At 41.2% G+C, this 105,148-nt stretch overlaps 2 protein-coding genes across 2 annotated transcripts; one reads left to right on the top strand and one right to left on the bottom strand.

Moving 5' to 3' along the window:
* The first annotated feature begins 28,387 nt into the window (after nt 1-28,387).
* LOC135188096 (delphilin-like) lies at nt 28,388-103,340 on the top strand. The gene is made up of 19 exons (XM_064167321.1): nt 28,388-28,551; nt 50,590-50,737; nt 51,912-52,129; nt 64,479-64,583; nt 66,485-66,571; nt 69,279-69,452; nt 71,055-71,203; nt 81,693-81,869; nt 82,460-82,889; nt 83,249-83,411; nt 85,392-85,503; nt 87,522-87,612; nt 88,283-88,369; nt 90,085-90,237; nt 92,111-92,240; nt 92,368-92,400; nt 94,670-94,773; nt 98,997-99,080; nt 102,463-103,340. The coding sequence occupies exons 3-19, from the start codon at nt 52,094-52,096 to the stop codon at nt 102,565-102,567; spliced, it is 2,220 nt and encodes a 739-aa protein (XP_064023391.1). The 5' UTR covers nt 28,388-28,551; nt 50,590-50,737; nt 51,912-52,093; the 3' UTR covers nt 102,568-103,340.
* On the bottom strand, nt 34,112-35,269 carry MC3R (melanocortin 3 receptor). Its single transcript, XM_064167435.1, has one exon. The coding sequence runs from the start codon at nt 35,267-35,269 to the stop codon at nt 34,292-34,294; it is 978 nt and encodes a 325-aa protein (XP_064023505.1). The 3' UTR covers nt 34,112-34,291.
* Nucleotides 103,341-105,148: the final 1,808 nt, after the last annotated feature.

Below are 105,148 nucleotides of genomic sequence, written 5' to 3'. Positions count from 1 at the left end.
CATGGCAATTCTTTAATAGCAGTACACTGCATTTTAATCAACTTTTAAATTAATTGTAAAAAAAATCAAAGGAGACAGTTCTGGTCTCAGTGAAGGAGATGAAGAGACCTCCAACCTGGTTGATTCTATGATTCCATGATTCTATGTCAGTCAAGTTCGCTGGCATAGATCACAATTGGCCTCTGCACATACACACTGGATGCTTCTCTGTATTTGTCTGGCAGACCCATTAGAGCCATTGCATGGTCGAGAACACAGAGCTGCTCTCCTGTGGCATACCTGTTATATGTCTGCTGGACATGTAGAAACTGTAGGCAAGTGATGAAAAGCTTCAGTTAGTGAGGTATAAAAACATCAGGGTTGTCAGGGTTATGTGTACAGTCTGGCTGTCTGCTGTCTCCAAAACCTCAGTGGGAGATGTTGCTTAGAAGCAAGAAAGAACAACATGAAAATATCAAATGCTATATGCTCCTTGAAAAAACAAACAAACATGTGGGCTTAAGATACCTTAATGTGAAGATAGTTTACAAGTGCAGGGAAGAAGGCATGAGCTCCGTCCTGTCACTGTAGCTAAGACAAAGGGGAGAAGATAGAAATTCCAAAGGCAGCTCAAGAAAATGCTTCTGCATAGACATGTTTATGTTGTTCCAGATGTGCAGGCTCTTGTGTAACATGGAAACAGAGATGACTGGTATTGTTAGTAAGCAGGACTAGTAATTTTCCTTTTTCTAAAATTAACTCAAATTGTCCTATTGCTCCTTGGTAATTTGAATACCAGTCTTTATAATAGGTCAATTTTCCAAGCAATACTTTAGTAATTCATATTCTGTAAATGTACTTCTGTCTCTGCCATTTTCTCTCAAACACTCATGTATCAAAGTATTTTGGTATCTACACTACAAAGTGCTAGAAGATTTACAGATCTTCAAAGTATGTTCAGCAGCCCTGAAACAAGAGTGTGATGTGTCAAGACATGGATCCTAAATCAAGGTGGCTTAGGAATCTATTATTTAAGAACAGACTTAGATTGCTGATGAACTTGATCTGCTGCATTTCTGTCCTGTCTGAATCACTGCTTCATCTCTCAGCCTAATGCTATGTAGATTTACTATTACTTTAGTTTTTTGTAATTTTGCTGCTTGGTTTTGTGTTATTATTGCATAATTATTGTTTAGCATCCTTAAGACTAAAGCTGGGAATTAAGATCAGAGCTTGGCAAAGAGGTAATAAGTAAAATATCACCAGAAGATGCATTTGTGTTCTTGTGAAGAAGGGGCATTTGCAAAAAATGTTTGTCATACTTTTATCAGCACATTTATAATGATGTAGCATAGGGGATACCCTTTATCAAGGTATCTATTATAAACCCCTTACATGACACTTTCCCTTCCTTACTTTGAATATTTCAAGTAAGAACATGTCTCTTGGTTTTACAGCACTGTAGGAACAGTGACAGAACTGAAGTAAGCTATAATGTGCATCTTCTGTAACTAGAAATCTGTGTTGCAGAATGGTTGAGTCTGTGGTTTGCCAAGAGTCCTGCCATTGATGCTCGTGGGACCCTGCAATTAGTTGGTTCATTTATAATACTGATAGTTAATTTTTAAAGAGAAATGAGATGAGTAATTCAGTATCAGTTTACTTTCGACCATGTCTTAGTCAAACTAAAGTGAGAGTTTGGTAAAGAAGAAATCTTGGAAGTCTAAATTTTATAAATTCCAGCAGCCATTTATAAATGGCAGCAAATTCATGACCTTTTTTCAAGTAACTTTATGTATAACTTAGGGATCATGAGTATGATACTTCCAGAATGTCACATCTTCTAATGGACAAGTAGAAAGTGGTTCCTGTATGAGAATGGGAGGCAATTGCTTATACATGATGGAGGCTGTAACATTTAGTATTATTACAAATGTAGTAATGCCATTTAGTTAAACATAATGAGAGAAATTGGGAACTGATCATGAACCTCATTCAGAAAAGGAGCTAGGGTATTTTTTTTTGTATCAGAGTTAATTAAGGGCATGGCATATAGACTAGTTTTAAGTGGCTTAGTTCTTTAGCACATTGGCTTTTCACATCTTGTTCCAAGGATGCTTAAATTATGAAGCTGAGATAATGTGGGGAGTTGATAAGATGAACATGAATTAAAATATCAGAAAAAAATATTTCCTTGAAATGAAAATTTGTATCTGTGCAAAGTATAAGACAATGCCTGTTTATTATTTGAAGAATCCATGTGAAGTTTATAATCGCACTAAGGAGGAAATTTTTCTGTCATACATACTTGAGCAAGTACAGTTACCTTTTAGGGACATCTTCCTTCTCAAGTAAAACCAGTGAAAAAACAGTAAAACTTGATATGTTCTGTTCAAATGGGAGAAGACTGCACTGCTAGGATAGCTGAATCCAAAGGAAACTGGCCCAGATATTTCAGTCTGTGAGAAGAACTTAGGTTGAGAAAAATCTCTGAACAGAGCAGCAAAGAAGGAATGACTTTTTTAATGTACCTGCAAATCTTTGAAGAATGAGGATGTGTGGCCTTGTTTCCCCCAAGTGGATGGGGCCAATCTCTTTTCAGTGGTTGGCAGCAATAAGACAAGGAGCAATGGCTACAAATTGGAACATAGAAGGTTTCACCTCAACATGAGGAGAAACTTCTTTGTAGTGATGGTGACGAACACTGAAACAGGCTGCTGAGAGAGGTTGTGGTGTCTCTTCTCTGGAGAATTTCAAAACCTGCCTGGATATGTTCCTGTGCAAAGTAGCCTAGGTGACCCTGCCTTGGCAGGGAGATTGGACTCAATGATCTTTGGAGGTCCCTTCCAACCTCTAAAGTTCTGTGATTCTGTGATTTCAGTACCCTGGAGATGTGTGGGAACTTCTTGCAGAGCTCAGCAAGGGGAGCTACAGCTTCAACCCAAATCCTTCTCAAAGCTTATCTGACAGTTTATGTTATCATGGAATCATAGAATGGTCCGGGCTGCAAGACACCTCCAAAGGTCATCTAGTCCAGCCACCCCTGCAGTCAGCAGGGACATCCTCAACTAGACCAGGTTGCCCAGAGCCCTGTCAAGTCTCATCTTGAATATCTCCAGGGATGGGGTCTCAACTACCTCTCTGGAAAACCTGTTCCAGTGTTCCACTGCCTTCATATGGTTATGACTTGTCGGAGGTGCTCTGAATAGAGACAAATTTCACTTACTATGTAGATCTTGCTCTTTGACCCACTAATCTTGAGCAAAAATGGGAAACATCTGTGTTGCTTGAAAATATATAGATATGTGAGGTGCTGCTCATGCACCCATCAATGTCACGTATGTGATCGAGAGCTGTCACTGTTGAGTAGTGAAGGACCCTCACTTTCTCATGGAGAAAGTTCAGCATTTTGTGCCTCAGACAATATAAGAAATCAGCAGCATTGATTCTACTCTCCACAAGAGTCCTCCCCAGTAAGCTTCTGGTGAGATGTTTTTTCATTTGGATGGTGTGATGTCTAGCCTTTTGGGTGTGTGAATGAAAATCATATTTGATGCCTCTTGCTAGGCATGGTGTTGATAGCCCCAGTGAAGCTAAGACTTTATTTTTTCACAAGACAGATAAACCACAGGGAGTGGAAGCAGAAGCAGCCTTGTTGGCACCCACAAATGTTTTTCACCTTATGATGGAGGGTAACTGAGTCTCCATGTCTAAGGAGCTCTTGGCCTTTCTTGCCCTATCTGTGCATAACACTGCTGCACTGAGGATGCACACAACTTGTTCTGTAGAAGTCACTGACTCTTCTCACCTTTCACTATGAGCATGGATTACATTTGAAGCAGCAGCAATTGCTGTACCCACTGCTAGTTCCCTGATACCTGTTATTTTGTACCCAGTCACAGTTTGGAAGACAGGCTTTAGCGTTTAACTCAGGTCACCTGTTTTGGTGTCCATTAAAGTTTCCATTCCTCATATCTGTGAGAAGTTACCATCTTCCACTCTTAGACTGATATTTATTTTGCAGTGAAGTGCAAACAATTCATTCAGGTACCTGAGGTTTGGCATTTGGAAAAGATTTCAGATGGCTATTTAATTTGTCATTCAGGACAGCCCACCCTGAGAAGAGGTGTCTGCTTTAGACCTGCACTCCTGGAAAAGAGCTATCAAACTGAAAACAAATCAAGTCAGCTAGCAGAGCAGGTGTGTGGTGTCTCGTGCTGATGAATGTAACACAGAGAGACGGAAATGATACTGCTTAATGAACTGTTTTTAAAGATTGCTACTATGAAGATGGCTAAAGTGGCATTTTACAAGGTCAGAAATTATGGGGTCAAATTCAGAAGCTGAATTTTTAAAGTGCTTTGCCTTCTCGAGTTTGCACCTCTCTGATTCCCAGGGACTTTTACATCTGCACAGGTTTTACATTTACTTTTCCATTTGTCTCACTACCATACTGATCATAATTTAGCTTCATGAGAACTTAAGAAAAAACAGGCAAGAGATGTGTTTTGTGTTTGTTTTTATAGATGTTCAGCAATTTCAAATTGTTTTCACAAATAAAAAAGCCAGTTGTCCTCTTCCCCTTCAGACTTGAAAGCCATGTAAAGAGTTGATAACATTCTGTTATAGCAGCCCATGACTCAGATTCTCAAGTGCAAATTTCCCTGCCCTTTCCTCCTTACCAATATTGCCATAAAGCAAATTGTCAGCCTGTTTAGACCAAACAAGTAACATTCAAGGCCAGATTCCCTCTTTTCTACCTCTCAGTACATAATGTCATAATGAGATTCTGGCCAAACAACTCAGGGCAATGCAATATTCAATCTGCAGTGTACTCAGAAAAGGCTGATGTGAATTGCTAAACATAGTCATTAGCCCCTATTTGTATGAGATTACTGGAAATTGTTCCCACATCTCTCAGCTGGTTATGCTGCTGCACTGGGACACATCCTTTCAGTGAGTGGCGCACCTGGTCTGTACTCTGACGCATGCAGCTTTTGACTATACACCTTTGGCTTGCTGAAGAGGCTCTGATGTGCCTGGCCATAAGGAAAAAAAGCCTCCTATGACCTTACTTAAAGCATAGGTAGAGGGGCCAAGGTGAGCCTCAACTCCTGCCTGCTCCACAGAGCCGCCACACAGGAGCAGTGAAACAAGACAGCTTTTTGTAGAAGGGTAGGTCTCTGTGCTTGTATGTAACAGGAATATTCTTTAAAAGCAATATTCTTATAAAGCACCTAACATGTTTATGTTGTATTTTCAAATGCCATTTGGTAGAGTAATGTTATAGAGAGTTGTCAGCTTTGAGATCTTACAAAATAAGGAACTTTTTCTTGGGTTCTGGGCATATGATCACCCCACTATGAGCTGTATTACTAGTGTTGTGTTACTGTACCTGGTCCTGATCTTGCACTATCATGGTGCTTATTATATGATCTCAGTAGGAGTAAAGAAAAGCCAATTCTTTGACACTGAGCATGTGATCACCCTGTGACTCGTAATTTCCTTCTTGTGACACTAGTTAGCTGGCACAAGCACCCCTCCATCACGAGTCAACAAAGTATGAACACAAATATTCTATCTGTATGAGTAAACTCTTTTAATGTGTCTGGCAGCTGCTGCTTGAGAGCAGGCATTGTAAGAACTCGCTTGGGACCAGAGGCCAACGTGTAAAGACTTTCTTTGGCATGTTATCTGCCATAGCAGGAGGGCATAATGGAGGGATGGTGTTTGTTCACTGGTAGGCATTTCTCCTCTGCCGAGCACATGCCTTACAAAGTTTAGTCAATGGATGGCACTGCTGACTTTTCACAGCTGGGCTGGTTTGTGGAGTTGGCTTGTGCAATGCATTTATGACTCATTGTGCAGTTTAAACCACGTCTGGAAACTTGCTATTGCAAAGCGGTTTTGTCAATAGTAGTCATGCAGCCAGCTTGCCTGGAATAAAGAGAGTAGATGTTGTGGGCCATTGAGGGGCTCTATTAGGAAAACAACGGTCCCCAGCCAGCCCTCATTCTTCAGTCCCTGTTTTTCATTAGGAGAAAGACTTGCTGTGCCTCACCCTGTGTGGGTGCAGAAAACAGAGTGGGTTTGGTTTTTCTTTCTTTTTAATTTTATTGAGAAGGCCTACAACACACTTTACTGATAGAAGCTCAACTTGCTTGGGCTCTGAGATAAACAGAAGTCATGTAACTGTTCAGAGTTGTACTGGGCTAATGAGCTCTGCTGAGAAAAAAAGCTGGATTATTTCAGATCTGATGCCTTGTTAATGTGGTTGCCTACAGCCTAATAAAACTTGGAGTCGCTGCCAAGTATGACATATCAGCTGGGAATAAGGACAGATATTGACTAAATTGCTGAATGTTTTTTTACTGTTGCAGAAGATTCTTTAGTTAAGCATCTAATTGCTATAATATTCTTTCAAGAACTGTTCTATCAAATCTGCTGTAGTAGCAGGCCTGGAGGAAGGAGGGCTTGGAAGGTATCCTCAGCACCAGGGAAAGAGGGAGGGAAAGCATTCCACTGTATTACTTCCCATTTTTTAATTATTTCTTATGAATAAGACATTTTTCATTATTTTTTTATCCTGTGGGATAGCACATGAGAATTCACTTCTTATCCATAGATTGAGCAAGTCTATCTGTTATTACAGGTGACTTGTCACTTGAGCTTACTGAGGCAACTTCTTAATTACACCAATATAAACCCAGAGTTTGTGAAATGAGAGAAGAACAAGAAGATAGAGCAATATAAATTTAAACAGGCAACAGAAAGGAGAGCTGAAAATTTGAAGAGAGTAAGGATCTTGGATGTTGTACAAAACTTAGCAAGCACTAAGAGACAAGAGAAAACAGAAAAAAAAAATCCAAAAGGGAAAGGTTAGAAATAAACAGTCTGTGAGCAGATTCTCTTATTCCAGAACCCTGGATGAATTAAAAAAGCCCCAATATATCCCAAAAGCTCCTAAAGAAACTCCATCTGATAACTAACACTCTTTGTTTAGCTGGATGCAGTTAAGTGAAGTAAATAGTATTGCAAGTGTATAAAAGTGATATAAATCAAAGAGTGAGCTGTGCCTTAATTACTAGTCTGCCATAATGGCAGACTCACTCCTGTGGAAACCCCAAGTGGTTTTCATGGCACATCATCTCCCATGTACTAATAGGTCACTTGCCTTCTGGAAAGTAGTTTCAAGATAATTAAGAAAAAACAATAAATTGATAGACCATTTTGCTTCTAATTGGGGATAAAATGTATTGAACCCTTGAAAATCTGAAGATTTTGCTAATAAACCATTCTGTGATGCTCCCTGCTTTGTTCTTAGCTCTTTGTGAAGTGTCATTTTTTAATGGATGCCACTTCCATCACAGATAACCAAGGAACTGATTTTGGGGGAGCTGCTCTGCTGCCAAAGTGAATCTGGATTTTACTAGTTTGAAAATAAGTAATTTCTCATTTTGGGAGTAACAAACCTAATTTTGGCTATTATTAGAAAAGCCTTCAGCTGCTTCAAACAGGACTGTAGGCAAAGTAGTTGTACTGGAGAAAAAGATCTAACAACATACATTGCTAAAGGCTTCACTAGGTTAAGCAGTTCTGTTTTGTACTGACGAAGTAAATAAGCATCAATGTTTGTCAATTGCTGGTAATGGTGCATCTAAATTCTGCTTTTTGATTTGGAGTTGTTCTTGGATGATGTTTGCACCCACAAACATTAGGCATATGTTTCCATGGGAATAGCATGAAAAGCTATTCAAGGAACAAAAGCAAAATGAACATTTTTTGTAGATTTTTGTGCCAAAATGATTGCTCCTAAAAGCTAGTGTGTGAGGCAGTTCACATGCTGACACAGTGGTGCAGAGTTGTTTAATTCTGCTGTTCTTAGGGGAGAAGTATTTATGAGTATTTGTGACAGACAAAATCGATTCAGACAGATATTACATGAACATTTATAATTCTACCCTTTCCTTCGCTTTATGTGAAGAGGCTGCATTGATGAACACTGTGGTCTTTCCTAAGCAAGTATTTAATATGAACATGGAATTCTCAGTGCACAGAAAGTTTGGCCTTAGTTTAGTTTGTTCCTCTCCTCTCCTCTCCTCTCCTCTCCTCTCCTCTCCTCTCCTCTCCTCTCCTCTCCTCTCCTCTCCTCTCCTCTCCTCTCCTCTCCTCTCCTCTCCTCTCCTCTCCTCTCCTCTCCTCTCCTCTCCTCTCCTCTCCTCTCCTCTCCTCTCCTCTCCTCTCCTCTCCTCTCCTCTCCTCTCCTCTCCTCTCCTCTCCTCTCCTCTCCTCTCCTCTCCTCTCCTCTCCTCTCCTCTCCTCTCCTCTCCTTTCGTTAGAGTGAAGTCAGGGAATTGGGAGGAAAAGAAAGAATAAACTCTTTGGACTTTTTTGAAGTTGAGCAGATGGCACTGGCATAGCAAACCAGGTTTTTCAGCACTCACAGATACCCTAGAATAATAAGCCAGCATGTAAAACAACAGTGAACAACAAGGCAGAAAAGCAGCCTGAGCAGCCCTGAGTAACTCTGCTTTTACAGTGGGTAACAGCAGGGTGCAAAGAAAGGAAAGAAGGTGGAAGCAGAGGGCATCATTGATTCAAGAAGCAGAATCTCATTACAGGCTGCCAAGGAACAGTGGCTAGCAGAAAACAGAAGTGATTAATTCAGCAAGATCTGAGCAATGTCTTGTCAGTGCCATTTTCAGCTGGATCTCTACTGCTCCAGTGCAATATCATCATCAGAGCTGGATATGGTGACACTAATAGAAATGAGGAATGTTAATTACGAGCCATGTCAGCTATCTTGTGCTATTAGTGACAGCGTCATCTGTCTGTGATACCTGAATAGACTTTCTCATATGCCATTGGCAGACACTAATTTTTAGGAGCTGTTAGACCCTGGGCCAATAACTTACCTAATACATTTTCTGAATCACCTACAAGCAGCTTTACACATGTTAGGTTGGAAAGAAACTATCTTGATTTTATGATACCCCATTCCCTTACAGGTGTGTGCCTTGGAGTATGGTGTTCTCCTCAGGCATCAGAGAGTGCAGGTCCAGGACTGTCTCTGCTGAGCTGCAGCTTCAGCTATGCCCAGCTTCCACATGTCCAGCCACACAGGCATCATTCCCTGCTTGCTCCTTTGAGCTGTTCTGAATTGAGCACCAGAATCAGGCTGGAACTGGATGAGGGAAAATTCAGTTATTTCAGAAATTTTCCTTTTTACAAGATAAAAATGTGACCTTTGAAGCACTTGCCAACATTTGTCTGGGTATGAATTGCCAAACAGGGCAATCAGGGCCTGACCTTGTGGCAAATTCCATATGTCCTGCAAGAGATGCTTAAAAACCTTGGGATTTTTGAGATCTTTATTTAGAAGAACAAGGAGATAATGAGTTCACAGACATACTTCAGTGGACAGTACCAATCAAATTGAATTTCTAAGCTGTATATTCATGCTTGGCAATAGATTTTTTTTTTAATGATGTAAAATGCTAGCTAGAAAAATGGTTTCTATCTAGGTTAACAATAGGAAGTCTTGCATAAGCCACTGAAACTTAAAAAATACACTCAAAAGTAATTTCCTGAAATGTTCTAAATGCAACTGACTGAAGATAAATTTTGGAATAATTTCCTTTGAAATTTACATTATGTTTAACTCATTAACCACTGAACTGCATTTTAAAGCATCAATCATATGTGCTCATAAACTAGGACTTGCATTGCATGCTTCTATTTCTGCAGTTAGAAATGCTCCAAATGAAGGAAGAACCTTTGTTATTAGGAAAAACATTTAATCATAATTAACCACCCCAACAATGTCCAGCTGGTTGTTTTCTGCTCTAGACTAGCAGGAACATTATATTTTCCTTCTGCAGTTGGAGCATTTGTATATTAGAAGGACACATCAAGGAAGATATTTGACTTTTTGGGATTTTGTTGCAACACTACCGAATATTTTTCTCTCCTAAACATATAGTTGTACATTGTGCTAGTTTGAAGCTAGCCAGAATCTTTTGGTGAGAAGAATTAGATCACAGGCTGTAAAAGGAAAACAATGGTAATATCTACTTCCCTCATAGGCCTGCTGAGATGTATAAGAACAAGAAATAAAAACATAGATAACCACACTCACTTGGGCTGCTGGCTGAGCTGCATCTTACTCTCTAACCTCACCCTCCATTTTGGACTAATCCAGTTTGCTTCCTAACCCCCTGGCCGAATCTCTACCCTTCCTTGGGACTGGGGTAAGGTTGAGAGGGGTGGGGGGAAGGTGAAGGGGAGGTTGAGAGCCCCTCCTGGGGACTCAGGTTTCTGGGAGGGGAGTTGTGTTTCTGTATTACCTTTTATCTTGTATATTTCTGCATATAACTGTATATACTGTAAACATCTGCTTGTATATTGTGCTAGCTGTAAATAATAAGCTTCATTCATATTTCCAGAGCTGGCTGAGTCTAGTCTGGGTGATTTCTAAAGTGGGGGGGGGCAGGGAACACCCAAACCATCACATACATTTAATAAGTGCTGCAGAATTTGTCACAGTGCCATTCCATATCTGCCTTGATACGAAGTGACAACTAGAAAACAAAACTGCATGAATAGTTTGTAATAAAAAAATGTTATTTCCTCTTGACTATTGGAGGAAGTCTGAGTAACAGGTTTGTCTTCATCTGGTTTCAGTAGGATGCAGGATTCTTTAATTTCTTTCTTAAACCATAAGAAGACTTTGTGCTGTCAGGCAGATGTCTCATTGTTACCCCAGAAGAATTTGTCCATTTCCTGAATCATATAATATAGAAAGAATTGCCTTGGTGAGCGAGCACTTTAAAGCAGTATTTAGGCTTCTGTGAAAAAAAGAAATAATACTTGTCCACTGTTGTGAAATATCTTGGTTACTTGATTGCTCCTGCATATGAAATTTTATTCTTATTTAAAAAACAAATGTGCTTTATAAAGTGCAGTCTGGGCTCCTTGTAGTGTTGAGTTTCTTTAAACCTGCTGCTTTAACATCTAGGTGAAGTTAAATATTACCAATTAATTCTCCCTTGTATCACCTGCAGGTAATTTGTTTGATTTTTATCTTGCATTGATGAAAACATGCAATATCTCTCCAAGGGTGGCTATCCCAGTATCAAGTTAACACAGGGAATTCTTTTCACTTCTCATATCTGCCACTTTTTAATTTAAGCAGCTGCAAGAGAATACAAAAGTGGAATATAACTGCTGAGTGATAACTCTGCCTCCTCCTCCGCCATTTCTCATACCCATCTTTCATTTCCGTACCGCCTGTACTTTTGTACTCAATGATGACAAAACTGACCTCAGCAGGTTGTCAGTTCTGGAAAAGTGTTTGAAAATCACTTGCATGACTAACTAGAGAGAAATTTATGCCAGTGAGTCTCTGATTACCAGCCTGTCTGCACAGAACAATAGCCTCTCCGTGGCCAGGCACAGTGAGATTTGGCACCTTGGATGTGGCAGGGAAGAATCAGAAGAGGTTTTGAAGAGAGATCCTTCCTATGAAGAGGGGCCAGTTTATATCCACAGAGAGAGAAGGCATGGAGGAATTTCACTGAACTGGAATAGATGAGCATTCTTGGAATCAGTAGATGAAGTTACCATAAGAGATGAGGAGAAAAGAAGAAATAAATAATTTCTGGATTTCTTTCACCCATCCTGACCCTACCAACAAGGACTTTTTTTGTTTGTACTTCCCTTTTCAGAAAGTATGATTTAGCAAAACTCCCACAACCTACAGCAAAAGAATCCACACAACTTCTTAACTAAACCCTCTACCAACACATCAACTTTCTTGCTGTTATGCCTTTCTAGGAAGTAAACTGCAGCTGAAAACTTGGGGGAGATTTGTGTGGGTTTGGGAATCTGGAGGGCTGTACTGCAGAAGCGTTCAGTTTGGAACTTGCACAGGACAGAGGTCTCAAGGGACCAGAACCCACATCTTGGCCCTGCCCAGGCTAGATAACCCTGCTACAGCAGGCTTGCTTACAACAGCCCCAGGCTACCTAGAGAGGACTGAGTCAAGTGATGGCAGGAGTGGCTGAAGAAGATGAAAATGTAGCTGCTAAATGATTCAGTGCTGGAGTCAGTACACACATAGAGCATCAGGCATCTTTTCAGTCATACAAATAACTCAGCAGTCCACTAATGATATGGTATATTACCATATAATTGCATAGATAATTTGGCAGCAATACTAAATTAATTCCTTAATGTAGAGGTCTGCAAGATGCACTAGTCTTTTATGTTGCATTTCTCTCAATTAACCTGGAAGGTAACCAGATAAACAACTTGTGCTAATGATGGTGTAATTGTTCTCTGCCAAGTCTTGGCAGTTAGAAAGAATAAAGCTCATCCTTCCTGTGCTGCACCCAGCCACAGTTGTTGCTCTCTTCTGCTCCACCAGGTGGGGAAGCTCGCCAGTGCTACTGAGAGGCAAGGGAGACAGATGCCAAGCATCTGCCAAACAAGAATGTTCCTGATCACCAAACCTTTTATTTTGAGCCCAAGCCTTAAAAAACAACAACCAACCAACCAACCATCAACAATAACAACAACAACAACAACAACAACAAAAGGTGATGAATAAAAGTTTCAAACAATATTATTTTCTAAGGGAGGAAGATGACTTTCACATCCAAAACATCACTATTTTACAGCCTTTCTCCAGAATAACATTGTTTATTACCAACACCTAATAGCCTTTCCCACCTATGATTCTGAAAGCATATTTCAAAGATGGGTAAAATCTTTAACCTATTTTTATAGGTGGAGAAGCAAGTAAAGGCTAAGCAGCTTCCTTAAGATACACCTACAGAGGCACAGGAAAGACACTGTATCACCCAATTTTGAGTTACAGCTAATGAGAGAAGAAGCATCAGCACAGGAAACCTGACAAAATAAATCGTTGTCTTGTATGGATGTATAGTCAGTGAAAAAGCATATAACATGAGCACTTCTCAAGGTGAGATGTCTTATTTCATCCCCAATTAGGTAACAGTACACTATCAGCTTTTACCTCTTGAATTGTGGGCAGAGATTGTACCTGCTGACAGAATTTCCTTTCAAAACATTGCCATGTTGCCTGACAAACCAGATGGGGGCTGGAGGCTTCCCAAAATCATGTTATTACAATTGAGTGCAGAGCAGTGCAGCCCCACAGAAGATCCAAAGGTATTCTGCATGTGTAAGTGTGGAATTCTGAATGCTGGGCTGAAGACACACCGACAGGGGCAGGAGGCAGACAGATGCGTGGTATCTCTGGTGAAGACTCCAACTGCAAGTGCAGGATCATTTGCACCACGCTTTTCTGAGCTGACAGGCCATGAAGCTGCCTGAATGTCAGGTGCTCCAGCTATTCTAGCCTAGGATCAGGGCTTGGAAGAAAAAACCCAGCATGAAGCTAATGAGAGTACAGTGCCAGTTAGATACAGAGAACATTTCTGTCAACTATCTACTTGTAGTACAGCAGGGCCTCAGGACAGTGCTTTCCACGGGGATCTTACAAGTTTATGAATCAAAGTCCTCTTCTAGATTTTACTGTCTTGGGAGAAATGCTTGACTTGGGTTATATCAGTTTACTTAGCTGTAGGATATATTTTACTATAGCCACTTAGTCCTGCTTAGTTCAGCTGCATAGTTTAAAGATTAAGTGGTACATGAAGCAACAGATGAGCTGTAAGAATTCCTTCATTTGAAGTATAATCCTGTCTTTGGATTTAGGCTGTCTTCAGCTTCAAAAGTGTGGCTCTGGAAAACTGGACCTTAACCCTGCTCCTGGACTTGCTGAATATGTTCTGTTTACTGGAGGTCTGAATCCCTTTAGCATCTCTCAGCATTATTCTTGTCTGGAACTTGCCTTCTGTGCAAATCTCAAGAACATGATAGTTTTGGGTAATATCAAGATAATATTGGGGGTTGGACTCGATGATCTCCTTGGGTCCCTTCCAACCCCTAATATCCTGTAATATCCTGTGAATCCTGTACTTCATTATAATGTTAGATCTTTCTGACCCTAAGTCAAAGCTATTTCCAGAAACATTTCCATGGTGATGCACAAAACAGCATATTGTTGTTGCTAGTGCTTTTAGAGCTTTATTGAAATGCTTTTGAGCCAAAGAAAGAGATGTATAAGAAATAATAGTACATTATGTTGGAGATTGAATTACAATGGGTTGCTATACAAAATATCTAATAGAGTCTCAAAAATGATATCAAGACAAGTTACCAGAAAATTAAAAATACCTAAGTGTATAGAGCTGCAGACATAGATATTAGTGTGTGAGTACAACTAAGACTCTCCTTCCAAAGCACTGGAGGAAGAAATATTTGCTAGCAAAATTGATTAATTGTGTCTGAAAATAGGCAGCTGTCTAGTTTCTGAGTAAGCCTTCAGTATTGCCTGTTCCTAAGAAACTTCTTTGAATTCACGGAGTGCTTACCATTTTGAAGCTAATAGATATGTTTTTGATGAATACATATTTCCATTTGAATTGTGAGAGCAGTAACCTTTAGTCATACACAGATAAGATCATTTCAATTCCAGGCTTAGTCCAGCCAAATTGGTTGATTCAGAATCTGCCATGCACAGTGAGTTAATTATTTTTTTTTAAACATTGTGCCATTGTGGTGAATCTTATCTGATGACCTGATTGTGAAATGCATTTTACATGTATAGATAGTTCATCTTGGGTCTGATGAATTTATTTCTTCTCTGCTCTCTCCTGCTTTTTAAAAATATGCAGGATTTCTGTTACTGTTTTTTTGAATGCTTGTTGTAAACGTTGTATTCTGCAGATCTAATTCCATCTTCCCTAAAAATGAGCAATGGGTGTTTGATATGCAATCCTGACCCTTTTCAGAATTCAGCAGGAATCATAAACCATTAACAGGTGATTCAGACTCCACTCAGTGCAAATGAGGGCATTTTCCTAGGTTAGGCAGAAGCCCTAAAGCCTCTGTTGCTGAGATTTGTAGGAATTGACTGATCTCACTTGAATCTGTGTGTCTGCTCTGATTTAGGCTGGAGAAGAGGGACCTGGGGCTTTTTCAGTCTGGAGAAGAAAAGACTGAGAGGAGATTTAATAAATGTTTATAAATATCTGAGGGCTAAGGGTCAGGTGTGAGAAGGGGACAGGCTCTTCTTACTTGCTCCCTGGGATAGGACAAGGAGCAATGGATGTAAGCTGCAGCACAGGAAGTTCCACCTCAATACAAAGGGGAACTTCTTTACTGAAAGGGTCACAGAGCACTGGAACAGGCTCCCCAGAGAGGTTGTGGAGTCTGCTTCTCTGTCGAGACATTCCTCTGTGATCTGAGCTAGATTACGGTCCTTCTGTGGCAGGGGGGTTGGTCTTGAAGATCTCTTTGGGTCCCTTCCAACCCCTGCCATCCTATGATCCTGGCACAACGCAACCAATACTATATATTTTACTTTGTGTATCACTGATTTTAAAATATCTTGTCATTTCATCTCAAAATTAATGAACAGGAATAGAACAATTATTCACATACATCAATGACTAAGAAGTTATTTAACTGGATTGTTAGAAACGTTGATAGCAATTGAAAGTGAGTCTAATTATGTACTGCTTCACATACTGGGTGTTATTTCTATCTTGATTGTAACATGGCTAAATCATTATTTTGATTAAACTGATGAGCTTATTCTCATTTATCTCCTTCATTCTGATTTCTTTCATTCAGAAGCCTTTTAAATCTACATAGCTCTCCCACTCTGAGCAGCCTCGTGCTGAAGTTCAAACAAAAACGTACTACTCTTCACAAGGGCAGAGTTATTGGGAACTGGGATGAGGAGGAGAATGGGACAGAATATTTTCACTAATAGGATTGAACTTCCTAAGTGAACTTGTGCATTAGTCAAGAAGTTTAAATTCATGCAAATCAGTTCATTTAGCATCCAGAAGCCAAAGTGGGTTGAACCAGCACACTCAAACTTCCTTTATGCTAACAGTCACCCTGATTAACTGCCTGTTTTTCAGCAGGTCCTTGCTAAGTATGGGAAGAAATAATTTCCATTAAAAAAAAAAAATCCATTATTTGTGTCATTTCCTGAGGCTGATGTTTTGCTGGTTGGTAACTGCTGTCTCTCTAGAAGGAGGCACCTGACATATTTGGGGGCCATTTCCTAAATAATAGGAAAGATTGTACAAGATCTTTCAGAATTAACTACAGCTTTCAGTGGTGGGCTCTTGCCACAGAAGCAGTGAGGCTGATGAGGTGCTGCTCCTAGTCCTGAGCCTCTCCTTGTTGCATGAATAAGGGCTGCACATGGTTAGGAGGGAGTGAAAATGAAAGAGTGCCAGAAGACTCCCCAGTTTGACACATAATGTGTTTGTCTTACCTAAAGAGGTGACTCAATATTTCATTTCCATTTCCATATGATTAACATTTTGCTTTGTGACAGTTTGGGTGTTACCCACCCCCCTACTCTTATGAAATCACCCAGACTAGAGTCAACCGACTGGAAATTAAGGAATGAAGCTTTATCTTTACAGCTTAGCACAATATACAAGCAGGTATTTACAACACCTATAGCTATATACAGAAATATACAAGTTAAAAGTGATACTGAAACACAATGCCCCTCCCAGAAACCAGAGTCCCTAGGAAGGGCTCCCAACCAACCTTCCACTTTCTTTCCACCCCTCTAGCTTATCCTAGACTTTGCCGTACATGCAAGGTGAGTTTGGAGGATTGGCCAGGGGCGTTAGAAAGCAGAAGGATTAGTTACACCGAAAACAGGCCAGGGAGAAAAGTACAGGCACCCAGAGACCCACACCAATGACTGTTTATGTTCTTGTTTTTATACATCTCAGCAAACCTATGAGTGAAGTAGACATCACCATTGTTACCTCTTCACAGCCTATAATCCAATTCTCACCAAAATACTCCAGCTAGCCTCAAACTACCACATGCTTATTAAATAATAATTAAAAAATGAAAGTAAAGCAATCAAAAGAACATACTAGCAATTATGGGAATTGTGGCAGAGCACAGCACCAGAACTCACTTGGTCACTTGCTTGAACTGTGCCAAATCACCTCCCTGTGTTATACAACTTCTAGTCAGACTGTAAGCTCTAATTGTCCTGGTAAAGGCACAGCTTTGCAGGCACGGTTCTAGGTAAAGGACAGCTCTTGTACATGACTGCCTTTTGGGCCATATAGGTTAACTTGTACTGGGTTGGTGCAACCTTGTTTTGTAACACCAACAAAGTACATCAAACATTGCTGATTGCTTCTGAGCTTTGCCAGAGATCTCTTCTTTCTGACTGTGATGCCTAGAACACCCACAAGCAACATACTACAGAAAGTGGCACAGCTACACTGACTTTCCCTCCTAAACTCCATGTCAAGCCTTTGCACATGCAGTAGCAAACCACAAGTTTAAGGGCTAAATACTGTCAACAGTAACATGTGAAACAAACAAACAAACAAACAAGAAGATTAAAATGCTTCAAATATGCAAAGAGTTTCCGTGGGTTTTGCTGGATATGCTCAGCCTAGTTCTTCTCCCAGGTTAGTTATAGCCAAGTTTGTAAGATGCCTTCTCCTCCTGGAAGACCTCTGCCTACTGTGTGATTCTCCAGACAAGCCAGTTTCTGTTTGTGACTTCCTCCTTGCTCAAATGCAAGCTGTGCAGTAGTTCTAGCTCCCCATCTCTTTGCAGTGTGGATACAGTGGAGAGTAATTTAATTGAGGATTCTGTGCAGGGAAAAGACGAGGCTGTGGCAGCCAGGGGACAGCATGTTAAAGTAGAGCATCATCTGCAGCTAAATGATCAAATGTATTGCAAATAGAATAAAGGATACCGTGTCAGGTGGGAAAAAAAGTTTGTGCAAGCTTAGGTAGATCTCCTGTTACATTCAGAATCAGGACATGGCACATTTGTTTATGAGTTATTGCTGCAGATACTATGAGTGTTGTATCTTTGCATATTGCTTCATTTGCCTAACTGGGTCCTGACATTTAAAGACAGTGTGATTTATGTTTTTCTTCACTAATAATGACAAATACTTAAACAGTATCTGGCACTGCTTTTAGAGGCTTTGGTGGTAACATTTTATTGCTTTTAGTGTGACTGGTTAGCCTCAGTAAGAGAAAAAGGAGTGGTCTGATCATTTCTACATGAGTTTAGAAACTGTATGGCTCTTGTGGGAGAATCTTCAGTCCTGTTTAGGGACTTAATTTTCCCACAGATTTCATAAGGAGCTTTGCTATCTTGCCAGCAGCAGCCAGAGCCATCTTGAACTAAACCTCAGGCAGGAGTATCCAGAAGATGTGTACTTATGTTCCACCCTGGAATGCATTAATGCTTTTTCTTCTTAAGGCTTTTATCTCTGTGTGTAGTACAAAGTAGTGGGTCAGAGAGTTAACAAGTCTCCATTTTATTACTTCACTTCTGTCATAAAACATCTTAATTCTCCGAGGCTTTCAGAAGGTGAAAGGGCCTCATAACTTGACCTTGGTTTCAAATAGATAGAAAATCAAAGGTCCACATTCCTTTCCCTACACTTCCTGTGGCAGTATCAGGGCAACTATGATTGCACTGATAGTGGAAAGAAACCTATTTCAGAGTTTCCCCATTGCAATGGGAATGTTGAGACTGTTGTAGTGCTTAAATAATTTTAAAAATGTAGTACTGCATGCTGTTTCAGCAGCTGTTTTAAAATGTCTGAATCCAAACTCATTCTCATGTTAATTGCACTGAACTACATATTGAGCTAATTGCAAAGCTTTTAACTATATTGACTGTCCATGCCTCCCCACCTCGCTGCTCAGGAGTCCCAAATTACATATAATGGAAAAAAATCAAAGCATTAAATGGTTACTGGAAGTGGCTTAGGTTGCAGCCATAATATCTACATTGCCTGCTCAGGAAACTAAAAGCATCATTATCTGGAACGTTTCCACTCATCTAGAAAACATTAGGAAGGTCTAGCACTTGACTTTTACATGAAAAGTTCCTTACCTCTAGATGCTACAAAATAAAAAGAGGATTTTCTTTCTGTTATTCTGAAAGGTCTCAGAAAGCTGTACTTCGGGGTTGTAGATGGGATAGCAAAAAGCCTGAGCAAAACATCAGAAATTCCTCAGTTTTGGAGGCTAACATTTTAAATACTGTGCCTTGATATAGTAAAACCACGCATTCACTTTACGGTGAGGAGATGCACCACTGAAAGAGAACAAGGACAGCAATCCCTCTTATAGTCTTTAAAGGAGGGGACTCACATAAATAACAAGGCCACAAAGCTGTTGTTTTTTGTTGGTTGAGGCCTCTGGTGATGCAAAAGAAGCTGGAAGGTTTTCAGGTCAATATGAAACACATAACCACCTCTCTTTTACTATGGTAAAGAATGACGCACATGCTGCCTAGATGCAGTCTGCGAAATAGGTCCCAACACATTCCAAAGGTCCACCAAAACTGAAATCTTGCACAGTATGAATCAGAATGGATCAGGCTGGAATATATTCAAGATACTTGACATGCACCTGGCACTGTAACTACTCACCTGATTCACTTGTTGTGGATGTCACTTACTTGTGCTGTGCAACAGAACTAAATGGCAGCAGATATTTATCCCTGTTTGTTTTTCCATTGCTGTTGAAGTAGTGCTTGACTTGAAGCTGCCATGAAGAATCATGTTTTCACTGTAATGAAAAACAATCTACACAAATCAGTTTTCTTTGCTTGTTTCTATTTCCTGCATACTGCTAATGATCTGTGTAATCTGGCATCAGGTGGACACTCCAAACCAAGTTGTTCTGGCACTGCAGTAAACTGGAATCGTTCCCTAGTGAGTTATAGTCAAAGATAATAAAAGCATCCTCAGCACCTGTCAGTGAGCAAAACACTCTCTGTTGGAGATATGTGCTTGACTGACTGTGTAGCATAACCAGAATGAATGTATTTATGGTGCTCAGCAGGTATCTGAAAACAAATTTGCTTTGAAAGCCCTTTGCTGTATTGTGTCCTTCAGTTACCTCCTACTGCTGAAACTACTGGGAGAAACTGCTGCCACTGATAGTAGAGGTGTTAAACACCCCAGTATTTTGCTTCAGTAGGTCTTAGAATGGAAGGGAACCAAGTCTTTGTGGTTCTTTGAAATTTTGGCCACTCCTTACTATACTGCTCTGTAGTTATATCCTTACTTCTGTAGTATAGAAATGTCTTCATAAAACATTCATCTCCTCAGTGAGAGGAAACTAAGTGAGAAGGGAAGCATTGAGCAGTCTACTACAAGAGAGCATATGTGCTTTCCACACTCACTTGTGATCAGCTGGGCTGATCTTTAACTGGGCAGCCTAACAAGTAATGAGTGCTAGCCAGTCAACCAATCAACCAAGATCACAAAACCCGAGAAACCTCATCTCGCTCGGTACTGTGAAGGTCTTGTGGCTCTTGCCTTTGTTCTGTAGTGGCAATTAGAAGAAGATACTGTGGAAAAGAAGTCTCTTAGAATAAATGCAGCAGAAAACACTCACCTTTTCTGTCACAACCCCTCCTCTTAAATTACCAGTGTCCTGAAAGTCAGATCTTGCATGTCCACTTGACAGGTCTGCTGGTCTCCCCATTTTACAGTTCTCAGACATTACCGGTTGGCAGCAGTAATCACAAAGTCCTTCTGCACTCTTTATTTTAAACAGTGTTCTGTGATTTGGGGAGCATCATACAAAGTCTGCTTTTGTCTACAGAAACAGCAGCATCTTCCCAATCTTTCTTCCTCTAATTATCTGGGAAAGAAAATCTCTTTCAAGTGTGTTATGGCAAACCTGTAACAGCATCTCCGAGATGAGTGTGTTACCAGGTTGGTGCAGTCTGAGGAACTGGAGCGAGCTTGGATGGCCTTGCCCTGTTGTGCAGAAACAACACCGTGAGCCTCACAGCTTCTGTTTCTTCGCTTTGCAAGAGCACCCCAGTGAGGTGTTCATCTCTTGTCAAAAAGTAACACCTTTCCTAACAAGAACAGTAGAATTAGAAGCACGTATCTAGAATTATGACAGCATGTTATAAATGAGAGCAGCCAGGAGACAATCAATGAACAAATCTTTGCTTCCTGAAGAAAGTACAGCAAAGGTACAACTGGTATCAAGCAACAGAGTAAAAGCTGCATGAAAGAAATTACTGGTGAGTGTAAGACATGCTGATGCATTGAAAATGTCTTTGCTTTCATTCTTTGCATTCGTGAACATTTCCTTCAATGTATTTGACAATCAGCTGCAAGCAGTTTAATTTATCCTGAGAATACAGTGGTAGATACCTGCATTTTATCACCCAGATTTCAAATAGTCTATGGGGAAAAGGGCCACTTGTACTTCTGTTCTGTCTTCTAGCTGGTCCCATTCCTATGGCTCAGTGTTTCTGGAAGGGTTTTCTCCCAGCATGGCTTCCAGAAGCAATCAGCAGGCTGAGCCCTCTGGAAAGCATATAGACAGGTTTTGGGAGCAGTCATATTTTCAGAAGAGAGCTTCCTGTTTAAATGCTTAGATGGGAGCTAATCTTTGAAAAATCTGTCTTAGCAAGGTCCAAAATGGCAAGAACCTTGATGCTGAAGTGCCAGCAGGTTTGAATCACAGTGTTTTAGTCTTTCACTCTCTAGAAGTTCGACAGTCTCAAGTGATTGAATGATGTGAGTCCATGTTGCCCAATTTGCCTAACTTGGAGCCTAACTTTCTTGCAGATAGCTTTCTTTTCTTTATGGAACTTGCTGTGCTGCTCCTTGCAGGCAGAAGAAGAAGGCAGGCAGCCAACAGCATCCCTCCGTAAGAGTGCAGGTTGATCCCAAACTCAGGCAAAGGAGCAGCCATGGGTAGAGAATTCAGAAATACCTGGTTGAACAAGGTTCTCTGGCAATGGAATAGAGAGGCCCCTAGCAGAGAGGTACAAGATCACTAATCACAATAATTTTTTCCAGAGAGGATTTTTGATTGTTAAGAATTTCCTCTTGATTAATAATCCACCTTATTTGGACTAGGTGACACTCAGGCATTTTTATTACTGTTGTGTGGGTTATTTGGAGGACTGAAGCTGGCTGTTGTAATGAGTCAGGGCTTGAAGCATTTGCTTACACAGAATAGAAAAAATACCCTGCCAGTATCTCACAGAGTGTTGCCAAGAAGGCTTTAACTTTCATATATTTGAGAGTGAGGTGCAATTGATTGTGATTTTTGTAAAAAATAAACTCCTCCAATTGTCATTTAATGTACATTGTTACATCCCATGATTATTTTCTTCCACTTCAGTGATTCTTCCTGTACCAGTGTCTAACTTTATTTAAGACTGAGATTTTTTTTGTCAAAGCTGGATTTATGATGGCTGCATAATTTTTCTCCCTTGAAATAAAGTAATTATTCAACTAAAATATATACACTTTGGTTATTAAGCCAGCATGCCCACTTCTGCTGGGTGTTAGGCTTTATTATTCCTGGAATTTGGACTGGGAATATGGCTAATAACAGGTTCTGATATGGAAGATAGCAAATGAAAGCAGAAAGGCAGAGTAATAGTAATTTTTCATTTGAATCATGGACAAATTGGTTGTTTTGCAGTACTTGTCTATGGCAATTATATGTTGTTTTGCTCCCTAATGCTCATTTCCTTCCACAGTTTATTAGCATAAATATCATGGAAACACTAGCATATTGTTTTTGTTCTGTAAACACTTCTGGCCAGGTGGAGAAGGCAGCTCTATCTGATCTGCTGATTAGATCTGTTCAACTTCAGGCACTCCTGCAAGATTTCTTTTGCTGAGTGCCTCTAATTCTGCCTGTGGTGTGGCACAGCAAGCTGCTGCAGCATCAACCTGCTTGTGGTGCCCATCTGTGAATGGCCTGATTTGTGACAATATGGGGAAAAGATGGGCAAACCTTCTGCAGATGTGGTGTGTACCGAAAACCATCTCATCCTTCTCTGTCTTACACAGGTCACCCTGCTGAGCTTAAACTGCAGGTTTGTGCTCTGCCATGGAGTGGTGCCAAACTGCTCAAAAGGCTTGCCACTTTTTTTGTTATTCCAAAGTAGGATGTTGTGCTCTTCAGAAATGCTGACCTGCTGAGTTAGATTAGCAATCAAACTTTGACTTGGTTTGCAGAGGGGATACTCAGCGGTTCACATTTTGCAGAGCTGATGGTCAAACCCCTGTGCTCTTCCAGAACTTGATGTTCCCAGTTCTCTGAAGAAATTTAGCCCCAGCATGCCTTTAAATACACAAGAGAACTAAAAGGAAGAAAACAAAAAGCCTAGAGAATTGCTTTTATTTTCTAAATTCTCTACTAGAACAGATGTATTTTGTAGTTCCATAAAATAAGATGATAAACATTGAAACAGCAGTTGGATTAACTTGACAGAGGGTCTAGAATGGAGCTGTTGAGAAATTCTTCCCATAAGAAGTAGACAGTGTGTTAATTTTCCTAAGTAAATTGTAGATTGCTTTGTGCTGGTTTGTCTTTAAATGATTGTTGCAAATCTGTAGACATCATTTGTTTTTCAGATTTTAATTCAGAGTACCTTCAGGTGAGACAGGCAGTAGAAGAGAGGATGCTGATATTCTTACTACAAGAACACAGACAACACTATCGTAGGTGCAAAGGACAAACACGACTGCAAACTCCAGTTAATTCTATGAATTGTCATCAACTGATTCCAAGTGTGCCTTCATATGGAAAATTACTGTAAGGCTTGTATAGCCACACAGTATATACATACCTATACATGTATAAATGCAGAGATGTATGTGTAAATACACACATATAAATTGCAATGACAGGAAAGTTCTTAACAGACTATTTAAGTGTCAGATGCTAATTATAAGATGCGAAAGTACACATTTTGGCTACTTAGACACCATGAATGCCCAGCCAGTGTGGGCTTCATTGCAGAGGTGGTGATGCAGTGGGCAAGGTGGTGGTGGATTCACAATGTAAACACTTTATTTTTTTTTTGAAATGGATTTATTACAGCATTAACATGATCATGCAAAGGAGTATTTCTCAAACAAATACATGTTTTGTAATGACAAGTTCTCATTAAGGTATGGCTTGCTTCTAGACTTGCCCTCCCCTACAGAAATTACTTTTTGCTTTTAACACATGCTCACTCATTATGCAGATGGCTTAATGATCTTGTAGTCATTGCTGTATCAATGTGGGAAGTGTATTTGTAGTTAATTCCATCTTTTCCTTTATTCAGAAAATCTGCTGAAAGTTCTTTGATGTGGTGGTTTTGATCACTGAGAGCTTTCACTCACCATTTACAGCACTGTCTTAATGCACCTAGCTCTTCAGTAAAAGTCACATTAAAACCTTGTGTTACATATTCTGCCCTTATCAGCTTCCAATAAAACAAGAAAGCTGGTAGTATAGTATATCAGTGAACTAACTTCCTAAATATTTGTCTATATGCTTGTGAAGCTCTTTGCCTTTTCTTATCAGTATTTAAAGAACAAATTGGGAGTAACATTCACCTTCGAAGTACTACAGTATATCAGAATAATTTGTAATTAAGGAGAACTACCAAAGGCACAACACTTAAGAAAACAAAATAAAAAACTCTGTCACATAGTTCCAGCTATCCCAGAAAATTCTGTTCCCTGAACTGTCTCTTGGCTGTTACAATCTGGAAAGTACTTTCCCCCTGAGCTAAATATGCTCCCCACCAACATTGTGAGGTTCAGTATTTAACATTAGTTAAGAAGTGATCGCCGACACTTTCTGATCTCATCCCTCAGCTTTACAGAACTTTCACAGATGAAAAGCAGCGAGTTTTGGTGCCTAAATAAGAAATCTTGTTCATTCAGGAAGGGGCAAGAGCAGCGAAGTACACAAAAGTTGCTTCTGCCCATGGTGCCAATTAAATAGTATTCTGGTCTTTAAGACAGCAACAAAGGGGGGAAAAAAACGTTGTGCTCCAGTTTTCCTCAAGCAAAGCAAAATAGCAGTGTCCAGGACAACATTTAATCTCTCTCCACGTATTGTTTTTTAGAGGATAATTGAGCTGGTTTTAAATGTTTCTCGTGCATATGGACTGTCAATAATTTCACTATGCTTAGATTCTGGTACGGAGCTACACACAGGTCAAACCACGATATTTACAATCCAGTGAGTCTGAGAAATAATTAGTTCCATTTTGATTCACCTGTCTCACTAGCAGGTAGAGCATTCTTTTTCACTGTGCTTGTGTTTTCATGCAGACTTTAGGTTGTGGATATTCCACTCTGAAGGACATTGTTATTTAGGTTTTTGTATGTAAATGAAAACAAAACTATCCACTACCACCACCAAACTCTCCTCACAGGAAAAAACACAACCTTTATTAACCAACCTCATTAGACATTCACAAGCTTCTGCCAGGAGTACCCAAATTTTTCTTAGCTCCCTCCAACTTTAGGTGATTCACATGACTCATCACTCTAAATTAAATCATATGTTGATTTACTTTCCTCACGATCTCATACTAAAACTGGATAATTAATACCCTTTAAAGCTTCTTTAAGCCTAAGACTTTCATAACTCTATGTGACTGTTTTTCATTGCTGAAATTGTACTGGAGATGTGAGAACTGGTGAGTAGTCAGTGGTGCCTGTGATAGCTTCTGTGGAATACATGACCACAGCTACTGATGACACATTCTCGACTCAGAAGGAAATGAAAAGCAATTCAATCACAAAGGCAAGAACTAAGCCCCCTCCCACCCCATACCTAATCACAAATCTGGAAGCCTCATGACGTTCAACAAGACCAAGTGCAGGGTTCTGCACCCACATTGGAACAATCCTCATTATTGTTACAGGCTGAGGGTTGAGGTGACAGAAAGCAGCCTTGCTTTAAAACATTTGAGAGTTGTGGTGAATGAGAAGTTGGACAGGAGCCAACAGTGTGGACTTGCAGCCAATGGCATCCTGGGCTGCATCAAAAGAAGTGTGGCCAGCAGATGGAGAGGCAATTCTGCCACTTTAGTCTGCTCTGGTAAGACCTCACCTGGAGTACTGCAGTACTCCAGCTCTGGAGTCCTTAAAAAAAAGACACTGACCAGATGGAATGGGTCCAGAGGAAGGCCATGAAGGTGATCAGGGAGCTGGAGCACCTCTCCTACAATACAGGCTGAGGGAGGTGGGGTTGTTCAGCCTGGAGAAGAGAAGGCTTTGGGGAGACTCAGTAGCAGACTTCCACTACCTGACAGGGATTTATGAGAAGGCTGCAGAGGGACTGTTTACAAAACCCTGCAGTGATAGGACAAGGGCCAATGGGTTGAAATTGGAGAAGAGCAGATTTAGATTGGATGTTAGGAAGAAGTTCTTTACCATGAGGGTAGTGGAATCCTGGAACAGGTTGCCCAGGGAGGTTGCCCCATCCTTGGAGATATTCAAGGCTTTGAGCAACCTGACCTAGTGCAGGATGTTCCTGCTTACTGCAGGGCATTGGAATAGATGACCTTTGGAGATCTCTTGTAACCCAAACTACTCTATGGTTCTATGATAAGTGTAGTACAGAGTCTACACAACAGTGCTATGTTTCAGAGTATCTTTACGTGTTAAAGAGTAACTTTTGTGTTATATCATGTGCCTTTCTGATTAAACAGATGATCTGTTGCATAGACATAGAAATATAATGCAGTACACTTTATTTTGACAGTAGTACACTGGTTTCATTTTTAGACTTGAAGTTGTATACACGAATCCATCAGCTGCTTTCTTATGCACGAAGATAAGTTAACTGCATACCTCATGTTTGGCCTTGCCTCCTGAATTGTTTTATCAGAAGTTTTGAATTTCCAAGTCTACCTAAATTGCTTTAATGGAGAGAAACTTGAAAGCAAAAGATGATCTTTATGTTCTGTCCACATACCACTTAAGAACTTGAAATTACAAGTCCTTGGTTTTGAGTGCAGTTCCTAGTACAGGCTGTACAATTTTAAGATTATTAAAGGCAAATCTTTTCATAAGTATCAGGTAATTGACTGCAATGAAGAAGCAGGGAATAAAAGTCTGCAAGGCTTGGGGGCTTGTGTTTAGTCAAAATGAAGAATGTGTTCAGTTTCATTTTGTGACAAGTATTTTGTGAAGTCTTGCTTTGTTCTTAAAGGCTGGAGCAGCATGTAAGACAGTAAGCAGTGATACAGATTAAATCTGTATTAATTAGCTGCAGACTCTTGATTTCACAGTTAAGGGTTTCTAATTGCTGATAGATATCAAAGATATCCATCTTCAGATCTCATCCTTTCCCATGTCTTGAACATCACTACGTGCCTCCAGTAGCTGTTTTGCACAGCTGCACAGACTTTAATTTCTCATCCAGCTTTCTCTTGCCTCTTGCTTTTGCCTAATATTTTCCTAGAGCTTGGTATTTTTCTTACAAGTTGGTGGTGATGAAAATCTGAACTCATGGAATCAGCTCATTGCATGCTGGAATTCCTGTCTGCTGGCAGTACTGTAGCTCTGCATTTCCCATTATTTTGGCAATCTTAGAATCACATTTTCTGCATGATCTCAGGTATTATGGCATCACTGGATGGGACAGAGATGCCTCTGTCTCACCCTTTCCATTATGTATACATGTCATTAAAATGGTAACATTTTCACTACTTCATTAAATCCAAGATCCACAAGGCTGGACAGAAATTCACTGTCTTCTGCTGAGATGGAGATAAAATGATTCTTTAGTTCACTGAGCAAGATATTTCCAAAAGCTATACTCCTCTGAATATATTTTTCCTGAATTTAGAATTTTGTGTGACCTCTTACCCTGACAAAACCAGTAATTAGGTGAAAACATTCAGCATGCTAAGTTTTAGCAATCCTCGTCAGCTCCCTCTATAGCTGAAGAAAGTTATTCCTGACACAGATGGTGAAGCAGTGGCCTGATTCAGTTTTTCCAGACAATGATAGGTTGCGTGCTAGGTTGGGCTGGATGATCTTGGAGGTCTCTTCCAACCTGGTTGATTCTATGACTGCTGAAGATGAACTTCCTAACCTGCAACATTAGCCTTGGAGTACTCCCCACTATAGAAAGAGAACAAGGACTAAATACACTTAGTGTTGGAGAAGTCTTGAGATGACCTTCACAGATGTATGCTGATGGCACAGAGCACTTGGTTTTTAATGCACTTGTTTTGAATCACACTGGAATGTTTTCCTCAGTGTCCACTCAAGCAGCTTTAAGTCATACAGGCCAACTCTCATGCAAAATTCTGTTAAGGTGGAATACAAATACCTAACGAAATGAATGCTAATAGGCCCTCAATGCTTTCTTTCATGGCAGGAAAGAATTGCTTAGGCTGATTGTTGCAGCTGCACCTTTTCACTGCTTTGATTATCAGCTCACGAATATAACAGCCCCTTTAGGACAGGCTGCTTCAGTGGTGCAGCTTTTGAAGGAGGAGAGGCACTGCAATTGCTACCCAAATGCTTGCACAAAGTGGGGTTGTGTTGAGTGAGCAAGCTTGAAGTGGACCATGTGTGATAGCAGGTGCACATAAGCAGGAAGGCTGCAGTTTTTCTACCTCACCTACACTTTCTTTTTTCTCTGCAAATATGTAAGTCTAAAGAAATGATCACTCTCAGTATGTCTGTAGATTTACCTTTGCTTGAATGTGCTTAAATGTTAATTTTGGTTAAAAATTATTACATGCCAATATAGAGTAGTCTCAGGTCCATCATGTTCAGTCTCTGGCTTTGTGGTTCACTTGCAGCTTATTCCCAGTATGCATCCTTAGATTGCAGTGATTATATCAGCGATGTGTTCAAAATGTTGTGCTGCTTATTAGACCCGTTAGAGTTAACAAGGACTGCTCAATATGTATTTTTCCTTCTGGAATATTAATTTGTGACTTTGATTCAGTAGTATATGACACCAACCAAAACTGCATCAGTTAGGCTCCAAGATGAATATTGACTGTGCTTATTACTAGAGGAGACAGTCTGAGCAGTGAAATCACAGCTGTAGAGATTTTCTAAGTCAGTATCTTTGTAATCACAAAAGAGGAATAGTCACAAATAAAAAGTGTGTGGTTTTTCCTAAACAAAGACATGAAAAGTGTAAAATAGGACAAAAAAAATCTTTGGAAAGTCATAAGTGCTTTGGGCAGATACTTTGGTGTGGCACTATAAACATTCATGCCATCAAAATAGCAGGTAATAAATAGTTTTCTATTGCTGTCTCAGAGAGAGGGCATTTGCCCTCTTCTTGTGCACAGCCATTTAAATGGGTAAGACTGGCAAATAGATCTACTTTTGTCATCAGTGTTTTCAGAATGATGTGTGCTATAAATTTATCTTAACTCCTATGAGTCTTGGTTAAACTCTTCTTGATAAAGTACACAATTCTGGACTTTTGCTTCACTGACCAGTACAACACTGGCCAAACACCGTATTTTCTGCATTCCAGGTTTTATGGTTTCTGGTTTAGAGGCATTTCTAACTCACTTATTTTGTACAAGCCTCCCCACATCAAGCAGATTTAGGGCTACTCTGCATAGCCCTGAATCAGTGAGTGTGGTGGAAATAATTCATCTTGCACAAATTGGAACTGGTGCCAGCAGCAAGGTCCTGTGTTGATACCTTGCCTGGTGATTTTAGGCTGACTCTAGCAAGTGTATATTATGGGACTGATGAATGAGCATAGTTTTGTGCTACAACTTAAATAGCTTATGATATACATAATGACTGTGATGGTGATAAAGTGATGGATGGCTGTGAAAAGTGGATTTGAAGCAACCTTCCTTAAGCATTTATTTATGAAAAAAAAATTAACATACATTTTGTATTCCTCTTGTTTTTCCAAGCAGATTTAAAGTGTAAAAAGCTATGTTTTTCTCTTTGGTGTGAATTTGACAAAGCTTAACTCACCAGAGTAAACTCTGACTTGAGCTGTGACCCCATTACATGGCAGCCTAGGAAAGAACATGATGAAATGTGCAGTTATGATGCTGTGCTGCTCCCAGATTTGTGAGCTTCCCCGGTGCAAATAGGCTTCACCCCTAGCTCTGGCCTTAAAAATCTCCTTTATCTTTCTCCTTCTCTCCATGCCTCTGTCTACTTAATGTGCATTAGTAACTAACTGCTTAAAAACAAGGCTGTATTTTAACCTTTTAACCTTCAAAACCAAGCAGAACAGCACCATCTGAATGTTCCTCACAGAGATATACGGACAGGATTTTTTGTGTAGTCTTTGTACTGTCCTTTAAATCTTTTTCTTTCCTCTGCCTTCCACTTGAAAGGCTATTGAACACAGGCATTGTGTTATAGCTCTGATAAAGTGTTAGATCCGTGGCTGTACCCAGCGCTCTTCTGAAGAGGGAACACAGAAAGCTCTGTTGTAATTTCACAGTAACATTTACAGTGATATCTAGAGCTGACCTTCAGAGAGATAGCATAAGCTATGTGAGCCCTCCTGCCCCTGCCCTGCACCTTGAAGGCCACTGAATGCTATCCACATTTATATGCTTCATTCAGAAGGGATCATCTTTATCGGTTTGAGTACCGCTTGTCTCTACTCTCAGACAATGAACAAGCATTTTGGAGCTGCTGTGTCTGCTGTACCTATGGTAGAGGTCTCAGTGCATAGGTTAACTGGTGTCTCTCACGAGTGTGGGACTGAGATTGGGATGGGTTGCCCAGTAAAGAAGTTTTCAGGTATGTTGTGACCCAATATTACTTTGTGGGTGAGCTTTAAAATCCATGATATAGCTATAGCTACCAAACTGAATAGTTAACCCTGGTTCCAAACTAGGTTTCAACAAATAGAAGCATCTTATTTTAGTGAAGAGGAAATGAAAGTATTTGAACTAATGGCCCTACTGATTTCTTATGACTGTGGAATTTTGTGCCTGGAGTTTGTTATTCATCCATTAGGACAAATGCTTTCAATTATAAAATATTTTAGACAATTATTCATGGGAAAACGGCAAGTATAGTGCTAAATTACATATGAAAGAACCAGATCTGGCTGTAAATGGTGGAATAAGCTGTGCTGAATTGGCTTAGGAGGATAAATCAGGCTCTTGTAAATTCAAATATTTGCTTGAATATATGAGCATTTCCTAACAAGTCTTTGAGCAAATGGTAATCCCACAGCGCTTGTGAACTGCCTGATTTTCTTGCAGAAAAACTGAATCAATAAATCCATATAAATGGCACCTTTAGATGAAAAGGATATTATTTCAGTCTGTCATTTCTCAATACTATCTAGGGGAAAATTGCATATATCTTGTTCAGCCCAGATCTCTTACTGGGGGAAAAAACATTTCTTATAAACAAATAATGCATTAGATTAATAGTAACAGCTCTGAAAGTGTTCACATTTCACTGCAGTTAGAAAGAGGGGCAGCTTCTCAGCAGATGGACTGCTATTCTGGTTACCAGCATGTACAGCTGCCCTGTACTAGCATGTGTTGCTGTGATGTCTTTGTTCTGCTGTATGTACACATCTTTGGGGTTCACTGCTGGGAAATGGAACTGCTGATCTTCCAATCCGTGTGTGTCTCTTAAGCTGATTTGGTGCTCAGGTCTGTCCCTGAGGACCGAAGATAGCTGAACTTTCAGAACTCCCTTCTAAGTGAAGTGTTAAGATCTGCCCCACAGCAATTAATTGCAGTGATTTTTCCTTAGAGTGCAGTCCTATTCTTCCCTTCCGTTTCACACCTGGAGCTGTAACTATGAATTTTCATTCACTGTCTCCTATTGTGGGGTTTGGTCCTATGTAGAATGTTTCTTTCCCTTCCTATCATGGACAGGTTGGTGATGGCTGCCATCCTGGCTCCATGAAGAAGACTGTGCTGTGGACTTTCAACCTAGGAGTTACTGTCTGGAAATCTGGAACTAGGGCTGGACAAACTCAGCACCCATCTCAATGGATATTCTGTGAGGAGGACTTGCATCTTCACTGGCTTGTGTCAGATCTTTATAGAATTCTTTCCATCATGCTCCTATATGGGATGAAGAGGTCTGTCTTTGTTCATTTTTATGTAGCTTTGTGGGTAGCATGTAGAATTAGACTTTTGCCCACCACTAGACTCTATTTGTTGTTTTGTCAATTAGATCACTGGGATGGTGATTTGAGATGACCTGATGCTCTGATGGAAGCAAACACAATTCTAAGTAGTGTCTCCAGATTGTTTTATTCATCAGATGTATGTTTTGTTTAAAAAGCAAAGCACAGCATTAATCAGTCTCCTCTAAAGTCACTTTGAAAGAAGGGAACAAGTAGGACATCAGGTGCAACAAAAGCTAAACATACAGTAACCTGAGGCAGAATGTCATTGCAAACCACGCTGCAGAGCATAAAGGTACATGACACTGACAACAGGTAGAGTGTTTACAAGTAGGCACAGTCTTTCCACACCACAAAAGCCAAGTTGTGTGGTTTCTTTTGCATCTCAGACAGGCTGAGCTAACAGGTCTTACTACTGCTGAACTGTAATTTATGAGATATAGGTAAGGCTGAAAGCATTCAGGTTTAGTTTACTTGCCAGTTGTTGGGATTTTATCTGGTCTATACCTGAAATATGAGAGAATTTTCATCTGTGCCTGTGGCATCGTGTGCTCCACACTGACATTTTTCAGATAAGTATTGTTTTAAATTGTAAGATTAGGAAAGAGTTTGAACAGTCAAAGTGTTGGGAATATGGAAGTCTGGAGGATGGATTATAGGAGGCAATGAGAACTTGATGGAGGCTGTGATCTGAGGGTGAGGGCAGTAGGGAGTGTGAGGCTGGTTTGGGCTGATGGACAGTGTGTGGATAGAGCACAGGGAGAAAATGGAGCCCCAATCCATAGGATTGGGAAACCTAAATTATTCCCTCCATAGCTTGTAAAATGTTGAGAATAAATCACAGTCACATGATAGCCAACATTTTTAAACTGGGGGACATGTCTTCTCCATGAACAGTCAGAGTCGGATTCTGGAGCCAGCAGTAGTGAAATAGCATCAATTTGAGTTGTTCCAGGGCTACTGGAGGCAGAGCAGATTGGGAAGCTCTGATCTGGATAACTGCTCCTGCAGTGACAAAGGGGAGCTTGCAGAAATAACAACCTATCAACTCACCCAATTGAGGAGGTGAAGAAAAAAAGATCAGATGTTTGAAAGCAACAGATGAGCCTGAGGGTTTCAGATTTCTGATCTCCTACAAGTGAGATACCAGGAAGGTGTTAAAGAGGCTTAAAAATGGCTTAGAGTTTTTAATAGCCTTATGGTGTCCCTGACCCTGCCTGGATGGTGTTATATACAAGTTGTGCCAGCCTTTCTCGGTTAGGATATGCTGTTTGAAGGCCACTTACATGGTTTATTTCTATAAAAAGCAGAGGCAAAGACTAGATTATTGTAGCTGAAGCTTCATGCTTTATACACCACCAACTTGCACACAGAGTTTGAAAATGACTGCAAACAGAATGTTACTTGCTTGTTTGCAGTGCAGGAGTGTCCATCCACTGAACTCAGTGTAAAGGTCTTTTTAAGGAAAAAGAGACTGACCCATGACATACATTTCTTGGTGAACAGAAGTTGTCTGCCACACATCTTCTTTCTTCCAGGTACCTAACTTAATTGTCTAGGGATGGGTCTCACTGGTGACAACAAACGCTACATTAATCAGTGCATTCTAGTAAATGCCTTCTTCATATGAGTCACTTCTGTCTGACAACTATTTAAGTCACTCTGTCACAGATACAGCAGCTGTTCCTTTTCACTTATCTGATGTCTACTGAAAGATTATTTCACTGCAAGAGGCATTTTTACTCTCACCCTTCAAAATTTTTCCTCAGGTTGTTGTATAGAAAACAGCATAAATGTCAAACTATTCTTTTAATAAGAGGTGGAGGCATGGGACTAAGTGTAGAACAGTGCTGTTGCCCGCTGATGTTTTCATTTGTGTTGCAAGTGGATTGCTTTCAGTAGAGGTTACTAATGGAATCTTTTAGAAACACTTCTTGATAGTATCACAGAGATAAAGCAACAGGTACAAATGAGTGCTAGAGAGAATATCACTTCGGTCTCTGTAAGGTAATGTTCCCTTTCAGGATTAATTTTCTCATTAAAGTTCTTAAGCTATTTTGTAAACCACTCTGGATTTCTTTCTGTTTTAACCATTTAATCTCAAAAAATGTAGGTCAATTTGGTTTTAATTAAAAAGAAATAAAAATGAAGGCATAGAATAGTGGGGTTTTTTTATGCCTCTTCTTCAAGCATTGCTTTTAAAGTGGAGATGCTATGTATCTATGTACATATATATATTCATACAGCTACTGTCCTCTCTCTGTTCCCACCACAAAGCCCAATGCTTACAGCATGCACTGTCCCACATTCAAGCTGTAACAGCAGCACATGATTTCTTTGAAAGTCTTTCTCATCTCCAGACTCCGGAAAGCATAAATGAGTGGATCAATTACTGAGTTGCACATTATCAAGACCAGATAGGTATTGAAGTGTGAAGTGTAGCAGACACAATATGGATTCATTGGGCAAGAAATGATGAGAATGAGGTGAAGGAAGAAAGGTGCCCAGCAAACAATGAAGACACCGAGCAATATAGTGATGGTGACAGCCCCCTTCATGCAGGTACGCTGGTAGGGCACCCCGTCCACGGGCAGGGCTGCAATCCGCTTAACGTGCAGGCGTGCAAACAAGAACATGTGAACATAAAGGGAGGCCATGAGAAAGAGCATGGTAAAGAACATGGTGATGAGACAGACAATGACAGTTTTGCTTTCTGAGTAGGCAATGAATATGATGCCACAGATGATACAAGCAATCCAAATCAGCACAATCAGCACTAAAGCTTTCTTCACAGTCATGATGCTGTGGTAACGGAGAGCATAGAAAATAGTTATGTACCTGTCAATGGCTATAACCAAGAGGTTGCAAATTGAGGCTACCAAAGAAATACAAATCATTGAGTCAAAAACATTGTCCATATGCTGAATAAAGTGGTCATCAATGATCAAATAGCCGTTGCTCAGGATTGCGATCATGATAGTCTCCAAGGCATTTGACATGCTCACTAACATATCTGCCACTGCCAAGCTACAAAGAAAGAAATACATGGGAGAATGTAGGTTTCCATTCTTCAGCACTGCAAGAATGACAAGGATGTTTTCCAGGAGGCTGATGATCCCTAAAGTCAAGAAGACCTCAGCTTTTATGAAGACCTGCTCACAAAATCCACTGCCACTTCTGGTGTTCAGAACTGAGTTATTGAAGTCTTCTGTGACATTAAACAACACAGGTTGAAATGAAAATGCAGAGTGTGTGGTGTTCATTGTCAGAAGAGGAGTTCAATTCACAAGTGGTTAAGGACCTGATGGAGCACAGGTTACAAAACCCAACAAAGACGGGCAGAAAAAAAGGAAAAGAAAGAAGTCTTTCCAGATTGCTGCTGTGCACGTGAGGTGGAATCAAGCAGGACTTTTCTTTAGTCACTTTTAGAAGTAGAAACAAAATCTGCATTTACAGTGAATTGTGTGTCAGTCTCAGGCTGCTCTTCTCTTTCATAAGAAAGTCAGCTTCAGATCTTGCAGGTATCCAACAATTTTCTCTGAAGAGGAAGCTCAGCAGCAGCACATTGCTGGCTCTAGCTCTCCTGATGGTTAAAAGCAGGGAGTTTTTTCAGCTGCTATTGTCTGCTGAGGCCAGCACATGTTTGTTGTCAGCATGTTGCAGCTCAGCGAAGTATCTCTTGCTATTTCAGTGGCAAGGAAGGAAAAGAGAACTAAAGGATTTATACACACAAGAAAGGAAAAAACAACTCCTACTTAATCCTCCGCGCAGAGCATTGGCCATTAGAGAGCAAGCACCTTTCTGACTGACAGCTGCAAGCACCAGGTACAGCATCCCCACCGCTGGTTCCTCCAGCAGATCTGAAACTGTCTGGCGCCCTCTGCAGATAGCGAACAGGATGGATTCGCCTTAACACTCGTCTGAAAAAGGAATTTTCATCCAGCAAAACTTTGTGCCTGTTCTCAGCAGCCAAGCGTTGCCCGCATGAGTAAGCAGAGGCAGGCAGCTGAGAGTGGCAGGTGTTCAGGGGCATACACTGTCCTGGGCTCTACTCCTGCAGGGAGCCAGAGCTCCTCTTGCCTGGTTTAAGTGAGCTAGTTGAACTCTGAGTTGAGTCCAGGCAATACCTCCCTTGAAGATGCTCTGGCTCACTTGGGTTTTGGTCTTTGTAGTTAAAGAAAGGAACCTGCGGATGAGCTGTGGCACAGATGTGTTGTTGGTGCAGATAATACACCCTGATACAGTTGCTGAGGTGCTATGAAGGCCGTCATTAGCTAGATAATGTTGGTTTCATTAGAGGCAAGCTGCCAGTGCCCATTCCTAGGCACCAAGCATCTTGAATTTTGTTTATTTTGATTTATAAACTCATTGATTATAGTTGAAGCAAAGTGCAGGCATGAGTTTCCATACCGTGCTCTCTGTGTCATGACTCTTAAATTCCCCTTCATGTTCTCAGTCACCTAAATGCATGACCAACTCTTGCAATTTGATCCTCCTCCCCCCCTTTTCTCTTCTCTGTGTCTGCAGAAAGTGTCCTATATTGTACTACCAGGGAAAGTCCATCCCAGGAGGACCAAAGCCTCAGCTGGTCATTAAATTGGTTACATGGAAGATAATTTGTAGATGAATTAAACTTTCAAACCATCTCTGGCAGCACTGCTCTCAACAACAGAATTCTTCAAGTTCAGTTGCCTCAGATAAACCTTTTTAAAAAACAAACAAAAATAACCCAAACCCCACTCCTCCTCCCCCCCCCCCCCCCCCCCCCCCCAAAAAAAAAAAAAAGAAGAAACAAACCCCTGGGTTTTAGTTATTTATTTATATATTTAGAATTTGTCTGCATTTAAAGAAGATCAGTTCAAATAACAATTTGTCCCATGCCTCTAATCTCATCCAGGGAAAAATGATTCCCTTCATTCAAGTGTAACATTTGGATTCAAGCCTAGGACAGTTATCTTTATTTTGTGCAGTGAGCCTCAGTTGCTTCTTGCCAACTTTCTTGAGCTGCTGCAGTGCACTCCAGACAGTGATTTCAAGATATAATGACTATCACTAGCCTTGTAAATGTTGTCTGTCTTTCCAACTGAGGAGGAAGCCAGCTTTGCAAAGCTGGCTGGATGTCTTTCCCTGACAGCTCTGTCCTTGGGTACTGTCTTGTGATGTGGCAGGGGGAGGTTGTACCCTCCAAAGGTGAGGACAGGATCAAAGGCAGATCTCCAATTCATGAAGAAGAGCTCACTCTGGAAGAATAGCATGCTTCTGGGCTTGGTTCCAGGTTATCTGCTGATAGAGGGGCACTTGTGTTTTAGGCATCCACACGTAAACAAATTCACGAGTGCTTTGGCATTTACATTCCAGTCTCATCTTCCCTATCTGGTTGGTCTCAGCGATATACTGCATTAGCTCTGTATAGATCAACTCCAGAATGCTCCATCTCTTGCTGCCAGACTGTTTTCAAAAGACTTCTACAGATTTCCCTGCCTTTCAGCTGAATCTGACAATAAGAAATCACTAAATATGTTGCATTGTGAGGTTCTGAATGTATTTGACAGCAGGAATCAAGCTACCATTAGCACTGAGATGCCATCTGAAGTGGGAATTGAATGTTATATACCAAAGTGGATTAATGGCACTATTAGCTTTACCATTAAGGGCTAAAAATAGTGGGCTAGAGCCTCATGTGTCTGACTCCCAGCTCAAGCTGACTCTAAGGTCTTTGAAAAAATGGGAAAAAGCTGTATTTGCACAAAAGACATCAACTTGTTAGATCTTACATTCAAAGGTGTAAAGGGATTTGTCTGCTCATCACTGGAAAGCCTACATGATCTGAAGTGTTGCAATAACAATGAGCCACAGCCCCTCAGCTGTCAGTTCCTGCTTTGTTTGCAGAGATACACGTTGTGATCCTGTCCATTGCAGTGCAGAGCAAACAGGTTGCTCTAACATCCACTGCAGCATTGCAGTGAATTTTTGTCTGAGGAGTGGCAAGTTGTAAAAATGTGCTAAAGTGATGGAAGAAAGTCATGTCCTCAGCCTCATAGACAGTGAAGTCCACTTGCCTTGGGTAGAGAGGAAGAGTCATGGCAATTGTTGCAACCCAGGGCATATGAACTGAAATAATATTGGGTTAGGTTCTCCCTTCACCAAAACCTGATGAAGAGAAGCCTGGAAAGGTATCTATGTATACTCCCCTTACTTTGCCTTGTGTGTAGCTGTTTCCACATCTTGTACCCAAAGCCTCAAGGGAAAACTTTAAACTGCTGCCTGGGATGTGCTCAGGACTGCTCTTCAGAGAAGATCAATGATGGAAATCATGCAGGTTAAGTTGGACCAGTCAAGGTTTTGTGTCTTTGGGCTTTGCTTAGTCATGATGAGAGAGTAAGCTCATGGCACATCTGAATGTATCGTTGCAGCTCTGTTAATGTACAGAAAGTGTCATGATTCAGTTTAAATCAGTGAGTACAATACTCTTTTCACCACTTGTCCTGTTCTCTGCAGTCCATGATTAATGTTACATTTTTTAACCTTCTCTCCAAGCTGTGCGAATACATTTATCTGACACCCAGGGAGCAGTGTCATCCTTCTGCTGAGTTCTTGTTTACTTCCTGGACCCAAAAAGCAAACTCAATGTTGAAATGATCGACACTTTTTTAATCTTGTGCTGTGCTGAACGAGAGAAGTCCTTGGTTTCTGTCCTTGTAGTTGCTATGCAACTGACACCTACTCATTGCTGCTCCTTATGTCACCTTTAAGTCAGACAACTGGCTGGGGCCATGGGTCAGAGGAGAGTAGGTGCATAGGTAAAGAAAACATCTGTTATGTCATTAAGTTTGGTCCCTTCTTGTATCAGCAATCATAATTACATCACCACCTTCTCTTATTTTGTTCTTCCAGCCCCAAGTCCCTGAACTGTGTTGTTCCTTATAGATTGAGAGGAATCTCTGTGTTTCACCAATTTGACAAGACTTCAGTTCAGTCAGGTTATCATACTTGTAATGATCAACTAAGTGGTAAGAAATCTTTGTGGTTTTGGCCTTCAGACTTGCCCTTCTCTTTCTCTGAGTTTTGTTAATATGTTTCTTGTGATGAGTCTTCATCCTTCCAAAATTTTGCAGAGGCAAGGGATGATTGCTGTGCTTGCTTTGTGATTTACCTATACTCTGATTCTGAATACGGCAGTGCTCTTCAACCTCCAGAGTGATTTACTGGAGGTGGGTTATGGAGGTGATTTTCAAGGTCCTTGCTTAGCTGAGTAATAGAAATCTTTTGAAATGCACCTGGAGTTCAAATCTTGTATTGTTTCTGTGTACAAATACTAGAACTTGGGTAGACTGCTACAGTTAAAACCAGTTCTTTAAACAAATGGGACCTAAGCCAGGTTTTACTGAGGGGAAGACTCTTGTGTACTTCTATAAACAACTGAAAACCTCATAAAAATGAAAGGTTTTAGCAGCTTGAAGATGAGATTGCATAAATGAACAGTGAATTTAGTTCTGAAAATCTCTCCCTAACCACGGAGGCATTGGAACTTGATCAGCACCAATATTTTGACCCTGAAGATATCTAGATACTAAAGATTTCTGCATCTCATCTTTGTGCCCAAGCCTGAACCAGACCTGGAATCCACCTGGACAAACACCTCCAGGTACTCTGTCCTCATTACAATACTTAGCAGTGGCTTTCCCTTTTAGAATGGATTGAGAGGAAAATGCATCTCTGCTGTTTTATGTTCTAGGCTACTGATTAGAGCTCTTGTGAAGAGTATGCAAGACCTAATTTTCACTCCTTTCTTTGCCATCAAAAATGAGTTTTCACATCAGCAGCATAAGCCTTCATTTGTCAGGGCAGCATAGAGCTCTGTGAGCTAGCAGACCATTTCTCTAACGGTATCCTCTAATACAGGCTTATCATCATCTTTGCTTATCTGTGAATGCCAGGGCTGTCTTTCACTGTCTGGGGCTTCCAAACTTCAAATTATTATCTAGTCCATGAATCTGTAATATTGGTAATGAATATTATGTATGTTTCATTTCAAGCAGATGGAGCCATAGAAGAATCATCAGTAACCTCTCTAAAAAATGTCAGAGCAACCCAACCCAAGCCCATAAAGACGAAATGGGTAAAATGTGGAAATTAGATCTATCAGGCTGTCTCTTATTGAGGAGGCTTTCATTCATGCTCTTTAACTCACCCTTTCACCCCAAGTAACTCCCTTTTCTTAGAAAAAAACTCCTGTCAATGAGATGGCAGCACAACTAATGAAGTGATGAAGTTGAAGGAAAAAATGTAGCTGTTTTAATGACCAGCAGAAAGAAACCATTTTCTTTAGCAAATATCTGAGTCACGTATTACAAACAGTCAATACTGTAAGGCTTCTTTTTTTCCTTCCTTTTTTTTTTTTTAACTGTTATTATTACTTAGTTGTTTCTTCACTAGTTAAGCTAATCCTCAGGGAAAGGTGAAAAGAAAGTAACATCAACTGCTAAGTGTGAATAATGGAGTTTTCTTGAGAGAATTCTCCTGTGAGGGTATTGAATGGAGAAAAATGTTCAACACTTACCATGAGAGCTGAGGTGATAAATGCATATAATTGTGGTTTATTTTCACTCTTTTTCAGCAATAGTTTGTACTAGACCACACTGGAAATCTTAAAAGGAATTAGAGGATATTAAACAGATGGTTATTCCCATGTAGAAGGTGGTTCTCTTGTGGTTCCTAATAGTCAAACTAGGAAGAGAAAAACTCTCTCCTCAGATTTATCCTTTATAGGAAAGAACTTCACAAAGAAATTATTCAATCTCAACAAAGCTAAATGTGCTGTTTTCCAACTCTGTGCATGCCTCTGGAGTGCCCCTTACCTTACAGGCTTTGATCCCTTACCTTACAGGCTTTGATCTGGAAATATCTGTAAACACATGCTTGAATTCATTATCTGGACACTTTGTGATGGTTACAGAGCTCTCCAGTGACATTCAGAGTTATTCTGTGCTGAAGAGCTGCCTTAGCAGAGTTGTAGTTTGTGATAACAACATGTGACAAATGCAATAAATCGAACGCCAGCTCTTACTCACCAAGTTACTTGTAGACCATGAACCTCTTGAGTATTGACTTAGTTCAAGGAAAAACACATTTTTCACTGAAATCATTAAGATATCTATTCTATCTCTAATTATAATAAATAGTGAAAATGTGTTTTGGGCTGGGTTTGTTTGCTTGGAGATTATCAAACTCCAACAAAACTGGAAGTAGGAGCCTCACAATAATCTGGCATAGGTGACATGAAATGATCCCACTTAACACTCAGATGATTAAGCACTGTCAACTAAAACGATACATTCTCTTGAATATCCTAGGTTAGCATCTTCCTAAGAGCATTTTTATACTGTTAGATTGACAAATTAGAGAATATTAGATACTGGAAATTGTAGTTCATCCATTTCACAGTCATATTCATAGCTAATAATATTATTTGGTAGTCTGAGGCTCATCGTGATCTGAGGCAAGAATGAATCTGGTATCAGATGAGCTCAGCTGAAGATGCATATGTTTGCACCAGATTACTGGAAGTGATTTTCAGCTTGGAAGAGTAGATCCTGCCCTGATACAACAAGCTGAATCCCTGTTGAAGCAGCACTCTAGCAGTTTGCACCATTTAGGACCTGTCCCACTGAAATCTTTCAACCTTGGCTGAGCAAAAAGCACCAGTACTGCAAAACAAAAGGCAGCCTGATGGCCTTTATGATAAGTGAGAAAAAGGAACATGTAGTAGTGATTGCAATGAGGTAGCTTTCATATGACTGTTTCTGTAATTCCAGGTTAAGTTGAATATACTCAACTTTAGGACATCAAATACAGTTTCCCTTCTCACCCAGGGGTAGAAGCAGACAAAGCAGACTTGATTGCCAAACACTTGCTAGCACCTGGGGCTGCTTTGTCATATTCAAGGGATTTTAAGTGCTTCAGAATGATAATAATAATAATAATAATAATCAGTATCAGTTTTGTCCTCTCATTTACAGAGAGAAAGACAAACAGACATGATCGAGCCAGCTGCATTCTGCCATTCAGCTTCAGTGCCAAGAATCCCTGAATATCTTCCTCCTTTCCCTAGAAGCTCTTGTCTTCATAAATCTCATTGCCCTGAGGTTCTGGAGGTGAGCAGTAGGTGCATTTGGCCTTTTAAAGCCTAATAACCTAATGCTGCTAACTGACCTCATTCCTGACACTGTAGATAACAATAAGACTTTGGAGACTAGCAAGCGTTAAAGATGATTTCCCTGAGCTGTCAGATGCTGTGGATAGGTGGATATTGGGAGAGATTTTCCTGCTGATATTGAAAGCACCTCAATTTGTTGTTCCACTTGGAGTCTAGTTTTGCTTCCTTGCAGACAAAGTACTCGGGCAGGAAAAAATCCCCACAGCTAGAGAATGGAAGCATTTCTTTTCCTGATGCTGCCACTTCTTACATGCTAGAGGTGAACTGGATGCTGGGCCAGTCACCTGCCACTCCTAGACATGCAGAAGTACCAGTTTCAGGCTGTTTAAAATGAGATCTGTTTGCACGTTTGCCTAGAATCATAGAATCAACCAAGGTTGGAAGAAACCTCCAAGATCATCTAGTTCAACCTAGCACCCAGCCCCAGCCAATCAACTAGACCATGGCACTAAGTGCCAAGCTTTTCTTCAGCACCTCCAGTGATGGTGTCTCCCTGGGCAGCCTATTCCAATGGCAATCACTCTTGCTGTGAAGAACTTCTTCTAACATCCAGCCTGAACCTGCCCTGGCACAACTTGAGACTGTGTCCCCTTGTTCTGTTTCTGGTTGCCTGGAAGAAGAGACCAACTCCTAGATGGCTACAGCCTCCCTTCAGGTAGTTGTAGACAGCAATGAGGCCACCCCTGAGCCTCCTCTTCTCCAGGCTAAACAACCTTGTTCAAGGCAAGGTTGGATGTGGCACTTGGTGCCATGGTCTAGCCTTGAGCTCTGTGGTAAAGGGTTGGACTTGATGATCTGTGAGGTCTCTTCCAACCCTGATGATACTGTGATACTGATACTGTGAACCCCAGCTCCCTCAGCCTCTCCTACTGTGTGTGGCCCCATGTGAAGACTGTAAAAGAGAAACATTCCTGGATAAGTCATTTTGCAAAAGAAGCTAGAGAAAAAAGCCCCAGAAGTGTTTGCTTGTTGTCGGTTCACGTTTCAGTGCATGGGATTATAATGAAATCAGTGGGAAAACCATGGAGTGGGTGGCTTCCTCTTTCTAGTTGCAGAATAGCACTCCCATAAGAGTGCTTCTTTCTCAAAGACAGTGATAAGTGCTATCAGAACCTAGCCTTGCATTTCAATTACCAGGTAGGTCTAACTTTTGCCTTGTTAATTTGACCTAAGGATTTCCTGTTCTGCTCTTGTGCTTGGAAGAGAGTGCTCTATGGGTGGGGGGAAACAAAAACCAAAGAAAAAAAGAAAGGAGGTTTGGTGCCTGCCTTTGTGTTCCTTTTTTGCAAATAACTTTTAGAACAGTCAGACAATCTTTCATCTCTTCTTATAGTCTAAGTGCAAGCAACAGCAAAGACCTGCATCTGTCTATTAAACTGACTGCACACGCACAGTCGTACTGCTGCCCTTGGAGATGTTGCCCTTGGGCAGTAAAATGAGACCTAAACACTTATCAGGCTTAGAGAGAGATTCCTTCTCTAGATTCTGCAACTTACAACAGAAATGAGCCCTTTATTTACTTATTTAGGTAATGTCAAACATTACAGAATCATAGAATGGTTTAGGTTGGAAGGGACCTCAGAGATGATCCAGTTCCAACCCCTCGCCATAGGCATAGTATGAATGTAGAATATTTTTCTGTTAGAATTTCTTGATTTGGAAAGCAAACAGAGTTTAGGAAAGCTTGTATGCATTTATTATGGCAACAGAAGCGACAACTACTTAGCCTCATACCATTTCTTGTTCCTTTTTATTCAGTTCAGGTACACAAGATTATTTGCACGTCCCTCTTTGCATTTATTAATACCATACAGTGAGATGTCTCTGAACAGTATATTTTCCCATTTAACACAAGAAAACAAATGTGTTCAAGTTTCTTTTGTGCCAAATGTTATCTTGACAAGAAAAGGTGTTGTCATGGAAAGGTTACTTCTATCACTCATCTTGCAAAACCAATGGCAGAAGTAGTTACATTTCAGCTGAATTCACCAAGGACACTTTTATTGACTGCTTAGAAAGTTTTCTAACCTTGTCCTTCTGGGACAGTGCCTTGGAGGACACAGCTGGCAGAATCCTAAACCAATGGAGCCTGACCTGAGGAGCTTCCTTATTCACAGTTGTCTGAAGGACAGGGTGTCTCCACTCAAACTTTTGCAGAGGGGCAGAATGAAACTTGTAACACCTCCTGCTCCAGTCACTTCAAATCTCTGCTCTGTCATTCTCTCTGTTATTCTAGACTGGTTGTTATGATTTTTTAATACATATTTAGGCATATTTATTATATGTATCTGTACAATAGGTTAACAACATATAGGCATAATATTAGTAAGGATTTTCTTTATGTGAGCCAGTGCTGCCTTTCCACTTCCAAGCAATGCTTAGCATGAAAGGCTTGTGTGGACTGTCTGGAGAGACTATGTGCTATCAGGGTGTCCAGAGACCTGCCACTGCTATAAATATACAGCCCTGCCTGGTGGTTATTATTCCTTCACCAGCTAATTAAATGTCAGAGCAGGAAGGGGAATAAAATACTGCTTTTACCATTTTGTAGTGGAGGTATGAGATTCAATGTCAGAGTCCCTCACTCCTGTATCTTCACCACAAGACACTTTTCCTCTCCAAATATAGTCCTCCTTTCCCTCACACTCCATGACAAGCAGAGAAGGAAGCCCATTCAGTCTGAGTTTGAGCTTCAAGTTTTCTCATCTCTAGCTGGACAGCTATTTTTCTTGAAATCTCTTCTTCATTTTCCATATTAAGTGGCCAAGCTCTGAGATCTTCACTTGCTCTTCCCACTGCCCAGCAAATAGCCTGATGATTAATAACACAGTGACAACGAGGTCGGAATTTCTAAAAGCTCTTACTAAACCCCTGCCACTGGCAAACATCAGTGGCTAAGGTTTCTGAATAACAGCTATGGCTAAAAATATGGAAAAGAGTGCAGCTGAGTGCTCCTTATGTGGTAAAATAGAGGATAATGATCCCTTCTTGTAGGGAACATTGGCAGGTCAGGGTCTTGATTTAACCCATTCCAGTTTTCTGTTGATGCTACTGTCCAGGGCCTGTTTTCATGGGGTTGCTCTTTTAGAGACCATGCCACAGAGCCTGTCCAAAAGCAAGTTTTAATTCAGTGAAATTCCTTATCTGAACAGCAAATTTGCCAGTCAGTTTTTAAACTTAGGAATCTGGCTTGTGTTTGCTGAGTTTAGTAACATGTAATAGCCACTTCTTCAGAAAACCTGTGTGTGCTGGTTTGAGGCTAACCAGAGAATTTTAATGGGAAATTAGATTATTGGCTAGGAAAGGAAAACAATGGTGATGTCTATGTTACCCATTCGTTCTGCTGGGGCACATGAAAACAAGGACACAAACAAAGATGAGTCAGTCTCTGCCTGGCTGTCACTGTATTAACTCTTCTGTCCAAACCTGCATATTCTCAACTATTCATTCTGCTTCTAACTGCTTTTGCTGACCTTTTCCAGCCAACCTGCACATAAGGCAGAACCTGAGTTAAGGGAGAGATTGGAAAGGATGGAAGGAAGGAGGGGGTGTGGTTGGTAGCCCCTCCTGTCGTCTTTTTTTAGTATTTGCTTTTGTAAGAGAACAAAGTATTTGTTTTGGTGAAAAGGATGAAGTTTCAAAAGGAGGTTGCAGGAGAAGGACGAATAATTATCCTTTTGTTATAGAACTCTTTCCATGACGAAAAGGACCCTGACTCCCCTAGTGACTCTGTGGCTGTGTTTCACAGCTTCCGTAAGAGTGACCCAACCATAGCACTCAGAGGCTGCTGCCCAGGGAGGTGGTGAAGTCACCATCCCTGAAGGTGTTTAAGAGGAGGCTGGATTAGGCACTTAGTGCCATGATTTAGTTAATGAGATGGGTTAGGTAATAGCTTGGACTCGATGATCTCAGAGGTCTTTTCCAACCTGGTCAATTCTGTGATTCTGTGACTGTTTTAGCACTCTCTTTGATTCCACAAACAACCAATTTCTTGTTATTTCAAACCCTTCATCATTTACTGCTTGCCCTTGCTGTTCCCTAGTCATTCCCAGGAGCTGGCTGACACCCTGGACACAATCACTGGAGAGTGCATCGTATTCGGACTCATCTCATTTAAACCCACCTCTATGGCTCTTCAAGTTTAAATTGCTTTGACGACCCACGTGTTTTACAGCCCGAAATTAAGGTAGTGTCTGCTGCCACCTTGTGGCACAGATGAGTAAATATACAGAGCTCTCCTTTTTTAACTTGGAATGATGTGGGGGGTTTTGACTGGCTTGGCTTTAGGGTGTGTCACTGGGTGCAGCATCACTAGTAACAAGGTGAGATCACCAGTGACATTCAGAGGCCTAGAATTTTACATAAAATGTGTTGTAAGTAGTTGAAAAATATCTTAAAATATGAAGCAGTGTAGCATCACCACCTTCTGCAGAGCTTTCTTGATTTCAGTGTGCAGGCTATGAGCCTGGCGTGAGCAGTAATGGCTAAAGGCTATGATCTTTCATGGCAAGCACTGCTTGGTTTGTTGTTGCCTCATCATGGTTTTACAAAGTTGTCCCTGTTGGGGTTAACACAACTTTCAGACAAGTGATTCTGCCTCTGTCCCCCCATGGCTCCTTTGGTCTGTGGTAAGCAAGAGGGGACAGCAGATGTGGTAGCTGCTGTTGGGACGGGGGTCAGCTGTGGCTCTGTCCTCCCCAGGTGTGTCCTCACCAGCTGAACAGTCAGCTAGGATGGCACAGGGCCCCTCTTCCCCTCCAGAAGCACCAGAGCACCGCAGGGATGCAGCAGTAGCACTCTTCTGACATTTCCTTTATTAATGTTTGTTGCACACAGTGGGAAGCTCAAAGGAAATTGCTCAAGTAGATGAAAAAAAAAACATTATTTTTAGAATCCTGTGGTTTGTTTCTTTTCTCTTCTTGACATTGACAATGAAACACTTTCCAAAGCAGAAGACTGATGGAAACACGTTGTTGTTGTTCAAAACTTAGCAACTCAGCAGTGTTTGCATTATCAATTCACAAAGGAACAACTAATAGCTCATTGCTAATTACTGACTTGCTTTATTTATGTATTAATCTGCCACCACACTTTGCAGACTATATTGTTTAGAAAAAGTGAATAATGAGAAATGACTATTTGCTTTTACAAAAGAAGGCAAAATCCGACACCTTCTCCATCAGTTAGGAACCAAACACCTACTTCATTTTAATGACTAGAATTAACATCATCGCCATCTTCTAGTTCCTGGCTCTTTCTCTCGTTTTGTTGTTGTCTGTATTCTCTCACAACTTCAGTGGTCCCTGGGCATCTAAATGTCCTGCTGGGTTGGACATGCTGCTGGATGAAGTGCTACCCAAAGCACTTCATCCCAACCATGTGTCTACTCTCTCCCTTTTGCTTTCATTCAAAATCACAGCTATAAACTAATTGGAAAAACAAGATGGAATTGACACACTCTAACCTTCTTAGATATGGAGTGTGCTCTCTTTTGACCCTGACAGAAAAGGCCAGACTGGGTTTTGGATGTGAATCTGATTTCAGTGAGACTAGTCAAACACAAACTATTCGGGTTTTATATTGAAACATATTATTCCTGCTTACAGTTTAAGAATTTTCGAGAGACATAAAAGAAGCTAAGATGTATGAAGCTGTGTGCCTTGGGAAGTATTTACGGGTGAGAGTACTGCAAAAACTGGCGGAATTTGTTTGAGGCTCCTGTGCTGAGCATCACTAGATGTCACTCTCCACCTGAATTTACTTCCACAGACTCGTCAGAAGTTTTTATTTCAAGTTACCCATCGTCTGTTCACCTGCTCTGCTCCTTCCTCCCCGCCTTGTATTTCATTCACGGGGGATCTTTCAGTTCAGTGTAGCACAATCTGTTGTAACAGACTACATGTTAGTGTCTTTCTGCTGGCCTCCCCTGCACCTTAATAGTATCTCTCAACCTGTCTCTTCTCCCTGTGCAGATCCAGGCTCTGCTGAAGGTGCTGTTTTTCTCTTTGCTTTTGCAGTACAAGGCACAGCCTCCAATTTGGCCACTGAGCAGTACATGTAAACCCTTTATGGCACTAACCCTTAATGTCAGGGTGTTTTTTATCTTGTATCTCTGTTAGTTCCTTGATGTACTCATTAACCTAGTCTAAGAAATGGCACTTAACAATTGCAATGTACTTGCTTTGGGGTAGGTGCTCTGCTCCTTCTAGTCCTCTCAGCCTTTTCTTCCTGTTTCCATTAAAAAAAGGAACTTCACTTTCACTTATTCATCTTTTCTCCCTCCAATACTTTCTTCTTACTTTACCTCCTGTTTGTCTCAGCCATCATTTTTCCTGCTGATTAGCAGCTTTTGAATGCTTGCCATCATACTAGGTCAACCCCCCACATTTCATGATATATTCATTAGGAACTTGAACATCCTCTTTTTTTTCACCACCATTTCACAGGAAGCAAAAAAACCAAACAAACAAAAAAAGGAGAGCTTATTTATAAAGCACATCTAAACAATAATTTTGAGGTGAAAGCAGTTTCCAGTGAAAGGCTTTTTGTTTCCATTAGAAAAAACTCTGAACTATTTCATGAGAGCATTCCAGCTCTACTGAAACATTCATGCTTGAGTGAGAGGCAAAAATGTTTCTATGAAATTGATGTTGCCTTTTTTCTTAAAAAAAAAAAAAGACTCATTTAATGAAAACTCTCATTTTTTAACCTGAAATGACTTATTTCACTAGGTTCTCGAGTATGAAAATACTTAACAGAATTCTTTGCTGAAATGAAAAAGACATGCACAAAAATGGGTTTGTTCATTTATCTATTAAAGATTTTGGGTTTGTTGAAAATGTACTGGTCACAGGAGTTCAGGGTTTTTCAACTTCCATGGACAGAACAAAACATAAGTTCACATAAGGTTACCTACAATATGTTATTGGAAAACTGCTGAGGATTTAAGCTTAAAAAGCTTCGGTTTTGCTTCAGTTTCTGGCAGACACAGACAATTCCAGGTCTTCTGAGGACTGTGATGAACAATGGAAGGGAGGCTGACAGGGGGTTCACAACTTGTGTTGGAACATAAAGTGGAGGAAGTTTGGAAGAAAGTGTTCAGTATTTCTGTTAGTAAATCTGAGACACAAGAATTGTCTTTTGATCCCCAAAGCATCAGGAAATCACGGCAGATGCTGATGGGACAGGGAGCAGCCTCAGGGATTGTGGCTGGTGAGTGAGATAGGCAGCGGTGCTTTTGCAGAGGTCATGGCAAGATAGGGCATGGTACTTCCCCATGCAAAAGACATCCTTGTTTGGCAGCACACACTGCTACTGCAGGCCCCAAAAAAGAGAGAAAAGTGATTGCAAAGTCTTCTTTGACATCAGCTCATTTTCCTGTTGTCAGAGTTGTTTGTGTCATTCTCACATAAGATGCACTTTGCTGGTACAACACCTTCTCCCTGTGCATCAGTCAGACAGTGAACAAAGTGTTCTTGTTCTTCCACAGTGATTCAGAACCCTTCCCCCCACTCTTTTTGTCTTCACTGGAGAGCAGTTAAGTACCAAAATTTTCAAATGTGTTTGCTGCAGCACATGATCCTGGCATGTGTTTGAATCGAATCACTGAGATGAAGAACAGAAAATTACAGAAGCAGAGCCTTTATTAAAGGAGGCTGTAATTAATGACTTCAGATTAATTGAAAATGTTTGCTCTAGAAGCAGCAATTGAACTCCCTTCTGATTAACTGCTTTCTCTCAGACTTTGTAGCCTTGCAGGACGTGCAGTTCAGCAGGCAGCAGAGGGGAAAAGACCATATGATATCTCTTCAGAACCTTTATAAAAGGAACCTCTCACTTTCCCACTCTAAAATGTTCTGTGGTGCTAGAGTTGTGTTATAAAGAGAAGTTCCTTGAGGCTTTTTTTTGTTTAATGTAAAAAGAAAATCATAGTTCCTGAAGGGCTGAGGGCTCTGAGAGGGAGTACACCAATACTAGAAATTTGATTCTGATTGAATTAGTTGTTATTTTATTTTAACCAAATGCCTTAAGATATTTGTCAAAGAAATGTTCATCCTGTGATTTGTTTTTCCAGTTTAGTGACAAAAATTCATTTCTACCATGCTGGTCCTAGAAGAGTCAGAACTGAGAGCATGGGGAAAAGGACAATCCATTATTAAACAGTTCAGAAGATCTGGACTTAGCCCCCCTTACATTATTTGCCTTTGTTACACTAACATTCTTTCAAAGAACAGGACTTTTAATCAATTCAAATGATTAAAACCTGTTTATATTAGCATATATTGACCTTCCTTTTCATTTGTATTTCCTTAGGTAAAGGGAGAATTAATTCCTAATCCTTTCCCTCCCACACATTTGCTATTACAGTTCCTCTTGGGTCTGTCTACAGTGTTTAACAAGTGTGAGCTTAAAAACTCCTGACTGTGAAGCTGGTGAGTCCTGTGTGGCTGTCAAAGCCTGCCCTTAGGAACAAGCTTCAGATCTGTTTTTGGAATGTTGAAGACCTGCATACAAGGTGAGTGGGTTGGGCAACTCTGCACCATGTTACTCTTCATACATTATGGTCTAGTTGATTGGATAGGGCAGGGTGATAGGTTGGACTGGATGATCTTGGAGGTCTCTTCCAACCTAGTTGATTCTATGATTCGTTGATTCTATGATTCTATGATTTGCTTCTTAGCTTGGTAGTGTTGTCTTTTGGCTGAGCTCTGGCAGGTAAATCAGATGAACTTCCCAGCAAAGGCTCCACGACTGTGTCAGCTGAAGGAACAGGTGGGACTTATCTGTGTGGGGCATGGCCAGGGAGCCCTGTCCTTGCACCCAGGGTCATCCATTGACACCTCTTCTGCATTGAACTTCTGAGCTTCCTCTCCTTGTGTTACTTCTATTTAAAAATGGTTTCTAAGGTAGTAGAGGAAAGAAATCTGTTGTCAAAACAAAACATTTCAAACTCCTGCCACTTCTTGAAATAATTTTTTAAGGAAAAAAATTATGCTGCAGGGGTTACTTAATGGCTTTTGAATTTTCCTTTTGCCTCTGCTCCAAAACATGAAGAGTGAACCTTCCAGCCATGCCCATGCAGAACTTTAAATATCTGAATTAATTTCAGTATGTTTTGGTACCATAATAGAAGTCACCACATAGAGGTGGGAAAACTAAGCTATATTTTCTCTGCAGCTGGTGACCAATTTTTGTCAGAGCCAGGGTTAGACTTCAGGAATACCTTATGTTAATTATGTTTTCTAATCACTAGGCTCTCCTCTGATACAGGCAGCAAAGACAGAGTTTAAAATCCTGTTTTACTTCACAGGAATCTTGTTCATTAACCTGTAGAAGCCTTTGTGCTTTCATCCAATATGCACATATTCATGCTGAAGTTGGAAGACATATGTTAGATTGCTGCTGTGCATAAAAATATTGCTGTGAAAATTGATCATTGTATTTCTATTTCCTCAGGCACCTTTGTTACATTTAGTATGAAATTTGTTTTGGTACCTAATGTGTTGGGGGCTTGGATAGGTCCAATGGATGGTAATAAATCATCATTTCAGCATTCACGGCTTGGTGATTTCAGGAAGTCACTAGCACATAAATATCAGTTCAGAAAAAGCAAACAAACAACTTCTACATTTTCATCTTTTTCTCAGAGCTGCCATAAGGAAGCAAAGCACCATTATTGTTTCTTTCAGTTCTCAGCATAAAAGGAAGTAACACTTAATAAAAGCCATTGGCTGCAAGATTTCATGAGAGAGAGAGAGAAGCAGAGAGAAAGCACGAGAACCGTGCTCTGGAAACGCAGGTGTGATTTATTCATAACTTCTAGTTTGCAGCCTCATGGGATACTGATGAAGCAAATAGAATTTTCCCTGACATGGACAATACAGGAACACAAGAGACTTTTTCACAGGTAAAGGCAGAAACTGTTATGGCTTGTTTGAAAGTGCTGTTTGTAGCGCATAACTGAAGAGATGACATCAGAAACTGAAACGGACTTTGTGTTTTATTGGCAAGGAATTTGCAGTAGACTGTTTAATGTAACTGATTATTATGTGATACGAGCACAGACTAGTCCAATATATCAGGAAGTGTTTTCAGAAGATGTGTATGAAACAATATTTTCCTGTGCTTTATTCTTAAGAAGGCTGAAGTGTGATAGGTTTTCCTGATACAAAGAAAGGGGCAAAGAGAAAAAATACATATTTTTTCTATTGCCAAAATAGAGAGGATTTATCAATACTATATTATCTGCACAAAAGAATTCCATAAGGTAATTGAAGGGGAAAAAGGTGGTTTATATTATAGGTAAAAGCAGTCTTTAGATAATCATACTGGAATTTGAAGTGATTGATATGCCAGGATGGAACATACGTCAGCTTGCAGTGCTGTTGAGTTTGTCTGAGAGTGCCTGCCAGATATATAGTTGTGGCATGCTGCTTATTTCAATACCTGCATGTTTGGAAGTCTGTGATCTGGAGAACTAAGCAGTAGAAAACTCTCTAACTGGCAGAGCTGATGGCAAATATTGGCAGAGGTTCCCTGATGTGTGACCTGGAGTAAGGAGCAATTAGAAGAAAGAGTGATTGTCTTATGTGTATGCTAGGAAGGTGCGATGGAGCCTGAGTTACTCCTGGGAAACTACTAAGGGTAGCTTGGCTGGCAAAGCATGAGAGCTGGAGAGAATCCACCTGTACTTGTGATTTCTTTTTTTTTTTTTTTTTCATCAAGAAGTAAGAGATGTTCATTGAGAAGATTTGCTAGACAAGGCTCCATACAAACCCACAGCAACTGCATAAACCAGAGTGGAAATTTCTTATTGCTCTTTGGGTTGTCCAAGAGAGAAAAGTACACAGGACAAACTGCTACCTTTGGTTACCTCCACACAATATCAACCTCCTTGGTTTTTGAAGATTTTTTGGGGGAGGCAGTGTAATAGGTGAGCCAAAGACTGAGTTTGGCAGATAAAAATTGCTTCACCTGAAGTAACAGCACCCAAAGTGTCATAAAGTCCAATCTGGCACTACTGAGGATAACCATGTGCTGAAGTCTATTTGGAGAAGCTGTGGATGGCAGTGGTGTTGAAAAGGCACAAACTCAGCCTAGAAATGTATTTCTTTTCTCTGTTCTCTACAGCTTGTTTGCTTATTGCTTTGCCCTGACGCAGACCTGAGTTGCAGCTTATGAATCATTGCTCCTTCAGGTACTATTGGGTAGGTCTAGGGCAGCATAGATGTGCAAAGAACCACATGCTCGCTACTAGAAAGAGCTTGCATGAATGAGAATCAGAAAACTACAACCAGATGGTGCCACTTTTCCCTTTCCTTTACTCCCCAAGGCCTGAAATAAAGTGTGTGTACAAAGCTCAGGCTGTATGATCACCAAAATATTTCCAAAGCTAAACAGCACCTGAGGAAAAGAAGTGTGTGTTAAACTTTCTATGAACTACTTTTAAAACTTGACTATATGTCTTCTGAGGCTTTTCATCTCAGTCATCTGAGAGCTGATAAGATCACGGTGCAAAGTGGAATGGTTGTCAGACCTTTTGCTTTTCCACTCTGCTTTACTTTAATCAACAACCTTAAAGTCCTTTATCCCCATGGCTTTCCCATACAACTTCTGTTAGATTTTTAGGTAAAGGGCACCTCTCTTAGGTAATCAATTTTTTCTTTAACCCTACTCTTTTCCTACTCTGCTTAAAGCAGCTTTTCACTGTGTATTTACCAAGGGACAAATTCCATTTAAATGAAGCCAAATGATTCCATATCTTCTGATCTGTGTATTCATGAACATGTACCCAGCCCCAGGAGCAGCACTTGTAGATTCCAGGATGGGATATTGAATTAGACTCCAAATCAGAAATTTACTGGGGATTTTAATCACTTCACTGTACGTATAGAGTGTTCAGTCCAGCACAGATATGGACTCAGAACAATATGCTTCTTGCAGTTATCACAAAATGTCAACCAGTGCAGAGGACTTGTGAGATAGTTTAGCTTCCTGGGTCCAGCTGGTGTTTAGAAATTGGGTCTTTGTGGGTTCTGCAGAACCAGTGCGTGAGATATGCTGTATATATCAGTACACATTGCTTTGAGACTGCACCTACTTAAAGCCAGAATCACTTGCAGGCAGCCTAAAGCATCAGTATGGAAACAGTCTGTGTGAGAATTGTAGCTTACCTTTCCTTGAACCATCTGAAAACACCTCAAACATTGGGAGTGTGTTTCGTAGAGTCATAGAATGATTTGGGTTGGAAGGGACTTCGGAAGGGGCTTAGAAGCTCATCTAGTCCAACCCCCTCTGCAGTGAGCAGAGACATCCTCAACTAGATCAGGTTGTCCACAGCCCTTTCGAGCCTCACTTTGAGTATCCCCAGGGATAGGGCCCCAACCACCTCCCTGGGCAATCATTTCTAGTGTTCCATTACCCTCATGGTAAAGAACTTGTTCCTAACATCCAATCTAAATCTGCTCTTCTCTAGTTTGAAGCTATTGCCCCTCTTCTAGTTTGAAGACATTGCCCCCTCATTGTGTGATAGAAGATCTAAAACCCCAGAGAGGCTGCAGTGAATTTTCATATGTTTGCTACTAAATGGGCAGTAGCCCATTAGACAAAGAGGACAAAAAGTTCCTGTGGGTTAAGGATGAAGTGAATCCTGAGGTATGTCTTCCTCATTACTCACAGAAAGGTGAAATCCCTCAGTTAAGTTTCCTGCTACTGAGCCATTTGGAACTTCATCTTTCTTGTTTCATTCTCAATACCTTCCAAGTTCTTGTGACTGTGAGCAGAATGAATATTGCCAGGCACATTTTTAAAGGGGAAATTATTTCCTGAGTTTAAGAAAGGACTTAAAGACCCAACATAAATAGATGTCCTGCTGACTGATCCTGAGGAAGGTGACTGTGCCTGTGTACTTTTGCAAGGCAGCACTAAAACATAGCAAAAACATTTATGCAGATAAAGGTCATATTGTAGTAAATCTGTCAGACCTTAGGAGGAGAGTGGCAAGGAGAAGTAACTCCTCCTTACTTAAATATGTCACTAATTTGACTTACTAAAAAAAACCAGAATCCTGGGAGGGTGGGGAAGTTAGGTCAGCAATGATACATCAGCAGATGGATGCTCGTTGGGGTTTTTCCATAAGCTCTCAGATAGTGTTTTGATTAGAACATAATGAAGAGTTTCTTCATTAAATGTTCCATCTAATTAATGTAAAACTCATGGAGACTCTGGATTCTCAGTTAAACAGCATGAAATCAATGTTGTATTTTCTATATTGAGCTTCATAGTTTTTGCTTGGCAGGTGTTAACCAGTATGGTCTAATAAGCATTGACTATAATGAAATGAGCTTAGTTCAGCATTTAATATATTTAACAGCACAATTCTTGCTTGCTATGTATCTTTCTTTTACAAGATATTAGGGCACAGGATGAGATCAGAAGCCTGTGAACAGCAAGATGCATGCTTTTCTCCAAATTAATTAGATATCATGGTTAAATAGTCTGGTAATCTTTGTTTCTTTGCAAAACTAATTGGACTATCACATTAATAAGCAAATATGTTAATCCTTGATAGTTCTTATCACTGTGGATTATTTTAATTACTGTAACTGAAGGCATAGAACATCATTATAGTAACAAATTGGAATGCTTCTTTAGAAAGCCACCTTCCTTATTCTATTGCAGCCCAGTTTGTTATATAGCATTTAAATTACACCTCAATACAGCAAGAAATGGCAAGGTGGATTTAAACTTAAATATGGTTTTGAAACCAAACATCATTTAATATGTTCAGGACATATATGTTTTTGTGGTGAGAGGGCACTGAGATCAATGGGAGTTTTGCACTGAGTGTGCCTGGCATAAAACTATTCCTGAATGCTTTTGAAAATGTTCCTGCAGTAAGCTGCTTCAAAGGTATAAACTGCTTCTATGTAGATAAACCAGACTGCACCCACTTAATTTCAGCTGACAGCAGCGTTCAGCAAACCAGTCTCTTATCACATGAAAATGTTACCTGTTTAAAAAAGAAAAGAGCTTTCCTTTGTTTACTTTGTGTGTGTGTAGTTTTTGTGGAAGCCAGTGTTTGGAGCAAAATAAAGGGATGGTGTAAGAGGGTATAAACCGAACTTAGTAATAGCTTTAGTTCTCACTGGGAACTCCTGCGTTTGCCTACTTCCAGCCTTGGTAATACCAATCATGATGTACAGCTTTCCATGGATGTTTTCCTTGCCCACTCCCCACAGCACTCTGATTAGATGTACTTCTAGTGTGACTAGGGCAGTTGACATTTTGATCCTTGCAATCTATAGGAGAAATGTCAGTTTCACTGTGTGTTGTGGTGCATACATCTGTAATTCTTTTCATCCTATCACATAGGGAGCAACCTGCTCCACTCCTTTTGCAGCAGCTATTTACTTGAAGAATATGACTTCCCCAGCCTTCTCTAGACTGTGAAATCCCAGCCCTTCCACTCTTTCCATATTAAGTTGTGTTACTCTCACTGTCCTGATCTGGACTCCTCCAACGTGTCCACCTCTTTTGTGAAGACATGGAAAACTTCACACGCTATTATCAGTGCTGAGTATTGGAGAGATGAGTTGTGATTTGTAGACTATACAGCTGCCTGTAATTTCTCAGTTGATACCCACTTTTATGGTGGCAGCATGACATGAACTTGCATCATGTTGTAAGCAGCTATAACTTCTGGATTTTTTTTCTGAAGAAAATATGTTCCTCATCCTGGGGAGGGACTATTTACAAGGACTTGTAAGGACAGGATAAGGAGTATTGGGTTTAAATTGGAAGAGGGGAGATTTAAACTAGATGTTAGGAAGAAGTTCTTTACAGTGAGAGTGGTTAAACCCTGGAATAGGTTTCCCAGAGAAGTTGTGGATGCTCTCTCCCTGGAGGTGTTCAAAGCTAGGTTAGATGAGGCCTTGAGTGACTTATTCTGGTAGGAAGTGTTCCTGCCTATGGCGGAGAGTTGGAACTGGATGATCTTTGATGTCCCTCTTATCCTAAACCATTCTATGATCCTGTCCTGTGAAGCTGATAATTCCTGCTGACCTCTTTCAAGATTCTTTTTCCCCACTTGCTGTGTATTATTGCTTCTCGAATTTGGCAAGCTTGTTTTGAATTTAAATCCTCCTTGCAACCCGTTTGAAGTTCTTTCCACCTTCATGTCAAAGTCAGCCACTTTAATAAGCAAAATCTCTAGTCCACCACTAGATGATTTTTGAAAACTCTGAATAGTACAAAACAGTCAGTTTCTGTGCTACACTACTCAATTTATCCTTTGAGCTTCCACGGTGAAGCTCTGGTAATTACTTTCTGAGTATCATTTCCTGGCAAGTTCCAAGTGCTGTTAGATCAGGAGGGTCCATGCTGGTCTGTTAAGTGGTGATTGAGAAAAACTTTTCTTCATGTGAGACCTATAAATTGTCAGTTTTTCAGGGAGAACTTTAAGAAATATTTAGGCATTGAAATTCTTCGATATGGTGAGATTTTAAAAACTGGAAGTAGGTAGACTAGCTTGTGTTGTAGGCTGCACTGTGCACATGCCAATGGGTACCAGGGTATGGTTTAAGTTTGTGTTGTAGGCTGCACTGTGCACATGCCACTGGGTACCAGGGTATGGTTTAGGTTTGTGTTGTAGGCTGCACTGTGCACATGCCACTGGGTACCAGGGTATGGTTTAGGTTTGTGTTGTAGGCTGCACTGTGCACATGCCACTGGGTACCAGGGTATGGTTTAGGTTTGTGTGGCAGGCTGCACTGTGCACATGCCACTGGGTACCAGGGTATGATTTAGGTTTGTGTTGTAGGCTGCACTGTGCACATGCCACTGGGTACCAGGGTACCAGGGTATGGTTTAGGTTTGTGTTGTAGGCTGCACTGTGCACATGCCACTGGGTACCAGGGTACCAGGGTATGGTTTAGGTTTGTGTTGTAGGCTGCACTGTCCACATGCCACTGGGTACCAGGGTATGATTTAGGTTGCTAAATATTTTTGGGACTAGCCCTCTGAGATTTGTTGTTGTTGCTGTTGTACTTTATATACCCTTATGCCAGTGCATAATAAATTATAATAAAGCATATTTGGGCTCCTTCAGCTCCTACCAAAAGTCACAGAATTCACTACCTTTTCAAGGAAATCAAGCTACTGTTTGATGAATTCCTTCTTCTTTGAATAAATGTTGACAGATATTATTCATCCAGATATAGAACTGAACAAATAATGCAAAACATTATTACAGATGGATAATTTGCTTGATGAATAGCAGCTCTGTTTGACAAATAATATTAGTCTCTCTCTATGAATGGCTACAAAAAATGCAATTGCCATATAAAAATATCACATCAGTCATCTGTATTGGTATTTCCTGGAAATTACAGATGAAGGCTTTTCTGATGCCCCAGTCATAGAAGACACTCTTGTAAATATGCTGAGCACTCAGTACACTTTGGGCCAAATTCAAGCCTGGTAAAAGTGAGTACATGTGGAGATGAAAGTTGGTATCACCAGACTGGAACTTTTACAGCAACCCAGATTGTGTCTGCTGCCTTGAAAAATCACTCAAATGACATGTTCAACATACAGCCAGGCAGCAGTTCAGCATAAGAGTGTGAGGAAGACAAATATCCATAGTAACTAAGCCAGTGCCTTAGACTTAAAAAGAAAACAGAAAAAAAACAAAAGGTGAAAAAAAGAAAAAAGTGTTTTCTTTAAAAGCACAACTTGGAAAAGGAAGTTGCTACTTGAAATTTCATCACAGGTCAATCACTGCATTATATCCTGGCACTTATTTTTAAGCTTCTACACTGTACTTGCTTTGCAGAAAGTGTTGTGAACTGTAGCTGCAAGGCACCGAGTCAACAGAAAATCCCCAGAAGGTTTACCTCAAAGTCACTTTATCCTGCTGTTCTGGATAGAAGACAAACTCTTCTATTATTAAAGGCTGCTCTGAAAAAAACTGGACTCCAAAATGAATGAAAATATCACCTTGTGCATGATAAAAAATGTCAGACATTCATGTTAAGAAAACCCAACTTTTTGTTTTTGTGTGGGCAACACTGGCATTCAATCGGATTCATGTCCAGAAGTTCATGAGCTTTCTGTTAAAACAGTATATAGCTACTACTTGGCTATTCCCTCCTGGACTGAGCCCCTTTTGTCCTTGGAGGACTGATCCTAGAAGTGATAACAGGGAGATGCTGCTGCAGAGTGCAAAGGATGAGGAAGAAGCCCTCTTGTTCCAGCCTTCTCTTCTAGGTACCACAGCAGCCAGGAGCTGGTTTCTCTCTTACTTCTTGCAGCAAGCAGATGAGAATGTTTAATACTGTTAATGTTTAATAAGGACAAGTGTAAGGAATGCTCCACAGTGAAAAGCTTGACTAGACCTGAATAAAAATTTCTCCTCATTTGTACAGGGAACAGGATTTCTGCATGACTTGGTTTTGTTGTCACAGGAAATGATAGAGCTGGGTGCAAATCAGCTATGATCTTCAGCTAAGTAAACCCAGAATAATGTCTCTCTGAATCATGCCAGTATTTGTAATAATTGGGATCATATGTATGTCTGACTGACAGCCAGGTTTCTTGTTCTACAACTCCATGGATGTACACATACACATTCCAGGAGTCTTCTTGCATTAAATTGCTGTCTTATTATTATGATTCAGGTAAGATGGTCCACAGATTATGAATAAGCTGAGCAAAACCCATATAGCTCAAACTCTTCCACTGGCATTAGAGAGAAATAATTGTCAAATAATTAGACAGGTATTGCATGTGATGAATTGTCGCCTGGAAGAGCTCAGGTGTCTCCATTGACTGCACAGGACTCACAGCAGTTCCATGGTTTACCGGGTAATGTGGACCAGTGTCTGTTAAAGGGTAAGAGTCAAAAGAAGAGACACAGGAAGATGACAGCCTGTCTTATGCTTGAAAGATTGTCCATGTAGTTCATGCCTTCTACTCCTTTGCTCAATCAACTGTCAATGACTGAGATGAAATGGCTTTAACTTCTTTTTCTTGGTTGATGCTCAGAAGGCCTGGGAACCTTTCTAGAGTCATTAGAGTAGCATTTTCAAGGCATGGTCACTACATGCAAAAGCTCCCATACCTGCTAGAGCCTTCTGTGAGACTGTGCTGGGTAAAGGGAGAGTGGCAGGAAGCCCTGGAAGGGGTCATGTAGAGTACTGTGCTGACAGCAGCCCAAGAATAAGCCAGAAGTCTCATATCTCACCACTAAACATGTTTTATGCCATGTCTAGGCCAAACCCAAAGAAAACATCACCCTGCAGAGTAATGGGTGTGCAGAGAATGCCTGCAGCCCCACTCTCTTCCTACAATTGTGAGCACTGATTTTTTATTTCAAATCACATGTCAAGACTGAATTTTTGCTGGGTGGTGAACATGTAATCTGTATAAAACAAGCTCCTTGAAGCTGGCAGGTGAACAAATGCATTATTAACACAATCTCCTGTATTTCCTTATGCTTTATAATAGAAGCACTTATCCACCCCCCCACCTTCCCCCCCGGTTTTGTTATTTGATCTCGTGTAAAAACATTCTGTTCGGTTGCATCAGTCACATTCAATTAGGCAATGAGACACGATCTGACTTAGTGGCATTTTGGTGGGTAACATGACAAAAATGGTTTATTTGTAAGACAAAAAAATGTAACCAAAGCAAAGACAGAAGTGAGCATTCCAAAAATTGTGACGTGCTGAGAGAAAAGCCCTGCAGACACAAAATGATAAAGGTCAGGATCTGTTACTCAAGTCTTGTTTACAAGTAAAAATACCATGTTAATATGTGCCTGTCAAAAACCTGAGCAAGCCAGACAGGCTTCTGACAAATAATTTCGACAGTTCTCATAAGCTGCAAAGTGCCTTTTTAGCCACTCCTGTCTTTTGAAATGCTTCCCTCCTGCTTGCAAATGTGCAGAGAGAAAGGGGGTTAACAGAGACATTAAAACAACAGGGTGCTGTTAAAAATAGTCTGTACCAAGAGCTGTCTTTTGTGTGCTCTCTGGGGAATGCATTAACTGTCACTGGCCTAACTTACTGACTAACCTTTCTGATTTGCTTCCCTGTTGCAAACATTCTATTTCATACATTATGAAGCAAATTAAGAGATATTCCTTGTCTTCCTGACTTGGCTACAATCTCATTCTAGTCTAAAGAAGACACTGATGAAGGTAAGCAGAGAGAAGAGTTCAGTATTCCAGTGGGCCAAAAATACCTTGACCTCTGCTTTTTTTTGGTAAAAAATAAATGCCTTCCCCACCCATCCCCCCCCCCAAAAAAAAACAACCCCAAAACCAACATCACAGGCTTTTGAGAACATTTAGTGAGGCAAATGAGAAACACAGTGAATTACAACACAGTATCTAGATGACTGGATAGAGCTGGGTGATAGGTTGGACTGATTGATTTTGAAGGTCTCTTCCAATCTGGTTGATTCTATGATTCTATGATCTTGGGTTTGGAGGACAAAGGGGTTTTTTTTGGCAAAGTCTTTTAATATCATAGAATCATTTTGTTTGGAAGAGACCTTTAAGATCATCAAGTCCAGCCATTATCTAACTTCCAAGTCTGGTGCTAAACCATGTCCCTCAGCACCACTTCTCTGTGTTTTTTAAACAACTCCAGGGATGGGGATACAACCACCTCCCTGGAGAGCCTGTTCCAGTCCTGTTCTTGGGCCTAGATAGAATATTTGGCCAGAAAGACAGAGCTTAAAATACTGCATTGCAGAGCATGGAGCCTGCTTGCCCATCCAGAAGAGGGGTAGTGACCCATATTACAAACACCCTGTAAACCCCCAGTATTTCAAAGCCTTGTATTTTCAAGTTGAAACTTGTGTTCACGGTCACTCTCAGGAAGCACCTTTGCAGATATGCACAAAATGTTGTGTCTCTGGACAACATCATGAGATTTGAATGAGAACTGGGCTTGTTCACTGTTGTCCTGGTGTGCTGATGTGAAGGAAATAAATAATTCTCTTGTTCATGTTAATCAGACAGTGCCTTTGCCATAAGGCTCTGATGTTATATTTATGGTATCACTGTCACCATGCTGCAGTCTTTGAACCTTTCTCCATACAAAGGGGCTAACAGTTGCAAATCCACTATCCAACTTCCTATCAAGCATTGCTGTCTCTATAAATAGGATCTTGCATTTTAAATCTGGCAGAGCTTAGCCTTTAAGAAAAGTGTGGTTTTCAATTCAAATACATCTGTATTCTTCTTTGCTTACACAGAGCTTGTTCAGTGGGGAATTATCTTGTTAGGATCTAATCATATACACTGCATGTGTGGTGTAAATATATGGCCATTTAAAATTCAAATGCAGAAATGTGGAGGTCATTGTAGGAACCTTCTTTGCCTCAGCAAGTATGAATGAATTACCAGGCTGCTTTCATTCTTTCCTCACTGTTCACTTTACTGTTTGCAGCTGGGAGCTATGCTATAAGTTACCTTTATATTAACATTGAAAATTCCAAGGCTTTAAACCCAAAATATTTCTTCTTCTTTTACTCCCAGTTGTATTTGTAGGCTGTAAAAACATACAATGTGTCTGCTGATCCTTGAGATGTTAGAAATTTGGTGTGCTTAAGTGCATTTGGTGTAGTGTGGCTTGGAAAAAGGGAACCTGACCTCTATGGTGTGGCCAGTTACTATTACGTTGCCCACCAGACCTGTGCCCACTGCCTGTGGTGCTTGGATGGGTGAAGAGGATCTTACTCTGCTGCAAGGCTGCTTTGTTGGTGTTTTTAGCAGAGAAGCTGCTACATCTGTGGAGGGCTGTAGGCGTAGATAGAGCAAGCAGATGGTTAGGACAGGAAGGTGCTAGGGCTGGCAAACAGCTGCAGCCCTGCTGCCTGTCTCACCGTGCCTGCCTTACAGGCCTGGTAAGCAGCTTGGTGGCTGCTGCTGGGAGGAGCAGTTGTGAGCTTCTGTGGGCAAAACTGGCAGTTCTCTCCTACTCTTGGGCAGCAGACCTAGTTCTAGAAATACCTGTTTTTTGTTCTTCACCTCCTTTTTCCTATGGCAGGAACAGCAAAACCCACTCCAGGTCTTTGTGGCTTATGCTTGGTGTAGCCAAATTCAATTTTGCTTGCAACGTTGAGATGCTTTGAACTGCATTTTGCTGAGCATTTTAGTTTCCTGGCAGCTCTTGCAACAGAGATGCAGGGGAGACCCCTTCCTGTTCCCTGAGACAACTCCTCTGCCCCTTCCTCTTGCTCCTGCACAGCCTGGGCAATGCTCCTGGGGTGAGTTCTTTACCTGGATCTTTACATGGAAGAGTTTGCAAAGGATGATTAAAAAAAAAAAAAAAGATTTTACTGTAGCAACTTATCTCCTGGTGGTGAAGTCATTCTCCAGGGGGATAGGAAACATTGTCTGTTGCAGCCGATTGCATGATGTAGCTAAGCTATTGCTTGAAACAAAATCACAAGTTCCTCAGCTTTGGTGGTAAAACCTACACACACTTCCTCCAAACTCCCAGTTCTACTACTGTTGAGGAATGGATATCACATAAGGAAATAATTTGGTGTCTCACAAAGTGAGGCTGTTCATTCTTTCTACAAAGTCTGTGAAAGGGCTTTATTAACAGTGCAAGCAGCTGTAGTTCTGAGCTCCTGGTTACTCCACTTACCTTTTTTCTTTGCTTGATTCCCGTTTCACATTGCAATCCCTAACTGGCTGACTTCAGAGCGATGTAAGCTTATGTCTAAGCTCATGGACAGCACAACCTCCTTTTTTTTTTTTTTTGGTAAAAGAAAAGGGCATTTAATGCTGGCTTATTAATGTGTTTCAGTAGGTTCACCTGATAGCTGTACCTGCTGCTGCCAATATCAATTCTTTCTCTCTTCACCCTGAAAGTTTCAGATGGTCCTGATTTTGCTTTGGTGTTGTCTGTATGCAGCACTGAGGGTAAGACACAGACAAGCATGCAAAATTGATGTTTTCACATCTTGCCAGATTTTCTAACTAAAATTATTACACCCCCATCTTCTAAAACTGTAAAAGCCTCTGTATATTTGATATCTTGTAGACTCTCCCCAGGTTTCAAAGGGAGATTATATTTGCAGGGCAGGTTGTCGATAGAATGTAAAATATGAATGAAATTGTAATTTTATGGCAGATATTGTACCTATAAGTGTCACAAGCACTTCATATTCTCAGTAGTCAGATGAAAAAAAAAAAAAAAAGACTCTAAAAACATTTGACTGACTTTCTTTTCCAGCTAAGCCAGGAAAAAATCCTCAAAATTATGAACATGGTGAAAAACAAAGAAGTGAGCATTGAAGGAGCTTTGCAATTGGCACAGAAAGAGGGTTATGCTGCAAAGGTAAGGTCTCTCCTTGGATCTCTTTTGTATGACATTCAAATGTCTGAGCATGTTCTGGAAAGCCTGGGTGAGCATTAGGAGCACATCTGTATTGCTTTCAAAGATGCAGTCCCAACTTGTGCAAAAACTCCACTTGACAGCCAAATACGCCAGGTACTATTGACTAATGCTACCGGTAACATATAGAATGGATCTCTCAGGCAGGTGCTGCAGCTACACTGCTGTCATTATTTGGATGACAGCAGTTTAGATCAGATGTATCCAGATGAGTTTCACTATTCCAAGTGTAGCATCAAGTAATATAACAATAAATGTGGGCCAAAATCCTTGGGCTGGTAACACGAAGCACCTCAGGAAAACAATGGATGTAATCTCTGAGAGGTCTTCTAATGTTGGGTTGTCCTTGGAGCATGAGTGGTCACCACAAGAGGGTCTGGCATCTCAGCATTGTGCACGGACACAAGAATGGCTGCCTACAAAGTACAAAGCCTTGGACAGTGTGACTCAATCCTAACATTGCCTGTGTCTGGCTCTGACTTTCTGCCAGGCAAAAGTAGAACCGGTGTAAAGGTAGCTTAAAACTGACTTGGGGTCATACAATAACATAGCTTTGCTGAGCTTAAGTCACTGAAATCAAGAGGTCTAGTTCAGAAATTTCTTCAAGATTAGACTGAAGTTAAAAAAAATAATAAAATTGGCTATTAAATCCTTCATCTTTCCACTGATAATTGGAAATGGATCATATATACCTTTCCATTCTATGGAAAACATGGAGGTTCTGCAATGAGAAAAGTAGAAATTGCTAATGGTGAATGAAAATGATTTGAGGGTGAGGAGTACATTAATTATGTACATTAGCACTTCAGCCTTGTAGTCTCAATAATCCCTGTCCAGTGGCTTTCTTATTGCAATCTCTGTCCACCATTATCACAGAAGTGCCGGCAGAGGGTTCTTTGGAGAAAGTGTTGTTATCAGTTTCCCCTTCTGCTCTGGTTTCTTGAACCAGTCTCCCTATCAGAACAGTTCCAGGAAACAGTGAAACCTTATGATGTGCTGATGACATGATCTGAAGTATTTTTTGCACTGCAGTAGCTGATAGTGATTTTGAGATAAAAAATTTGAAAAAATAGCTTTCTGTATTGCTTATTAACATCCTGGATGGAAAGAAGTACAAGGAGAAACATAAAATAAATACTAAGGAAAAAGCAGTGCAAGTTTTGCAGAAAAGCTGCACTCACCAAAAATATGGAGCTCAGCAAGATAAGAGTAGAGGAAATAAAAAGGTATTCTCAGATTAAGAAGAGAAATAGTTTCTTTTCTACTTTGGCTGCATTCAAGTTCCTGTGATAGCTAATTATAAGAGCAAAACAAAGTAGTGCTGGATCATTGCATTGCCCTTTCTTGCATTTTCCTGAAGACTGAAAAATGAGTCATCTTCCATGCACACAGGGACCAGATAACAAACTGTGTCCCCTCATATAGTACCAAAGAACAAAGATCTTACATTTCACTGCACCACATTCAAGGATCTGTAAGTATCTTGCTTTAAAATCACATACAGCTCTTGCGTGTTGCTTAGCCCATTTAACAGACTAGCACTCATGTCTTAAAACGTGTTTAGCAAAATTCTGTGGGCTCTTCTCTTCTCTGTCCCCTCTTCCTGCTTCCTGCTCTGCCCTCTGTCTTCTCGAGCTCTTCATTAGTTCAGCAGGACTTATGGAAACGTAGGTCTTGAGAACAGCAGGGCAGGAGGATGTTTCTTTGTATCTCGGTGTGGAGTTCTTCCACAAAGCCTCCAGTGCTGTTAGAACACTGTTCATGGAGGGAGATTTCTCCTGAGAACACCATTGGGTTTTAATGGGGCAGTGTTGGACATACTGCTGAGTTCTTGTGTTTTTCAGGATGCACAGGATTTGCTAATGGGCTCACAATTTAACTTCATTATCTACAAATACAAACACTATCGGTGGCAGAAACGGATTTTGCAGGTAACGTTTTAAATTCTCAAATTGAAGCTATATATAAAAAATAAATAGGCTGCTTAAGTATCTTGGTAAATGTTATGAGATAGGTCACTGAAGCACAAGATTTTTTAAGCTATTGGAGAGGTACAAGAAGTTGAACAAACTTTCTACCTTTGATACCAAAAGTAATCTGGTGTTAATATCTGAAACTTGCTCTACTCTCTACTCGCCTGAGAGGGCTGTAGAAGAGACTTGAATTAAGAGGTTATTTCATAGATTAATAGAATTCTTTGAGTTGAAAGGGGCCTTAAAGATCATCTAGTTGCAACCTCCCCACAAGGTAAAGGAAGACCCTACATTAGACCAAATTGCTTGAGACGTCATCCAACCTGGCCTTTAAGAAAGCCTGATTTCACCTTTAAAAAGCATGATTAGTCTCAAAGATGATTGATTATAATAGGTTCTGCCTGGCAGTTGTTTGCATCAGTTAGCAGCAGTGAAGGCACACAAATGATGGGGACATACTCAAATATCTGTCCCTTCTGACAGGGCATCACTTCAGCTGCACTCTCTGAAACCTTGGGAAGAAGTGTTCCTAGGGGTAATGGGTTTAAACTGGCAGAGGGGAGATTCAAACTAGATGTTAGGAAAGGGTTCTTTACAGTGAGGGTGGTGAGACACTGGCACAGGTTGCCCAGGAAGGTTGTGGATGCTCCCTCCCTGGATGTGTTCAAGGCCAGCTTGGATGAGGCCTTGAGCGACCTGTTCTAGTGGGAGGTGTCCCTGCCTATGGCGGGGGTTGGAACTGGATATCTTTGAGGTCCCTTCCAACCTAAACCATTCTATGATTCTATATTCTGAAGGCTTATTTGGCAGACTCTGCATTTCATTGCTGATGACTCTATCCTGTGAATTCTTTTCCTGGCACTGTGAACCTTTAAGGCTTTACTGACTTGCATGACACTAAAGCAAACTGGCGTTAACACCCAGTGGTGATTTCCTGACTCCATGAAGTCAGTAACAAAGCTTTCATGTTGTTTCCAGGAACCTGGATTTCACTCGATTTTCCTGCTGTTGGTACACAATTTGATAATGAGCAAGTCCAAATCATATATGCTAGAAGGTGTTTGCTTTTTGTTTGCTTGTTCACTACACCTTAACTGTAGAAAGTGCAATCTCCTTATTTCCCTCAATACCCGCCAGTTCTGGGAATGAAAAGATTATTTGTTTAGATAGAAAGCTTATGGGGAAAATGGAGAATGCTGTATCACATGTCCTAGTTATCAGCCTGGGAATCTGAAATACTTTAATTCCAGTTCTCCAGTTGGCAGCAGCCCTCAAAAATCAGAGAAAACAATGTGAATGGTTCTACTTTGGAGATTTCCTGCTCTAAACAGAACGTAGGGGAAGGGCACAGTGCTAGCACTGGGCTGGTGTGGTCTGCATTATAGCAATGAAAGATGCCGAGAATCATTTGTTGTGAAAGGTAAATATCCAACTCAGGCAAGATCTGAGGCACTTCTGACTTTGTCTTCTCTGTGGGCCATGTTTACTGAAGCTGGGCAGTCAGAAAATATTCCCATCTTATTGTATCAACAAAGCTTAGCAGGGACTGACACAGAGAATAGATACTGGAATCTTTCTGGACCAGATTTTAGTGTTGCAAATACAGATTGTGCAGGAGAAGAAGAATTGAATTTTGAAGCAAACAAATATTGTGCAGTGGAAGAATAATTTTATTTTGACCAAGAAATTTTAAATTCTTATAGCTATCAAACAGCATTAAAATAACTTTATAGGCTATTATTGCTCCTTTCACCTCTATGTACCTGTATAAGGGTATGTATATGTACAGACAAATAGGCTGTTATCATTGCTCCTTTCACCTCTATGTACCTGTATAAGGGTATGTATATGTACTGACAAATAGGCTGTTATCATTGCTCCTTTCACCTGTATGTGCCTGTATAAGGGTATGTATATGTACAGACAAATAGGCTGTTACCATTGCTCCTTTCACCTCTATGTACCTGTATAAGGGTATGTATATGTACAGACAAATAGGCTGTTACCATTGCTCCTTTCACCTCTATGTACCTGTATAAGGGTATGTATATGTACAGACAAATAGGCTGTTATCATTGCTCCTTTCACCTCTATGTACCTGTATAAAACAAAAACCTGTGTTAGATAATGGTTGAACCAAAACACAGTAATTACATCAGAGAGTAATTTGTCTATAGCTTCCTCTTTTCCAGACAGGGAAAACAAACACCTTTGCCCTTCATGTTAGTACCGAGGCACAGGTTGAACCAGCTGGTAATTAAATCTCTGCTGAGATGGTTGTGCCATTAGTTTGTGCTGCTGCTATTACTGCTGAATTGGAAGTTCTCACCCTGGGTTGTATAAGACAAAGAGGATTTAAGAAGAAATAATATTTCAGAGTGATAAATTGATGCATATTCATCAGAAGAGATAGGGGAACACAGTTATGATGATTATCTATTTGCTTTGTAACTGAAACAAACACAGTACAGTATCTTCTGATGGAATGCCATTTTTTATTCTGCTCATTGGCAAGACAGATGCATATGCTAAAGCAGTCCTTTATCACATAGACTAAACTGGTCCTTTATCTCAACGCCCTTGCATGGTAGTGTTGGGGATGCTGTCATTCCTTTTCAGTGGAGAGAAACAGTGAAGTCAAGTAATGAAGAACTTTCTATTCCAGATTGATTTCAACACAAAGACCATTTTTAACATTGAGAAAGGAATTATTAAGAAACAGTTCCCTTTCTCACAAGTCAAAGCCTGTGAAGATACTGAAAGGAGGCGCTTCAGCATTGTGTTTCACGGACGACAAGATTATGAGCTGGAAGCAGTGTCTCTTGATGATAAAAGGAAGGTAAGCAGCAGGTCTCAGTCATAAATAGGAATTGTTGTGCTGTGTGTATGCCTTTATTCCGTGTGTGCTTGTGCACAAAACACAGGGAATGTTAGTTAAGGGCAAAGTTTGGCTTTAGAACTTTGCCTCAGGTCACTAGGACTGAAGATGCAAAACTAGCTCAAGACACAACATGCCCACTGACAGGCCAAGGGGCAGTGGATGGAAGCTGAGGCATAGGAAGTTTTGGGGAAACATGAGGAGGATTTTTTTCACAGTAAGGGTGACAGAACACTGAAACAGGCTGCCCAGAGGAGTTGTGGAATCTCCCTCTCTGCATATATTCAAAACCCACTTGGATGCATTCCTGTGTGATCTGGTATAGGTGAGCCTGCTCTGTGGAGGGTTTGGACTGGATGAGCTTTTGAGGTCCCTTCCAGCCCCTAACATTCTGCAATTCTGTGGTATGAAAGTGGGTGCATTTCTTCAACTGTAACCTGAAAGTAACTCATCAGGGAGTGTTTTAAAACAAGCAGACAAGAGCTGATGGCATGCACAGTTGAATCTGAACTGAAACTTCCTAAGGAGTTTATAGTATAAGGAAGATATCTATGGAAACACATGCTTTTAAGAAGAGTAAATGAAAAAGACCTCATAGTTAATATTTTTATCTTCAAAATACACCAAAATGATAAAAATACGAGAGGAAGACAGCCTAGGTATGACTCAAAGTATGTTTAATTAAATGATTTAATTTGTAAGATCTTGTATGAGGTGTTTCATTTGGAGGTATCACCTGCTTCTGAGTTTGAGGCTCTATTAATTGTTCCAAGTAGTTAGTGTAATTAGAGTACAGAAATTGAAGAAACTCACATTGTGACATTAGCACTGTGTTTTCACCTGAACACTTAATGCAGCACATTCAGGGGTGATTAGGTCTTGGAGTTTGTGTCACCTTGCTCCTCAGATGTTAAAGCTAGCTACACAATTTGGACTGAGACCCAAACTTTCAAGAAACTTGGAAGAGTTCTCATGCAAACTTCTGCTTTGGCCCATTTTTAGGGGAAGTTTGCTGGAGGATTCATTCCTTGTGAAACTTAATAGTTCACTGGATGTGCAGAGACTTTTTTTATTCCAGATGAACAGTGCCACATGGTTGATTAGTTTTGGAAATAGTTTACAATCAGCACAAAAGCTCAAAAAAGTGCATGTATTCTACAGCAAGAACACTCAAATATGATGCTGTATAACAAAAAAAGCTCTTTAAAATCACACCCACCTCAATCCAGGCTATTTTCAACTGTAAGCAAGCCTTCATTTTCCTGCTGGATTTGTTGAGGTTTCAAGCTGAATCAATCAAATACTATTTGGGCTTGATATGAGCCAAACAAAAGCTTTGTCCTAGGTTGCTTTGAACACAATTATATTCTCTTTGCACTGGCAGGTTTAGAACCATGGGTATAACCCCAAATTGCACTTAGCATTACAGAAAGACCCTACTTATTTCACTTATTTGACTGCTGCTTATAGTGTTGTCTATGATTTTTGTACTTGAAAAATCCACCTCTTAATGTTTTATTCAAGGAAATTAACATGGAAAATATATTGGCACTTATTATATAGATAACATACCTTCTGAGCAGAGTTATACAGAGCAATTCACATAAGAGAACAGCTGAGGCCAGCTCTGGAAGACTTGCAGAATGTGATGTGATTCATGAAGGACTCCTGGATTTACAACAAAAGACTTCTACATCCCTTGAATGGGTGAAGTACGAGCTGCATTTTCTTTAACCTCTGTGGAGTGGACTTAAAATTTCTTAAATACTTAAAGTTTTAATTTGCTAATATGGAGTTGATTAATTTCTTTCTCAAGTAAAGCTTGGATGCCAAATCTGCCTGAGATTAAAATTTTGAAATTAACCAGCACTACAATATTTCTGGCCAACAAAATGAAGTTCTGGTGTGTGCTAGAGGCTGCTGTGCACATTGTTAACACAAGTATATAGTGGTGACGGTGCTCAGAGTGATTTTAATGTTGGGACTTTTTTATGTTTACATCTTTAATTTATACACTTTCAGTCATAAGGAAAGGCCTTGTAAGGCAGATGAAGGTGACAAAACTGGTGAGAGGCCTGGAGCACAGCCCTATGAGGAGAGGCTGAGGGAGCTGGGGTTGTTTAGCCTGGAGAAGGGGAGGCTCAGGGTTGACCTCATTGCTGTCTACAACTACCTGAATGGAGGCTGTAGCCAGGTGGGGGTTGGTCTCTTCTCCCAGGCAACCAGCAACAGAACAAGGGGACACAGTTTCAAGTTGTGCTGGGGGAGGTCTAGGCTGGATGTTAGGAGGAAGTTTTTCAAAGAGAGAGTGATTGGCATTGGAATGGGCTGCCCAGGGAGGTGGTGGAGTTGCCATACCTGGAGGTGTTAAAAAAAAAAGTCTGGATGAGGCACTTGGTGCCATGGTCTGGTTGATTGGCTAGGGCTGGGTGCTAGGTTGTACTGGATGATCTTGGAGGTCTCTTCCAGCCTTGGTTGATTCTATGATTCTAATATAGGAGTACTGATAGAGAACTTTGACTCATATTGGCCAAATGATTGTCCCTAAATTCACAATTCATCTTCATAGTGTTCTGAACTTCTCTCTTGTGGGGGTGACAAACTATGTCAGCCTAATGGGATGGTGGTTTCAGAAGCAGGAATCATTATTCAGTAGGGAAAGGACTGTCATCACCATTTAATTCAGCTGCTGAGCCATCACAAACAGCCATAACTTCTGCTTCTTTAATTACTAAGCTAGTGAACCAGCCACAAAGATTTTACATAGTTTGCTCCTCATCCTACACACAGTCCACCCTTCCCTAAGCCAGCTCCTAAAATACCTGAAATCGCTTATACTATCAAAGGAGAGAAGAAAAAAAACCATCTGTCTAGCAAAAACTAATGAAAAAAAATTAACTCTGTAATTATCTGCACAGAGCAATTATCTCAAAAGACTTCACAGTTCACAGAAAATGATTTTAACTGCTTTTAAAAGGCTACCACTGTATGTCTTGCATGTGCTATCCTCAAGTGTGTCCCAGGATTTGTTGCCTTGTAACATTTAACAAGTTTGTTAACAAACAAAAATTGATTTTTGTTTATCTTGTGAAGCAAAGCCCTTGTTACTTTCTTCTTGATATTAATCCTCTTTTTTTTCCCCCCAAAGTAAATAATGGTGGAAACATCTGGAGATCTGATTAAACTATAAGCTTTAAAGAAAAGAGAGATCAATACAACCACCAGCTCCATTAAACAATTCTTATCACTTTGACTGTTTATATGGGAAGAGATGCAATTTATATTGTATGTTTAATCCTTCTGGAACAGCTAAGCCTATTTAAATTCTTCATAGTACACCTTAATCAACTAGCCCCAGCTTGAAGAGAGAGTGCAGGAAAAGAAAGTTCTGATAGAACTGTCAGAATGATAAAGAAATGCAGTAACCCTCAAGAAAAATGAGAATGCAAATGCTTAAATAAGAATAAAAAATACACCCCACTTATTGCTGAGTGTAAGATCTTTGATCTAAGCAGCAGAGCTGAACTCTAGAGGAGAAACTGAAGCAGATGATTCTGTTGTAATAGAAGCTGTGTATGGCCAGGCAATTTCTGCCAGGATTAATGTATCACTTAAACAGGTACCAAAAATTTGGCACAATCATTTCTGATGGAAGCCCTTGAAAGCAGAACACTTTGACTGTCTCCTGCCAAGTGACTTGTGCGAATAAAGGGGGATCAGGATTCGGCATGCATAGAGCCATTTTCAAGAGGGAGAGTTATTCGACAATAAGATTGGGCACTAAGTTATATTATGGTGACTTGCCTATAGCTCAGAGGCAGTGAAAACTGAAAGACACAGAAATTCTGAAGCCTTGGCATGTTATGCACTGCTCAGTCCCATACTGAATTCCTGTAAAGACTCAGTAGTCTGCAGAAGAGAAGACTGAGAGAGGATTTAATAAATGTTTATCAAAATCTGAGGGCTGGAGGGCAGGAGGGGACAGGCTCTGCTCACTTGCTCCCTGAGATAGGACAAGGAGCAATGGACGTAAGTTGCAGCACAGGATGTTCCACCTCAACACAAGGGGGAACTTCTTTACTGTAAGCGTCACAAAGCACTGGAACAGGCTCCCCAGAGAAATTGTGGAGTCTCCCTGTTTACGTTAGTGGCGGGAACATTGGCTGTGTTCCCAGCACTTGGAGAAGGAGGGGCAGAGGCTGGCAAGGGGGAAGCCGATGACTGTGTTCCCTTGTTTTGCTGTGAAAGAGACTGCTTCTGAGACACAGAATTTTTCCTAGCTTTTACAGAAGCTGGTTTTGAATTTTTCACCAATAATGCCAAAATTAATATGAATATTAAAATCATGAGGCAAATATTAAAAACTGTGAGAAGAAAAACAGTTTTACACGAGCATGTGCCTATACAAACAGTTGGAATTCCTGTCTTAGGCTGAATAACTCTCATTAGAGCCATATTTAAAGCAGAATTTCCATTGATTGTCACATTATTGACCAGAGCTCCTGTAATGTCCTTGGTAATATTCTCAGAGATATTAAAACCAGCATAACCAAGAATAAAATCACCCCAGCTCCAGAACATATCTGAAACCTTAGCTTTAGCCTTATTATAAGCCAGATCAATGAAATAAGCAACAATTTGACCTTTTAACCAACTAAATACCAAGAAAACAAAACCAGACCAGAGCAATGCACCAACCAAATACAATAGCTGCTTGATTAGCTTCATCTTAATTCCCAGAGCTAATTTCCACTCACTGAAATATCTAGCCCCACGTTGGGAAAGCCAATTAAAAATGTGATGGTTTGGGGGTTACCCCGCCCCCCCACACTTTTGAATTTGCCCCAGCTAACTCAGACGGACCCTGGGAATATAGATGAAGCAATTTATTTACAGCTAGCAGAATTTACAAGCAGCTATTTACAATATATACAGTTATATACAATTATATACAGAAATATACAAAGGATAAACAATATAAAAGCACAACTCCCCTCCCAGAAACCTGAGTCCCCAGGAGGGGCTCTCAAACCACCCCAACACCTCCCCCCGGCCCTCTCAACCTTACCCCAGTTCTCAGGAAGAAGAGAGGTGCAGCCAAGAGGTTAGGGAGCAAGGTTAGTAGGAGCAGGGTTAATGAGATGTGACCAGGTCTAAGGCAAAAGCAAGAGTGAGAAACAAAATGGAGAATAAGACTTTCTTCTTCCCAGAGCTCTCAGCGTGACTGTGACAGAAGTAGACACAATTGTTTTTCATTTCACTGCCCGTTATCTAGTTCTTCTACCAAAACATTCTAGCTTGCTTCAAACTAGCACAATCCACCCCTGTCTACTTCGCTCAAAGTATCGCTGAGAATTTTCCAATCTAATCTAAACCAATATTTACACTAAAACAATATATACAAGTTCAGTTCACACTTCAATCAGATGTAGGTGATTCAAAAGCTCAGAACAGGGACTCCCAGGTGATGTTGGGTTCGTGCTCACGTACTGTAGATTCTATTGTAGATTCTCTCAGTGTTGGGCGCCGATGTTACCTAGAACAGAAAACTCCTAACAGCTTAATTTAAACTCTCTCAGCTAAGGTTAGATTTCTCTGTGGAATACACTGGATTTCACCATTCTCCTGCATTACCCAGTATGTATGACCAGGACCTTCAGCAGATACCACCCCTCGGACAGGTTTCCCTTCGCCCGAAGGAGAAAATACCCAAACAGTTTTCCCTAACAGATTCTTCTCACGTACAACAGGAACTTTATCACCGTCTACTGTTTGGACCAAATCTGATTGTGCAGGTCCTGCTCTGTTTACTGAACCTCTACTATTTACCAACCAGGTAGCTTGTGCTAAATGTTTGTCCCAGTTTTTCAGAGTTCCACCCCCCATGGCTTTTAGGGTGGTTTTCAGCAAACCATTGTAGCGTTCAATCTTCCCTGAAGCTGGTGCATAGTAGGGTATGTGATAGATCCATTCAATACCATGCTCTTTGGCCCAGTTTTTCACAAGATTGTTCTTGAAGTGAGTACCATTGTCTGACTCGATTCTCTCTGGAGTTCCATGTCTCCACAAGATCTGTCTCTCCAAACCAACAATGGTGTTACGTGCAGTAGCATGTGGAACTGGATAGGTTTCCAACCATCCAGTGCTGGCTTCTACCATCGTTAGCACATACTGCTTGCCAGAACAAGATCTAGGTAAAGTGATGTAGTCAATCTGCCAGGCTTCACCATACTTGTACTTTGACCATCTATCACCATACCATAAGGGCTTGATTCGCTTAGCCTGCTTAATAGCAGCACAAATGTCGCAGTCATAGATGACTTGGGTGATAGCGTCCATGGACAAGTCAATTGACCTATCGCGAGCCCATCGGTATGTTCCATCTCTGCCTTGATGTCCAGATGAGTCATGGGCCCACCGAGCTAAGAACAACTCACCTCGGTGTTTCCAATCAAGGTCAATGTCAAGTTCAGAGTTGGTATCAACTTGAGCAATCTTAGCAGTTTGATCTGCCTTCTGATTATGTTGATGTTCCTCAGTAGCTCTGCCCTTAGGCATGTGTGCATCTACGTGCCGCACCTTCACTGGAGTTCTCTCCAGCCGTGCATCAATGTCCTGCCATAGATCAGCACACCAAATAGGCTTTCCTTTCCTCTGCCAACCATTCTTCTTCCAGTCCTTTAGCCAACCCCATAGAGCATTGGCTACCATCCACGAGTCGGTGTAGAGGTAAAGGATAGGCCAATTCTCACGTTCAGCCACATCAAGAGCAAGTTGAACAGCTTTTACCTCAGCGAACTGACTGGATTCTCCTTCGCCATCTTTCGTTTCGGTAACTCTCCTGGTTGGACTCCAAACCGCTGACTTCCATATTCGCTTGTTCCCAACAAGACGACAGGAACCGTCTGTGAACAAAGCATAGTTCTTTTCCTGATCAGAGAGATCACCATAGGGAGGAGCTTCCTCAGCACGAGTTATTTTCTCCTCTGGAGGTTTGGAACAGTCTGTGCCTTCCGGCCAGTTGGTGATCACCTCCACCAGACCAGGTCGATCAAGATTACCCATTCGTGCTCGTTGGGTTATCAAAGCCATCCATTTAGACCAGGTTGCATCTGTGGCATGATGTGGTGATGAACCTTTGCCCTTGAACATCCAGTTTAGAACTGGCAGTCTAGGAGCTAAAAGCAATTGTGACTCAGTTCCAATCACTTCAGAAGCTGCTTTCACTCCCTCATAGGCTGCTAGAATCTCTTTCTCAGTTGCAGTGTAATTTGTCTCTGAACCTCTGTAACAACGTCCCCAGAAACCAAGTGGACGACCACGTGTCTCATTTGGAGCTCTCTGCCAAAGACTCCAAGTTGGACCATTGTCACTGGCAGCCGTGTACAGAATGTTCTTAATGTCCGGACCAGATCTCACAGGTCCCAAGCCCACTGCATGGACTACTTCTCGTTTGATCTGATCAAAGGCTGCTTGTTGTTCAGGTCCCCACTCGAAATTGTTTCTCTTACGAGTCACATCATGCAGAGGTTTGACAATCTGACTGAAACCAGGAATGTGTAGTCTCCAAAATCCCACCACACCAAGGAAAGAAAGTGTGTCCTTCTTACTGGTGGGAACTGCCATGGTAGAGACTTTGTTGATCACATCCTGAGGAATGTAACGGCGACCATCCTGCCACCGCACTCCCAGAAACTGAATTTCTTTGGCAGGTCCTTTGACCTTGTCTCTCTTAATGGCAAAACCTGCTTGCAACAGAATGTCGATGATTTTGTTACCTTTCTCGAAGACTTCCTCAGCAGTTTGGCCCCACACAATGATGTCGTCGATGTACTGGATGTGCTCTGGAGCTTTACCTTTCTCCAGTGCATTGTGGATGACTGAGTGACAGATGGTTGAGCTGTGTTTCCACCCCTGAGGCAAACGATTGAACTGGTACTGGATTCCTCTCCAGGTGAATGCAAACTGAGGCCTGCACTCCTTTGCTATGGGAATAGAGAAGAAAGCATTAGCAATGTCTATGGTTGCATACCATTTAGCCTCCTTCGATTCCAGCTCGTACTGGAGCTCCAGCATGTCCGGCACAGCTGCACTCATGGGTGGCGTCACCTCGTTGAGGGCACGAAAGTCAACTGTCAGTCTCCAGTCGCCCGTAGGTTTGCGCACAGGCCAGATGGGACTGTTGAAAGGTGAATGAGCTTTCTCGATGACAGCCTGACTCTCCAATTGACGAATCAGCTGATGAATGGGCAACAAAGAGTCACGGTTAGTTCTGTACTGCCTATGATGAACAGTTTGAGTTGCAATTGGCACTTCCAGATCCTCTATGTCATGATGTCCCACAACTGCAGATTCATCAGAAAGTTCAGGTCTAATGGACAATTTCAATTTATCATCCTCAATCTCTACAGATGCTATTCCAAAAGCCCATTTATGACCCTTAGGATCTTTGAAACAACCTTGTCTCAAAAAGTCAATTCCCAAAATGCAAGGCGCATCAGGACCAGTTACAATAGTATGTGTCTTCCACTCTTTACCAGTTAAACTGATCTCAGCCTGTATCTTAGTTAACTCTTGAGATCCACCAGTGATTCCAAAGATAGATATGGACTCTGTCCCTTTGCAATTAGATGGCAATAAAGTACACTGAGCACCTGTGTCAACTAAAGCCCTGTATTTCCGAACTCTTGAACTGCCAGGCCACCTAATGAATACATTCCAATAGATTCGGTTCTCTCCACTATCCCTTTCCTCCTCCTGGCTGGAGGCAGGGCACCCCTAATGCTGAACATGGCATGTAGGGTGTACACAATGATTGGTGTTGTTGTGAGAGGAACTGCAACTGTTGGAACAATTGCAGTTGCTCTCAGGAGCTGAAGAAGTGACAGCTACTTTCCTGGCATTATTGCCTCTGTTTCTGCCACTCTGCAGATCCCTGACCCTCTTTGAAAGAGCTGAAGTAGGTTTACCATCCCATTTGTTCATGTTCTCCCCGTATGTGTCACGCAGAAGTATCCACAGTGACGCACGTGATTGCTGCTGTCTGGGTGGAATTTGTTTCCTCCTGAGCTGGAATTGCCTTGCAGGAGGTGGGCGTCTGTTCCTGACTGCAGAAACATGCACCCATTCAGATGATGCAGGAATGGTATCCTTTACCAGATTTTTGAGATCCTCCTTCAGTTCTTTCATGCCATTTCTAATGCCATTCTCAATACTATCTTTCATCTCTGTAGTCATAGTCTTTATGGCACAGATTATACCAGAATGGGACAAGCTGTCCTCAATCTGCCTGAGCTGGTCAGTGAATTCACCAACAGTGAAAGATCTTCCATTATCACTCCTTGCTAGGAATTTACTGGCCAAGATGTTAGCATAGGATGAAGGAGCAAGCTTAATAAGCTTCTTCATGAGACCTGTTCCCAAAGGAATATCGTCAGGCTCATGAGTACCATGATCTCCATAAAGCACTTCCTTCACAGCAAACTCCTTCAGAAGCTTAATTCCCTGTTCAACAGTGTTCCACTTCTTGGCAGCCCATGGCAAATCATCTCGGGAAGGATATCTCATAGCCACAGCCAACAAAAGGCGTGTCCACAAGCTAACCCTACCAAGAGGACTTGCTAGGTGTTTGTCCACTCCACTCTCCTTAGTGAGTGGTCCCAGCTGCTTGGCAGACTTGTCTCCTACCTGCAGAGCATTAGCACCAATGCCACGGCATCTCACTAGCCAGCTTAAGATTGGCTCACCTGATTCCCTTGTGTATTCCTTCCTAACTTCCCTGACCTCTCTGAGTGGATCCTTGGAGCCTTGGATGTCATCTTCCTCCTCCTCTTCCTGTTGATCTGGTGGTGCCGGGCCTAACACAATCTTCCTCATAGCATTCCTAAACTCATTGGAACCATCCTCTCTCTTGGCAGCTAACCTCACAGCACTCCTCTCACTTGAGTATTGTTGTCTCAGCACATCTACAAGGTCTCGCAGACTAACTGCCTCCTCTTCCTCCTCTTGCTGCTGATCACCAGAGGTCCCCTGTCTTACATCCTCCTGCGAACCACTCTTTGTCTTAGCTTTTGCCTTAGCAGGTGCCAGAAGGGCCTGAGCAGCAACAGACTTGGATGTGTCTGCTGGAGGATTTGAATCTTTAGGAGTCTGACTTGGAGGGTTTGAATTATTGGAGGTCTGACTTGGAGCTTGTGAGTTCAAATCTGCCTTGCTTTTAACAGGAGGATTTTGGTTCTGGTCTGCTGGCTGGGGGTTTGAATTGGCTGAGCTGGTGTCATTAGGATTTGGACTGACTGGGCTAGCGTTACTAGCACTAGTGGGATTGTTTGCCTGTCCTCCTGGGATGCCTGCCAACCCTGACGTGTTTTGATTGTTGCTAGGAACATTCTGATTTTGGGTACTTGCCTGTGCTCCTGAGGCTCCTGCTAAACTCTGTGGCTTGTTTTGGTTACCCTTATCATTGTTTACGTTAGTGGCGGGAACATTGGCTGTGTTCCCAGCACTTGGAGAAGGAGGGGCAGAGGCTGGCAAGGGGGAAGCCGATGACTGTGTTCCCTTGTTTTGCTGTGAAAGAGACTGCTTCTGAGACACAGAATTTTTCCTAGCTTTTACAGAAGCTGGTTTTGAATTTTTCACCAATAATGCCAAAATTAATATGAATATTAAAATCATGAGGCAAATATTAAAAACTGTGAGAAGAAAAACAGTTTTACACGAGCATGTGCCTATACAAACAGTTGGAATTCCTGTCTTAGGCTGAATAACTCTCATTAGAGCCATATTTAAAGCAGAATTTCCATTGATTGTCACATTATTGACCAGAGCTCCTGTAATGTCCTTGGTAATATTCTCAGAGATATTAAAACCAGCATAACCAAGAATAAAATCACCCCAGCTCCAGAACATATCTGAAACCTTAGCTTTAGCCTTATTATAAGCCAGATCAATGAAATAAGCAACAATTTGACCTTTTAACCAACTAAATACCAAGAAAACAAAACCAGACCAGAGCAATGCACCAACCAAATACAATAGCTGCTTGATTAGCTTCATCTTAATTCCCAGAGCTAATTTCCACTCACTGAAATATCTAGCCCCACGTTGGGAAAGCCAATTAAAAATGTGATGGTTTGGGGGTTACCCCGCCCCCCCACACTTTTGAATTTGCCCCAGCTAACTCAGACGGACCCTGGGAATATAGATGAAGCAATTTATTTACAGCTAGCAGAATTTACAAGCAGCTATTTACAATATATACAGTTATATACAATTATATACAGAAATATACAAAGGATAAACAATATAAAAGCACAACTCCCCTCCCAGAAACCTGAGTCCCCAGGAGGGGCTCTCAAACCACCCCAACACCTCCCCCCGGCCCTCTCAACCTTACCCCAGTTCTCAGGAAGAAGAGAGGTGCAGCCAAGAGGTTAGGGAGCAAGGTTAGTAGGAGCAGGGTTAATGAGATGTGACCAGGTCTAAGGCAAAAGCAAGAGTGAGAAACAAAATGGAGAATAAGACTTTCTTCTTCCCAGAGCTCTCAGCGTGACTGTGACAGAAGTAGACACAATTGTTTTTCATTTCACTGCCCGTTATCTAGTTCTTCTACCAAAACATTCTAGCTTGCTTCAAACTAGCACACTCCCTCTTTGGAGACTTTCAAGGCCAGTCTGGATGCATTCCTCTGTGACCTGAGCTAGATTGTGTGGTCCTGCTCTGGCAGGGGGGTTGAACTTGATGATCTCTTTGGGTCCCTTCCAACCCCCAACATCCTGTGATAGCAGAAAGGACCCACCTCCTAAAAAATTAGAGGAATAAGCAGTCTGGGAAGGACTGAGTGTGGCTCTCAAATTAACAGGACTTGGGTGAATTTCAGTCAACACTCAGATCTCCTTAATTTTAGCGTTCTGATTAGGCATAACAGGCTGGAAGTTCAAGTTTGATGTCACAGTTCACTTATGTGTCAGACTAAGAGCAAGAAACCCTTGTCTTGAAAGTTTTATAGAATGTGCTCTAGTGTTTATGCTTTATGTCCCCTAGTATATATCCTTTAGTATTACTACTTTCTGACTGTTTCATGTAACATGCCATGAGGATGTGGAGACTTATGGACATTAGGGTATGCTTTAACAAAGACAGGGCTATTGTAAACAAGTAGTCGGTGGAGAATGAACTGTATCTGCATTTCTTGTTCTTCAGGTACTTGGTACAACTCCGTGAAGGAGAGTTGACTTTATATCCCATAGATCTGGGAAGAGAGAAGAAGAATGCAAACCCTGTAACAAATACAATTGATTTATCAGGTGGGAATGTAAGTGTCAACAAGGAGAACGGATACAGTACTTTTTCTGTCCAGATCAAAGACTGCAATTATTTGTAAGTATAGTTGGTAATTAATAATTCTTTAAAGCACAATAACTGAAAACAAGCAACAGAGAATCTCAATGTGTCACAACATAAAGCAATGGAGAGATGAGGTCATTGGAATGACACAGATAACCCCTCCTGTTGCTATGCAGTGATGTGATCAGTATTTTAAGGGGGAATTCAAGGTACTATGTTGTGGAATTGAGAAGATACACTGAAATACTGCCCACAGAGGCTTATCCAGTTGTCATGTCAGGAGCCAGTAAGGAGTTTGATAGGACAGGTATGTGAACAGGTTCTGACTAGCTTGTGCAACAAACACAGTAAGACATAGCACATAATTCACTTTCCCCCAAGTGGAGAGAAGGAATCAAGGTAACTGCACCACAAAGTCAATATATGGCAAAACTTCAGCTCTCTAACCTTAGACACATAAGCAATTAACTCTGTCTGAAAAGGTCAGAGTCAGCAGCACTGAGCTCCTTTGACAAGCAAAGCTGCTGAACATCACTCTGCTTAACTAAGAAATATCTGTGGCTGTATTAGTCAGTATGTTGGTTACACTTCTTGCATTTAGATATGACATTCTTAAATTTCAGGTTTCGAATACCCTTTACTGTTCAGAACAGCAGGACAGTGGATGCTAGCGAGCTGCAGAAGGAATGGGTGTCTCTTATAGAAAGGCACTGTTCAGTGTCCAAGGATGCCTCGCAGCCTCAAGAGGGATCTCAAGGGTGCATCTCCCCAGAAGCAGATTATGAGGAATTTACTGTACCTCTGGATGAACAGAAAGAAGAGACCCTCTACTTCGGGGTGAACTCTGCAACAACCAGTCTGAACAAGTCTTCAAGCCTCCAGACAAAGCCTGCAGAGGAGAAAGCAGTCCCATTATCACCAGCTCTTCCACTTCCCATCAATAAGGCAGGAGTACCACCAGCCCCACCTGTGTTCCCACAGCCCTGCAGCGGGAGAACAGAGGGGACAAAGAGAACCAAAGCCTTTCACTGGGATGTTGTTCCTTATGATAAGGTGAGGATGAAAGTGATGTAATGTGGTAAAGAGGAAAAAAACATGGTAGTTCATATTACAGGCATAATTATCAGAAAAGTACAACTGTGCCATAGTATCACAGTGCAGTATCACCAAGGTTGGAAGAGACCTCACAGATCATCAAGTCCAACCCTTTACCACAATGCCCAAGGCTAGACCATGGCACCAAGTGCCACATCCAACCTTGCCTTGAACTGCCCCAGGGACGACGACTCCACCACCTCCCCAGGCAGCCCATTCCAGTGCCCAATGACTCTCTCAGTGAAGAGATGTTGGATGAAACAAAGTGACTCTGCTCTTTTAACTTTTTGTTTACTCTGTCACTTCCACGTTTTTAGATTCAAAAATCTGTCTGGGGATCATGCGACCCATGCAGGAGAAAAATAGATGTATCCAGACTCTGTGATCAGTTCCAGATCCAAGACACAACAGTATTTTCAGGCAATGAACCTTCAGTGAATCAACACATCATGTTAGATGCAAAAATTGCACATAACTTCAGTAAGTAAGAACTGTGTAATCCTACCTAGAAGCCTGTGGTGAGCACAGTCTGCAGTTTCTGTTTGTACTTTCTGCCATTCAATAAGCAGACAAGCTTGTGCTTACATAGTCTTTTAGTTCAGTGCCCCTCTACCTCTTTACAAAAGCGGACTGCATGGCTCAGTTGCTCTAAATATTGCCCCTAGTGCACGAACCTTCTTCTCCTCTTGTGGGTGGCTATGCCATCGAGTTGTGATGCTACTGTCTTAGGACAGACATATAAAATCACTGACTCTGACTTAAAGACTTGTCAAAGTTTGTGATTTAGCTAAGTAAAAGAAGTCAACAGAAATAACTGTGTAGTATTTTGAGCACGGTTTGCAGTCTCTCTCCTGCAGTGAGTTCAAGAATAGTCATTAGGTGCTGTCATTAGACAGCTGCAAGGCAGGTCTCAAGAATTCTCTTGGCCTTTTTATGGCCAATACCTTAGACTGCAAGTGTCTGCCTTGAATGATTATGATCAGGAGCCTTCCCTTTCATATCCCAAGTATCATTCTACCAAAACCCTGACCCAGAACAGTCTTTCACAGCTAATGAAGCAGTTCAACACTTAGTTCTGGTTTTACTAATAACATGATGTAAAAATTACTTTGATGAGAAGTGGGAGATATTAAAGTAGCAAGAGGGATTGTTTTTCAAAGACTACTCTGATTTCTATTACAGGAGTGGCTTTCCAAAGAAGTTCTACAGCCTAGTGCTGTTTTAAGAAATGTTACTTGTGTACAGAATTTTGCACAGTTAATGTTGAAATTTTAATGGTTCCATATCTTTATGAATATTGATGAGAAACAAAGTTTTAATTGGGAGCTGTAAGTGGAGATAACTTGTTGGAATTATTGCCTCCATTGACTAATAATTTGAAGGGTTAAAAGGAAGTGAGTGACACAAAATTGCTGTTGCAGATAAAAAGAATACTGTAATAACACTTTTATCTACTAAATTATTGCAGTTTCTTTGAGGCAATTTCTTTCTTTTGGTTTGCAAATAGGACAATTCTTGCTTTTGATCCTGTTCCTCTTTTCATTGAGACATTCAGCATCTGTTTCTTAATCTTATCCCTAAAGTCCCATCAGTGATATTTTTTGGCATATACTCATTATAATGGACATTACTTAGATCAGAAGTTAATTTCATCCTGAGAATTCTGATTAATCTCCTTGCAAGTGCTGCAAACCACAGCCCTAAAATTAGCAAATAAAAAGATGAAGCTCCAAAATGCCAATAGGTCAAAATTTCTTGAGAATCTGAGCGAGTTTTTGAACATGAGAGAAAATGAGAGTTCTGAGAGAAGATCTGCACACTAAATTCAAACCCAATGTAAGAGAAAATGAAAATAAAATCCATCTAGTAGCTTGTAGTAGACAAAACAAATGCCCTCTATACAGAGAACAAGTAGCAAAAAGACATGAAAAACATCCTCAGGTTTCCAATGAATAACTTTTGGGAGACACTACACTGTGTCTGTTAATCCAGGAATGTGGGTAACAAACCACCAGCTTCTGTGACATGATTGCTGCCTGTTTCTCTGTAGGAGACCCAGTTTCCTTATTTTGCCTAAGGAAAATCCTTTGGCAAAGTTCAACTACCAAAAACACTCGAGAAAATATTAAATCATTTGTAGATATGCTGTAAAAAAAAATTGAAACCAACTTTGTACTGTGAGTTATGCACTGCTATGGCCTGTAGATGTGGCACACAATTTAAGACTGAGCTTTTGCCTTAGTATTAGTAGCTACTAAGTGGGGTTTATTTTTAGTTTGATTTGGTTTGCTTTGTTTTGGAATCCCTCCCCCCCCCCCCCCCCCCCCCCCCCCCCCCCCCACTTTTGCTTTTGTTAATTTGTTTAATTTGTAAATCTGGAAGATAAATATGAAATGTTTTTATGATGTTTCTTGCCCTGAGCACTTTCTTCCAAGTAATCTAAGAATTATTTCCCTCCAGATATTTTTCTGAAGTGTTTCCGTGTAAAACCAAGTGAGCTGAAAGAAAAACTATACATTATACATGAAGAGAGTGGTGGACTTACAGATGAGCAGATTACAGCACTAAGAAGGTAATCTTTGGGGTTCAGCTGTTTGTTACAGGACATGCTACCTCTTGGACAAAGCCTAATCTTCTGCAAACAGTGTGAAGTTCAGAAAAGATGTGACTGCAGCATTGGATCTGTCCTGACTGAATATCAGAGTTGCGCGTGGAAATCTCAGCCCTTGCAACTGAGATTTTAGAGTACATTCCCAAAATACCATTTGTCCCCATTGAGGTATAAGGAAGGGGATTGCAAGAAATGACAGCAAATCTGACATGATTTTGTGAAGTGCTTGCAGGGAGCAGAGTTAGTAAGAGAACAAGTTGTGGCAGTAAGCAGGTGTAACTGGAGAAAAAATTTCATTTCTCACTACAGCCTTACTGTCTATTGTGGGATCAGAAGCAAAAGACAGTGGAAAATCCATCTCTGTGCAAATTATAGCTGTCATATAATCTGAGCCTGAGCAGGAGGTCTGAATTTTACTATTGCAAAATGAAAAAAAAATATTTAAAGCCAAACCCAAGATTACATTTTCAAGACTGTGATCAGTGAGCAGAATGTTCTGCTCATGTATCCAGTGGAGGTTAGTGAAGGAATATCATTAGAAACTTCAGGGCTTATTTTTATACTGATGCCTTTCCATAGTTCCCTGAGCAGTTCTTTATCCTGGTGTTTTAAAATCAATAGCAAACCACTTTTTATTTCTATAAACTTAATGTTTCATAACAGTGAAAGATTTTTCATTGCACAAATTCCTTCAGAGTTGCATTCAGGGTAGAAAGATATTTATGGAAGGCATTCACAAATCTTTGTGCTTTCTCTTCTGTGACTTCTATTGTTTAGTGCTTCAAGCATCAAACCTTCTAGATAATCAGTTAGTTTTGTTTCATATACATAATTCACTAAACCAATTTGATGGAATATTTGATTTCTGATTAAATGAAGACATTTGTTGTCAGCTTTTATAAAAATGTTCTGTGGATTTGCTCAAAAAGGTAAAATATTTTTAATGATAAAGAAGCTTTTGTTTGCCTAAAGATAACTCTTATTATTTTTTTTCTGGTAATAAACCAAACCCCAGCAAGTATTTAAATGTCATGTGAAATTATTGACAATAGAAAAAGAACCTCAATGTTTGTTCTCTCTTTAATATGCTAAAGCTTTTATATTTTTCTAGTTTTTGACAAATTTCCTTACTTTCACTGAAAAAAATATATCTAGCCCCTTGCATGTTTAATCATGCTTGATACAAATTTATTAGGTTGTTGGTATAGAACAAAGAGAAGGTGATAAGTATGAATACTTATTTAAGATTCTTTAGAGACTTTCTCATATGTTTGCTAGTACAATGATTGTGGTTTTTTTTTTTCATTAAGATATGCTACAAATTCTCCTATGTATCAGGCAGGCAGGAGAGGAGAGCAGCTGGGGTGGTGTGAGTTCATTTTTCCAAGCCAAGGTGTGTTTAAAGACATCAGTATTCTAAACACCTGCAACCCTGGGGTACTGTAGGAGAATATTCTGTTACTTTATGCAGTAGGATGAAAGTTGCAGGCCTGTGTTATGTGCTCTTACATCACAGCCAAGAAATAGATCTTGGATGCCGTGCAGTGCTTGGAGAGACAGGAACACTATTGCCCACTTCTTTTTCATCAGCAGCTGAAAAGGTTTTAGAGGTAGAAGTTAGTTAGGCCAGAGAGCTCACTGGTTAATCACCCCATGGCATGAGTCTGCTCTGCTTTGTGCTTGTTTTTCAAAGAAAATACTGCTGGAGACAAGTTGAGCCAGGATGGCCATAACTGCTCCAAAAGTGCATGATGTTTCTAGGAGCTTTTGGAAAGCTCATACAGTGTATATGCAGAACATTTTTGCTTTCCATTGTGTAGCTGATTCCAGTATTTATAAAGTTGTAATGGTTAAAGAATAAATATATTTACAGAAATCAGTAAGAAATTCTGATGCATGGGATAGAGTGATTGTTCTGTTTTACAACAACAGAGAATGAAGGGGAAACAAACATCCAATTTTCATTTGCTGTTTTACAGATACATGCCCACACCAAAAGATGCAGAAAGGTACAGGTCATTCGGGGGATCTCCTTCAGAGCTGCATGTGGTCGACCAGTTTATGTTAGAGGTAAGTAAGCACAATATTAAAAGACACCACATGCTATTCTAGCATGTTCTCTTCTAGAGAAAACCACTATGAGAAGCTGTGTTTTGAAACTTAAATTCACAATCTCAGCCAGAATCAGTATAAGAGGATTTGTGTGATAAAGCGTGGAGACAGAGAGATATGATGACGAGAACTGCAGGATCCCTTTGCTTCTGCAAGTCACTCTCCCCTTCCTCCAAAGTAGGAGCTGCTCTATTCTGAATTAGATTTCCACAATCTTTAAGTGTAAAAAAAGTATCCATTTAACTATTCTTGTTCAGAAGAAATGAGTGTCATTGATTTTAATAGTGTCCTGCTCTATTGGCATACAGCATTTGTTTGAATTTACATCTGCAAGTGATACATATCTAGATATGTGATTCTTATATTTGCTATGGTAGAGTTGCAAGCTTAAGACCTAGAATAAGTTAGTAAATGAGCAGAGGAATTAGGAAAGCTAGAGTGCAGCTGAATTACATAATTACAGAACCACAGAAACATTCAGGTTGGAAGAGACCCTGAGTGTCACCAAGTCCAACCAATAACCCTACTCTACAAGATTCACCCTAATTAATACATTATGAGACATATGCATGTGTATGTTTTGGTATAAACGTAGAGTTTGATTCCATTTCTGTTCAATTCTCTGCAGATGTGTAAAATCCCTCACTTAGGCCAGAGGCTGGATCTCCTGCTTACCATACGTGAGCTCCCCATGAGCATGAGAGATTTGGAGCCTGTAAGTGACATGACTCTTCTCATAGTGTGTTTGTAGCCAGAAGCTACCAGTCAGACAGCAGTGGTCCAAGTGCTCTCAAAGTGCTGTAGCTGGGGAGGTTTTGTTCTTCTTTGTTTGTTGGTTTGCTTATTTGTTTGGTTTGGGGTTTGTGTGACTTTTATTTTTTTTGGTTGTTTTAAAAAAATTTTCTTCTTTTCACTTTTTTTGGGGGAACCTATAGCAAAATATCTCCCAGTACGTAGTGTGAGCAATTCACTGTGCAACATTCCATGCAGCCTAGTGTCTAAACAAGCATGTTGTGGCCCTCTTCAAAAGTAACAAGGAAGATTAAGAAATTGTAAAAAGTCTCTGTAGGTCATGACTGTGATATCCAAGGACCTATAAATCACAGAATGTTAGGGGTTGGAAGAGACCTCCAGAGATCAAGTCCAAATTCCCTGCCAAAATAAGATTATCTAGGGTAGACCACGCAGGAATGCATCCAGGAAGGTTTTGAGAGTCTCCAGAGAAGGAGACTTCACAAACTCCAGCAGGCTTTGATTGAGAACAAAGTACTGCAACACAATGCTATGAAAATATTTCTGAGGGTTTGCTTCCATTATGCATAGTAAGAAAAACTGAAGTTCAATTTATTGTCCTTTGTCTGGTTGTGATTAAAGCCACAGTAACAGTGAATAAAATTCATAGGAGGACAGATGGAAAATTCTGGGGAGATGCATAGATTTTTGACCCTGCCTGGTACAATGCTTCACCTTTGCTGTCCTTCACTGGAGCCAAATATTTGAATATTTGGAAGTTAGTATATATATTTGGAAGTTAGTATATATACTGTTAGCTTTGAAGGCTGTTTAATGTTCATTAAAGACCCAATTAGTTGTTTAACTATTTTCCTATTCGTGCACCCTAATATGTGTTGGCAAACCATAGACTATATGCTTAACATTCCAAAGAACAATCTGGATATTGGCTTTTAGCACCCTCTGGCCCTGGGATGGGCTATAAATGTTTTAACAATGGCTTTCAGCTCTGCCACATGCTTCATTCTTCCCCTGTTTTTAAATTGGTGTGTTGGTGACTGATGAAGAGAGGTGTGGTGCTTTAAAAAACCCCAAACATTTCCTAATTTAAAACAAAACCACTTCTGTATCTGTAGGCCTAAAAGGGAGGTGTCTTCCCCAGAAGAACAGAAATTGATAACTGAGTTTGATTACAGGAAATGATTATTCTTCCTTGTGGTGAAAATGTGTTAAGAATTTTGATAAGATAACAGTCTTCAGCTGGTATAAACAGAAGGGAGGGAGGTGAAGGATGGAGAACTTTATACTGAGCTTCAGGCTATCTGCTTCCCCTGATGCCTGACATTTGGTGCAATCTGGTGCACTCACACAGCAAAATATTTTTCTTCAGAAGCATTTTTAAGAGATGAGGTTGAAGTTGTTTTGGCTGGGCTGGTTTGGCAGCCTGAAAGGACATGACCTCCACTGGGGGCAGGGTAACTATGCCAACATGAGATTTGTCTGGGTAGGAAATTTTTAACTGGTCCTTCCTGAGAACCCCTGGCCAGTTCCCCAGGAATAGCAATAGAAAGGTAGCCATCAGCTGAATTGTGATTTGATTCAGATGGGTACCAGGAGGCTTTGGCAAAAGGAAAGTGTAGGCACCACTGATTTGCTCAGCTTTCCAGTTTGAACTAAAGGGAAATTTGTGTCTTTCAGCTGATAAACCAGAAAATCCAAGCGAGTAAGCAGCTGCAGTCCAGCCAGAAATTTGTTGCTGTTTTGGAGTACATTTTAGCCATTGGAAACCATTTAAATGAAAAGGCTGGAAAAGAAAAGGCTAAAGGATTTAGATTGTCATCTTTAACCAAAGTGAGTAAACATTTCCCTTGTTATTAAAATCATCCCACTATAAGGTGTTTTAGCTATTATTATTAACTGAGTTTTGCCCTGAATGTGGAGAAAAGCAATAATTTTTAATGAGTAGGTAACATTTTAAGATCTGCTCTTGGTTACACTAGAAACAAAATCCCTTTTACAACCTATGTATGTTATAACAAGATGCACTTCCCCATTTTAGACAGCAGCATTGGCTAGATGGGAGCCTTTGGTTCCTAATGAGGTAGAATATCCAAATGCTCACTGCCCCTGACTGCCAGATCCTCTGCCCAGAAGAGGCATCTGAGCTGCAGGTCCCTAGTTAGACGCAAGTTGAGGTAAGTTGTGTTTTGCAGCTCTGTGCAGAGCACTGCTGTATGGATCCTCCTCACGGCACTGGTCAGAGGTTGTAATTGCAGCATTTCTTCCATGGCAGTTGCACTTTTATGGCACTGGAGTAAGTTCTTGGTGCTCCATTTTACTCCAGTGCAAAACTCTTTTGCAACAAGTGGTGCAATGCCATTTTAATGTGAAATAGAATGTAAATGAATTAATAAACTGAAAGGGAGTGAAATCTGTCTGCAATAGTTTTAACACCTCTGTATTGCTCTGCTCGATTATGGCCTTATTGTGGCCTTCCAGCATCTGAAGGGGACCTACAAAAAAGCTGGGGAGGGACTTTTTAGGATATCAGTAGTGACAGGACTAGGGGGAGTGGAGCAAAGCTAGAGGTGGGGAGATTCAGACTGGACATGAAGAGGAAGTTCTTCAGCATGAGAGTGGTGAGACCTTGGAATGGGTTGCCCAGGGAGGTGGTTGATGCCCCATCCCTGGAGGTGTTTGAGGCCAGGCTGGATGAGGCTGTGGCCAGCCTGATCTAGGGTATGGTGTCCCTGCCCATGGCAGGGAGGTTGGAAGTAGATGATCCTTCTGGTCCCTTCCAACCCTGACTGATTCTATGATTGAAGAGGGAGCAAAGAGGACAGCTGAGAATTTTGCTCTTTCATGACAGCGATCTGTTCTACACAAAGCCTCCTATGCCTCTTAGTCTTCTAATTGCCTTTACACTGACATCCCACTTGTCTGACATTGGTCTGAGATCTCCATTATTTATAAGGAAACAGATTTCCCATTTTCATTAGAATTTGCCATCAGAAAATGCTGCTGAGCACAGGGTTTTTCCCCTCCTCCACACACCAGTGGTAGAGCATCACAATCTTGTCCTAAAACGTAAGAAATGGATACAAATTTCCTAAGCAGCCTTGTACCTTTACCACTCTTGTAAGATTATGCCTGATCTGTAAATAGGAGAGAGAAGGATTTTTATTTTGTTTTTGTAAAGTATATTTCCTGTCTGGAGACTTTAATATATGAGTGAGTGATTTATAACTCCAGTGACAATGAAACACAACTTGCATTCCATTTTCCCCCCCTTTTCTTATATATAATGGCTGTAATGCCACATCTATCATAATGAAAAATGCCTACAAAATCATTTTCTGCCACAGAGCATCTTCCCAGATTCAATTAAGGAACTCTGCTATCTCCATGAACACAGCACACTGCTTTTAAGTGGAAAGGAATAATGGCTGTGTGCGAGGGTCCAAAATCATCTGCAATCAGTTAAAAAAGGTCTGTGTGAATAAAAAGACGGAAAAGAACAAGGGAGGTCAACAGATATGAAAGTGTAAAGCTGATCTTAATCAAGAATGTCTGTGAAATGGTGGATTGAAAACAAGGAGTTTAATTTCATTGTTTTTCTGTTCTTGTCAAATTTACCTGGGAGCTATCAACATCCCTGCTGTTCCTTTTGTCAAAAAAAGTATAACAGCTCAGTCTGTCATTTATTGCTCTGTTCTATTTGCAGTTACCTCTGCTGAGGGGTAAAGAGAGGGCATTCACCTTGCTTCATGCCCTTGTGGAACAGATCTTCTTACATGAGCCTGATCTGGCCAAATTTTCTCAGGAGTTGACAGAATTTGAAGCTGTTCCTGATGGTAAGAGGAGGGAGGGGAAAAAATAATCAACAAACAGAAAATGAAGTCCTTCAACTTCTGTGGAAACTCCTGCCCTCACAATAGGAATGATACTTATTAGGATGTTTTTCTCTCTCTCCATTTCCAGCTTCCATGAAGGGCCTCTGTGCTGAAGTTGATGGTATGTAAATGTAGTTTCTAAATTCAAGAAAGATTTCCATACTTTGTGCAGTCACTTGGAGCAGGTTTTCATTGCACTTCTGTAGTTTGTAAGAGAGAGGTAAAGGTTCAAAACATCGAGGTAAAATGTTGCTATGGTGATACTTAACTTTCTGTGTTACTGTTAAGAATTTGAAACAAAAGAAATATTAAAGTGTGTCCAGGTGGCTTAGATATAGAAAAAAATATGCTGCCCATGGTAAATAGAGGTTATAATAAACTACAAATGTTAAGTGATACAAGTGCTGTGTCAAAGCCATGGCTGTAGCAGGGTCTTCCAGGGCAGGCAATGCAGCAGCAGAACACTTCTAGCAGTTCAGTCCTGAAGTTCAAGAATTCCTCTGAACCCACCTGGTCTCTTTGCTTAGAATGGAGTCCAATGATATGAAGTCAACAGGAGGAAACAGTGAGGGTGTTCAAAATGTCAGATAGATTGTGGGAGACATTTACAACTTACCATTGAACAGTATCATAGGGTGACCAGTAGTGAATTCAATGGATTTTAAATTGAACCCTTTGAGAGCTGACAGAGTGTATGAAAATGAATGATCTGATGTTTATAAAAATCTGCCTCTTGAGAAGGTGGCATGAGTGTTGGCTGTGACTACAGACCAAAATAACCTCTTTCAGCCTTTGATAACATACCTGAATGATAGTCACTCCTGGCTTTCAGTTTGAAAAGCCCTTGTGTCTCTTCTGCTGGGCTTTAGGAGTGAGGCAGGCATATAGCTTGAGGCCACTAAAGTGTGATTTTTATTCTCTTCCAAGAAAGTCTAATCAACTTTTTAGGAGACACAAGTAACTAAAGATAACACTGTTTACCCGCAGTCACTTGTGGTGTTTCAGGATGCTGTTGTTAGCAATTCAAAATCACTAAATATGTTGAAGACAGTTTTTTGGAATGCTTGGGTAAAGCAGTACAATGGACATGGCACCCAAAGTTGCTGGGAGACATCAAAGGGGGTGGCTCACAGAAACCAGAGGAGATTGACTGGCCTCTGCTCTCCAGGGATTCTGGATGGGCTCACTGTAGTCACTTTTGCCTTCTGAGTCCCGTTCACCAGGGCACAGAGGGAAAGAAGTGGACCAAATGCCACTGAACCAGCCTTCCTCACCACGTGGTTCAAAGTACACCTTTTTTAGGGGCTCATACATGAGCAGAAGGAGAGGAAGATACTGGGCTGCAGCCTGGGTCAGTTCAGGGCCAAGTTGCATTCTTTTTTTTTCTCCCACTTCATGCCACCAGAGCTCCCAGGACAGCAGTCCAATGTAGTGCTTGCTGCCAACTGACAAGATTTCTTACTGTTGCATAGATTGTTTCTGTTCTTTCATCTTTAAAGGAACCCTGAAGTTTCTACACAAAAACGTAGATTTGAAGAATGTTACTTTCATTGCTAATCCCAATGCTCAAAGCTAGGGAAGGTCAGATTTATGGCTGCTGCATACCTGTACTGTCAACCTCCTCATTCTTCTGCAGTTGCTGTGATGTGATCACACACTAATTTTTTCCATGAGACCCTTGCCTCTTTCAGGATGCCTATGTCAAAAATTAATACTCCTAATGAATGTATTATGGACCCAACATTCTTCTACATTTTCCATATGTTCCAAATTAGACATAGAATCATAGAATCAACGAGGTAGGAAGAGACCTCCAAGATCATCCAGTCCAACCTAGCACCCAGCCCTAGCCAGTCAACCAGATCATGACACTAAGTGCCTCATCCAGGCTTTTCTTCAACACCTCCAGGGATGGTGACTCCACCACCTCCCTGGGCAGCCCATTCCAATGCCAATCACTCTCTCTGGCAAGAACTTCCTCCTAACATCTAGCCTAGACTTCCCCTGGCACCACTTGAGACTGTGTCCCCTTGTTCTGTTGCTGGGTGCCTGGGAGAAGAGACCAACTCCACCTGGCTACAGCCTCCATTCAGGTAGTTGTAGACAGCAATGAAGTCACCCCTGAGCCTCCTCTTCTCCAGGCTAAACAACCCCAGCTCCCTCAGCCTCTCCTCACAGGGTTTGTGCTCCAGGCCCCTCACCAGCTTTGTTGCCCTTCTCTGGACACGTTCCAGCACCTCAACATCTCTCTTGAATTGAGGGGCCCAGAACTGGACACAGCACTCAATGTGTGTCCTGACCAGTGCTGAGTACAGGGGCAGAATAAGCTGGAGTCCTTTGGACACGACTGCGCACCAGTGAAATTTCTCATTTTCTTTCTCTTTTGTTAGTTTTAAAAAGAGAGCTGGAAAATGTTATTCAGTGCAGGAGGCTTATTAAACCGAAGCCAGCCAAGGCAACACCCCAGGAATCACAGTTCTGCAAGGAACTAAAGGTAACTTTCTCACCACCTTACTCCGGGCCGTTGGTAAAAGACGTGTAACCTCTGTAATTTGCACTGAGACCTTCCTTATTGTCGTGGGGTTTTTTTAAAGAGCTGACAGAGTGAAGCTCTCAAATGAATTGGAGAGAGAAACAGAATTATATTTAGAGAGAGAGAGACAGAAATCACAGAAGCAGATACAACATCTGCCGGTGGTGCACCTGGGTAAAGTGCCTCTTTGTTCACCAGTATGGTTGGATGGTCGCAGCCTGCTTTATTCCCGTGGTGCAGAGCTTACAGGCATTATCACAGTATCACAGTATCATCAGGGTTGGAAGAGACCTCACAGATCATCAAGTCCAACCCTTTACCATAGAGCTCAAGTCTAGACCATGGCACCAAGTGCCACGTCCAACCTTGCCTTGAAGTGCCCCAGGGACGGCGACTCCACCACCTCCCCAGGCAGCCCATTCCAGTGCCCAATGACTCTCTCAGTGAAGAACTTTCTCCTCACCTCCAGCCTAAATCTCCCCTGGCGCAGCCTGAGGCTGTGTCCTCTCGTTCTGGTGCTGGCCACCTGAGAGAAGAGAGCAACCTCCTCCTGGCCACAACCACCCCTCAGGTAGTTGTAGACAGCAATAAGGTCTCCCCTGAGCCTCCTCTTCTCCAGGCTAAACAATCCCAGCTCCCTCAGCCTCTCCTCGTAGGGCTGTGCTCAAGGCCTCTCCCCAGCCTCGTCGCCCTTCTCTGGACATGCTCAAGCATCTCAATGTCCCTCCTAAACTGGGGGGCCCAGAACTGAACACAGCACTCAAGGTGTGGTCTAACCAGTGCAGAGTACAGGGGCAGAATGACCTCCCTGCTCCTGCTGACCACACCATTCCTGATGCAGGCCAGGATGCCACTGGCTCTCTTGGCCACCTGGGAACACTGCTGGCTCATTCTAGCAAGAGGCATGCTCCACTGAGACGGGTTACAGTCAGAGGGTACAGGGTTACACATACGGCATGGAGAGGTCAGTATGCCATAACAACCTGAGGGTCAGCCTCTGGGGCTGGCTAACTGCCCGCCTGCAGCTGCCACTCCACCCCCTGCAGCTGCGTGTGGGGGGAACTACCCAGCGCCTGGTATCTTAACTCCCAAGATGGACTCAAGGATGCTCCCAGCACGGGTTGCTCTTGTTTATCATTTTGTGTCCTCTGCTAGCAAGAATCTCTCCAACAAACATCCATGGCCACCCCCTTGAATTTCCCCCAACCCAAAACAAAATCTATAAACCTCAGTGTTCCAATCCTCCCTCTCCCACGCCTCTGCCATGGGCCTGAACACAAGCCTCTGGCGGCCCCAAACCAGGTCTGCTCCTCACATCTTTGTCCAGCAAAGGAGGCCCCAAACCAGGCCTGCTCCTCAATCTTTGTTCCAGCAAAGGAGGCCCCAAACCAGGTCTGCTCCTCACATCTTTGTTCCAGCAAAGGAGGCCCCAAACCAGGTCTGCTCCTCACATCTTTGTTCCAGCAAAGGAGGCCCCAAACCAGGCCTTCTCCTCACATCTTTGTTCCAGCAAAGGAGGCCCCAAACCAGGCCTGCTCCTCAATCTTTGTTCCAGCAAAGGAGGCCCCAAACCAGGTCTGCTCCTCACATCTTTGTTCCAGCAAAGGAGGCCCCAAACCAGGTCTGCTCCTCACATCTTTGTTCCAGCAAAGGAGGCCCCAAACCAGGCCTTCTCCTCACATCTTTGTTCCAGCAAAGGAGGCCCCAAACCAGGACTGCTCCTCAATCTTTGTTCCAGCAAAGGAGGCCCCAAACCAGGTCTGCTCCTCACATCTTTGTTCCAGCAAAGGAGGCCCCAAACCAGGTCTGCTCCTCACATCTTTGTTCCAGCAAAGGAGGCCCCAAACCAGGTCTGCTCCTCACATCTTTGTTCCAGCAAAGGAGGCCCCAAACCAGGACTGCTCCTCAATCTTTGTTCCAGCAAAGGAGGCCCCAAACCAGGTCTGCTCCTCACATCTTTGTTCCAGCAAAGGAGGCCCCAAACCAGGTCTGCTCCTCACATCTTTGTTCCAGCAAAGGAGGCCCCAAACCAGGCCTTCTCCTCACATCTTTGTTCCAGCAAAGGAGGCCCCAAACCAGGCCTGCTCCTCACATCTTTGTTCCAGCAAAGGAGGCCCCAAACCAGGCCTGCTCCTCACATCTTTGTTCCAGCAAAGGAGGCCCCAAACCAGGCCTGCTCCTCACATCTTTGTTCCAGCAAAGGAGGCCCCAAACCAGGCCTGCTCCTCAATCTTTGTTCCAGTAAAGGAGGCCCCAAACCAGGCCTGCTCCTCACATCTTTGTTCCAGCAAAGGAGGCCCCAAACCAGGCCTGCTCCTCACATCTTTGTTCCGATAAAGGAGGCCTCAAACCAGGCCTGCTCCTCACATCTTTGTCCAGCAAAGGAGGCCCCAAACCAGGCCTGCTCCTCACATCTTTGTTCCAGTAAAGGAGGCCCCAAACCAGGCCTGCTCCTCACATCTTTGTTCCAGTAAAGGAGGCCCCAAACCAGGTCTGCTCCTCACATCTTTGTCCAGCAAAGGAGGCCCCAAACCAGGCCTGCTCCTCACATCTTTGTTCTGGTAAAGGAGGCCCCAAACCAGGCCTGCTCCTCACATCTTTGTTCTGGTAAAGGAGGCCCCAAACCAGGCCTGCTCCTCAATCTTTGTTCCGATAAAAGTGGCTCCTGCCCAGCAGAGGGCTGCAGGAGGAGAGGAGGGCAAGCTGGCCTCGCGGTGAGTTTGTGAGGAGATAGCAGGATTATGGGCTTGAATAACAACTTTCTAGTCCCTAGAGGAGTTTTAACCCTCTTGTCCCCAACCTGGGACACCTGCCAGGGCAGTCATGAGCACCTGAGGAGAAGTGGCCTTTTGTTCCCGTCTAACAGCAGTGTCTCCTACTCCAAGATACAGCATGGGAAGGGATCTTCAGAGCTTCTTCATCTCCTGCGTTTGCTTTCCAAGGCAAACGGGCTGGCGTGGATGAGGAGCAGGTAGCTCCATGCTTGCCCATCCTGGGAATATCAGCACTTTTAGAGCACGTATCACTCTGTAAGAATTTGTTTCACCCTCAAACAGAAGGGAAAGTAGCATAATGCATAAAATGTAAATAGCTTGGGTTGGAAAAGACCTTTAAGGTCATAGAGTCCAACCATTAACTCAGCGCTGCCAGGTCATCACTGAACCACATCTACGTGGTTTTAAATTCCACCTGAGCTGGGGACTACAGCACTGTGCTGTGCAGCCTCTTCTGGGACCTGACAGTACTTTTAGTGAAGACATTTTTCCTACTGTCCAACCCAAGCCTCCCCTGGCACAACTCGAGGTCTTTTTCTGTCATTCATTACTTGAGACAAAGTCCATTCCAGACACATTGTCCAAGGGCATGCCTGAATTCTGAGTATAGGTTGATCTAAGATGATTCTGCCCATGCTAGTGGCAGAGCAAGGTACATTGAGGAGACACTAGACGGGTGGCTGAGCAGGCTGTAGGGAGCCCAGTTCTGGGGAGGACTCAGCAAAGCCAAACACAGAGCTAAGCAGCTGAGGTACATAGAGGTTAATTAACAATTAAGAGCACCTTTGCACTAATTGTGAGCAAGGTTACTTCCAGCAATGGCATTCAGCACTATGGATAAGTTTGCTTCTGCTGTCTGAGATATTTTCAAGCTGTGCTTCACTAGGTGGGATTGGCATTGGCTCAGCCATTGCCTTGTGCCTGGGATCAGCTCAATGGTGTGCTTCTGCAAGCCGGCAAAAATGTGTGTTACAAAACCCCATGAGGCAGGCATTTTATTTCAGAAGTTAAGTTTCTAAGGCCCTACTTCTGCCTCCTTAAGAACTAGCACCTGGGAGTGTTTGCTTCATATGTGGAAGCACTGTGTGAAATGTGGATGGAAACTAGGACCTTACAATGCTTATCTAGTTCTGCCAATGTTAATAGATTGTGCTAGTTTGAAGGTAGTTATTGGTTGATAAAAAAAAAACCCCAACCAAAACTCTGACATTAATGTTTTGTCTTTTTTTTGTCTTTGATGTCTTAATATTTGCAAGGAAATGTGTGCTTGATGTATGCTTATCTTTTGTGATATGTGAAATTTTTGTGACATGAATATTTTGACTTGAATGATCTTTGTTTCGCTGCTGTTTCGTTCCTGCTTTAATACTGTACTGCTATACCAAATTAAGAAGTTTTATTCTATCACAGGATTTAATTCAGAAATATGAAGAGGATCTATCCCAGCTGTCAAAGAGATGTGAGGAAATGAAGAAGCTTTATAGCAACATACTGGTACATATCATGTTAAAATGCAGTGAAAATCAATCTGTTTCTGGTTTCTTTTTCTTTTTAATGGAGGGGGGAAAAAAGATGTGCAAGATATTTCCATGCTTGCACATGCTTCATAGTTACACTACCCACAGAAATGGAAAGAAAATCTATCTAAGAGTGATGAGATGCTTTGAATGAAATTCTGGATTTATTTTCTCTTGAGGTCTTGTAGCTCGTTTTTTTAGAAGATCTGTGGCCCAAATACCAACAGTAAATGCAGATGCTTATCAGCTCTATAAATTCAATGATTTTGACTGCTGAGTGTTTTCTACATGTCAGACAAATCTGCATGTTTTCTAATTCCTACCAGCAATTGCGTCTTTGGTAGGCAGCCACAAATCTCTTACCTGGGCTGAGGGCTTTTTCTGGTGACAAACTTGAAGCCCAGGGCATTTATTTAGCTGCTGCTGTTAGAGGGAGACCAAGATGGAGATGTTAGTAGTAGCATGGATCTAGAAATGAACAAAGCATAAAGAAAGCTCCGTGGGCAGAAGGTTTCTGATAAAGAAACTGTTCTTGTTGCAATTGCATTCACCCATACTTGGACCACAAAACCATCTAACTTTCTCAATCATTTTCCCCCCTGAACAGAATCAACCCATCTAGGTCCAATACACTAGAAAATGTCTTTTGGGTCAGAAGGTCACACCAGAAGGAAGGATAAAAGCTCCACACTGCACTTGTTAACCACAGTGTGCAGATTCCTCACGTGGTACAACTTTGTTGCAGTGTGACAGAAATTCAGGAGGTCTGTGCTGTGGTGACAGCAGTCTTTGGTAGAATAGTCACACTAGGAGTTTTTAATGAAAGGGACAGACAGGCTGAAATGCAGTGTTCATCTCTGAAACCAGAATAACTTCCTGGTCCTGGGATTAGGACATGGCTTCAAGTGGTGGTCCTGCTGTTTTGTGTCGTTTTGTTTTTCTCCCTTATGAGGGTGAAGGATGAGAAGTAGAATTTTATCACAGGCATGTGTTACAGAAGACACACAGCCAGGAATAATTTTGGGGCTCTGTCTGAACAGACATTGAAGATTAGAGAGTTTGGCCCAGGAAATTTTATTAGTAGTGTTTTACTAAAAGCAGTCTTGTAGCAATATTCAAAGGTTTCTTCATGTCTCTTGCAGCCTTTCACAAATGGGAAAACCACCTCAGTGTAAGGTAGCAAGCCAAAGTTGTATGTAACATACAGACGAAGAACTCTGAGCCTAGCTTTCGAAAAGGTCTGAAGGACTGGGATAAGGCAAGAGAGGGGGGAGAAAAAAAGAAGCAAAAAAAGGGAAAAGCAGTGCAAATGACAGAATTAGCAGGTGAAAACTATTCACCAGATAATTAGCAGGTGAAAACTATTCACCGGATTTAAAAGTGGGGAGGTTTGTGCTGTAAAATCTTTAGGTAGATGCTAATTGCAAGAAGCAGGGAAGAACCTGACCCTATTTTACCTTAAAATGACCTTTAGAAGGAGTTAATGTTGTGTGGCCAGTCCTACTTGCAGACCTGTGTAGTGCGCAGTGAGTTTCTCTCCAGCTGTGCCTTCAGTCAGGAGGCACTACCCATGTGATGCTGTGCTGCAGGCACACGTGTGAGGATCTTTGCTTCTCTTTCCTGTATCAGAACCTCTCATCTGAAACTTTCATTTGAATCTGAAGAGGACTTCATTTTACACGTATCTGGAAGTTTCCTCAAGTCTTAATCCAGCTGCATTTTGCTCTCCCTTCCTCATTATTCTCTGAATTAGACATTTAACATGTGTCTCTCCCTTAGAATGGATTTTTCTCCTCTGTGCCATGTTATTGCTAGGCAGTTCTTAGTGTGAACAGTGAAACAGCAAAAATGGAAAGCAGATATAAGATAGGAGGAGAAAGCAGATATAAGATAGAGACTGGGCTACGTCATGAGGAAGGACTAGTCCAGTTTACCTGGGGAAATATCTGGTCTGGAATTGTGTTGTAGGTAGCCATGGAAATCATGCTGCACTTTATATTCTGCTTATGAAGTCAATAATGACCTTGGCGTGTGACACTTCTATAGAATGAACAATAAACTGGGGAAAGCTGCCTGTGGTATAGCTGTGGGCTATCAACTTTTCACAGATGGTCATTAGCTCCAGGAAATGCATCTCTCATGACTGCTTAGCTGATGGTACACCATGGGTGAGTGGCGAGGCGTGCCAAAGATCAAGGGCTTGGAGCACCCAGGAGGTGCAATTAGGAACCCAAGAGGCAAAAGTACTAATCAGTGTCATTGGTTAATGTTAATATTTCTGTGACCAGATTATATGAGTGGTCTCTATTGCTACCCACATGTTTAGGTAATGGCAGATACCTGCCCTAACTTTTCTGGATATTGCACTTGCAACATGAAATACTGAAATACAACTTCATTGCTGTTCATCCTTAGGAGAGCTCTATCAGCCACTTACAGAGTAGCTCTCAATTACAGCCAGGATAAGAACTTGTGGCAATACAAGACGCCTTTTAAAACTCTTTGAAGAAGCCTTTGGAGCATGTTCTCTAGATTTGTTCTGCTCAATTAGAAAGCTGTTGAAGGCAGAATTATGCTCTTTAACTCATTGATCCCATTAAGAAGGAACCTTTGAAAACTATGACAAACCTCTTGAATTAAACCTTAACAACAGACATAACGTTCTGCTAGAACTGCAGAATGTTTGTGGAAGTGATTTTAGTTAACTCAGAAATTGCTCTCCTAGTACTGAATTCTCTTGTCTTACAGCAGAGCAGAAATGATGCCATGATTGTTCACTTCTTTCTGAAAAAAACTTTCCATCTGCTCACCTTTTTCCGGTGAAGGAAAGATCATAGGGAAAGGTGGCTCTTTGATAAATTACTCTGTCTCCCCAAAATGCCTCCTTCCCTGTTAATATTTTTGCCTGTTTGTAATGCAAAAATAACAGAAAAGGAAAACTTTTTTTGGCTTGAACACTGTGCCACCATACCTGCAGTGGAATATAAATCATTTCTCTACTGTGCACATTTTATTTTTATGAACAGGTTCATCTAACACACCTCAGAGACAGAATGCTTCATGATTTACTGTTTTTTCTCCTCTTCAATTGTAGCTACAGTCCAGCCAGAGAGACTGGGTTGTACAGGTTACTGAGCTAACTCAATAATAGCTCCTGGGGCCACTTTTACTTGGGATATTGGACACTTAGCTTGCTGGAAATTTTAGCCAGCTCCAAATGTTCTAATTATTATCATTACTGCTATTATTCTTAATAATGAAAGTATTCAACTTGTCTTTCAATATCATTAAGACCTGAGACGTGGTTTAGATTACTTGGCTATACTAATGTCAAATTTTCTTCTCATTCAAATTTACAGGTAAAATTTGGGGAGCCACAAGACCTAGACTCTCAGGAACTGTTTGGATGGATATCTTCATTCATTAGTGAGTTTAGGAAGACCTGTGCTGAAGTCATGCCATAAGGACAACACAAACCTTGTAAAGAGGTGAGGGAAAGAGAAGTTGAGGAAGCAATGTTTAATTGGTTTGAAGGTTTCTTGAGTAATAAGAAGCACATAGACAGTATGTATTCTGTAGGACAATCTACCTTGAATTTAAGAGATATTCAATGCCTAATACATTATCTGTAAGTGATATTTGCCCTGTAGGATCACAGATCACTTACAAGCCTCTCCCTTCTCTTCTTCTGATGTGTTTTGTACCTTGAGATGCCTGTGTATTTAGAAAGGAGACACTTTTGACATTTTATAATTTCTCTGTTGAATCTTTCCCATTCATACCCAATCTTCTGACTGAATTTTAACTCTTACTTTCAGTTGATAAGTTCCTCTATGGTGACCAAATATTTTTTCTATAATTTTCTAAATAATACTTTAAAAGTTTTACAGTGACATGAAGAGCTCTTATCCACAGAGGACAATATTTAGCAAAAGTTCCTCTTTGTCTTCCTGCTATGAAGACATTGCAGGCTTATTATGCAATGGAGAAAGTGGCTGGCTAGCTTTATTTTGTTTTGTTTTCTTTTCTCTCAAAGTAGTACAATAAAATAGTGCTTTTAGTTGTTAAGCCATGCATTCAGGTAAAATGCTATAGAACCTGATTAATAAGTGAAATTTGCATTGGCAGGAAGAGAAAAATATCATAGATGCCTCATGATAAATTTTTATTTTGCTTCTAAGTAATGGATGCTGGAAGTAATTAACCATGGCTTTCAAAAGAGAAAATTCTTCCATTACATTTGTTGGCTTTTACTTTTAATTCAAATAATTATCTAGAGCTCAAAAATATGAGAAGAAAAGGAGGCCTATAAATGCAAAGACAAAATGGATGTGTTTAACATTGAAAGCAGAAGGTAATTCCAAAAGGTCACTGATAAAATTTGGCACTTTCTCTACTGGTTTTGCAAACAGTGTTGTTTGAAGAAAAAGCACATTACCTGGCTTATTTGGGTCTGGCTGCCCAGGTCTCACAGTCTTTGGCTTTGACAGAAATGCTGAACACTCTCCTGGCCTCAATGCTAATAGGAGTTAAGGTGAACCACCTGTAAGCCATAGATGCACTTGCACCTGAAAATAATCACAACCCTCTCTCACCTGACCTATATATCTCTACATCCAGCATTTCATTTACTGTCCTAGACCAGGACTGAACATACAGGTATTTGGAGAAAGGTCCACTGAAGTGTCCAGGCTTCCTCCAGCTAGGTGTGGCAGTCCTCAGAGTTTTAGTGCTGGTCATGTCAGACAGTAAAGGACAATCTTGGATACTGTATGGAAAGTAGAGATAAAAGAAGCCCAAGATTTTGTTCTTGCTCTCAGTACTTTAAAGGACATTACAGACTGCAGCTACTGGGAGCTTACAGCTTCTGATCTGCCATAACTGGCAGCAGACCCCTATGAAAATGTGGAAAAATGTTCCTGCAGCTAATGTGTCCATCACAAGGCAAAGGCTTAATTTCATATCAGCCTTGATAAGTCTGCTGAAGGAAGGGAATGCAGCTGAACTCCTGACCTCCATGTGGACTACTGTTTGGAAGCCAAATCTGCTCCAAGAGGGCAGATCCACATAACTGCTTCAAACAATGAGCAGGGATCAGCCATGAATCCCGATGGGCCTTGTTCCTTAACTTCTCTTCCTTAAATCCACCCCTCGTCATTGAACCTTGTTCCTTAACTACTCTGCCTTAAATCCACTCCTCATCTTAGAGGACATCTAAAAAGATCTTTGAGGAAGAGACTCAACAGAATATATCTGCAGCATGCTTAATAAGATCTTCCATAGATAAGACCTACTTATCACATACAGAAATGGTCTTGCACGAGGTAGAAGATGCTGGGACTAGAGCTCTGCATTGCAGCACAAAGAAATACCCTCTGGGTCCCCTTGGCTTTATACCAATGGTGTTGCTGCTGTCTGTAAGCTTTTACATGCCTGTGCTAAGAAACTGCATCATTTTAGCTTCTCAACAGTCTTGTCAGGAGTATGTTTCCAGTAAAGAGCATGCAGTTATTCTTCTCAGAGGCAAAAGGAATCAAATAAAAAACAAATAGCAAAGTTAGTACCCCTGATACTTCTCTTCTAGATTTTTTTCCCGAAGGTTTAATTTAAGAGAGAATATGTTTGCTATATTTGTCTCAAGTCAGCATCAGGGCTATGACACATGATTGACCCTAAAGTCAGTGACATCTGCAGATCAGGAGCTAGAGCTTACATCACTCACTTTTGATGGAAAGAGGAAAATTAAATTCCTTTCTAATTTCTTGCATCTCTATACCACACTGCCCTATAGAGTACATTGTAAACAACACTTGTAGGTTTTGATGTGTGTTGTTACTGCTCCAAAATCTGAACCGTCTTCATTTATATGTGAATCATGTAAGAAAATCCTGAATACAAGTGCCATTTCCATGGTATCAAGATCCCTTCATCCCTGAACAGCATTCGTGAATGTCATGATAAATTTCATGTTTTTCCACCATTACCTTAGCTCAGGAGTCCTGGGAAGTCTCTTTTTAACTAAATGGTTTTCTCTCTCTCTTTTCA

This window comes from Pogoniulus pusillus, chromosome 29, assembly GCF_015220805.1.
Source record: "Pogoniulus pusillus isolate bPogPus1 chromosome 29, bPogPus1.pri, whole genome shotgun sequence".
Classification (NCBI taxonomy): Eukaryota; Metazoa; Chordata; class Aves; order Piciformes; family Lybiidae; genus Pogoniulus; species Pogoniulus pusillus.
Note: the sequence above shows the minus strand (reverse complement) of the source record. Positions and strands in the feature narration are given on the sequence as shown.

Excerpts from the sequence above, each read along its gene's own strand:
- MC3R (XM_064167435.1), bottom strand. The coding sequence starts at position 35,269 with ATGAACACCACACACTCTGCATTTTCATTTCAACCTGTGTTGTTTAAT.
- LOC135188096 (XM_064167321.1), top strand. The coding sequence starts at position 52,094 with ATGGACAATACAGGAACACAAGAGACTTTTTCACAG. Across the intron at positions 64,584-66,484 it reads AAGAGGGTTATGCTGCAAAG|GATGCACAGGATTTGCTAAT; the intron begins GTAAGGTCTCTC and ends TGTGTTTTTCAG. Across the intron at positions 83,412-85,391 it reads AAAAATTGCACATAACTTCA|ATATTTTTCTGAAGTGTTTC; the intron begins GTAAGTAAGAAC and ends ATTTCCCTCCAG.